Here is a 144,179-nt window from a genome sequence, read left to right as displayed (position 1 = left end):
CAGTTGAGACTGTCATGTGTGTCCATCTACACAACAGTGTACTGGGCATGCTCACACACTTAGCAGTTGCAAAGGGCCATTTTGCATGCAGATAAAGTCTAGACACGGAAGGGCACATTAAGGTATAACTGTCCCCACACACAGAGCAGTCACACATATGCAGTGACCAGTACACACTCAGCTGCCATCACAGCTGTCATAGGTGCAGATCCCAGACATACACACCGCAGTCTACACTGTAGCCCTCAAATTATCACCATGTCATTGCTGCAGCATTACACAGCCATACATTACCACAACACCGTGTGACACATAACCAGTGGAATGTACAGAGGTCTACAGCAACTGTGCAGGGTGCACATGTACTGACAGGGTTCCAACAGGTGTTATGCATTGCAAGTATACCACTATACATGACCAGGTCAGCTCAAGACATACCAGGGGCCCCGGGTCTTACACAGCTGTGACAGATGAGTGTTGCGGTACACCAACAAACACACATGTTTGGATATGTTAAACATGTGATTGTAGTGGATGTGTGCATGGACCACACACACAACACATATGTACATAGCTAAGCCTTTGCTGTCCCCCATGCAGAACAGTGGCCTAAGCAATCATACGCATGCAAATGGAAGGTGGGTCCATGTCTGTTGAATGCTCACAGTACAGGAGGTAGCAATGTTGACCGAGGACACATTCCACTGTAGTAGTTGCCCATGACACCCATGATATCATACCACAGTCCATGTGTCATGTATGTCAATACACATGTCCACCAATAGCAATGCATATGACATGGCTACAGGAGAAACATGTAGGACCAACGCACATGTACAATCTGTACTGTTCATGCAGCAACCATGCATGTGCAGTGGCCGATGTCCGTAACACAGCTGTGCCTAACTACAACATGCAGTCTCAATGCAGCCCCATCATTGACACCTGTATATGGTGACATACAGACAGTACAGTTGGTTGTATATCACGTATGGAGGGATCTGTGTACATAAAGTGGTGATCCACCTATGTAGATGTATGTGTGCTGGGGATGGCTAACAGGTGTGTCACACACCACCCTACCATGCCATGTGCAAACAGTACACTATGTCACTGCTACTTGATGGTGATGACTTAACGCATACACAGCGGTCAGGTGTAACCAACTGTATGTCACGTGACACCTGTATCACTGACATCCTCCCGTGTGCACATAGCCACACAATTGCAAGACATAGCGTTGGTACACATGCTGCGGACAGTACCGTTGCATGTCTATCAAATGGATCATCATATGGCAGGTGTATCATTCCCAGCACTGCCATGTGTGTCCACTTGTGTGACCACACATGCCACATATGGTGGTGACTACGTTCCAGATGTAACACATCCCTGTACACCGTTGTAGAGATCTGTACATACTGCAGTGTGGAAAGCATGAAGTCGGCAGGTGTGGTGCATTAAACACATCGGCTATCCATACACACATATCTGGTCAACACAGTGTATGTGTGTGTGTGTGTGTGTGTATATATGTATGGCTGTCTGGTGCTTGGTGTGAGGGTGTATGCTACCATACTGTGGAAACAGGTTCACTAACCCCTCATGGTGATGCAGTCTACTACCCTGTTGATGCCATCGGTCCCAGCCATACTGGCTACCTGTGCATGTCCCATCTCTGTGCCACGTCGTGTGGGTGCAAAGTACTGCGAGGGTGATGACCACATAGGCAAGGGTCCACACATGAACACTATGGGGTGTGTTATAGTGCTATAGACCCCGTGAATGTGGCCATGTTCCTGTACTGTGACAGGGTATTACTGCTACACAGTGTGGCCTCATGCTATCAGGTGGCCTCTAACGTCATCATTGGCCTGACCGCTGTGTACAACCCCTGCACCATGTCAACATACCTGTAATCTTTCTCGGTATGTATGTCACATCTCTGTCCGCTGTAGCCTGTTCAACTGACCACATGCTTCAGGTGCAGTATATGTGCAGACATCTGTGTCATGTTAAGACATCTGTGTCATGTTCAGACATCTGTGTCATGTTCGACTGTCCAACAGTCAGGTTGAGGGTATGTTTAGCATGCTGATATTGCCATACATGCCTGTGAGTACTCCACAGTTACACATGGGGGACTGCAAACACTGCTACCTGTAGTCACATACCAGTACACCATAGGAGGGAACCAGGGCATTACCAACATGCTGTTACTGTTGTCACCGAGACACATACTGTGAACATATCACAATGCATGCTGCACCTGGACTACATGGTATGACTGGTGCATGTTGACAGTACACCACTGATGCCACATACACATCTCTCAGTATTTACACACGTCCAATGCCACATACACATCCCTCAATATGCATACACAAGTAATGTTAGATACACCTCTCACATCTCAGTATTCACACATGACCAATACAACATACACATCCCGCAATATGCATACACAAGTAATGTTAGATACACCTCTCACTATTCTGTTCACCCTGTGCATCAGACCATATGAGCATGTCCCTGCACCGATGGTGTGGTTGACAGGGATGTGGCACAGGCTTCATCATATGCACAGGTTGATACTGTTTGCCAGGGGCATAGGCTGCTCCAATTGATGACATCATGTGTACGGGTAAGGGCCAGTGATTTGAATGGACATGTCTGTTCCGAATGCATGTGGGTGTTGTGGAGCCCTACAGTTGTGTTTGCTGTGTACTTGTATGTGTGCACACAGTTCTGTCATTTGTGAGGCCTACACAAGGGTATTATGGACAGATCCAGATTGTACAGACTAGGTTGTACAGCTCACTGTGACTGGACACGGCCATGTGTCCTGTGCCTGCCAGGGGTTGCAGAGGCACTACCAGGCAGAGGTACAGAATGGCTACTGTCCGATGACACATGGCCACTAGAACCATGTCCCCACCAGGAACGTCCAGGGCCATGTCCACGTGGCCTGCTGTGACCTGGTGTGGACATCGCAGCACCAGCTGCACTGCTACTGCTACTGGCACTATGGGAGCGGCCATGTGAGGTGGCATGCTCACGTTGACCTGCACTAGGTGGTGTAGCTGGCCTACGTCCATGTGTCCTATGCCTCACCCCTACCAGATGTCCCAGCACAGACAGCTCATGCTCACGGATTGCCATGCCACAGTCGAGGACTCTGACCATGTCACCCAATCACCTGTCCAGAACATCAGCAAGCTGCTGTTGAGCACCTGCCAATGCCTGGATGTTGTTGTTTAGGGTACTGATAGCAGCCCTCTGCAGCTTCTGCCCTTCTCTGTTCTGCCATTCGGCACATGCCTGTGCCGCCATTACAGTCTGGAACATGCGTCTGGTGATCCCAGCTGCTGTGCTATGTCCTGCAGGTGCATGTCTGCCAGAGGTCCTCCTATAAGCAGCACCAGCCACATGCCTGTGTGGCACATCTGCAGTCAGTATACTGCCACCATGGTGTGGAGACACACCTTCTGTAGCCACCACACATTCCTGTTCAACTCTAACAAACGCTGACTGTCCTTCCTCTATGGCCACTGTAGATGTGGTATGTGTTGGCAGCTGAACTGTGTGCAGGGAAGAGGTGGACATAGCTGGGATGGTAACCGTTGACACAGATTCCGCCCCTGACATCCCTGCCTGTACCTCATGCATATGTTCATCACTACATCTGTGGGGACACTATCAGATGGACTGCAGGAGGGTAAGCACCTGCATCACCTGTGAATGCAAAGAAATACTCTACATTACAATAGACACACACACATTGACACACACACACTGACACACACACACACAGACACACTGACACACACACACTGACACACTGACACATTGACACACACACTGACACACTGACACACACACTGACACACCAACACACACACTGACATACCATGCATGTGAGATGACAGATGGCATGCAGCATGCTTGTGATACAGCTGACAGCATGCAGCTCAGACATCAATGGTGTTTGTAAGCATACCCCCTGGAATGCACACTACAGCAGGCAGGTGTCATATCATTATCCATGCAATTCACACAATCATGGTAGTGTGCATGCATCCCAGTGATACACCATGTGGACCAGAACAGGATAACAGTACACATGGCTGACCTGACCTTGACATGTACTCTGCTGACATGTTCATTAACATGCATGCATGCCTGACAAAATGGTGTCATGACACATGTACAGCATCATACTGGGTATCACATTGTGGTGTTGTCCATATGCCCTACAGATAGAATGCATGTTGAGCAAATGTGCATGGGCATGGTAGGCGACTGGTCCGTCTACATTGCTGTACAGTGTGATGTACAGACACTGCCATTGCATGGCATCATGAGGCATCTATATTGCTAAACAGTGCATGTTATGTACACATTGCATATCCAGAACTGCATGCATACCTATGACATACCTGTGGATTGTGACCTATGATGCTGAGGTGTATACACACCCAACCATGCTGTGTCATGTGACAGATCACTGGAGACCATACCAATGACACCCCTGCACGAGGACTACAGAGTGCCTGGCAACCATGTCCACACATAGCGGACCTGTCACGTCACCATTTCACGCATGATATTGATGTACCATGCACACATGGTGCACAGCTAACAGTGATGTCCTATGGCAGGGGGGAAAAGTACAGTTTCTGTGGCCTGGTGTCACTGTCAGTGGAATCTGTGAAGGTGACTACCATCATGCTATGACACAGACATCATGTTCAACACATCTTATGAGGTACATGTCACTGACACCTCCACTAGCTGTGCACAGGCATTTATGATGTGCAGCATACCACATCACCTGTACAATCGGTCTAGTACAGCTGTACTTGGACCATGTGTGGACAAAGTGGGACAGGGTGTATCCACATCCTGTCTTCTGTGTGGCTACGTGTCTCTGGCCATCCCCCATGGCCATGTGTGCACATGTGTTGGTCATGTATGTGATGGCCATCTATCACACATGTCTGTGTTGTCCCATATGACATACACCCATAGATGTTGGTTATGTCACCATCCACAGGGCTATGCAGACAACAGGTGTATGTGCGGTATGTGGGGTATGGGTTATGGAAAACTGTGACAATATTGCAACCAAAATGCTACGTGTCTCAGACATGTCAGATGGAACATCACAATGTGTGAAAACATTGCAGGGGCATATAACACAAGATGCCTGTGGTCTGCCTATATCACTGCTCACTGTGCGGTACTGGTTTGTGTACCACACATGTTGTTCCACTGTATAGTACATATGCCTCCATTGTAGTACACCTCCACAGTTGTATGCACAGCTGGACACACATGTAGCAATGGCAACTACTGTAGTTTCCTGTCTGTGTATCATTTCAGTTGTATATATTGCACATGGGTGGCCTGTGTGGATGATGGGTAATGTGACCTATATATCCATGTATTAACTGGCCACATGGCAAATAGATCTATGCTTTGACATGCCTGATACTGGTGATAGACTCACCTGCAATGGACTCTTGTCTGTGCGGCACGCCAGAGGTACCTGTATAGGGTGACACAGCAGTATGAACATTATCCATGACTGTATGACAGCCACAGGGTGCACAGTGCAGGTTAACATATTCACCTGTACAATAGCATATAGTCAGCACATGTGTGCATACCATACCTCTCAACCTCTTAGAACAATAAATGTGGACAGAGCCTACTATGATGGGGGACATATAGGGACAACTGTGACATATTGCTTTTACTAACCTGGATATTTGATAGACCAATAGGTTTGCATGCACATGGGTTTGCAACAGAATGTGCAGTCATAAACACAACTGTATGTCATCATGTAATGACTCCATTCCTCAGCTATTTGCCAGAAAGGGACAGATATTAAGGGGAACACACTGACAATATGAGACAGACATCTGGACATCCTGCAAATACCCGTACAGGTCAGAGGTATGGTGCATACACAGGGTAGCATAAAGCATGTGTGTCCACATACCTTGCATATGTTGTTACATTACATGATGTAGACTGACACATGCGCGTACGTGGGATATACTGGCCATATGTTCAGTACTGACTTACCAGGCAACTCCAGGCTCATTGGTTGGGAGACACCCACCTCTACGATGGCAGCTACTGTTTGTGGGAGCTGTTCCGAGGGTGTTCCCAAACTGGCCAGTAGCTCCTCTGTGTGTGTGAATGGAGGCTGGGTTGGTGGCCCACCACCCATACCACCTTGTTCCCTGGCGATTGCAGTGGCACACTGTTTTTCATGACATATAAGGTCTGTGCGGTGTCTGCGCACCTGCTGGTAGGTGCGGTTGTTGCCGCCCACTTCATTGACCCTCCTGCAAAGATCCTGCCACAGGTCATCTCACTGCTGTGCATGCTGTGGCACGTGGCTAAATAACACCTCGTAGTTCTCATGGAGGTATGATATTACGACATCATCCTCCTGTTGGCTATATCCTGGTAGGCGTGTATGCGGCATTATCTGTAAGACATGATGAAGGTGACAGGTCACATTTACAGACATGTACAGTGATACTGCTGCACATACGTTCTAGTACATTCGCACAGTTATCTTTGCAAATCAACATGACACTAACAGGACTGGCATGTATGTGTCCCACACATGTAACACCCAGTATGCATTGGATATCATCCCCATATATGTGTGTCACCTCATTAGTGTTCCTACTGCATGTGGCATCAGTCTCCATGTGGACATGTCTGTTTGCATGCACTGGTGTTCTTACCTATCTAACCATGCCTGATGTATCCACGGTAATGCTGTTGACCTAGATGCTGTGGATATGTCACATATCAACACAGACACAGTCTTACTGGGCTTGGGCAGTGACAATGCACCAAGTACGCATGGAAACCTGTACATGCATCTGTTTTTCCATAGACATGTACACTGCACAGTTGTTCAACATACTGCCACGGATCACCTGTGTTGCACATGTGATAGACATGAGACAATGGCTAGTCGGACGTCATTCAAAGGTAAGGTTATCGGCTATGGCATGTACGGGCTGGGTTTCCTAGCTGTATCCGACACCCATTACGCCACCATGAGGGGCATCAGTGACACATTACTGATCCAGATAAATGATACTACATCTACCATACGGCCATCACACCATGTATGGCAGGGATGATATGTGCAGATATGTGGACAGGGCTGCATGGTATGGCGGGAGTATGTCACAGGTATGGCACAGGGATCTGTCCAGCATGTGGCCATCCTAGTCATAGGACGGTGGTTATCCATGATGTATGTCTTTCAGATCAGGCTATGGACATGTAGCATGTCTAACAGAATAGTGTGGCATATGTCTGTATGCAAGGTGGATTGCATGATGCATACTGGAGGTGAGTATTCTGGAGGCTGGTATCGGTCATACATGCATGGGCCCTACCCCTGGAGGGTGATGTGTATTCCAATATTGGTCATATGGTTGCTGTGTATGCATGTCCAATGATCTCCGTGCTCATGGATACCACCCTGTCATGTTATGGGTACCTCGGATGACTACCTAAAGGGCCAGGGAGATGTCTCCAGCTCAGGGAGGTGTACTACACTACACCATCCCTAACACAGTGTCCATACTGTTGACCACAGCCTAGGTGTTTCTTAATGAGTACGGGGGTATTCCCCTAGTGGTGTCATTGCTGATATCGTCCACCAGAATGTGCACATATGTCACACACATCACACACACAGCACATTCTGTATATTGCTCACAACACTGTGACAACAATTGCCCATAGGTCATGGCCATTCACATCATCACATACACAGATGGCTGACATTTGTCTGTGTGGTATGGGTTACAATATGGGTGGGTACAACACATTAACCCTGGTTTACTCTAGCTGATACCGTGTGATATGCACATGTCACTGTAGCACCTTTGGTAGTTGTGAGTCTGTCAACAGGCCACTAGTAGAACACTCCTGTGACATACACAGGCATCTGTAACCAAACATCCATACTGTCTTGTACATCTGTACTGCTAACATCTACACTGATAATGGTTCATGGACCTGCAGACCATACCCGGCAGTGTTCTGATGCGGTGCCACCAATCATGACTGTTGTCAACACTTGTGGGTTGATAGTATACAACACCCTATCTGTAATGTATGGGCATGCTCAGCACTTGTTCAGAGCTTCTTGGCACATTATGAGCTACTACTTAGTTTAGCACCCATTTCACACCAGTCCTCACAGGTACACTGTCTGTCCATACATTTCCAGCTTGATAACTGTACAACAGCTGTCGTACACATCACTCACATACCTCATGAGACATGGTGGTTTCTATGGCCTGTCCACCTGCCACATACCACTTATATACAGGCATGTCCAACTGGCACGTACCAGTGCTATTGCCTATCACTATGATGACTATGTTGTACATGTGGCAATAGAGCTATTCTCATGTCCACAGTCAATGCACACCTCCCAACATACAACAGTACAGCTTGTGGGGGATGCACATATGCAGCCCTGCTGGGGGTTATACTGCCACCAACCCTGACTGCACCTGACAGTCATGTGGACTTGTGCAACACTGGCAACGCACCCCACACATCACATGGTCCCGCATGATCCCCACCACAGGCCACACATACAGAGACACCCTGTACAGTACCCCTCCATACTATGTGTGGGCACCGACGACAGCCCACATTACCAAACACAACCACACCAACCTATAGCCCACAGACACATATGCCCATCACATACAGCCAATAGGGTGTCATAACATACACAACACACCTGTCTTAGGTGACTGTCAGTGGTCACACTGCTGTTCCACTCAGCAGGCTACACAAGGCGATAGTCACTTACATCCTGCTGTCCAGTAACTGGTTCTGCAACATAACCTATGCACACGTGCCACAAGTCAGCAGGTACGATGTGACTCCCCTTCCATGTTTGTGTGACTGAAGTTGTCACTGAGAGCACAGACTACGTGTGCAGATACATGCAATAGGCCACCAGTGTTGTCACCCTGATGGTGTGGTCCACGCCCTGGGAAGCATTTTGTGGTCATCCGGACCTGTTACCACTGTACTACGAATGACTGTGTTACTCCCAACAGTTGTCCATGCTTTTGCTGTCATTCCACAGGCATCTAGTATACGTCCACTTTGACAGACCCGGCCAAACAACATGATGCTGTGGCACAGTTGACCTGCACCTGTCAGCCCTGGGAGTACGGATCACATGTTGGACTCTTGCTGCTTTTATACTGCCTGTCTTGCACAGTGCCCACTAACAGTCACCACCAGAATGGGAACTGGCTAGCGAAGCATGTGGTCATGTCACACAATGCTTGACATCATCCTCTGTGATGCTCGCAGGCAAGGCACACCTGATACTGCACCACTGCAATATCTCTGCAGTGACTGAGACCTGCCTCTTGGCTCTGCGGAGCACACCTGCAATGACTGGGTATAGACAGACAGTACCTCTCAGGCACATACCTGGACTGGCACACCCACAGCTGAGGTGTCCCCATATTCCACTATGTTGTACACACATCCCGGCTGGTTACTTTGCACAATGCATCACAGGTGCTCCACATGCATATAACTGTGTCTGGAACTACTGCTGCTACTAATGTGAGACTGACAGTAACCCACACTTAACTGTGATAGCCACACATGTAATGACACATTAGGCATACACTGTGCATGAGTCATAACCTCTGCTCAGCTGGTTCGACACATACACCACCTCCAAGACCAACAGTATCCTTGACATGGACACTACCAACATGTGACTGCTGTTCCACACCTGTGGTTTTCCCCTCATTGGTGGAATCCGAACTTCTGCTACCCACCCATGTTAGCCACATACCGGCACCACACACTTCATGGCATACACAGTAGATGAGTACTACAACACCAACTACAGATGTCGTATGACAGTGGTAGTTGTTATCGTGACACACGTACAGGTGGACAATGCACATGCAAATGCTGAGACATACCCCAGTGCACTTCAATAGCAGGTACACGACAACGTGGTTCATGCTATTCCACACAGAGCCATGCTGGTACACACCAGAATACAGACGACACTCTGGGGGTGCAGTCCCATGGACATACTTTACAACAACAGGTGGGGGCTGTTACACAGTGGTGTACATTCCCATGGGTGGGGTGACACACTGGTCAGCCTCGGTAGGGCCACAGGATCCCACATCACATACACCATAACTAGCTATGTACACATTACTGTGACACATTCCGAGATGTACCACAAGGCATTATGGTGGTATGTCGGTAGTCGTATCCAATACCCACATCTGCTCACACATACAACTGTCACTCTGGAACATGACAGTAACAGGTGATGTTGGCAACATGCTGTCTGATGGCTTCATTGCTAACATTACACCCTCTCACTCCCTGCAGGGCCACATTCCTTGCAGGAACATTGCAGTGTACCTGCAGTCACACCTACACAGTACTGACCTGCACTCTATATGTCCTAAGATACAGGCCCCTTGTCACCCTGCAATATCTCAGGCTGTGATGTCCACAGAACTCTGAACATGTCTCCCCACTGTGACACCATATTCAGTAATAGCCTTGTACCAGAGATTGTGGCCCCTGACTGGCACACAGCAACAGTAACACTCCTCACAGGTGGTGCCACACTGTACGACTGGGACTATTGCCCTACACACCTCACTGGACTGTTATGCATGGCTATAAGGCACATCATCATGGAAATCATTTGTCGAGTCTTTGTTGTGCTCCAGTCCTTTGATGCCAGCTGGGTTGGTCTTGTTGGGACCACAGCATGGCACCTACACCTGTTGAACACCTTTCCTACAGTTGCCAAAGTAGTTGATGACGACACGGGTGTCCACACAACCTGCATTGTCCTCTCGGCGCCATTCAGCACCGTTCTCCATTCTGGTATTGGCTACATACACATCCACCAGCACATCACAACCTATGTCTCCGGATGTTATGCAATGTGGCTAATGGACGGGACACACACACTGAGGGTGGCATACCATATCACATACTGCAATCCAGTTACACTTGGCTTACCACAGTCCTCAGTCATGGGGCCCTCATGTTCAGTATATGCTTCCCTGAGGTACAGGCTACTACTGAGGGGACTTCCCTGCCTAGCTTTACAGATCACTGCATACCCAGCACCGTTGTTGCTCCACCAACTGATACAGACTCCATCCATATGGGTGTCACTGTGACAGATACTGATATGAACGTCATGGCCTCTACCTGCATGACACGTGGTGTGAACATCACTTTTTCAGTACACCATCCTCCCACTGGTTATCACATAGGTGTTAGCCCCCTACATACATGTTGCATTGTACATGTTTGTAAGACACATGTATGTCGCACACACTCCTGTGATTACCACATTGCCACTGTGACATGGATATCCTTCTACATGTTCACACATGTCTGTACTGGGTGTGTAGCTGGTACATAGGCACCCATTGTACCTCAGAACACCGGACGTATACACACATCTATGGGTACAACACCCCACGTAGGGTGTACCTTACACAACAGCTTTACATAACCCAACATTAAAACGCCATGATGTTTATTGAGCTACAACTGTTAATGTATGTGGCTTATATACAGACACCATGTCTGTACACATTTGCAGACTACATACTCAGGGATGACATCTGCTGCAAAGACAAGGCCCATGTCTGCAAATATGTTTATAGATATACTTCGCATACACGACTTACACAATAGCCACTATGACCATGATGCTCATGGATATGTGCACACACTCGACTGTGTGTGGCATGTGCTTGGGGGTGGCATTCCCAGACCGGACACTCATCATGTTTTGGGATATGATTTCTATGTACATCACACATGGACAGTCAGTAGCAGTGTTCATGTGATACCTCGCTTGCATGTACACCAGGGATCACTGCAGTGGCTGTACTGTGCAGTGATGCAGGTTACACATGGGTCTTCTGTTCACAGGACACTACCCTGGAGAGGTGCCACTGGTGTGCACACTGTAGATGTTGTTACACATTGACTTGCCAGACTGCATGGTACCCCACTATGAACCTGTGCAGCTATTACATGTCCTTTGTGCATGGTAACTGGTATAGCCCTTCCAGTTAGATTGGCTGTCACGCTATTACAATGTCCCATGACTATGTGCCATATGTATACTGTTATTGTACACGTCAATCATGTTCATGTTTGTCTGCCACATCTCTTCTGCTATTCTAGTATGGGAGTAATGTTTGCGTCCTTTGCAAATGCACAGAGTGGAGTACATAGTTATTTCATCATAACTGTTTATACATATCTTAATTACGTACTACTCACATCACTATATGATACCTTTGTTATGCATCATATGCCTGTTCTCCTGTGTAACATATCTGACGTATCAATCTACTGTACTATACATTACAAATGTTTTAAATGGTATCCCATAATTCAACCATTACTTGCACAGAGGGTCCACCTTAGACATGGCATTGACGTTATATGCCCTTACACATGCGTACTGTTACAGTATATCTACATATACTATCCCCTGCTACGGCACATACTTATTGGACATACCCTGCCACTGACGGCAGGTCATATGACATTGTTCTGTTTAACGCTGTCATGTTGCATCCCTTGTGGTGTCTGTGCTGTTTACCGTGTGGCCCACTGCTGGACGCACATCTTCTACAAGCATTAGTACGATCAGCGAGACATCAATACATAAATACCATTCCCCACTTTATGCATGGCGGACACTGTTAATTACTGCAAACCAGGCTATGCATACACTGACATTACATAATACAGAACATACTATGCATACAGTTAGTGTTATACATACCTTGATATCGTTCTGGTGTTTCGTCTCTATCTCGTTCTTCTGTATCACTCTTTCAACTGTTATACGGTATGAGCATACAGTTTGCATATCTGGCAAGTCATCCTTATAGACGTCTATACCTGCAACACGTGGTTTACTGCCGCCAATTGGTGGTCCGGTGTGACTAATTACTTGCACTTCAGCTGTGCAGCTAATCCATTCACCAATTACCATGCAGCAGTGGGGTATAACTGAATTCTCCACCTGGGCGTTGGCCATTTGCCCTACCTTCGGGGAGACGGCCTGTATTGTGTTTTGTTGTGTGAAATTGCAACTGCTTTGTGTAGAGCCAAGTCTATTTTGGGGTCATGTCCCCCGTGGAATGTGTGTGACGGCTTGAGTATGTGGTTCTACCTGTGACTGTACCTGTCATCCCAACCGTCTGATAAAGGACTATTGCAAACATCTGTAACATCACCGTTTGTTCTGTTATACGACAGATACAATTTTGCATGGCGCCTTTAAATGTCTCTCACAAGGTATGTCAACAGATCAGCAGATGTAATTGACTAACTAGATGTTTGGGCTGTGGTTATGGTCTGTATTGCTATTGTTTACAGTGTGGGGGATGTAGGCAGGTGTATGTAGCATATACGGTTTTGTGGGGTTTGCATTTCTACGCAGTCCATATATATATGTGTGTGTGGGCCCCTTCCCTAATTACAGTGCTATCACTTAATAGACTTCTATTACGGAATTTACTTTGGGCCGTTGTTAATTGGTTTCTATATGGTATGCAGGTGTGGTTGATACTTCCATACCTCCAGATGTACGGCGATATGTGCAGGGATATTTGTAAATGAACGCTATCCCGTGTATATCTGTCCCAGATATTTGCAGTCATTGCAGTGGTGTTGCTGTCAGTCCCTCTGTCACATGGCTTGCCACCTTTTCATATGGCCATAGTTGGACAATTGCGGGTCACATTGGTGTTTACAGGCTGACATATGGCCACGGTCAGTACACAGTATAGCATACTTTTATCCTCATTACATACCTATTGTTCTTGGTCCTTCACTACTTATCGGTTTGCATGTAACATTTCCGTTTCTTACATACAGGCATGAGTATTTCCTGCAACTATTGCATATTATGTGGGACATACTAATGTCCTACACTCAAGGACAGTTGCCCTTTCTAATGTTTCATGTCAGGACACATCTGCCCAGGGGGGGCTGTCCCTCCCAATGTGGGACAGGTGTTTATCGCATGCCTATGGATAGCTATACCCGCACCTACCGTAATCATCTACCTCCGAGTTGCCACCTACAGACACACTATGCGGACACACACACACACTTTAGTCACACGGGAACACACATGGCACCCTCAACACACACATACACAGGCTACATCACTCACAACCACAGTTGTACACGGTATCTACGTGGACCGCACTGCCGACAGCGGTGACTACATGTCCTTACTATCATCCTATTGCTTGCAGTTCTACTGTTCCAGTACTGTGTTCTTTCTGTCTTTCATCCTCCTGGTTACACGTGTTGGTGTGTGACACATTCCATAGTTGGCGGTATCCTTTTTATTTGTACCTCAAAGGTGTTTAGAATGTCGTCGACCTATCTATATATTTGCAGATGCCAGTGACCCCTTGTATATCGACATATATCACACTATCGCCCTTTCTATCTGTATTATATATGTGTAGATTTATATATATATATATATATATATATATATATATATATATATATATATATATATATATAATATATATATATACATATATATACATATATATATATATATATATATATATATATATACATATACATATATATATATATATCTATATCTATATCTATATCTATATATATATATATATATATATATATATATATATATATATATATATATATACATATCTCGGACAGGAGTGGTGACAGGCATGCTACGCCTTTCATTGTGTGTTTGTCAGTGTATACTGTGTTTCCTGGACTCTGCATGTTTGTGTCTGTACCTGTCACATTACACACCTGCCATAGGTTAAGATTACCTCCCATCCCACTTTGCGAGGGACGATCCCTCTTTGTGCATTTGTGCCCTGTGAAATATTTGTGAACATAGCAAATGTCCTGTGACTTTGGGACAAACATATTCCCTATAGTTTATGTCATAGTTGCATGACACACTTATTCTGTATCTGACCCACCTACATGTTACAGGACACGGAACACGTGCCTGCGGCCATTACTAGACTATAAGCTTTTTATCTATGCAAAACACCATCGTTCTGGTTTTCGTCCTGGCCGGATGTGTGTCGTCCTGCTGACATCTGGTGTATGTCCCACATTGGTCATTTGAACTGTGGCAACCCTACCGTACGTACATCTTGCCTAGCAATAGTGTTGGGTGATTGTGTACATGACTGCCTGTTCCACTCCTGGCAGTGGTTGTTTTACCCTTCAGAGCAGGCGCTATTTGTTCAGCGGTGACTAATGCTGGTGTCACCTGTTCTGTACATCATTGACATGATCTGCGCAGTGGTCAGTGACACTTAGCCCAGTTTTGCGCATATCCGTATAGTTGTATTTAAACATCGCTTACCAGCTGTGGGCAACACTTATTCCCGCTAATGTGTGCTACACATATTCTGATGACCTGCATCCGGAATGCATTACCCGTGCCGTCGGGATTATGTGACATCCCTTGTGGGACGTGGGACCGGGAACATGCACGACAGTCACTGCATGTACCACTTGGACATCTGGGGGTTGTACACGAATTATGTAAATTTGTATGTGCAGTACACTACAGCAGTTACTCCACACTACACTCACATGGAAGACTCCGTTAGTTTACAACTTGATGAGTCCAGTTAATGGTATGTCCATATGATGTTTACTGGCTGTACTCCAGCACTGGGTATGTATATCACAATTAGGTACACCCGATTATTTGCTACACCTTCATACGACCGTGGATGCAGCATGCCAGGGTGACTAATGCCTGTCATGGGTACATCCCCTGCCTTGACACTACATCCATGATTACATTTTGTGGAGCCCCTCAGTAACATGGCGGGTAACCCGTGATGACTGTGTGTAGGACAGTGCTTACACACATGTGCTCCCGTGATTGCCTCTGCTCCAGTATGTGACAGTTGCTTACTCGATGTTGTGGCAACTGGTGTCACTGTTTGCACCATTTGGTGTTTTGCCTCTGACAATCGGGTGTTTACCTACTGATGTACCTGGGAACCTATACACACAGCACCGACAGATGCTGATGGGCGCATCTACTGTTCAGGTGTTGACAGTTCCGTGTTCCCATGGCTGTTGTGTGTACAATGTTTGAGGGCTGCCTATGTAGGATTCCACAGTGGGCCACCTATACATCACAATTTACAGGTAGTCGTGTTTGTATGCCATCCATGTTACTGTGTGCAGGTGGGGAGGGGTGTCAGTCCGTGGGAGCCTACACTGTCAAGGTATGTGCTATACGTTCCCTCTTTGCCAAGGCATAGGCATATTGGGCACGCCTCCGTTTGCCTAGTGGGGCTGGCACAGTGTGTCCGTGGTCTGGATCCCTCTGTCCTGTGTTGGCCTTGGCACTTGCGGTGGGCTGTGAGGCACTCCCCCATTATGACCCTGCTGCAGCTGTTTCTGCAGGATCATATTATGTAGCATGGCACATACTATGAAGATGTGGCCACACGTGCCTGGAGAGTACTGCAAGGCTCCACCAGATGTGTCCAAGCACTGGAACAATGATTTCAGTATCTCGAACATATGCTCTATGATGATTCTGGTTTGTGCGTGTGCCTCATTATGGCATTCTTGCATTGGTGTGTGTGCATTTCTGATGGGGGTCATCATCCACGGCTCCATTGCATAGCCAGCATCCCCCACAAGGTGACCTTGTGGAATGTCCCCCCTGACAAATACCTGATACAGCTGTGCGGCATGCCAGATATGAGAGTTGTGGTAGCTTCCAGGGCTGCCAGCACACACATCCATGATAATGCCCTGGGCATTGCACATGACCTGGCAGTTGATGGAGTGGAATCTCTTGCGGTTTATGTAGCACCTACCATTTTCACTGGGTAGTGACTTAATTTGTATATGCGTGCAGTCTATTGCACCCAGTACCTCCAGGTAGTTTGCCACATGGTGGAAGTGACGCATATTGCTGGCCAACTCTTCCTGAGTTTGGGGGAAGTGTATATGCTCATTGGCATGTGGTAACATGTCATCCAGGAACTGGTGTAGTACCCTGGATGCCTGTGAGATCCCCATTATATCTCCAGTTGGCCTTTGAAAGGTACCTGTGGCTAGTATTCGCAAGCTTACACATACCTTTGTGTCCACTGGGATAGGTTCCCCTCTGTTGTTTCTGGTTCTCAAGCATGGCCGGCACAGCTGTACTATTTGCTGTAAGATGTCCCTGTCCACCCTGTAATGCTCTACTATCTCCAGATCATGTAGCCCCTGGTAGGTTATCCTTGGTCTGAACACTCTTCTCCTCCTCCAAGACCTACGGTGGTTGTCGGCATCATCCTCCACAACACCGTCGGTCTGTAACACATGCTGATGAATCACAGCTATGGCAGCTCCCAACATGTACATTTTAAAAGTTCCCTGTCTGTTTACACCTATGGTGCGGTGTTTGGGAATACACAGGTGTGTGTTGGGTGCTTTCACACGTCATACTGTTTTGCTGTGAACACTGATGATGTCATAGGGTGTGTATGTACAATTGTGGCTACATGGTATCTTCTGTGTTTTATTTACAAAACCGCTATTGTGCTGCCTTTGGTGTTGCATTACATTTGGATGCCGTGAATTACCTCCTGCCCTTCTGTTTACACTTGTGCACATTACACCTACCATTTGCTGGCATGCATCCAGCTGCCTGCTTTTATTTGTACTTTCCTAGACCTGGCTTATCTTGCACAATGTGTGCTATTGACGATCTACTGTGGGTTTGCTTTGCTCTGCTATGACAGTTCTCCTATCTTTGCATTCCAGGTCCACCACACCTTTCTTTGCAATCCTATGCCTCCCCTATCCTGTTTTGCAGGTTTCTGCATGCAGGCTTGTCTACTGCCGTTGATTGGCTGCCATGTGTTGATTGGTGTTAATTGCTCATTAGTATGCCAATTACCCTGCTTCGGCATTTCCTACTTTTCTTCCCCTGACCTTCCTGTTTGTGCTATTGTTCGCGGCGCGTGCATCCGCTTACCGGGTTTCGGGCACGAGTTCATCCCTGTACACATGCGCTTTTGGGCACCATGTGTGCTCTCAGCTGAACAGTTCTATACCCTCCGCCCCACCCCTGTCCTTCAGCTTTGCTTAGCAAAGGGCAGGCCAGATTTGCATTGCTCCAATGTGCTTACTGATATGGTGGCACACCCCTCTGCTGATGTCATGTATCACCTTTGATACACTCCTCGGTGTTATAGCGCTGCGCTATCAGGTACATCCTTAATCTGGTGGGACATTTGCGATTCAGTATTACCTGCCTCATTTGCATGGCATTGACTACTAATTCATAGTTACAGCGCCGAACACTGTCGTGGGCCCCTGGCAACCCTTGCGCCTTGCTTGTGGTGTGCCATGCCTACCATTGCATATTATGGTGGTGCAATCCTAATTTGTCTTTCCTTGCGATTTTCTGCCATTTTTATATATTTCCTTTGCATTCCTGTTTGCACACACATGCCCTGCGGTTGTACTGTGCGTTACTGTTGACATGACATTAAACTAATTCATAGTTACAGCACCGAACACTGTCGTGGGCCCCTGGCAACCCTTGCGCCTTGCTTGTGGTGTGCCATGCCTACCATTGCATATTATGGTGGTGCAATCCTAATTTGTCTTTCCTTGCGATTTTCTGCCATTTTTATATATTTCCTTTGTATTCCTGTTTGCACACACATGACCTGCGGTTGTACTGTGCGTTACTGTGGACATGACATTAAATATTGTTTTTTAGATGTTGTGCATCTTTTCTTGTGCCATTGGCTGTGTATTTGTCCATTGGCATATGTTAACTTTGTAATACATGCATGTGGTCTGCTTCCATAACTCCAATGTTCTGTTTGGGAAAATGTAAACCGTGTTTTTTGGTTTACATTTCCATGGGCTTGCGCTATGCCTGCACCACTTCGTGAATCGCTGTATGCCTTCATTAGCATGGTGCGACACTGCGCATGGAGTGATTTGCATACCTATGCCGAGGGCTGTGTAGCTCTGGTGTATGCCGGTAGTGCACGTGGGATTGGTTCGTACCTGAATCGCTCGGCGGACATATTTGGCATTATGCTGCCTACGCTACGCCTGCGCCTGGCACAAGCGTCATGAATCCAGGGGTTAGTGTAAAGTACTGCACTTAATTTAAATAACTAGAATGAAACTTCTCAGTATACCATACACGTCCATAGGTCATAGACATGTAATTAGAAGGGAATGACGAAAAACAGTATGATACTGCTGTTCATACCCGTTTTAGACTCAAATGCTTTGCCTGTAATGGCAGAGTTTGGTAACATTTTGCCTTTGAAGAGTCAAGAACATTATTCCCCTTGGCAGTGTTCACTAGCATTTATAAACCCTAACCTTAATAATCTGAATTGGCTGACAAATGTTGATTTAATTCAGATCTAGTACTGCAACATTCAGGGGTACTTACTTATTATCACAACCATGCATTCTCACCAGCATGTTATTTGAGTTTTTGAGAAACTACTCATTGTTTTTTTACACTTGATTTAACGGTAATAAGTAGAAATGTCAGAGTTGTGTTCTCGCTACCACAATGCATATTTTACTGGGACTGGAGTCATTATTTTGCGGGGGATTTCATCGGTTTAAGTGGGATTGAGTGGGATTGGATATGTTATGCTATGCAGATTTTAATTTGATAGGAAGCAAAAAAGGACTCAATAAGATAATTAACATGGTTTTGATAGTACGTTGGTATTTATGCAGGAATGTATTTACCAATACAATAAATGCACAGATAAGACTGTAGTACAATAAATGCACAGTTATACTGTAGTGCAATACCAGCAGTTTAAAAACTGGGTTCTTATGTACGTGGTTGTGGCAACAAGTCTTAACTTACAAAGGCCATTCAAATCCATTGTATGAGAGGGGAATAGTGGATCATATTTTGTGACAACAACCTAAATCTGTATTATCATTTTACACCAATAATAATAATGACAAATTGCAGCATGCAAGGATAGAGGTTGGGTGTTTTAATTCACATTGTTGTGGGATTCGGTTATGTGGATTTTCGTGATTATGGACGTTCGGTGTTGTAGTCTCGCTGTTTGGGTTTTCGGTATTGTGGTCTTTCGGTCTACTGAAGTAGACCCATATATACATATATATATATATATATATATATATATATATATATATAAAAATATATATATATATATATATATATATATATATACACACACACACATATATATTTTTTTTTTACTGTAGCAAACTGTTTGCTACAAATGTAGAAAACAGTGGCTACAGTTTATACTCTGCCTGCACACATTGCTTCAGGTCATAGGTTTTAGTTATAAAAAATATATATTTTCTTACTTTTAAACTGTAGCATACTGTTTGCTACAATGTAGCAAGTAGTTGCCAGAGTTTAGACCACACACAGAGTACTACAACACTCAGGGTTGATCACAAATGCAATTCTAACTTTTAAAAGCCAGTATTACATTAAAAAGTGATAGTGATTGTCAGATCATGCCTCCCCAACACTTAACATACAGGGCTGCTTCCCGTGTTGACCCACCCTAGCTATGCTACTGTGCGGGGGTTCCACTTCAAATCATCGAATTACCATTTCATCAAATTGCAAATCATTGAGACCAAATCGTCAAAAACTCATTTCATCGAAAACTCATTTCATCGAATCTCAAATCATTGAAAACTATGAAGCAACTACAAATAACATTCCACAATGTTTTTACTATGTTTATGCAGGGGGGCAAGCCCACTGCACCCACCATGTGGGGGGCTCCACCCCCACACACCCCGTAACTAAATATACCAACTCCAAGGTCACACTACAGTGGGGGAAAAAGGTAATTTCCTAACCCCACTGTAGTGCGATCTTGGAGTTGGTATATTTAATTATGGGGGGTGTGGAGGGCGGAGCCCCCCACATAGGGGGGTGCAAGGGGGCTTTCCCCCCTGCATAAACATAGTACAAAGTGTCTGGGATGTTATTTGTAGTTGCTTCATAGTTTTCAATGATTTGAGATTCGATGAAATGAGTTTTCAACGATTTGGTCTTGATGATTTGCAATTCGATGAAATGGTAATTCGATGATTTGAAGTGGAACCGTGCTGGGGTGTCATTTTGAGTCACTGATCATTTACCCTTCTGTCCTTATCATTTGATGTAACACTTTCATTTGTACAAGCCTACAGCTGAAACATCATGCACACTACCTGAATAATTGCTCAAGCATGCTCACAATATCAGATAAACCTTCTTACCAATACCAATAAGTATATACATGACAACACTTACCACACTAGGGATGACTGATATGTACACTGCTGCTATAGAGCTAATACAGTAATACAAAAGTTTCTAAATCAAATGAATTATAATAAAAATGTAAAGACATACAACCTGTGCAACTGGAAAGTCTTTTCATCCTTGTCCAGTATAGAAGATGATTCCTGAGTTGTAGAGTCAAATATGTCCATTTAGTAACATGCATAAAATATACTATTTATTAACAAGAAATCAATTGTCCCTGTACAGACTGGACAGATACTTAAAATGCATCTCAGGTGCCCCTTCTATATTCTCTTCTTCACATTACATCAGAATGTCGGGATGGAGACTTAACAGGTAACTGTAATGGTGACTGCACGACTCACAAGACCAAGGTCTACCAGTGCCATCAGTGACAGCATGGGCAATGAAAGTATCAGGGATATACCTTATACTGGATAGCCTCATAAACATCCCCAAACAGGCACTCCTAGTGGTCCCTATGCAATAAATAAAGGAACATTTTTGACTCCTTAATGTACCACTGGGATGCCTGCCGGACATAATGCCATTAGTGGCCATGACCATACTCCAGGTCTCACTCGAGAGAATAATAGCTGTCATCTCACAGTCACACCCACATGTTGTTTTTGCAATTGCCAATAAGATAAAGCATCTCAGTAGTGAGACCTTTGGTGGGGTGTCAATAAGATATTGCTGAAAATGTCTGCACTTCATGGGGGCATAAAGGTATGAAAAATGGCATTAGCTTTGAGAGCACATGTACATTGTAGTGCCTCCATTGACTGGAAATACAAAATAAATCACATGACATCCATATGTTCATCATCAATCTACTCATGCATACTCAGTGGACTCTGCAGGTCCTCACCTGGGTTCCTGAGGATGAGAGAGCCTCCTGGTGCAACAATGACAGAAGCCATGATGCAGAGAAAGAGCAGCTCAGAAACAATTATGAGTTGGGCCTCATTTGCATAATCAGCATGCTATGAGCTCAAATTCAAATATAAACCCATGCAACTGCCATGTGAGTAGTCACACTATGGAAGAGTACAGGAAGCAACTCAACTGAATTGTTTTACAGCTGAAAAAAAATTATTGAAAAGTAAACAACATAATTTGCTTTCTGAGGCGACCCCTAACTTTTTCTGACTTTTATATTAACTGGTCTGCCTTCAGCAGGTTTTTGTTTGTAAAACTGTGCATGAAATGTGAAGTTTTAATGTAGTCAGAGCATTTGAGAGCCACTGCTGCAGTACAAATTTCAATCAGAACAGGTGTACTAATCAATGGGGTTTAAGTCTGGTTGCAAGTTTGCATGCATCGCTTTTACCCTTGTGGATATGCTTTAATCTGGCCCATTGTAATGGGCTAGCCAATGCATCTTTATCAGTGCCATGCTATACTATACCTACCTTCATCTGGCATGGTCCACCCCTGCTGCTGACTCCACCACTGTCTCCTCATATAGCTTGGCCTACTACTGCCTGCTGTGGAAGGACATATTCATCCTACATGTATAATTCCTGCTGCAGCTGTTTCCTCTATGTTATGTAAATTAGCTGCTCACACTGAGAATATCTTTGTACATATGCCATGGCCATATTGCAGGCCACCAACAGATACATCCAGGCAGGGATAGCATGCCTTCAACAGTCTAAACATATACTCAAGAATGACCTGGGCATGACACAGGGCATAATTCTAGCCAGTGTCTATCACAGTCTGTGGATTTCTGAATTGTGTCATTAACCATGGCTTCAGGGCATATCTGGCAGTTCCAATAAGATGATCATCAACAAACACTGATATAGGACATACATGCGCCAAATGTAAGAGTCATGGATACTGCCTGAGTGGCCTGGAGAAACACTGTAGAGGAAACTCAATGCATTACAGACCACCTGACAGTGGAAGTGATAACCATTATGGTTAACATACCTCTTTCTCAGCTCAACAGGTGGGGCCTTTATTTCAATATGGGTGAGGTTTATAGCCCCAAGTACATCAGAGAAGTGGGCTACATCATAAAAGTCCCACATAGTGTTGGCAATATCCTCTGTAGTATGAATAAACCACATATGCTTCCCCACAAGCTGTAACATAACATTGAAAAACTGATGTAGTATTCCAGAGAAAGATATCTCAGAAATCCCCACTGTGTCCCTTGTGGTTGCTGGTGGTTTCTTATAGTTAGTATTTTCAAAACCACTCATACCTTGTGATGTCTTAGCAATTGTGGGGTCCAATTTGTGCTGCTGAACAATATAATGCCCCTCTAAGTTGTGGAGCAAAATAAAAAAAATATCTTTTTAAAACTGTAATAAGTGGTGTGGTATGCCATATACCACACACTAAGCACTAAAATGTTTCAAAGTACTGACAACAGTCTTGATCAGAATTAATCTCCATATTGGTGTTCATAATTCATTAATTGGCATTATGAATTGCACACACCCTGCGTTGTGCCGCTCCTCAGTCAAACGCAGTTACTGACTACAGTGTAGCCAATATTTTTAAATTCCATGGGTTGTCCCTGAGCAATCTTTTCTGTAATAAAAGAAAAGGAATATGGTGGCACAGAATAATTCATGAAAGAAAAGTTTAATTAAAAATGCTCCCAATTTCTTCAGCTGTTACTGGAACAGACAAGATAAGTATTTTCTTAATCCTGTTAATGAATTTCCCCTGTGCATTGCTGTTCCACTTTGCATTTCTTATTTACAAGAATGACATAGGCGTATGTGGTACTTTTTCTGGAAAATGAGATACTCCTTTTGAAAGAAAATTGCTTTAATCTCTCTTTCTCTTTCTCTCTCTCTCTCTCTCCCTCATCTTATTGTGCTAACGAGGTACCCATCCCCTGTTGATGAAATTACCCCTATGTACCAAAACTGTGTATATAACTTTGTAATAAAGAAAAATATGCCTTACTTTCTTGTTTGCTGTGAAATATCTGCTAACACATTTGCTTGAATAGTATTGAGGTTGTCCATTCTTTGAGGAACCTTTTGCTAAAACCAATGGAAATAGATGTCATTATTACCACTGCAATTTCTTTATTATTCAGTTCCTTTCACACTGTCATGCTGGGATAAAAGGTAATTTGTAAAATAGACTAAAAGAGGAAATATACACTACATGCCAGGATCACATCATGTATGACTTGGCTTTTTGTTTAAAGCATGTAGCAATCTTCAGTTTTACAATCATTTAAAAGAATTTTATTTAATGTATGAACTACATCATAGAGCAACGTCTACCTTCTTTCAGAGAAAAAGACACCAGTTACAGAGAACCCTCCACTGATTCATAATCAGCTTAATATTCTTCTAATGAAATATTCCTGGTATTAACCTATTAGGAGCTGTATATTAATAAACTGCAACAAAGCATTATTCAGTCAAGATTCTTCCTAGCTGCCTTTACAAATACCAAATAATGCTTAACTAATATTAGTCTATGAGACCAGAAACTTCCAGATGCTATAGCAAGATTTGCATTACAAAATAAGAGCTGCTTGCCAGACCATCAACATAGGATTGGCTGGACTTCCACTTCTCCAAAACTCCAAAACACAAATTTTTATCTGTTCAGTAGTACATCTAGCTCTGTTAGTTCTGTTTTGTTAATATTAAGCAAGACACTACAAAATTAAGTATGACATATATGCATATATAGTGCTACACTCTGTTGAAGCTTATGGTGTGAGACTCCAAGTACATATTTCTGTATGTAGGTGACATAGTTTGGTATAGCCACCCAGTTTTATGCGTCATATTAAAAGTATAACAGTCATATCTTATGATTTGTAAACCATACAGTTTACCACTGTTCTTCTATACTCTCAATTATGTTTCCCACTGCTGACTGTTTACCCACTACATATCTGTATAGTCATCTGGTAGATATTAGAAGTCATAACTCTAAGCCTCTGAGCATTAAAAATCATAGTGCTGGCCTTTAATAAAAATCATGGGAGAGTTCCCAAAAATCATTGAAGAGGACCAACACTTTCTTGATTTTCAGAATATAAGATCATTAGATATTAAACCCCATATAGCTAGTGAAACAGAAGCTTTCTATAGGCATATTTCAGTTATTTAGTAATGTATATACCCTTTAATAGGTCTACCTTTATAAGGAAAATCAGCAGAAAAGTAATACATCTAAGAGGAGCCACGTGAAATCTGTAGCCAACAGTCTTAGTGCTCTACTTAATGACAGTGGTTGAGAGATATGCTAAAAGCCAGTACTTCATTTAGACTGCAGTCTTCACTGTTGTACCAACGCTATATGTGGATTGCACTCTGACCATACCTCTCAACTTAACAGATTTTTGCAGAATGTCCAGATTTTTGGCTTCTATTTTTAGTCTGTTCCTCATAAAATTTGTGATTTTCTGGCAAATCATTCAGGATTGAAGTCACTAAATAATAACAGTCATTTGAGTTTCATACTTCATATCCTCCAGAAAATGCATGCTAACACAAAATCTTTTATTCTAGCAGCTTTCTAAGTATATAAGAGCAATATTTAAAATTTGTCCCTATTTTTGGTCCTTTGCCCCTCCCCCCATTATTTTTGGCTTCGTCCAGATTTCTTGTGCTAAGAGCTTGAGAGGTATGACTCTGACTAACACTGTAATGAATTTCAGTGGGACATTTGAAGTAAATGTCTTTCAGTGATGACAATTATCAGTGTCCTATTAGGCTCCTACCAGTGTTCACCGTTTTGGTTCAGAGTTTTACAAGATGCTGTCTATGGAACTTATACATACATACATACAGTAATATTACACATCTATTTATCATACCTGTTTCTAATATCACCTTAAGATTTCATTTTCCAGTAAGGCATTTTAATTGTTAGCACTTAATTTTTCAAAAGGGTTAAAGTAATATACTAATGAAGTGGCAAGATAGTCCCCCGGATTCTCAAAAGCTTGCATGGAGTGCAAGATTGGTGCATGAGCTCAAGCAGGCAATATGTCTGCTGTATGATCCAGGAACCGCCTGCAGGGGCATGCATGAGCGCTCCTGCACTAACCTTGCACAGACTAAGCCCTGGTATGCAAATCACCCTATTTGAAAGTGAAATCCATGCAAATGAGGTGAATTTGTAATCCAGGAAGCTTGCAACAGTCCGTGTAAGACTAGTGCTCTCTGCAGAAATGTACTCGGTCAGTAACCAAGTGCATTTCTGCAAAATCCAAAATAGAGCTATGACAGCCCCAAATAAAGGCTGCATATCATGTAGTAAGCATGCCAATGGCCAAGTGTAAGGTCACTGGCATTGCAAACAAAACAAAAAATAAAAAAACAACTTTTTTTTATTTTTAGCCAATCTTGGCTGTTTAAGTGTAGGGCAGCGGCGCACAAACGGGATCAGAGACAAATAATAAAATAAACCCAAAATAAGCATTCTAACTAAAATCAGTATTCTGCCATGCAAGTCAGTGGCAGGCAGAAGACAACATGGCCAGTGAGTAGTGGTTGCTAAGGGGGGTGGCTCAGTGTGAGACTTGTAACTATGTATTATTAGGCAATTCTATGCAAATGAGGGGAATGATAGTGAATCCCAGTTTTCCCCAGCATGTGAGTCAGCAGGAATAGCTTGTTGCAAGCCTAGGAGTTAAGTGACATCATGGTGGGTGTGTCAGGCATACTGTAAGGGGATTGGAGCCCTGTGGCTTGGGTTTGCTTCTAGCTTAGCACAACTAAGCTAGAGGGGGTGTGTCTAAACCTGCCTAGCACTCTTTACAAAGCCTAAGCGGGTGTGTGCCGCGGACTGGGTTTTACAGGAAGGAAAAAGAAGTTAAACCAGGAAATAGCAGCAGTGTGCACATTTGAGCACTGTGTTTGTGCAGCGCGCACACGCGGGCTGAAATAGGAAGGCAATGGGAAGGGAAAACAGTGGTAGGAAGGTAAATAAGGAGAACTAGCTTAGCTGGGAGGTGAAATACATCAGAATCAGCCAATTACACATGCAACAGACAAGCCCAGCACAGAACAGTACTATAAATTAAGCAAACACCTTCCCCTCTAGTTTTTCCCACACTCTACATCACCGGTGTAAGCAAGCAGGAAACTTTTAACACTCACAGCAGCAAAATGATAGGGGCTACAATAGGTATCATACAACTTGTGGAAGAGGCTGAGGGTGGTGAGGATGTGAACGCTGTTGACCAACCCACAGTGAGGAGATGGAGAAGAGTGTACAGACCCAGGATAACCTACCAGGGACTACATAAGCTGGAGATAGTGGAACACTATACGGTGGATAGGGACCTCCTACAGCAAATTGTTGAGCTGTGCCAGTAATGCCTGACACACACAAATAACAGAGAGGAACCCATCCCAGTGGATACCAAGGTATGTATAGGTCTAAGAATACTAGCTACAGGTACCTTCCAAAGGCCAACTGGGGATATGATGGGGATGTTACAGGCATTAGCATCCAGGGTACTCCACCAGTTCCTGGATGCCATGTCAGCACATGTCAGTGAGCAGATATATTTCCCCAACACCTGTGAGGCGTTGGCCAGCAATATGCAACTGTTCCACCAAAAAGCAGAATATCCTGAGGTAGTGGGTGCTATAGACTGCACACACATATGCATCAAAGCACCACCCGGTGAGCAGGGTAGGGTCTACATGAACCGCAAGGGCTTCCCCTACATCAACTGACAGGTTGCATGTGATGCCCAGGGCATAATAATGAATGTGTGTGCTGGCTGCCCTGGAAGCTATCATGATTCCCACATCTGGCATCTGACGCAGCTTTGCCAGAGATTTGGCAATGGGGACATCCCTCACGGTCACCTAATGGGGGATGCTGGATATGGACTGGAGCCATGGCTGATGACATCCATCAGAAATGCACACACATATCCAAACATGAACTCCATAATGAGGCACACGCAATGACCAGAATTATAGTAGAGTGTGTGCTTGGGATGCTCAAGTCATGGTTCTGGTGCCTGGACACATCCAGTGGAGCCTTGCAGTACTCACCAGCTACATGTACCCAAATCATCCTTGTATGTGCCATGCTACACAATATGATCCTGCAGAAAACACTGCAGCAAGAACAAAACAGGGCAGAGCCACACAGCCCCCCCCCCCACCATTGCCAAGGCCTGCTCAGGCACAGAGTGAATCGGAGGAGGAACAACTTGAGCCTGCCCCAGTAAGCAGAAGGAGGCATGCCCAGTATGCCCTGGCCTTAGCAAAGAGTGAAAGCATAATACATATACTGACACAGGATGGACCCAGGGAATAACACCTCTCTCCGACTCTCACATACAGTAAAAGGGATGCCAAACATTACACTACCTGTGCCTAACCATGTGTAGGGAGTGTACTATGTGCATCCAACAGAGGAAGCTCTGCAGCACCACCCTCAATACTGGGTCACCCACAAGGTAAGTGACTCACACATGCCAGTCATGGAGGGTCACATACCCAACAACAGCCACAGCCAACAGGACAGGTGTAGACAAACACAAACAAAGTCTGTGCTATGGCCTTTGAATGAAGCCTATGGGTAACCCCCCCCCCCCCGGCCTACACAGACAGACTACAGGAGGTCAGGAAGTGGAATGTCAGTTCTGAAGGGTAGGAAGTTAGAAACTAATATGTAGGTAATTAAAAGCTAAGATCTGTGGTGCACTGGTATGCCCCTAGCCAGCACAATAGGTAAGACTACAGATTGAAATGGAGTATACAACATACCAGTACAGTCCTAGCAAATGTGCATAAGTGTCAGGTGTGCCCCCACCATCCTACGTAGAAATATAGTAACAGTCAGGTGTGCCCCCCCAATCCTGTGTAGAAATGTAAAAACAGTCAGGTGTGCCCCCCATCCTACATAGAAATATAGTAACAGTCAGGTGTGCCCCCCCAAATCCTGTGTAGAAATGTAGAAAGAGTCAGGTGTGCCACTATGCTACATAGCCATATAGTAACAGTCAGGTGTACTGCCCCCGAACCTGTGTAGAAATGTAGAAACAGTCAGGTGTGCCCCCCCCCCGCTATGCAGAAATGTAGTAACAGTCAATGCCAAATGACCAATGGATACCATGCAGAGACAGCATGCCAGTAATCTCAGTGGCACATCCCATAACTGTGTACTGATGTAGTGTGATAGACTAGTTAGGTAGCAGTGCTAATCCCTGACTTGGCAACTGTGTGTGTGTGTGTGTGTGTGTGTGTGTGTGTGTGTGTGTGTGTGTGTGTGTGTGTGTGTGTGTGTGTGTGTGTGTGTTTGTGTGCTTGTCTGTCTGACTGTGTAGAGAACAATGCTTTTTAGGGTAGTCACACTCCCAACAATTCAAATGCTCAACTTTGGCAAGGCTGCTAATGTCATCCACGTAGAAAAACACATCTGGGAAGATTGTAGCCCAGTAATCTCTGCAGCGCATCCTGTAACTGTGTACTGCTGTAGTGTGATAAAGTAGTTAGGTAGGTGTTCAAGTCCCAGACATGGCAAGTGTGTGTGTGTGTGTGTGTGTGTGTGTGTGTGTGTGTGTGTGTGTGTGTGTGTGTGTGTGTGTGTGTGTGTGTGTGTGTGTGTCTGTCTGACTCTGTCTGTGTAGAGAGTAATGCTTTTTAGGGTACTCACACTCCCTACAATTCATATGCTCAACTTTGGCAAGGCTGCTGATGTCACTCACCTAAAAATACACCTCTAGGAAGGGTGTAGCCCAGTTTTCTCCAAAGCTCGTGCCATAACTACGTACTGCTGTAGTGTAATTTAGAACTGTGGCAGGGCTCTATCCCCACCCATGGTGGTTCTGGATGTTTTGTGTGTGTTTCAATGTCTGTGTACAGAGCAATGCATTATAAACTAGTCACACTCAATACATTTCAAAAGGCCTACTTTGGCACTCCTGCTGATGTCATTCATTCTGAAATACACCTTTGGGGAAGGAGTCTTCCAGTAATCCCTGTGGTGCGTCCTATAACAGCTCCATGCTGTAGTGTGATATAGACCCCTGTTAGGGGTTCTATACCCACACATGTTGGTTGTGGATGCTTTGTGTGTGTGTCACTGTATAGGGAGCAATGCATTTTAGGCTAGTCACACTCACTACAATTCGAATGTCCTACTTTGGCAATCCTGTTGATGTCATCCAATGTGATATACACCTTTGGGGAAGGAGTACTCCAGTAATCTCCATGGTGCATACTATAACTGCATAGTGCTGTTGTGTATTAAATTAGTTAGGTAAGGGTTCTACTTTCTTGGCATTAAGCTTGAGCCCATGGCTCTTGCACCAGGCATCTGTTTCTGTAAGGCCCTTTTGTAGAATATCCACATCATTTGGGGATTCAGTTATGGCTCCCAGTTTGCGAACTTTGTTAGCCAGAGTCCCTTAGTGCTGGCCTGTTCTTTGGAGAAGTAGATGCCAAACAAGAGTGGTCCCAGAACTGAATCCTGAGGTACTCCACTTGTCACTTGTCTGGAGTTGGATTTGGAGTCAGCTACTTTTACAGTCTGGGTTCTGTCAGTAAGCCAGTTGGCAACCTGAGTGATGTAGGGATTTATGCCCAGCTTAGTAAGTTTATCTATGATTCCAGAGTGGGGGATGGTGTCGAAGGCTTTGGTGAGGTCCAGATAGGCTTTGTGAACTGACTTACCCTCATCCACAATACTGGAGACTGATTCAAAGAAGTCAATCAGATTCAGGAGACACGATTGGCCCTTCACGAACCCAAATTGGGTGGAGTCCAGCATTTGAAGGTTGCCAATGTCTTTGTTTATATGTTCCATGATAATGCATTTCATGCCCTTGCAGATCAGGCTCATCAGACTGATGGGGTGGTAGTTTCCGGGATGTAAGGTGGATCCCCCCTTCTGGAGTGAGATAATTGTAGCTGTGCATCACTCAGTGGGCACAAAGCCTGAGGTGAAGCTATAATTAAACATGACACTTAGGTGAGGTGCCAGTTCATTTTGTAGTTCATGTAGTACACAGCCTGGGATGTCATCTGGTCCCATGGATGCTGTATTCTTAGCTTTGGAGAGTGCGGTTTCTACCTGCATGGCCGTGATTACTAGAATTTGGCAATCTTTTGGTATTGAGATGGGCCCTTTAGGGGGTGAGAGGGGGGTGAAGTTGGCACTAAATCGATCTGCCAGGATACTGGCAATATCCTTGGGATTAGTATATTTAATGCCATTCTGTTGTAGCTCAGAGCAGATCTGAGCATTGCCATTTAGATTTTTGACATAACTATAGAATGACTTGTGGTTGTCTTTGAAATCATTGGCAATTTTATTTTCATAACTAGCTTTTGAGGATTTTATGAGGAATTTCAGCTTCTTACTGAGGCTGGTGAGGGAGCTTTTTTGCATCCTGAGATTTTCCTCTTTTCTGCAACAGTTTCTTCCTTCTGTTGTATAGTTTGTTTATAGAGAGTGACCACCAGATTGGCTTCCTTTTTTTTAAAGGAGAGCATCTTGGTTCTGTTTGGAATGGCACGATTCATGCACGAATGGATGTGCTCATACAGTGCCTTAGTGTAGGATTCATTAGTCAAACTTTCAGATCGCATCTGCATGGGTGTCATGAAGTTTGTGACTTCTGACTTCAATAGCATGAAGTTGGCTTTGGAGAAGTTTTTTATGGAGGTTTCCTTACTGGGTGGTGGGGTGGGATGTGGATGTCAAGGGTGATTTGCTTATGGTCAGACCTGACCAATGAGGGGGTGACCACTGGTGTGGAGGATCTATCTCCCATGTTGGTAATGACCAGGTCTGGGATATTGAGCCCCTGGTGGGACAATGGATTAGTTGATCCAGGGCATTGGAATTTATGAATTCCAAGAACTGTTGGGAAAAGGTGTTGGTACCCGAGTAGTTTTCCCATTTAATGGCATGGGAGTTGAATTCACCCAGTATTAGGGTGTTTGGTTGTATCTCAATATTTTCCAGTATGTTTAGAAAGGTGTAGTGAGAATCTTGGGGCATGGTGGGGGATCTGTAGCAAGCTACAATTTGGATTGCAGTCTTACCTAGTGTTAGTTACACCTGGATAATTTCAGATGCATTATGTTGGGCAACTAGCCTGGAGGTGTGAATGTCCTTGGTGAATATGGACACTCCACCTTTAGTGTTGTGGCCTTGGTTTTGTGGCCGAAAAGTGTGGTAAGAGTTGTAGCCTGGTATTGCAGGGGTGGTCTCTGGAGCCTTGAACCAGGTATCAGTTACTGCACAGATATCAATGGTCTCCATTTTAAAGAGTGCCTCGAGAGCACACTCTCAACCCATGTCTCATACACACACACATGCCTAGGCAACAACCAATATGTGGGTAGTACACTGCATATTGGCCACTGATAGTAACTATGGAGTGATAGCAGTGGGCAACAGAGGGCATGGCACCCTGTCCATCTGTCCAGTATACACATACATGCAGACAGTGACCTACCCCATGTCCTCCAATGGACACCTGCAACACCTGTGGTGCCATCACATGTGACCCATAAAGGACATACCATGCCTGACAATATGCCCTGTATGGACAGATGCCACTGACACCAGGGAATGTCATTAGCATGCTATCAATGTAGGTGCGGGATAAACCTGCTGCCTATTACCAGTTTCTGTCACAGGTGGGCAAGACTGGCACATCTGATGATAATCTGTGTTCAAAACATGGGCCAGACACCTCAGGTACAGCTCCACATGTCACTGTACATGCATGTGGGAGATGTGCACATCCCAGACACCGTCAATGTCATGGACTAGGGAACACATACATGGAAAGCGATGCACAGCATTGGCCACACACAATAGTCACCCAGGTGACTGGATGGGGGATACAATACCCACCTGTGTGGGCAAATGCAGAAACTACAGCCCTGTGCTACAATGCAGACCACTGTCATGTGGCCTGATGCCAATGTATACCCATTGCCTAGCCTTGTATTGCCTTCTGGCACAGTCAAGCACCACACACTTGTGCAGACATGCAGCCATGCATGTCAGTACTGGCAACCTGTGTGTTTGTGTGTGTGTTGTATGATGCATATGTTCACATCCACACTCACTACAACCTCCATTGGCATTCTGAAGCATGCTGTCTAATGTCAGACACCTCCCCATACCCTTTGCCCATACAACCTCCGTATGACCTGTGTGGTGCATGTGATACCTGCACAGTGACATGTTGTGGCAATCCCACTACCGATGAGTTGTAATCCTGGCCCTGCCAAGTGTGTCAATGTGTGTGCATCCCTTTGAGAGTGTGGCTGTGTTGACGCTGGCACCTGTTCATGCGGACAGACACATGTACATCACCTACCATATAGCTACTGTATCCCTGTTGCAGATGTCACTCACCATCACACATATGTTCTGAGGGTTCCACAACAGATATCCCATGTGGCGCATCCAATAACTGCATAGAACTGTGATAACACTACATAGTCATCAGTGGTTTGATACCTTGTGCTGGTAGGCGTGTGACATAAACATGCTTAGGTTTTACTCTCTCACCCCTCCTGCACTTGTCTTTGGCTCTTTCTGCCTCTCCCACACCCTGTCTGCTAGATGTGGAGACCTACATCTGCTTTGCTTAGGCAGCAGCATGTGTATTTTAAGTGATGCTCAGGATCAGCTGATGGCCTCTGCATGAATTGTAGCCCTCCCCTAGCTGATTGCATGTGGAACAGCTGTGGTAACATTCCCATAGCCAATAGCATGGAAACACATGCCACTATCTAGGAACATCATGTTGGTGTTGGCCCTTTTCATTCACTGTGAGCAGGAACTAGATCTGTTGCTTGGCAAACAGCATCTCAGATGGATTGGGGATTTGCCTCTAACAACATACACTGTGGAAACAAGGCAACACAAAGGAGGGGAATGTGCCTGACATGACTATAGACTGTAAGTGCTGCTATGCTGCATTTAGAGTAATGTTGGTTTAACAGTGTGTGTGTGGATATGACTGTCCTACATGTCTCAATACCTGCCATGTCAGTTCCATGTTTATGTGGAATCCCCATCTGCAGGGTAATCAGCAGACTGGGCAGTGTGTTGTGCCTTTGGTTTCATAGGTTTATAGGTTCATAGGTTCATACTAGGCTATCTGCCCTAGGGCATTTATAAGCCTAGCCCGAGTGTGTGTGGCTTTCGCCACCCATTGGAATGAGAATACTATGCTCATTTAGGGTTTAGTTTACTGTGCCTCTGTCTAGTAGTGACACAAAAATGAACCCCGGGGTAAACCTACGATCTCCCATCCACTCGTCAAGATTTCTCTTGAAGAGAGTCAGTGAGGGGCTCTGCCTAACATGGACTGGGATTCTGTTCCAGAGTGTAGGGAGCCTCTGGGTTATGAATCTGTCCCTCCAGCACGTCCTATTTATTTCTGTGCTGAGGTTCAAATCTCTCGCTCTCGTGGCTCTGGTGGATTTGGATTTTCTGAGGTGGAGCATGTCCATTAATTCCGGATTGGACATGGCCTTGTACGTCAGACATGGATCACCTCTGAGTAGGTGGTATGCGACGGAATAGAGCTGGAGTTTCTTCAGCCGGGCAGCATATGACATATGTTGGAGACCCTTGATCCTCTTGGTGAGGTACTTTTGGGGTCTTTCTAACTACTGCAGGTGTCGGGTAAGGTACATCCCAAATGGAGCATTGTACTCAATTATGGGCCTGATAAGGGAAGAGTATAGGGGCACAATGACCTCTCTTGATCTACATGTGAATCCTTTCATGATAAGGTGAGTAATATAGAAGGTCTTCCTAACCACCTTGACAATGTGAGTGTCAAATGAGAGGTTACTGTCAACTTGGGTCCCTAGGTTCCTATTACTTCTTCTGTACTTAATGGATTACCACCTATGTGGTAATTTGTGGGTACCTTGTTTTTTCCCAAAGGGTATGACTATACATTTTTATGGCGTTCAGTTTAAGGCCATGGCTCTGGCACCAGTTATCAGTTTCTATGAGGCCTTTCTGAAGGATGCTTGTGTCCGCTGGAGTATCAATTATGGCGCCCAGTTTGCAGTCATCTGCGAACGTTGTTAGCCACAATCCTCCTATGTTTGCTTGCACCTCAGAAAAATAAATGCCAAACAAGAGGAGTCCCAGGACCGAGCCCTGTGGGACACCGCTTGTGACTGGCTTAGAGTCTGACATGGCTCCAGCAATTCTGACCTTGTGGGTTCTGTCCTTGAGCCAGTTTGCAACCCATCTCATGACATATGGGTTTACATTTAAGCTGGTGAGCTTGTCTATGATGCCCGAGTGGGGTATTGTGTCGAAGGCTTTTGCAAGATCAAGGTAGGCTGTGTGAATTGCCTTACCCTCATCAATGGCCTTAGTGACTGTTTCAAAACAGTCGACCAGGTTCAAAAGGCAAGATCTGCCCTTGACAAAGCTGAATTGGGTAGGATCCAGTGTCTGTAGGTCCCCAATGTTTTTGTTTATGAGTTCCATAATGATCCTCTCCATAGCTTTGCAGACCAGGCTCGTCAAGCTTATGGGGTGGTAATTTCCATGGTCCAGAGAAGCACCTCCTTTGTGGAGTGGGACCACTGTTGCTGTACACCATTCTTTGGGTACGTATCCTGTAGTAAGGCTAAGATTAAACAGCAGCCTTATGTGCGGGTTTAGTTCCTCTTGGAGTTCATGTAGCATGCAACCCGGAACACCGTCTGGTCCCATTTATGCTGTGTTTTTAGCTTTGGAGAGGGCGGCTCTCACCTGGGCATCTGAGATGTCAGGGAGGCTACACTCTGCTGGGATAGATATTTATCCTTTTGTGGGGGGGGGATTTGCACTGAACCTGTCTGCCAGTATGTTGGCAATGTCTGTGGGTTCAGTGTATTTTTTGTCATTTTGGACTAACTCTGAGCATATCTAGGAATTTCCACCCAGGTTTCTAACATAACTAAAGAAGGCCTTGTGATTGTCTTTAGTGTCTTTTGCGATTTTTCTCTCGAAGTTGGCCTTGGATGATTTTATGAGTGATCATAGTTTTTTGCTAGTACTGATCAGAGATGCCTTCCCTTTTGGGGATTTTGCTCTGTCATGTAGTAGCTTCCTCCTCCTGTTGTAAAGCTTGTTTATGGCTGGGCTCCACCAGACAGGATGCCTGCCTTTGGGGGAATGGGTCTTGGTTTTATTTGGGATTGCATGATCCATGCATTCTTGAAGGTGTCCGTAGAAAGCATTTATAAAGGATTCAGCGGTGCGGGCTGTGGTTTTCACTGACCCAGGGCCTTGAAGGATACCACTTCAGTCTTGAGAAGTGTGAAGTCAGCTTTTGAGAAATTCTTCACTGTGGTCTTTTGTGCTGGGGGTGGGGGCGGGATGTGGATTTTCAGTGAGATTAATTTATGGTCTGATCTCACCAATGAGGGGTATACTTCCGGTGTGGAGCATTGTGTCCCCATGTTTGTGATGATCAGGTCTAGTATATTATCTCCTCTTGTGGGAGTGGTGACTAGTTGTTCAATCACATTTGAGTTTATGAATTCTAGGAACCTTTGGGCTAGGGTGTTGGGGCTTGAGCAATGCTACCAGTCTATGTTTGGGTAGTTGAAGTCTCCCAATATGATGGTATTTGGAGAGACATTCATACTCTCCAGTGTCTTCAGGAAGGCTGAGTGGGGTTCCTGAGTTTGAGAGGGTAGTCTGTAGCATGCTACAAACTGTAGGGCAGTTTTGCCTATGGTTAGTTGCACCTGATGGTCTCCGATGCCTCGTGCATTGCCACTAACCTGGAGGTGTGGGCATCTTTGATGAATATGGATACTCCCCCTCCTTTTGTGGTTCTCTCTGGTGAACTTTCATTGGTAATGTCCTCAAAGGAGACACTCTTTCTGCTGCTGCTGGTTTCAACTGAGGCTACCAAAAATCCATTGACACTTTTGCTCATGTGTACCCTGGGTTTATTACGATGATGCCATCCTTTCCGTTGCCAAATGTACACATTCTTAGTTTCAAAGTCTTTCATGTCACTATTTAACTTGCCCTTTTTATGTTTAAGCACATTTTGTTCTACCTTATTGATTTTGTAATATCCTTAAATGTGCTCTGAAATACATTATTGGAAACAGTGGCCATTAGTTCATTCTGCAACACAGTAATTTCCCCCCACAGTTTTTCAATAGTTCTGGTGTTCTGCTTGATCAAAAGTTTAAGCCAGCCTAATGCACAGTCCAATGCCACATGTCTTCATTCACTCAGCAAATCATTCTCATCCTCAGAAAACCCACCAGCAGGCAGTCGATCGATATGAAGCCCCCCTGGGTGTGATACACAAAGAGACATATTTCTCCAACAGTTTTAAATCATAGTAGACAGTCACCTTCTTGGATATAAGATGTTCCAACATAGTAAACTTCTCCGTGACACTATTATCTTAACCAGAAATCCACATAAGCAGTTTTACGTTCTCTCTCCACCACAAAATCAGCAAAAAGCATTCCATCATTGGTAATAGGTATAGTAGCACTGTCCAAACTCATGGTTATGCAAAAAACACAAAAATACGATCAATCACCACAAATGGACTTCTCTTCTAAAGAAACATAAAAAAATTCCATAACCAGGAGAAAGGAACATGGTTCAAAGATGATATTTAGCTTTATTTACACATTTCTGGTACCTCGGCCATTCGCCTTCAGTGGAAGAACTTACTACAAAGAATCATCTCCTAATATACCAGCATTCTAATGAAATTCATTCAGTATCAATTATTTATTATCTTAATTAAGCAGATTTCCTTAAAGTGCAATCACACAGTGCAACCACATAGTGCAAATTTTATGCTATTCAAACAAGAGAAAAAGAACAAAACAAAACATCTTTTATAAAAATAAAAAATACACACACATATGTTATAACCTATATTTTTACACATGATAATTCATATGTATCTACAAATGTGTGTAAGAACCCTGTATTTCATTTTATATGTTTATTTTATATAAAACATTCTTACCATAATATTGCAAAAATCACATATTCATGAAAAAAGACATTCTTCCTATCAACTATCTAAAGCTCATTATTGAAGTTGTAATTAAATCAGTTTTAATGTAATGGAAATCAGTTTAATTAAGATAATAAGTATTAAACTGATGTTGTATCTTTCGGCTTTTCCCGGTTAGGGGTCGCCACAGCAGAACTCCGGTCCACTAAAGATTGGCAGTAGATTTTTACGTGCCGAGTTGCCAGCTCTGACGCACAACCTTCAATGAAGGTATGCCCATTCACGCATCTCACCACACAGAAGACGCTTTAGCTGAGAATTGAACAAGACAACGTCTTACTGTGAGGCGACAATGCCACCGCAGCACCACCACCGCAGTAATAAGTATTAAATTGATATCAAATGAAATTCATTAGTATGCTGGTATATTAGGAGATGATTCTTTGTAGTAAGTTGTTCCACTGAAGGCGAATGGCTGAGGTACCAGAATGTGTAAATAAAGTTAAATATCATCTTTGAACCGTGTCCTTTTCTCCTGGTTATGGAATTTTTTTTATGTTTCTTTAGATGTTACCAATACCAGCTTGACATCATACAGGTGGGATGTAGTACTGTTAACATCTTGTGCCCATGTCATGTCAGGTCCTGGTTATGGGATATGCAACACTTGGTAGTGTATTGCAGGGCAGATGTGTTTGGCTGGGGGGGGTGCCTATTCGTACAAGACATATATTGTTTGGGGCCTCTCAACCCCATTAGCGGTGCATGTGGACATATTTGTTTTTGTTACTCTACCATCGCTATCTACAAATGTATGGCCACATATACCTCTATATATATATATATATATATATATATATATATATATATATATATATATATATATATATATATATATATATCAGCTTACATATATATGACTATGTCCGTATATACCTACATAGCTATATATCTGCGTACATATATGTACCTTGCTGTGTATATGTAGACATATAGGTGTAGACATATACATGTGTTGATGTAGGCATTTGCATGTGTATATGTTCATATATATTTATATATGTATATATATCTAAATATATATATATATATATATATATATATATATATATATATATAGACATATATAGATGTGTTGTATCTGTTTAGATATTAATGTATTTACACACACACATACATCTACATGTTGGTATACATTCTCTGTACTGTTGCATGACTGGGCTGGATGATATGTTCCTGAAAACATCATATTTATGTATATCGGTCATGGCTTAGTAGTAAATCACTTTGTGTATGGTGTGCAGTGTCCTGGGTTTGAGCCTTGCAGAGGCTGTTTATTTTGTTGCTGGGCAGAGCACGGGCCGTTGGATACAGAGTGATTAAGGCACTTTAATGCAGTTGTAAGCAGGTTTGCATGGGTTTGCACAGAGCTAAGCACTGCTAACATCTGGTTACACTTTCTTACACTCAGTTAGCTTCTAAATTGCTTAATCTGTGTAGGCATTGCTTACCTCCACACAAACAGGCTTATACCCACCCACTGCTGCTTAAAAGTGCTTACTCCAGCTTACCCCCATGCTAATTTCTTTAAAAGAAAAGAAAAAGGGGTTGATAGGAAAGTGGTAAAAAGGGGCACAAAGAGGGAAAGACAGTAGGGAAAATAGCCAGGGATGTGCAGGATGGGTGTAGGGAAGGTCCATAGTTGCCCATTTCTTCTACAGAAACAGCTGCGCATATACACTGAATTTGGAGGTAGATTTGAACACTCAAACCCCCTAGGAGGGGGTGAGGACATCAGTAATTCATTGTGATGCCAATTAGACCAGATTACACGTGTTCCGTGGACATGTGTGTGAAATGGACAGCTATGTATGGGGCAACTTTTTTTGTGGGTACAGATTGCCCTTGTTTTTTCTTTCAGGTGAGGGTGGTATGTGGGGGAGGGGTAGTAGGTATATTTGGGGAGGTATGTTGGGAAGGTTAACAGACAAGACAAACAAGATGCATACAGGGGTGGTATATGCCACATGTGTGGAGTAAACAGCTTGGACGGGGAGGGGTGTGTGGAAGTCGCAAGCCCATGAACCTGCAAATGGAAACAGTGGGACTGAGGTCCCCACCCATGGACAGTCACCACTGCACCTTCATGGTCCTAAGGGTGGTTGTGCTGGGGGCTGGGTAGGAGGGGCAGACTCACCCTCTAATTGCATCATGTGGCACTCAAGCTGGCATAGCCGATCTCAAAACTCCCTGTTGAGCTCCCTATGTACCATGGCCCAGACGTGACGGTGAGTGACAGGTACCTCTCTGCCCCCTCTCCCAGGTGAGAGGCCGAGCTCCATCCCCTGTGGCAGTTCTACCCAAAGGTGGTGCAGGGCCAATGAAGGAGGAGGTTCCAGGCTGGGCCCCAGACGTGCTGGTGCCTAGTGCCATGGCCAGCTGAGGTAAGACAAGTGGATCCACTGGGACCAGCCTTCCCATACGAGCTATGGTGTTGCAGTTTTAAGAATGATATGGGTTAGTGATCGTCAACAGCATTCAGGTTTAGTTATAACAGCATGCATAGGTATTCCCAATAACCCAAGACACCAGATTTACAACAGTTGCAGAGCAAGCAGAACACATGCATATATGGGACAACAGTGGCCATTACAACAGCATGCAGGTTTCACTGATGGCACCAGGCCACCAGTATGGGGGTATTTTCACATGGCACATGAATAAAACCAAATGTGAATATTTGTTAACCAATAGGACATATGTCCCAACAAAAGTATGTGGTGTACACGTGCCCACTGAGGTGTGTAATTGGGTTATTGTTGCACATATGGTGGGGGTGAGAGAGAGAAGTCATTTAACAAATAGGATATTCCTGTAGTTTTCACAACTTTTTTAGTCACTGCAGTGATCTGTCCCTTACATGTATTATTACACTACCCAATGGCCTTACTTTGTACAATGGTATATTTGTAGATTAGTATATACGTGGACTGTGTCTTATGTATAGTCTACACCTCTTACCTGTTATAGCTGTTGAGAAAATCATTGTTAACAGTACCTGACAAATTCTACACATACTCCCAGATGCTATGCTTGTAGACAAGTATATGAGTGAACTGTGTTGTAACTACAATCTACACCTCTTACCTGTTATAGCTGTTGGGAAAATCATTGTTAACACTACCTGACAAATACTACACATACTCCCAGATTCCATGTTGATGTTATACACATACCTAACAGTCTGTTATTGCACACACTCTGGTCAAGGCTTGACAGGATGCAGGTGTTAATGTGACATATTTTGGAATAGCTGTCATACACTTTGGGGTGAGATGCTGCAATGACAGGTTTGTTTCCATATACATTCTCTTTTTATGTTCAGGTCTGACTATTCATTATATGTCAGCATAAGCTGCCTACATTTCTTGGATCATCACACTTATTTGTCAGGGGAACAGGTTACTGGGTAACAGATTTGGGCCCATTATCTGGACATGCTGGACAGATCAGAACAGTTGAGGGGTATGACTATACATACAGCTTACTACATGAACATTTTGCCACAGTCTGTAGAGTTGATCGTTATGATTATGCTTACAGCGTACTATCTGAACATTCTAGCACAGTCTGTACAGTTGCGGGGTATGATTATTCATACAACTTACTACCACTCCTGGGATTCAAACCCCTGCTGTCTGTGGTAAAATATTACAGCTGACATCACAGAACACTGTGCTATCAGGGGAATTGGTATAAAGCATTGCAATGTTTTTTGTCTAAGTCTCCCTCAGTTGGTCTATATGACTGACCTTTTGGGACTTCCAACATTGTTATACTGAACTTCTTACACATTTTAACTGCGTTCGATAGTGTGGGTAAGACTGCTTAATACAACAGTACTATTTATAGAATGCAACACTATAACAACATATGAAAGCAGAATGTACACAAGCACTCCAGGGGTTATACTTTTAATCACTAGATATTACACCTTTATTTTCACGCAACCTATATGACAGTTTTCCTGCCATATTGTCTGGTTTATTCAGTACATCCCATATACAATACATTTTTATACTGGTATAACACTTTCCAGAACTGTTATATTTATTTATTATGACAGTACATGCAGGAATATTACTAACCTGCCTCACAATGCAGCCTTTGCAGCCTAGCAGCATGGGCTTGCAGGTTTGCAGCCTGCTTATCTGCAGCTGTCAGAGAAATACAGTGATTTTTAGCCATTACCTATCCATAGTATACACAAGCTAGGCAATCATTATCTATGTAGTAGAATGGGTACTTAGTGCTGGGGCATCAGCCATCTGCCTTGCTTCTTGGATCCACTGGTCCAAGAGATCACCCCTGTGCCGCTTCAGGTCAGCATGGTGATGCCTGACCTGCTCACCAGTCTGGGGGATACCAGTGGCACTGGTGAGGTCACGGGCGAGACTGTCCCAGGCCTCCACTTTATACTGAGAGCCCTGGTACTAGCCCTGCAGTAGTCTCTCCTCATGGTGTTTTACCAGGAGCCATACCATGAATCTGGACTCCTGGGTACCCCAGCACTACGCTCTAAATTGAGTGCCTTCCCCAACTCCAGCCATTCTGCCTACAGTAGGTAGCCGCAACCAGGTATGGGAATTATTGGGACCTGTGGGGTTTAAACATGCCCGATTTCTCACACGTTCTAGTGAATGGACAGTTTTGAAAAGGCTAAGCTATGGGCACACCTGGTTACCTAATGCTGGCATTGCTTAAAGAGGCATAGCACTGGGCAGATTGAGTTAGCCAGCCTACACATTGCTTAAATGATGTAGGCTGACCTGTGCAACGCTTAGCGTTGCTTAATATCTAATTAGCAATATATTTTCCTTTTGACATTGATTTATTTGTTACATGTTATATCTGTGTCTGGTATCTGTGATTCTTGTGCACGTACACTGTATGGAGTCCTGGGGACTTCAAAACTTTATTACAATAATGCCTCACATCTGGCCTTACTGCAGTACTCCAGTTCACATATTTATGTCATGGAGCAGGTTATATAACATCACACTGTACACTGATTCATTTCACATGTTGTTTGATTTTCCTATGTTGTGAATTTGTTTGTTGACACCTCAATCTTATGTACTGCTGTGATGGCTTACTGGTTAACTACTGTGACTGTAGTATAGATGGTCCTGAGATCAAGCCTTGCAGAGGCTCTTTATTTTGTTGCTGGGCAGAACACGGACCATTGGATACAGAGTGATTAAGACACTTTAAAGCAGGTGTAAGCAGGTGTGCGCGTGTTTGTGCGGAGCTAAGCACTGCTGATTTCCGGTTACACTTTCTTATATTTAATTAGCTTCCCTATTGCTTAATCTGTGTAGGCAGTGCTTACTCCCATGCAGACACACTTAAACATGCTTAATAGTGCCTACATATGCTTATTACTGCTTATTTGTGCTTAAACCTGCTTACTAGTGCCTTATTCATTATGACACTGACACTTCACATGTGCATTTCCTGCACTACTCCATTTCATACATATATGTTATTTAGTGGGTTTTGCAAAACAAATATTGGTTATAACCTGCTTTGTCATGTAAAATAGACTGTGCTGCAGTGGGACTTGAACCGGGAATGCCTGCTTGTTAGATGAATGCTCTGTCCACTGCACACTATTGCTTACATACACAAGGCAGTCAAATTAGAACTGCTCCATCCAACACCGGCACGCCTCGACCCATAATTTCATACCAATCATCACCACCTCCACTCCTCTTCCGCAGCAACCATCCTTTCTCTGGGTTCAAGTCGGGTCTAACCACACCACTACACACTGCCCACTCTCCACTTCTCGGGACCCATCATGTATGTTGTCTAGACCCATGGATCATCAGGCTTTCCCAACCTTGTAGTCCAAGAACATACATGCCTTGCCATGTGTATCTGTGTAATGAACGGAATCCAAATACCCACCACTTTTTGGGTTTTCCCACAAGGGATGTTCCTGTCTTTGTTTCTAGATTAGACTTAGTGGGTCGACAATGTTTCTCCCATTGGTAGTATCCTGCCTGTAGTTTGGGAAGCAGTAGTTTGTTTACTTTTTTGTGTGTCTGTTTGTATGTTTCACTTGTTTGACTGGGGGGATTATCTGTATGTGTAACACGTATGTTGATTGAGCCCCCTCACCCCCATTGGCGGTGCCTGTGGTCATATATGTCATTCTTATGTGCTGTATCATATCTATAGATATATATCTGTGTATACACACACACACACACACACACACACACACACACACACACACACACACACACACACACATACATCTACATGTATAGATACCTGTCCTGTAATGTTGAATTGTAATGCTGGATGCAATGTTTGTGGAAACATCAGGGCTAAGTATATCTGTGGTGGCTTAGTGGTAAACCACATTGGCTATGGTGTGCAGGCTCCTGGATTCGAGCTTTGCAGAGGCTGTTTATTTTGTTACCGACCACAATGAGGCTCATTGGATACGTAGTGATTGAAGCGCTTTTACGTAGTTGTCAGTGGGTTTGTGTGACGGTAAGCACTGCTAACTTCCGGTGACATCCGCTTACACATGGTTAGCCTCAATATTGCTTGCTCTGTGTAAGCACTGCTTACCGTCATGCAAACAGACTTACACCTGCTTACTGGTGCTTATTTATCCTTACTACTGCTATATTTTAGACAGTAATTGTCTAATGGTTTTGGAGAGGTGGTGACTTTGGTAAATGTGTGAGGTTATCATTCATTACACACCTTACTACTCCAGTTCACAAATATATGTTATTTATTAGGGTATACAACTAAATATATTGATCATAACAGTGATTTGAAATGGAAATGGTATGTACTGCAGTGGGACTCGAACCGGGATTGACTGCTCATGATGCGTACGTTCTGCCCACTACATTATTGCTGTATGGCTTCATTTGCATATATCTTGCTTTTTATCCTCTTTCTGCTATTTAAGTTACATTAACCGTAGCTAAGCGATGGGCAGACCCACGCACCTATGGTTACACTTCGTCTGTTTCATTAACAATACATATTTTTTTATTTTTTTTATTCACTATTGCTCTTATGCATGTGAGGGGATGTTGCTGGGGGTATGCATACATCTATGGGTGGTCTCGCTCATTGTTTACTACCTTTCTGCAGTCCTTCATTGCAGGGGAGTGTATATTCTCAGAGGTCTTCTCTCAGACATTGCCCCTGCACTCGTACATGCTCCGTGTAAGCCTAGGGGCTCGGGCAGCCCACCTTCATTACTATGCATGGCGCACTGCCGTCCTGCTCTGAAACAGGCACTTCCGTGCAGGACTCAGCTAGTCCTGCATGAAAGATTAATGAATCCAGGGGAGTATTAATAGCATTGTGGAATATCTCATTTTACATTATTGTAATCTGTTGCACTAAAGTCCAAAAAAGAATTTGGAGACAGGACTGTTTTAAAACATTCATTTCATTCATTAATGCTAGAACCTCATTTATGTTTCCCTGCAAGCACAAGTTAATCTTAATATTGATTTTAATAGCTATTGACAATGAGATGGTGCTTTATTACCAGATGTGATGTGTTCAGCATGACCCCCCCCACACACACACACACATACACACAAATCTGTCTCCCTGTTTTCACTTTGTTTTAGATTGAAACATTTTTTCATTAAGCTGTTTTCATGGAATGCTATTAGGTTGCTGTGGCATTCCACATTTTTTAAAACAGTCAATTAAATAAGAATTTTGCCATTTTCTTTTCAGAATTCAGAAACAAATGTGAGCAGGGATTTTATACAATACTATTAAGGCATGAGTATACTGCAAGGTTTGTTTTTGTGTGTGTATGTGTTTTGTAGCTATTGCATTGAAAAATATAAGCTGATGTTTAGCAAACTTGATTTCTTATTCATACTAACTGGGTTAAGCAATATTTCAAGAACTAGCTTCAGCTACAGGAAAGAGAAAGACATACACACTTCTAGCCTGTTGTGTGCTATTACTACAGAAGTAGATTAGAACTCAAGTGTACCTGCATAAATACTTGTAAAAGACAGTACAGTTTATCAGAGATGAGGAGGCTACAAGAAGCTTTACATAAAGCAATCTTACAAACCTTTAAAAGATATACAGTAATATATAACCCCCATGCCTGTAGTAATAACTAAGTACCGGCGTGGTTTGGGTTTGGTCGCGGCCAGCCGGGATAATACACCGCCAAGCATAATTAGTACCACACCCAAGTTATATGATTTATGACATTATATGACAATATTTAAGAAAAGAAACTTAAACTTTTTATATAATTATATAAATACATTATTTATTGATAGCCCTCATCCCGATGTCTGCGGTTCTGATGTACGTGCCTGTAGTTCAGTACATCAGCATCAGCTGTGAACAAGAGAAGAAGAAAGATCAGAACATTTTTTCTATTGTTCTTTTTTTGTTTCGGTATTTAATACAATGAAGACAGCTGAGATGGTGATTATAACAAGCACAGAGACATTCTCTGTTTTGCTTTAAAAAACTGTCTTAATATATGTAAAAATTAAATAATAAAAAAAAAAAAAAAACAAAGAGCTGCTTTTTCCTTTGAGTTCTGCAGCTCTTGTAAATCTGTATTGGGTTTAATGGGTTTAACATTTACGAGACAGCAGGCAAACAAGAGGTCCCGTTGCTTATTTTTAAAAGCTATCTTAAATGTTTAAACCATTTTAACATAGCGAATTTAAATTTTAAAAAATCGCTTATACTAATGGAAAAAGTCGGACGACGGACCTTTTCCCATTATTAGTATAACGTTACAATATGGCCAATGGCCACAATCAGCGCGTTTGGGGGATCATGGTATAAGACAGAATAATGCCTGCCTTGAAATATTTAACTTGTTACATCTCCACAGATCCACAATGAGTGACTATTCTGACCACAGAAATGCTGTGCGAGTCTGCATGCACAAAACTCAGTGAAAAAGGTGATATAATAGCTATTATTCGATTAGCATAGATTTTACAATTACTCAAGCTCTTGTACTAATATGAGTCCTTCAGCAGGGGTTATGTTGCCGATGTTAGAGATAGAGTATATGTATATATATATATATATATATATATATATATATATATATATATATATATATATATATATATATATATATATATATGGGTTCACTTTAAAATTTTGAAATTAGAAACCCAAAAGCTTACAAACTTGATACTTCAAAATCATGCTATATCACAATACCGAACCCTCAGAATACCGATCAATAAGGATATAAGCCTCCTGTCCCATGGATGGGCTGTACGTTGTACCGACAGTATCATGGTGTCCAGCTCTACCACTCCACCAGGGAATGTGGGCGAGACATACAAAAGAGTACAATCCCAGAAAGGAAAGGATGTACTTATCATAGAAGGGTACATCTACCACCTTGAAAAGAAAGTGTCGCACAGGAATAATTGGTGCTGTAAATGGAAGAGGGCTATGTGGTGTCAAGGTAGGGTGACAACTACCACTGTTGCAGAAGGGGAAGAATTGCTAAAAAGTGTAGCACACATGCATGCAGGGCACCCAACAGAGGCTGACCGGTATGGTATGTGTGCAGATTTGAAGGAGAGAGTACGCATTTCATGAGATGCACCATGTTTAGTGGTTGAAGATGTACTAGCAACCACTTCCCTAGATGTAGGTCCCCATCTCCCAAACAGAAGGGCTTTGCTGCAGCAAATGGGGAGGGTAAGACAGAAGTGCACTATAGCAAGCCGAAGTGCATATGTAATGTTACAGACCCTAAATGTGGAAGAGTATGCACAAAAAACAGGCTCCTTCATACACAAGCATATGACTGATGGTAGCGGAGAGAATATAGTGTTAGTGTTTACCACAGTCAGCAACTTGTTTGATCTCAGCAATGCCACAGTCTGGTTAATAGATGGGACATTCTTCTACAGAGAAGAGATCTGTAGACAGTTATAAAGCATCCACGGCCTGTTACGATGTGGAGAGTATAGTAAGTCCATTCCCCTATTATACTGTTTAATGAGTAAGACATTTTTGCAGGCATACTATGCTATGTGGGATGCTATCTTCCAGTTGTTAGAACAGCATGGGTTTGAAATAGATCTGCAGTTCATCCTATGTGACTTTGAGATAGCCGCTAAGAAAAGTATAGCACTAAACTTTAATGGAATGAACTCTAAGGGGTGCTTATTCCATTTTAGCCATAACATATGGTGGAAGGTACAGCAGCTGGGACTGACACGGTTGTATAACAACAACCTGCGGTTCCAGCTAAGTGTGAAGTGTTTAATAGACCTGGCTTTCTTACCAGAGGAACACGTAGTAGGGGCATTTACTGAACTGAAGCGTACATTTCCTGTGGAGGGTCAGGGCTTTGTAAAATACTTCAGAGATTGGTATGTCATGGGGAGGAAGAGACAATTTACAACTAGGTCTGCCTGTGTTGTGAGTTTACACCTCTCTTCCCTATCACATTATGGAATGTCTTTGACCTCAGTTCCTTATGTTTGCCATGCACACAGAACTCCATGGAAGCGTGACACCAGAGACTAAAGTGTTTGTTGGGTACAAAAGCAATGGATTTGGGAGTGCTTATGTAGACATTGGCCAGAGAGCAGGATAGGTTGGATGAAGTGAGAAGCCAGATAAGTAGTGGCAGTCCGCCCACCCTGAAGCAACGTAGACTTATGGTACATCATCAGCAGTTTCAAACCATATTGAACAATCATGAGTCGTACACTACAGAGGAGTTTGTGATGGCTATTGCATATTTGCTGCAGTTATAAGCTGTAGAAGTGCACAGGTCATGGAGATATCAATTGTTTGCCGTGTGTCATGATGTTTACACAGGAGTACAGCACATTAGTGTTTACTGGGTGATTTGCAAAGGTGGGGGGTAGGAAAGAAAAAAAATGGATGTCAGACTGTATATTTCGGTATTCTGAGGGTTCGGGATTGTGGTATGCGTGATTTTAAAGCGTCGGGTTTGTAAGCTTTTGGGTTTCTAATTTCAAAATACTGAAGTTCGGTATTTCAGTATTTCGAAATTTTAAAGTGAACCCATATATATATATATATATATATATGTGTATGCATATATATTTATATATATGGTTTACTATCAAAATGTGGAATGGCATTTACGTGAAACTGTGATGACTGACTGCATCTTGTCCACTTTTCGTAATGCCGATGCAAAATGTTTGAATCCGCATTAGCAAATGGTTGTGTGTATTCGCTAATGCGAGAGTGACGTTCTGATAATGGATCGCACTACAGTGGTGATCTGGAAAAGTACCCTTTTCCTCAGTGTAGTGTGATCTCACTGTTGGAATATATAATATGCAGGGGGTGTGCAGGATGCTGGTGGCTTGTAGCCCTGCAAAAACTTTACCGGTAATATGGAATTTCAACACTGGAACTTCCAGTATTCGAATGTCAATTCTGTGGTTACCATTTTGACATTTTGGTAATTCTGTATTACCAAATTTGGATAATGGATCCGATCAAAATATGGAAAATTGTTTTGATTTTCCACATTTTGACAGTAAACATATATATATATATATATATATATATATATATATATATATATATATATAGTAGGTTCATAGGTTCATAGATAAGTACTAGGCTATCTGCCTATGGGCATTTATAAGCCTAGCCACAGAATGATGGCTTTCGCCTCCCCATTAGATTAGTAACCTGGGCCTCTGTCAACAGGGCTCCTAAAGTGATCCCAGGGTAGAACTTACGATTACCCATCCACTCATCAAGATTTCTCTTGAAGAGGGTCAGAGAGGAGCTCTGTCGAATATGGATTGGGATTCTATTCCAGAGTGAGGGGAGTCGCTGGGACAGGAATCTATCCCTCCAGCATGTCCTGTTTATTGTTGTACATAGGTTCAAGTCACTAGAATGAGTGGTTCTGGGAGATCTCATTTTTTTGAGGTGAAGCATATCCATTAGTTCAGGATTTCACATGGCCCTATAGGTCAGGCACAGGTCACCTTTGAGCAGACGGTAAGAGATTGAGAAGAGCTGGAGCTTTTTTAGTCGTGCTTCATAGGGTATTTGTTTAAGGACCTTAATCCTCTTAGTGAGGTACTTCTGTGGTCTTTCTAGTTGTTGCAGGTGTCTAGTGAGGTACATCCCAAATGGGGCATTGCACTCTATTATGGGCCTAATGAGTGAGGAGTAAAGGGGCACAATCACCTCCTTGGATCTGGATGAGAAACCCTTTGTGATCAGGTGTGCCACATAGAAGGATTTCCTGACCATTTTGGCTATGTGGTTATCAAAGGAGAGCATGCTATCTACTTGGGTACCCAGGTCCCTAATTACTTCTTCTGTACTTAGTGGATTCCCATCTATGTGGTAGTTTGTAGGTACTTTGTTTTTCCCAAATGGGGTTACTATGCATTTTTTGGCATTTAGCTTGAGGCCGTGACTTTGACACCAGGTGTTTGTCTCTGTGCAGGATGTCTGTGTCAGCTGGATAGTCAATTATTGCAGCCAATTTACAGTCATCTGCGAACTTGGTTAGCCGCAATCCCTCCGCTTTTGCCTGTACTTCGGAGAAATATATACCAAACAGAAGGGGTCCCAGGACTGAGCCCTGTGGGACTCCGCTTGTGACTGGTTTAAAGTCAGACATGGCGCCTGCCAATCTTACCATGTGTGTTCTGTCTGAGAGCCAGTTGGCAACCCATCTCGTGACATGGGGGTTGATACTTAAGCTGGTGAGTTTGTCTCTGATTCCTGAGTGTGGGATGGTGTTGAATGCCTTAGCGAGGTCCAGATATGATGCGTGGACCACCTTCCCTTCATCTATGGCCTTGGTGACCATTTTCGAAGAAGTCGACCAAGTTCAGAAGGCAAGATCTGCCTTTAACAAAGCCAAACTGGGTGGGGTCCAGTTTCTGGAGGTTCCCAATGTCCCTGTTAATGAGCTCCATGATAATGCATTCCATGGCTTTGCAGACCAAGCTAGTAAAGCTTATGGGGCGATAGTTCTCAGGGTCAGTTGTGGCACCACCTTTGTGGAGTGGTACAACTGTTGCTGTATGTCATTCTTTGGGTACATAGCCTGTAGAGAGCCTGAGTTTGAATAGTGATTTGAGATGGGGGGGTTAGTTCATTTTAAAACTCGTGTAAGACACAACCTGAGATAGCATCTGGTCCCATTGATGCTGTGTTTTTGGCCTTTGCAAGGGCTGTCTTTACTTGTGTGTCTGAGATATCTGGAGCGCCATATTCTTCTGGGATGGGTGCTAGCCCCTTTGGTGGAGGGGGGGTGAAGTTTGCACTGAACTTATCAGTCAGGATGTTGGCAATGTCGGTTGGTTCAGTGTATTTATGGCCATTATGCACTAGCTCAGAGCATATCTGAGAGTTTTCCCCTAGACTCTTGACATAGTTAAAGAAGGCCTTGTGGTTATCCTTAGAGTCATTGGCTATTTTTCTTTCGAAGTTGGCCTTGGATGATTTAATGAGGGAGCATAGTTTTTTACTGATGTTAATCAGAGATGCCTTCTTATTTTGGGATTTTGTTCTATCTTGCAGGAGTTTCCTCCTTCTGTTGTAAAGTTTATTTATGGCCGGGGTCCACCAGACTGGCTTCCTCTTTTTTGAGGAGTTGGTCTTGGTTTTACTTGGGATGGCTCGGTCCATGCATTCTTGAAGGTGTTCATAGAATGCACTTGTAAAGGATTCTGCTGATGGGTCATCATTTTCCATTTGATTGGGAGCTTTGAAACTTCCCACCTTGGACTTGAGGAGTGTGAAGTTGGCTTTAGAGAAGTTTTTTACCTTGATTTCCTTGACTGGGGGGGTCGGGATGTGGATGTCCAGTGTGATTAGTTTGTGATCTGATCTTACCAATGATGAGTTTACCTCAGGTGTGGAACATAGGTTCCCCATGTTGGTGATGACCAGGTCCAGTATGTTGTCACCTCTTGTGGGAGTGGTGACCAGCTGTTTACGGGCGTTTGAGTTTATAAACTCAAGGAAGCATTGGGCTAGGGCATTTGAGCTTGAGTAGTTTTCCCAGTCAATGTTTGGATAGTTGAAGTCACCCAGTAGCATGGTGTTGGGTAGAATCTTCATACTTTCTAATGTTCTCAGGAATGCTGCGTGAGGGTCCTGAGACAAGGTGGGAGATCTGTAGCAAGTTATATATTGAACAGTCAATTTACCCACTGCCAATTGCACTTGGATGGTCTCAGATTCCACGTGCTGTGCTACTAACCTGGAGGTGTGGGTGTTCTTGATGAATATGGACACACCCCCTCCTTTTGTGTTCCGGTCCTGGTTTTGGGTCCTAAAGGTATGGTAAGAGTTATAGCCTGGTAGTGCTGGGGTGCTCTCTGGAGCCTTGAACCAGGTTTCTGTCACTGGACATACGTCGATTTCTTCCATACTAAGGAGAGCCTTGAGTGTGTGCATTTTGAGGTTTAGACTTCTGGCGTTGAGCAGCATTACCCTCAGTTTTTGTTTATTATTGTTGTTTATGGAGGCGGATTTGTCTTTTGAGCCTTGCCTAAAAAAGGCAGTATTGGGGCGGCAAGAGTGTTGGCCAGTATTCAAAAGCCCAGGGGCGACAGGTGTAAGCCATCTCTGGCAAAGCAACATGGCTTGTCAAGCATGTCATCCCAGGCTGACAAGTACTGGATCCCCTTTGAATTACACCAGTAGTTTAACCAATTGTTGAAACTGATCATTTTTTCTTTGTATGCTGGCATCATTTTGGGTGAGGGCAGGATGCTACTTAGAGTCAGAGTCATACCAGCCTGGGCTACATGGTCAGAGAGCTCCTCCATGTCTCTTTTCATGTAGTCCAGGGAGGTACATCTCAGGTCATTTACACCAACATGTACAATGACAGAGTCATATTTGTACTTGTTGTGGAGTGACCTGAGTGCATGTGTTATGTGGTGGATTCTGGCACCCGACAGGCAGCTTATGGTAACCTTCTCCTTGTTCAGTCTAGTGAGTGGGGACGTCTGTGTGCCTGATGATAGAATCACCGATTACTAGTGTGTTAGGTGTGTTATTTAGCCTTGGTGGCTGGTTTTGCTTGGCACACTGACATTGTGATGTATGTGTTTTTCTGTTGTGGGGTGGGGATTGCTTGGGTGTATGCTTAGGAGGTCTCTGTTGTTTAGGCAGGTTCTTATTTAGAGCCTTCGAGTATGTTTTTGCGTGTTTCTGAGAGTTGTTTTCTGGTGCAGCTATGGCTAGTCTATGTGAGTCTGGTAATGTGGTGCTAGTGTTGCCCTTCTCCTTGTGACTGGTTGATCCAGTTGTGGGTTGAGAGAGCTTACCCTCCAGTTTGGCTGTGTAGCTGCATCTCTCACATATGTTTGTGTTGGTTGGGAGGAGGAGGGGGCTGTCTGTGTACATGAGGCAATTGTAACATTGCCTCAGGATGCCCAGATTCACCAGCTGGAATGGAGAGCACACCTGAAGCTGTCCCTTGAACATGCCTGAGTAGATGGTTGGGACTGTATTGCTGACTGGATGAGTAAAGAGCCTTATACTTCCTGAGTACAAGGCTGAAGTGCAAGCTGTAAGCTAGTGCTAGTTTTAGTGAGTTTTAGTAAGTGACGGTCTTAAATTGCCTTATTTCTAGTGCTGGGTTGAAGTGTTTCAAGTTTCAAGGGAAAAACTGAAGTGCAGACTTCGTGGAGCCTGGAATAATTTAACCGCAGCTAAACGGCGCTGCATGGTGCGCAAACCCGCGCAAAACCACGCTAAGCATTTTTTATACCAGGGAGATCAAAAAGGATAGAAATTAGCCCAAAATGGCCAATGAGCTACAAATTGCTGGGCTGGGACCACTCCTACAAGGATAGATAGGCTGCTCAGAGTTCCTTCTCTCACAGTGAACAAGGAAGCCACCTAATTATCCAAGTATGATATGGGCAACACAGGAACCTTTACCACAGTCCTGGATTCAGCAAAGCCTGAAAACTGGACTAGACTAGTTCAGAAAGGCAGGAAAACAAGGAATTATTTTGTGTTTTTTTTTCAGAAACAACAGAAATGCAGAGCTTAAATTATTTTAAATACACAGAGGAGGCTAGCGCAGTTGAGTGTGTAGCCTGTGACTGTGTTACAGGTAACTTAAATGCAAAAACGACAAACAGACACTTTTTTTCAAGTACAACAAACAAATAAGTACAGTAAGCAATGCAGATATCACTAGGGATCCACAGAAGCGCTGAAAAGCTGTGTTTTAGGCGGAATTAGAGTTTCAGGGAAACAACAAGCAAAAACAATACTTAATCAAGTCCAAAGTCTCTGTTTTGTCTCTCAGCTGCTTGTAGGACTCTGCAGGGCACCAAGAGGAGCTTGCTGAGCTGTATACAAGTGCAAAACTGCACTAAGCGGTTTTTATACCAGGGAGATCAAAAAGGATAGAAATTAGCCCAAAATGGCCAATGAGCTACAAGTTGCTGTGCTGGGACCACTCCTACAGGGACAGATAGGCTGCTCAGAGTTCCCTCTCTCACAGTGAACAAGGAAGCCACCTAACTATCCAAGTATGATATGGGCAACACAAGAAACTTTACCACAGTCCTGGATTCAGCAAAGCCTGAAAACTGGACTAGACTAGTTCAGAAAGACGGGAAAACAAGGATTTTCTTGTTTTTTTTTTTTTTTTTAGAAACAGAAATGCAGAGCTTAAACTACTTTAAATACACAGAGGAGGCTAGCGCACTTGAGTGTGTAGCCTGCGACTGTGTTACAGGTAACGTAAATGCAAAAATGACAAACAGTAACTTTTTTTCAAGTGAAACAAGGAAATAAGTACAGCAAGCAATGCAGATATCACTAGGGATCCACAGAAGCACTGAAAAGCTGTGTTTTAGGTGGAATTAGCATTTCAGTTTGTGTGTATGTGTGTGTGTGTGTGTGTGTGTGTGTGTGTGTGTGTGTGTGTGTGTGTGTGTGTGTGTGTGTGTGTGTGTGTGTGTGTGTGTGTGTGTGTGTGTGTATTTACCTGCCATGAAGCATTGACTGCATTTATATTGTGTCATGGGTTTCACCACACTGTGTTGTATGGTGAAACCTGGCAGAGTGCTTTTGAAGGCATTTTGCCATTTTCTCCTCTGTGGTCCAACAGTGGAGTTGGTAAACATATCTTGGGTGGTTGTGGGGGGAGAGCTCTCACATGAGGGGTGCAGAGGGCTCCTGCAAAAAAAGGGATTTTTTTGTGTTTTGTAGGTGATTTGAATTTTTTTTTTTTGGTAGTTAATTTTTCGTAAATGGTGATCTGAAAACAGTGATATGATCAAATGTAGATAAACTTAGATATAGTGCTTTAAAATCCAATTGTGCCCAGGAAAAGAGGTATATCACATTTTCTTATTATCCAAAAATAAATAAAAACAGTTACAAAATCAAGTGTGGGAAACATGTGTGCAGCTTTGATGCTTAGAATGACAACAGTATTTCAGAGACAGGAGCAGAAGATGAGTCAGCTTTCAGATTCATGAAAGCCCACCTGATGACGGCATTGTATTAAGTCAGATGAAAAAGTCAGCAGTACAATGACATTTGTGGTGTAGTACAGCAGTCTGACACAGTTTTTATATGATGCTCACATGTGCAGAGACAAGAGAGGTGGGGAGAAGGCAGCAGAATGCTTTCACATTCTGCAGTTATTGAAGGATGCTACAGCTTCATAGTGAATGTTCATAAATAAAGGTAGAGGAATGCAGAGAGATAGGCAGATAACAATACATTCCTTTGACATACGAATGAGCAAGACATCTTTAACTTCATTATAAAACAGAAATCTAAGAATGAGATTTGTTAACATAATGAGGGCATCATCAACACCCTTGTCCTGCTCAAAACAACACTTGTTGCTTGTGAGTAATCAATGTAGCTTATAAAATCAAATTAATGGCCACTGTACTACTTTGTCTGTTATCTTTCAGAATTGTCTGACAAGAGACTGGACAATAACTCCTTTTCAGTTCCAGAAAGACCCTTTTTAAAGATTTGGATAAGTGGCAGAACAAAAGGTTTTTTTTTTTTTTTTTTGACAAATGTTATTACATTTTAACATAACAGTAAAAAAAAAAAAAAAACTTATTTCAATTAATTAGAATTCAAAAGTAATTTAATATTTTAACTGACAGTATATCTATTAACCAAAGTATCTAGACTCGTAACAGCCATAATTTACATTACTAACTATAGAGCTTAAACTCAATATAGCTTTTTATTTTTACACAAATCAGCAGCTAACTCTAAGAATTCGTTAAATAGAGGAACATCATCAGATTTCCACTTTCTACTAATTACCTTTCTGAATCATTTTAGTACAATGATTAATAACAGATAAAAAGCCTTGAATTTTCACCTTGCAGAAGATCTTTCTTAGTTCATCCATGATATCTGTATCTGCAGAACTGTAAGAAATATTTCTCTTTACCGAACAGATATATCAGTAAACTATAGATGTAGAGAGTAATCTAAAAGCATACATAACAAATACCCTCAGCAGCCCCAGATGATGTCTTTCAAAACAACAGCCACATCAACACATAGAGCCACATCTCATGGAGCCTCTACCTCTAAGCCCATAAGGCAAGCCACCACACAATCTAACATTCTGGTCATTGAGGACACCATCGTGAGACACACTGATGTCCTTCTCACCAGGCTGCATAAGGAGAAAGTTATAGTCAGTTGGTTGTCAGGGGCTAGGATCCACCACACTATACACACAGTCAGGTCATTTGACCACAAGTACCAGTATGACATAGTCATAGTCTATGTGGGAGTTAATGACCTGAGACATACGTCCCTGGACTATATAACAAGAGACATCATGGAGCTCTTGGAATATGTATCTCAGGCTTGTATGAGCCTAGCATTGAGCGGCATTTTACCTTCTTCAAGGATGATGCCACAATATGAACAAAAGGTGATTGACTTTAATAACTGGCTTAGTTTCTGGTGTCATTCTAAGGGGGTGCAATATTTATCAGCATGGAAGGAAATGGTCAACAGACCACAATGCTTTGCAAGGAATGGTCTGCACCTCTCCCCTCTAGGCTTTCGAATATTAGCTAAAATATTGTCTTCCCCCATGGTGCCTATTTTAGGCAATTCCGATTTGAAAGTGCTTCCAACATAGCAAATCAAAACCAAGAAAAGCTAAAGGTGTTCCTGCTCAATGCTAGGAGCCTAAACAAACAACTCCACTCCCTAGAAGCTCCCTTTACCCTAGAGAATGCTGATGTCTGTGCGGTCACAGAGACATGGTTTAAAGCCACTGAGAGCACACTAAAAGTGCAAGGTTATAACACCTTCCACACATTTAGACTAGCTACTACACAGACGGGGACTAAAGGTGGAGGTGTCTCTACATAAAAAATAAATATACCTTATGGCTGGTCAAACAGGACAATGCACTTGAGCTGCTCCATGTTGAAATCACCATAGGCAAAATTCAATATCACTTCCTTGCCAGCTATAGGTCCCCCTCTTTGACACAGGAAACCCACACCATGTATTTAAACTTATTAGAAGTACTAGCCATACAATCCTATACCATACTCATGGACAACTTTAATTACCCCACTATTAACTGGAAATCCTATACAACAAGAGATGCACAGGCACAGAGATTTCTGGATTTTGTAAACACAAACTCCCTGAACCAGATACTCAATAGAACAACCAGGGGTGCAACCGTACTGGATCTGGTCCTCACTAATATGGGAGAGTGCTGCACACCCCCTACTGTAATGTCTTCCCTGGTAAGATCATACCACAAAATTGTCTCCTTTGAAGTAAAAATAAAACCTGGACCCACAACTAAACCTGAAATATTCAGGAACTACTCTAAGGCTAACATCCTGCTATTAAGTGATAATCTGGCAAAATTTCAAAACCTCATAAACCCTGAGAACACTGCTGTCTCTGCAGAACTGTTCACAGAAACCATGTTCAAGCATGTAATAGCTGCATAGAAGCAGCTGTATGAACCAGGAAGAGGTACAGAACTAACTCAAAAAACAAGCCACTCTGGTGGAATCACAAAATCAATAGGCTGTATAATAGAAGGAAAAAAATCATGGCAAAAATTAGGAGGTGCAGCACCCAGCAGGATAAAAGTACTCTCATCAAACTAAACAAACATCTTAAAGGACAAATAAAGACTACCAAAGCCAAATTTGAGGTGAATTGGCCTCCCAGGCCAAAGACAAGCACAAGGCATTCTTTAGCTATGTCTGCAACCTCAAAGGCAATACACAATTGTGTGCAGAGCTCATTGTAAATGGAGCCACCTATACAGAGCCAGAAGATATATCAAACCTCCTGGCTGATAAATTCATCTCCAACTTTACTTCTCTCTCCCACTCAACCTTCCCTCGGGAAATATCATCAAATACAACTCTTCCTGCTATCACTAGGGAATGGGTTCTTAATGCTCTCTCTTAGGCTTCGAACACTGCATTAATGGACTCAGACAATATCCCAGGATGCCTTCTAAATAGCATGAAACATGACCTATCAGGGTCTCTGGAATTTTTATTTAACTATAGCCTCCAAACAGGCTTTGTGCCTTATGAATGGAGAACAGCAGCAGTCATCCCTCTGCACAAAGGTGAGCGATCTACAGACCCTGGAAACTACAGACCCATAAGTCTCACTAGTCTTATATGTAAAACCATGGAAAGAATTATCATGGAAATGATCAATAGTGATATAGTAAACTTCCAGACACTGGATACAACCCAGTTTCATTTCGTCAAGGGCAGATCATGCCTACTTAACCTGGTGGACTTCTTTGAGAAGATCACCAAAGCAATGGATGAGGGCAAAATGGGTCACACTGCCCACCTTGACCTGTCCAAGGCATTTGACACAATACCCTACTCGGGCATTGTTGACAGACTCAGGAGGATATGTACAAACTTTTATGTTACCTGGTGGCTGACCAACTGTCCCACAGACAGGACCCAGGAACTTAGAATTGGGGAGGCCACCTCTACAAAGAGGCTAGTCACAAGTGGAGTCCCTCAGGGATCAGTCATTGGTCAACTCCTTTTTGGCATTTACTTCTCTGAAGTCAAGACCAATGTCAGTGGTCTCTGGCTGACTACATCTGCAGATAATTGCAAATTAGGAGATGTCATTGAATCCCACACTGACACAAATGACCTCCAGGAGGGGCTGACACAGACAAACAACTGGTGTCAGAGCCATGGACTAAAACTAAATGTCAAGAAATGCATAATTATATCCTTTGGGAAGTCAACCACCCCAAATAACTATCATATTGACAACACTCCCTTTAGAGCTGACCCAGTAGTCAAGGACTTATGGACACACATAGATAGTAGTCTAGCCTTTGACTATCACATGTCTACAGCAGTGAGGAAATCATTATGTGTTGAGCAACTTATAAACAAAGGTATGGCATCTAAGTTGAAGGAAGTCATTGTTCCATAGGTTCATAGGTTCATAGGTAGGTACTAGGCTACTGGACCTAGGGCCTATACAAGCCTAGCCAAAAATGTACCCTGGCTTTCGCCACCCAAGAAAATTATTTTCCTGTGCCCCTGTCAAGCAGAATCACAGAAGTGATCCCCGGGGTGAATTTCCTATTACCCATCCAATCATCAAGATTTTTCTTGAAGAGTGCTAATGAGGAGCTCTGTTTGACATAGATAGGTAGTCTGTTCCAGAGTATGGGAAGTCTCTGGGACAGGAATCTATCCCTCCAGAATGTTCTGTTTATTGTGGTGACAAGGTTTAGGTCCCTAGAGTGTGTAGCTCGGAGGGATTGGGATTTCTTTAAGTGGAGCATGTCCAACAGCTCTGGGTTTGACATAGCTTTGTATGTTAGGCAGAGATCACCTCTGAGTAGGCGATATGCGACGGAGTAAAGCTGGAGTTGTTTGAGACGGTCTGCGTAAGGCATCTGTTTGAGGCCAGTAATCCTCTTTGTGAGGTATTTTTGCCGCCTTTCCAGTTGTTGTAGATGTCTTGTGAGGTACATACCAAAAGGGGCACTGTACTCTATAATGGGTCTAATGAGTGATGAGTAGAGGGGAACAATGACCTCTTTTTTTCTGGATGAGAAACCTTTTGTGATGAGGTGTGCCACATAGAAGGATTTCTTGACCACTTTGGCGATGTGATTATCAAAGGAGAGACTACTGTCCACCTGTGTCCCAAGGTCTCTTATCACACTTTCAGTGTTAAGTAGACTACCGCTTATGTGGTAGTTCATAGGTACAGAATTTTTACCAAAGGGGATGACAATGCACTTTTTGGCATTGAGCTTGAGACCATGTCTTTGACACCAGGCATCTGTCTCAGTGAGGCCCTTTTGTAGGATGTCCACATCATTAGGAGTTTCAATTGTGGCTCCTAGTTTGCAGTCATCTGCAAATTTAGTTAGCCAAAGACCTTCTGTGTTAGCCTGTACTTCAGAGAAGTAGATACCAAACAGGAGAGGACCCAGGACTGAACCCTGTCGTACTCCACTTGTCACTGGTCTGAAGTCTGATTTAGAGTCTGCTACTTTCACAGTGTGGGTTCTTTCAGTAAGCCAGTTGGCAACCCATCTTGTGACATAGGGATTTATACCTAGTTTAGTGAGTTTATCTATAATTCCAGAGTGGGGGATGGTGTCCAACACCTTGGTGAGATCTAGATAGGCTGTGTGAACCACCTTACCCTGATCTATGGTTTTGGTGACTACTTCAAAGAAGTCTATCAGGTTTAGGAGACATGATCTGCCTTTTACAAACCCAAACTGTGTGGAGTCCAGGGTTTGGAGATCTCCAATGTCTTTGTTTATGAGTTCCATGATGATACGTTCCATGGCCTTACAGACGAGGCTCGTCAGGCTAATGGGGTGGTAATTCCCGGGGTCTGTTGTGGCCCCCCCTTTGTGGACTGGGATAACTGTCATGGTGCGCCATTAAATGGGCACAAAGCCTGAGGTGAGTCTATGATTGAACATGGTACTTAGGTGGGGTGCCAGTTCATTCTGTAGTTCATGTAGAAGGCAGCCTGGAATGTTGTCAGGTCCCATGGATGCTGTGTTTTTGGCTTTGGAGAGTGAAGTTTTTACCTGTGCAACCGTGAATACAGGAATTTTGCATTCTTTTGGTATAAAGATGGGCCCTTTAGGGGGTGAGAGGGGGGTAAAGTTAGCACTGAGCCTATCTGCCAGGATGTTGGCAATATCAGTTGGTTCTGTATATTTAGTGTCATTGTGCTGTAACTCAGAGCAGATCTGAGTGTTGCCATTGAGATTTTTGACATAGCTATAGAATGCTTTGTGGTTGTCTTTAGAATCAGTGGCAATTTTGTTTCATAACTAGCTTTGGAGAATTTTATGAGGGATCTCAGCTTCTTACTGAGGCTGACCAGGGAGCTCCTCCAATCGTGGGATTTTACTCTTTTTTGCAACAGTTTCTTTCTTCTGTTGTAGAGTTTGTTTATGGAAGAAGACTACCAGATTGGTTTCCTTTTTTTGGAGGATAGAATCTTGGTTCTGTTAGGGATAGCATGATCCATGCACTCGTGTAAATGCTTATAAAGTGCATTTGTGTAGGATTCAGCAGTCTTACCTCTATTGTCCATGTGCATGGGTGTCATGAAGTTTGCCACTTCTGTCTTAAGAAGTGTGAAGTTGGCTTTGGAGAAATTTTTTACGGTTGTTTTCCTAATGGGGGGTGGGAGCGGGATGTGGATGTCTAGGGTGATTAGCTTGTGGTCTGATCTGACCAACGAGGAGCTGACCTCTGGTGTGGAACACCGGTCACCCATGTTGGTGATGACCAGGTCTAGGATATTGCTGACTCTGGTGGGGGTGTGAATAAGTTGATCCAAAGCATTGGAATTGATGATTTCCAGAAAACGTTGAGCAAAAGAGTTGGTACATGAGTAGTTTTCCCAGTTGATGGTAGGGTAGTTGAAATCACCCATTATTAGAGTGTTGGGTTGTACCTTAATATTTTCCAGTGTATCAAGAAAAGAGGAGTGGGAATCCTGGGGCATAGTGGGGGGTCTGTTGCAAGCTACAGTCTGGATTGTGGTTTTGCCCAGAGTTAGTTGAACTTGGATAATCTCGGATGCATTATGCTGAGCAACTAGCTTGGAGATGTGGATATCCTTAATGAATATGGACATGCCTCCACCTTTAGTGTTTCAGTCCGGGTTTGGTGTCCGAAAGGTGTGGTATGAATTAAAGCCTGGTAATGCAGGAGTGGTCTCTGTAGCTTTGAACCAGGTCTCTGTCACTGCACAGATGTCAATGTTCTCCATTTTAAGGAGTGCCTCGAGTGAGTGCATTTTGAGGTTTAGACTTCTAGCATTGAGTAGCATTACCCACAGATTTTGCTTGCTTGTACCTGTTACGGTGGTGAATTTATCATTTGAACCTTGCCTGAAAAAGGCACTATAGGGGTGACAAGAGCCTTTGCCAGTATCCGGAATTCCAAGGGCGACAGGTGCAGGCCACCTCTGGCAAAGCAGCGTGGTCTGTCGATCATGTCATCCCAGGCAGACAGATACTTGATTCCCTTAGAATGACACCAGATGCTTAGCCAATTGTTAAAGTCAATCATTTTGTCCTTGTACTGTGGTGTCATTCAGGGTGATGGCAGGATGCTACTCAGGGCTAGGGTCATACCGGCCTGGGCTACAAGATCAGAGAGCTCCTCCATGTCTCTTTTCATGTAGTCCAGAGAGGTGCATCTCAGGTCATTCACACCAACATGGACAATGACAGAGTCATATTTGTACTTGTTATGGAGTGACCTGAGTGCATGAGTTATGTGGCGGATCCTGGCACCTGACATGCAGCTGATGGTAACTTTTTCCTTGTTTAGCCTGGTGAGTGGAACATCAGTGTGCCTGACTATAGAGTCACCTATGACTAGAGTGTTGGGTACGTTATGCCTTATGGGCTGTAGTTGAGTGGCACACTGAGTATGTGGGCTATGTGTCATTTGGGTTGTGTTGGGGGGTGGAGGTTGCTTGCATTTCTGCTTTGGAGGTCTCTGTTGTTTGGACAGATCAGTACTGAGAGCCTCCGCGAATGTAGGTGTGTGTTTTGTGGTTCTGTGTGTGTGTTTTGGTGGTGTAGGTTTTGAGGGACTATGTGATGAGTGTGTGCGGTGCAAGAGTTTACCTTCTCCTCTTGACTGTCTAGGCCAGTCTTTGGTAAAGAGAGCTTTGCTTCCAGTTTGGCTATATAAGTGCATCTCTCACAGGTCGTAGTGTTGGGTAGTAGGAGGAGAGGGTTGTCTGTGCACATGAGGCAATTGCTGCATTGTCCCAAGATGCCCAGATTCATCAGGTAGACAGGAGAAAACACCGGGAGATGACCTTTAGACATGCTTGAATAGGTGCTTATTTATTAAATACTAAAAACTGTTTTCCATTAGACAAGTGAGGAAAGTTGAGTGCTGTAGTAATTTGTAATTTATTTAGTGCTTACAATGAGTTCTGAACAAGTGCTGAGATCAAAGAAACAGATAAGTGCTAAAACTAAAAAGCTGGCTAGTTGCAAGGGAAATTTTGAAAAACAGACTTTATGGCACCAGGAATAGTTTAACCCCAGTTAAGTGGGGGGGGGGGGGCTTAGGAGCTCACAAACAGTCCTGGACACAGCAAATCCGTATCTGACCTGCCACAGGAATGGGGGGAAGCAAGCTTAGAATTTTTTTTTTCAGTAAATTGGAAATGGAGAAAGCTGGAACAGAAGTTAATTCAACATTAAGAATCTGAGTGGGTTGGCCTTCACAAATGTTTTCTATTAGATTGAGTGAACTAATGACACTAGACTGGGAGGAGTGTCACAGATCAAATATACAGTATGGGCGGGCAACTGCAAAGCCACCAAGTATAAGAACACACAACACTAGAGAGGGTGGGTGGGAAAAAATTACATACAGTTCCTAGCTGTAGCCACTAAATGAAAGTTTTAAACAGATCAAGGAGCAGACTCGAGAATGCTTTTAACAGACAAAAATGCACAGAAAAGTTCAGATAGAGCACTCACAAACAGAAAATACAACTCTCAGTATGAAAAAGCAGTTTACAGTTAAGTAATGTTAAAACAGTTTAAAACAGTACATAAATGCAGTGAAACAATAAAAAAGCTTTATAACAGTGCAAAAATATAGTAGATCAACTGTATAGCACAATTATAAGTGTTTCAGAAGTGCAATTCAGTGGAATAAGTGTAAGAAATAACTTAGCCTGCTCTTGGAATCTTAAGGAATTTCCACTTATGCAATGCAATCCAGAGCCTGTCAATACAAGCAGAACCTTTATAAGACACAGGGTTTATATAGCAGTAAGAATGGAAGAGTTGGAAGATCAGATTACTACTCAGCCCCTGCTATTACCCAATCACTCGTAATACAGAAGGTCAGGAGGCCTTGTTGCTCTCAATAATAATGAAGACAATCAGCAGAAAATGGCTGCCAGAAACACAAACAAAACTTCCAGCATACACAACAGGCCTCTATCAAGATTATGCCACCTGAGCAGAACACAGAAACCTCACTTTAAAAGCATAGAAAGAACACCTACAAAGAGAAAATCCAAGTCTCAGTATGAAAAAGCAGTTTACAATTTAGTAATTTAAATAAAAAAAGCAATTATAGTAATGCACACTATTACAATTCCTAGCTGTAGCCAATAAATGAAAGTTTTAAACAGATCAAGGAGCAGACTCGAGAATGCTTTTAACAGACAAAAATGCACAGAAAAGTTCAGATAGAGCACTCACAAACAGAAAATACAACTCTCAGTATGAAAAAGCAGTTTACAGTTAAGTAATGTTAAAACAGTTTAAAACAGTACATAAATGCAGTGAAACAATAAAAAAAAACTTTATAACAGTGCAAAGATATAGTAGATCAACTGTATAGCACAATTATAAGCATTTCAGAAGTGCAATTCAGTGAAATAAGTGTAAGAAATAACAGCCTGCTCTTGGAATCTTAAGGAATTTCTACTTATGCAATGCAATCCAGAGCCTTTGTATTGTATCCAGAGCCACTGTATTTGGCATTTAATAGACCTATCGTTGAGTATAATGCCCCCTTTGGTATATACTTAACCAGGCATATCCAACAATTGGAACATCCACAGAGTTTTCCCACTAAAAGAATACAGGGCTTAAGCAAATGTCCTATGCAGACCACTGCATTCTGTCTCATAAAGGCTTTTGAGGGAGATATTTGCCTGACATACAGGGCATTGTCAGACCCACTACGAATGACCTCCTGCATATCCACGAAACAAACAGCACCAGAATTACTCATTCTAAGGATCGTGAACTTTGCCTGTGATATAAATAGGACCTGCTAGAGAGACAGGTATGTATCCTAGAGATTACCCTATCTCTGGATCAGGATCTCCAGCCATGTGAAGCAGAGTTCTTCCACAACCCAATTCAAGTGCAACTTGGACAATTGGATGGAGAACAGGACATTCATCCTTAGTTTGGCACCTATGTCTCTAATTTACACAGGTAATCTGTAAGTGGTTCATCTCCAAAGCCCTAGCTTATAAATGTTTAATCTCCCAAGCCCTTGCTTATACTTATCAAGGGTATCAGAACTTGTCAGTGATTTGGGATGCATGGCTAGGCTTAAAAAGGCCATTGTGGTCCTTAGCCTAGTAAATGTCTATGAACCTATAAAAGTAGAAAGTAGATGATCATGTGTGTCTTATGCTGCTGTGAAAAAGTAGGTACTAATGATTTCAGCAGTGTTTCAATATGAATTGCAGGAAGTAAAAATGAAGAGAGCACACAATAAAGGAGATCTATTATTGTCCAAAACATTGGTGGAATCCATTATGAGTACCTCAGAAGTTTTTTAGAAATAGATTCCATTTACTAAATTCAGACAGGGGTCTTACATTTACTTCAAGAGAAAGGATATTCCTGATAATTCTGGGTAGACCCCATTTCTGTCTATCACTGACCATAATTAAAGGTCATCCAGGTAGTCCCAATGGTATCTACTGACAAAGCCTGTGAAATGTGAAATGTTTTGGAAATCACAGGACTAAAACTAGCAAGGCTACATAAGTTATATCTAGTTTCAAATACTCATCATATATATTTTTAGCATCAATCAACATTTCATCACCTTATGCTCAGACCCATGCAAGTCAACCCTGGCAACATTGTGTCTCCCTTTTTTCTGGAAATGGGCAGAGGCAGTTATCACAAGCCTCCTCACAGACTGTATTTGCTCACTCAAGATCATGGGTGTTTGATACATTCCAAACCCAAACAACTGAAATTTACTGCCTGGATGATAGGTCTTTTATACCTTGTAGGCATCTGTTTTCTGAGGATGTGTAGCAGGTATTAATGGAACTGACAGACTGCTACTAGAAAATCATAGTTTAACAAATGTAAAACGTTTTCTAGTTAGTGCCAACAAAAGAATCAAAACACAGTTAGTACCAGTGCTTTTCTGGCTTTCAGTATTTGCATGAGTTTCTATTCTATAGTGTGTCTTACTCCACTATCAAGTTTTGTTTACTGGCCATTTCAAAATATCCCATGAATCCTCCTCTTTCAATACAGTCACATGTCAAAATGTTTTCAAAAGGGGTTTCTTAACTTGTGTTAAACTAATTCGTGCTCCATTTGAACCATCTAATCTGGCTGACTTGAGGTTCTTAACATTGAAAACCATCTTACTGATTGCTTTCACTTCTACAAGAATAGTATCTGAGTTGCAAGCTCTTATTGTGGGTCAACCTTTTCTCATTTCCCCAAAGACAGGGTGTCCATGAGAACTGATCCTTCTTTTATGCCTAAAATGGTTCAAGGTTTCCTTGAGAACTTATCTTTCCTTTATGCCTAAAGTGGTATCCAAGTTTGCTCTAGGCCAATCTGCCCATCTCCCTGCCTTCTTTGCAAGACCTGTAAATGAGGGTGAAAGGATACTTCATACCATGGATGTCCACAGCAACTCAGATACTATCCTGACAGAACAACATCTTTCAGAACTTCTTATCAGTTGTTCATTTCTGTGAAGTAAAAAGCAAGGACAGTATGTGTGTCATAGTAGACTATTTTCAAATAATTGTTTCAAGTAATTACCTTTTCTTATTGTCACCACAACAAAACAATTAGTGGCAGGGTCAAAGGTCACTCTATTAGGGCCTTAACTTCATCTGTGGCTTTTTGGAAATGGATTCTAGAACTAGCAACTTGGTCCTCCATACATACATTTCCAAAACACTATAAACTAAATGTCTTCTCCATGTTTAGGACCCTTCTACTTCCTTCTCCTCCCATTCCATCTAAGCTATGGTAATCTACCCATATAGTGAATGCTACTGCAGCAGTGATCAGTATAATGAACATAGTACAGTTGTGTAAGCAAACTTAACCATAACAGTAGATGGTGAGTGATCACTGCTGCAGTAGATATTTTGCCATGGTGTGGACATGTATTTTTCTTTCCTAGCATTGTCCTGTCAGGGATTTAGCCTCCATCACTCTGTTGTCATGGAATCTCTGAAGGGCTTGGCACCCAGACCTGACTTTTAATAATCTCAGCTCAAGCTGACTAATGAGGTGTACCTGTGTTACTAGGTGCCTTCAGGCTTTGGAAACAGGCCAGCTGTTATATTGTATGCAGAATATAACCCATATAGCTTTGGCTACTGCAGCAATGATCGTTCGAACATCTACTTATACAGCTGTACTTTTTATAAAGAGTTCCAAGCTTCTGGTGTTTTTTAATAGTATTTAGAACATGGTGGTTGAATTTCAGGTTATCTATAATTAAGCCAAGGAATTTGGTGTGAGAGACATCTTCAATTTTTGTGTTGCCTAGTTAAGTGATTTAAAAATTTGTTTCAGATATGTGATTTGGGGGGGGGGTTATGTTTGAGTAGTAGCTAGGCATCACTGAGCCAAATTTTAATTGAGTTAAAGGCTTCTTGCGTTAATTTTGAAGATGTTTAAGGTTGTCAGAGGAACAAATAAGAGTAGAATCATTTGTATATTGTATGAACAAAGCCTGCTGTGTGGAAGTGTGAAGGTTGCTGCAGAAAATATTAATCAAGACAGAACCCAGAATAGAACTATGAAATATACGTGAGCAAATGGGTAGGAAAAAAGAGAGGATATAGAGCCATTTAACAGATGGCTGTCTGCCAAACTGATAGCTGTTAAACTACTGAAGAGTTGATTTTAAGAGTCCAAGTGAATTAATTTGTTATAGGAGTTTGCTGTGTGATACTGTGTCAAAGGCTTTGGATAAATCCAGGAATATAAAGAAGATGAGTTAACCATTGTCCATATCTCTGTTAATGGTGCCCAAACGTCTTACAAAAACAAGGGTAATGCTGTGGGCAGGTCAGAAATCATGCTGTGTAGGACTGAAAAGCTCTTGCTAAAATAGGTATTTAAGGAGTTGCTTATGAACACATTTTTCAAGTATTTTGAAAGTGGAAATAGGATAGCAATAGGACAAAGGTTGGATATCTCTGATGAATTCTCATCTTTATGGAATGGAGTAATGTAAAAAGGATGGAATACAGGATTCTAGTATTAACTTATTATTAGGATAGCGACTGTTTAGGCTATGGTGCTGGTAGCTATTTTCAGGTGTTCTGCTGTTAAGTTACCAACAGATGGAGAGTATGGCTTGTGTTTATAAAATAAGTTTTTTATATAGGAAGTAGAGGCAGTTTCTAAGGTAAAGGTCAATAAAGTAGTAGAAGTGGTCTGAGTTGTAGCAGTCATAAGGGCAGCTATGCTGCCTATGAAGTACATGTAAAACTCTATAGTGGTCCTTAGTGCAGATTTGTTGGGTGTGGGATATGGACTGGACTGTGCTCCTAGATAAAGCAATTTCTGGCTTATATCAGACATTTGTGCAGGGTTACTTTCCACAGATTCATTTTCTTGGCATTGTCAGATTCCCACAGGTGCCACAGCACAAATAAGAAACCTGCAGAACACAGCAGAAAATGTATACAACACCATACTATCACAGACAGAAATTATTGTCAATTGCGTATTTAAATTTCTAAAGGCACACATTCACTCTCTAGATGTCTGTGGTGGTGCCCTACAATATGACCCTGTAATATGTAGTGAAATATTTGTCAGTCACCAAGGAAGTGTCTGATGAAGAGCCTTTTGAGGTGTCCGCTGTGGGATGAACTATGTGAGACAGTGGCAGGTGCAGTATGCCATGGCTCTAGCTATGAGGCCATTTTTGGTTCATAACTATGGCCCAGATTAAGAATAACACATAGCAAGTACAATGCATTCAATACAACACATGGGCTGTGACACAGTAAGTCAGACTCAGGTTAGCCAAGCACTTAAGGCAGGACACAGTTTTCATCATAAATGCAGGTGGTGTGGATCACAGTAACAAGTGTCAGCAGTGAACATTATGTGTGCTGTAGGGGTGGTTGTGTGAGAAATTGCTGTGGAAGGTATGAACAGGTGAGTGTGTATAGCCAAGAACACTGTTTAGATAGGGTGTGTTGACTCCACTGAGTTGTGCCTGAGAATTGGGCAGTACTGACAGGTGCATGTTGTACAAGGACACGGCTCCAGCAGACAATGATGGACAAGTCTAGGGCACCATCATAAAATGTATGTGCTGGCCATGTACATCCCATTTCATGGGGCAGCACCTCCATAGGAAGGTGAAAGGCATAAGCCATAGTATTCACTGAGAAAAGAGTGTAAATGCATGGTGTGTTATGAGTGATGTCAGCATGGACACTTCATCTGCATTTGTGTCGGCAGTGTCCCACAGTCCCCTCAACAATGGATGGTAGAGTGGAGGCAGTAGCAGTGTGGGACCTAGACTGTGCCCTCTCTCTTCCATGGTGGGCATTCCCAACTAAGGAGAAGGTGGACCGTTCACAAGAAGAGCAATGGATGTGATGGGCAGCCAGAGAGGAATATCTGGAACATAGACCTTCCCTAAATTGGCTCTCCATAATGCTGCATAAATGAGCCAGAAATCCCACACACGTCATCACACAGACCATATACATCCCAACCATGTCAACTATGATTGTACTGGTTACTGCCTGTCCATCTATACTGATCCTGCACAAAAGCTACAACATCTAATGTGGCAGGAGGTATAGCAACAGGAATTATCATAGTCTGTAGAAGTGAGAACTGCATGCTCTACCTAGTCAAGTACATACTCATGTTGAAAAAAGTGATATATTATTTAGATTTTTTTCACCACTTTGCACCCCTTCCTTTCTGTCAAATTGGCACTTCCTTTACCCATCACAACAGTTAGGGATAACTGGGAGAGACCATCATTTAGACAGCCAGCAGGGGTGTGTCATGACTTTTTATTTTGTAGCCCTACCAAGTTGTGTTGCAGAGGGGACATGCAATGCATAAACCATAATGGATGCCCTCTTCATTCTGTAAGGGACATTTCTTTCAAATAACACTACCTCTCCTCTCAAATGGAGGAGGTGGTTTCTCTAAATCTCCACCAGGGAAGTCACACCTACCCAGTATGCCTTTAGGTATGTTCTACCCCTTCCCAACCAACCCTAGGACAGGTGATCAGATCATGACCCTTCACTTTTATCCCACCCCTATTGGCTCCTCTATTGCTAGGGTCACCAGTTGAACCTTAGCTACCTGGTCATAGTATGGGCTACATCTCTTTGCACCATAGACCCAGGTTTGATGTACCACTTAGATGTTAAATTTTCAGTATGGGAATAAAAAACATACAAGTGGATAAAGCTGATGTTTAATTTAAGTTAGGATCTCTTTATCCTATTCTAATGATATTAATACAGTGTGCAAAATAGTTAAGAGGAATTGGCTGATTTTAATTGCTGATGAAGAAATTAAACACATTGTAGGTGAAAACCTAGATTATGTTTTAAGAATAGGAAGCCCCTTAATCATATGTTATGTTATAAGAATGATTCTGTAACTAGGAATTTCTCCGAGCATAGTGGTACTTTCTCTTGCAGATCCTGTGCAGTGTGTAGTTATATTACACCAAAGTGCTTTTTCATTTGTCCTACTACTGGCAAACAATATATTCATTCATTTTATGCTGATTGTAGTAGCAAGAACTTGGTTTACCTAGCCACCTGCATAGTTTGTCATTGCTTTTATGTACGAAAAACTAACTGCTCATTAAGGAAGCAGATTCGTGAGCACTGGTAAGATGCAAGGAAACTTAAAATCAGAAGTGCACTGATGATGCATGCAGATTCTTATGGTTCTGCACATTCTTTTAGATTCATGGTTTTGCAGTTAATGCCTTTGGATCAGAGACTGGGGAAATAGAGAACAGAACTGAGAACTGTGAACTAAGATGGATGATTTTGTTACAAGTTGATAAATGTTATGGTCTTAATGAGACTATACCTTTAAAGCCGGCATTAAAATCATGTGCCTTGTATCACTGATGCCTAATTGTTATCTGATCTTGTGTATAAAGGTTTGGATTCTATCTGTTTGTATGTGGTCTGATGAAGTGCCATAAGGGCATGAAAGTGCTTACCTAATAAAGTACTTACCTGCTTTTAGCTGTGCTGCTATTAGTACTTTTTTGTTGTATTTGAATTTTTCAATATGTTTAAGCCTGAGCTGAACTAACTGCACCTGTTTTATACCTTAGAATTGCAAATGGTACTATACATTTGCATAAGCAGAATACGAAGATGAATAGATGATATAGTCAACACAAAACACAAGCACAACAAGCAACACAAAAACAAATGGAGAAAATAATATGATTTGAAATTAAGACTTCATTTTACTAACTCATGTAAAGCAAGTTAAATTTTGTGCATTATATACATTTATACATTAGAGTACATTTGGGATGTCTGTGCTGGAGCCCATTATAGGAACAGTGTCATTATATCCAGTATAAATACATGCTGAAAAGATATTAATATTTTTTATAGATTTCATCGCTTTATTGATTTGCCTACTTTCAGGAATTATTTTTTTTTCTATGAACAGGTGCACCCATGGAAAGGCTTTTTCAGTTATAGTCTATTTCTATGTGGATCTTCCTAAAGATTTAGCTTCAAATCCTCTACGAGAAACAGTTTGCCCACTTTAAAATTATGTACTTTCAAATGGGGAACAGTAGTTGTTATATATTATTTTGAAAATAATAAGGGTATTTAAGAGTAATTTGGCTCTGTACTAGTAGCCAATGGCATTTGGTGAATGTAATATACTGGTGACCACAATTATTGGACTGATAAATATATCTGAGGAGTCTATTTTCCATGGTTTGGAGAAGAGCCGAGGTTTGGGGGATGAGTACAGAAATCATGGGTAATGCATAATCTAACCTGGGTTATAACACATCATCTCTAATAGCTTGTCTGGCTGCTAATGTCATTACGTTTGATATCTTATAAGAAACCTTAACTTGAATAAGCACTTTCTGTATTATTATGTGTGGAAAGCAAAAGAAAGATGATGGTTGTTTGTGTTTCCCAAATATTTCTGGGATGGGGTTACTATTAAGAAAGCTGCATCAGGGTTATAGTTTGTGACACTGTCAGCATTCTAAGTATACTGGACAGCATTGTATTAAAATTTGATGAATTAACTATTTGTTGTTTGCTGTGTGCCAGTTCCATAGTATGTTGAAGTCTTCCTGTAAGTGTCTTGGAGATGTTTTTTTGCCAGATACACTAATAATGATGTCATTTGTATGAAGAAGGCAAATTATAGTTGGGAGATCTTAAATCAGGTCACTGATAAAACTTTAAAATAAGATTCAGCCTAACACTTAACTGTGAGTAATTTATATGGATATAGAGTTTCTTTGTGTTTCAATATACTGTAAATGTTCTGTATGACAGATACTTTTCAATCCATTCATAGGCTCATATGTGAAGACTACGCTAACTGCCTTGGGGCCATTTTAAGCCTAGCTGATTATTCCTTTAGATAAAGCTACCCATACCTAGTTCCAAGGTCTATATTTAAATACTACCCATGCAATAGCAATTAATTCTGGAGGAGATTGTGATTATTTCTAAGGAATACCACTGAGTTTTTATAGGCAACATATTGTTGGAAGAGCATTTATATGCTGCTTCTTTCCATAAGTAGTACAGGGCACATTCCTGGGGTAAATTTCCTCATTCCCATCCATAGATCCAGGCTAAATGTGAGTAGGGGCAAGGATGACATTTGCTTTACATGGAGGGAAGTCTCTTCCAGAATAGGGGTAACCTCAGGGATATGTATCTTTCTCTCCAAACTGCTTTGTTTAAGTTATCAGAGAAGTTAAGATCTCCGGAATGAGTATTTCTAAGACTAACTGACTTGTAGATGGGCAGCAGGTCCATCAGTATAGGAACAGAGGATACCTTATAAGCCAGACCTGGTCCCCTCTCAGCAGTCTGTATGATACCGAATATAGTGATAGTGATTTGAGGCTACCTATGTAGGACTTATGTTCTAGGTCCTGTATTCTCTTTGTGAAGAACCTCTGTGGGCATTCAGGTAGTTGAATATGTCTGGCCAGATAGCTGTTAAAGGGGGCATTGTGCTGTGTGCTTGGCCTGTTGACAGCAGAGTAAAGGGAGATAATGACATCCCTGAACCTGAAAGGCTATCGCCGTGCTTATAAGCTGTTCAGCAAAGAAGGAAAGTATTACCACTGTGGACATGTGAGTTTAATGTAAGGCTACTGTCTACATATGTTCCCATATCCAAACTATAGGACCGACTCTCAAATGTGTATTTCTGTGTGGTAATTTTATGAGGCATTGCGTTACCCAGGGTAGTGTGTTTCCCGAAGGATGCAATAGTGCATTTTTGCATTTAGTTTTACTCCATGGCTCAGGCACCAGTTATTTGTTCAGGACAAGCTTTCCTGAAGAACAGCTGTGTAATTTTGTCAGCCAGAGACCCGTGGTGCTTGCCTTTACTTCAGAAAAGTACACACCAAATGGGAAAGTTCCCAGGACTGAGCCCTATGAAACTCCCCTCATGACTTGTCTTTTTATGCAGACAGTTTCCCCTACATGACCTTTTGATTCCTATCTGTGAACCAGTTAGCAATCTAGCGAGTGATGTGGGGGCATAGCCCTAGCTGGGTAAGTTTCTCCACTATGCCTGAGTGATGTATTGTGACAAAAATATGGCCAGATCAAAGTATGTGGTTTTCTCCATCTTGCCTTCATCCATTGTTTTGGTGACCTTTTCAAAGAATTCGACTAGGATGAGTAAGCAAGACCAGTATTAGACAAACCCTAACGGGGATGGGTCTAGTGTTTGGTAGCTCCCTATGTCCTTATTGATTAGTTCTGTGATGAGTATTTCCATGGCCTTATAAATGAGGCTGGTCAGACGTCTGGGTCAGCAATTATGCAGGTTGGCCATCTCTTATGCAAGATTATGACTGCTGCTGCTGCCTTCTATTCACTTGGTACAATGCCCGTGTCAAGGCTGAGGCTAAACAGCATTGTTAGGGCTGCAGATAAATCATGCTGTTTGTCAGGGCCAACTGAAGCAATTACTCGGCCAACTGATGCAATTACTCCTGGCCTTTGACAGCTCATTCAGGACTTAGTCCTGCATGAAGACAGGGGATTATCATTTACTTCAAGATCTTATGAGATAATAGGAGGTGAAAGAGGAGTGAAGTTGAAGTTGAATTTATCGTCTAGTAAGTTTGCTGTCTTCAGATTCAGTGTCAGTGGTGTCGCTCACAGTCAGCTATATGGTGCTCTTGAGGTTGCAAACATACCTAAAAAAAGCTTTATGACAGTCCTTTGCATGGGGGGGGGGGGGTGGCTATCATTGCCTTAAACTTGGTTTAGTGATTTTGATTAAATTTCTGAGTTGCTTATTTATTTTAATAATGATAATGATGGAGCTGCCCTAGGAAATTAGCTCATTGATAACAAGCACCACTGAGAGGAGAACCAGTAGTCAGGTATTTGGTTATGTATGTAGATAGTGACCTAGCTTTCAACCAACATATGTATAAGATAGAAATGGAAATAATTCTATGTTGCACAACTTATAAGAATGGACATGACAACTAGGTCCAAGGAAGTCACCCTTCCACTGTATTTCAGTGTGTACCTGAACAGGGCCATGCAACAAATGGAATGTCCACAAATGTTCATCACATCACACGGGTGGGGGGTTGGCATAAGGGTGGGAGGTTGGCATAATGGTTAAGGTGGTTACCTTACAGACACAAGGTACAGGGGTTTGATTCTGACATGGGGTAATTGGCTAAACTTAAAATAGCCCACAAGGGCAGTTAGCCTAGTATTTGCCTATGAACATATAATATAAGGCATAAACAGCATGTCCTATGCAGACTGCCACAAAACACTGTCTCTATAAAGACTGTTGAGAAATGATTTGTGTCTGTTATACAAGGCATCCCTGGATCCTGTTCTGATAGACCTTTTTCACATTTGTAAAAATAATAGCATTAAAGCTACTTGATCTAAGGACTTGAATGTTGCTTGCAACATAAATAAGACATGCTGGAGGGACAGGTATGTGTGACAGAGAATTCCCCCTCTTCTGGAACAGGCTTCTCATCCATGTGAAGGAGAGTTTTTCCCTGATCCTATTCAAGTGTAATCTGGACCACTGGATGGAAAATCATAAGTTCACTCCATGTATAGCACTTATATCTCAAATAGGATCATAGCAGGTTACTGGGCTAATGGCCCTGGGGCCCTGACAAGCCTAGCCAAGAGTTTATCCCAAAAAAGAAACTTCACTCAGCTGCTGTCATTCCTGTCAATAAGGGACACAGGTGGAACCCCTGGGACAAATTTCTGGTTTCCCATCCACTCATCAAGGTTGTGCTTGAAGAGGGTCAGCGACTTACTCTGCTTGACATGTATGGGAAGCCTATTCCAGAGATGGGGCAGCCTCTGGGAGACAAACCTGTCTCTCCAGCAGGTTTTGTTGATATTGCCTATTATACATTATATTAATGGACAGACACAGTCTGCAAATCATACCCTGGCTTACATATACCCCTTAAAATAGCCTCTAAGGCTCAGAACACTTGCAAGATACATTTGGAAGCACAGCCAGGCTTATAAAGGCCTGAGTGGTCATTAGCTTGGTATACACCTAGAAGCTTATTAGAGAAACGCGGACCAGTGGAAGGGAAATCCGAAATATACTCTGCATCCTGCACCTATGTCTCTAATGGACAGAGGCAACCTGTAAATCTTGCTCTAGCTTACATATACCTCTTAAAATAACATTTAAGGCACATGAAACGCCCAGAGGTCATTAGCCTAGTATGTAGCTATGAACCTATAGCATTTAGCTATGACTCACCATTTTGTTGTAAGGCTTGCTTATGTTGTGATTCCATCAGCGATGTTTTTTTTTTTTTTTGGGGGGGGGGGGGTTAGCCCTATGCTTCTTCCTATAGGGTACAGCTGCTTCTATGCAGCTGATGACATGTCCATACAAGTTGTGGTGTATGTTTCTGCATTTAGGAGGATTTGAAACTTGCCAGTGTATCAGCTGGACATAGGAATTCTGCCTTGGAGAAGTTTCTAAATATTCTGGGAGCTGTTGGTATCTCAGGTTTCAATTTTATTCAGTTTTATAGTTTGACCTGACTAATGAAGATGACACACAAGGGTTGGAGCATAACTCACCGATAAGAGTAAGCATAAGTTTGTGTATACTTTTGCCCATAGTGGGTATTCTCACTGCTTGTTCCAGAGCATTTGTATGAATAAAGTCCAGTAATCCCTGTGCTTGTGTACTAGTTGTGACATGTATAGTGTGAGTTTCTCAATCTATAGTTGCATAATTAAAGTTAGTCAAGAAAATGGTATTGGTTTTAATGCTGAATGTCTCCAATTCTTGTAAGCAAGTGTTGGGTCTATCTATGCTCATGGAGAGAGTTCTCTAACTGGCTACAGTGTGGAAAGGGACTTTACTAATGGTGATTTGCATATGATGAGGTTCTATTGCATCATGCTGCTTAACCAGTCATGATGTAAGACACTTCCTGATAAAAATCAAGATACCACCACCTTTTTGTTTCCTCCTGCATAGTGGCTGTTCTAAACGTGTGGAAGACATTATAGCCTTGCACTGCCATTGTGCTCTACTCTGATTTAAACTATGAATCAGTCACTACACAGAGATCTACTTCCTCCAAGGTAATGGGCTTCTAGCTGTGGGGATTTTTAGGCTCCTACCATTTTTAGGCACCTACCTCTGTGTTGGAGGGAAGCCTTCTAGCTTATCAGTGGGAGTGGTAAACACTAGGTAAACTGTCTACCACATAAGGAGTGGTTCTGGCCCAAAAATTGTAGTTATTGGCCGTTTGGGCAGTCTTTTCCATCTCTCTCTCAACTTTCTGATTTGAAAGCCTACACTTGCACTTGTTTCTGTCCTGTAACACGTCTAGTGCAGATACAGATTCTTAGTTTTAGCAATTAAATTAACTTATTCATGCTCAGACCTTGTTCAAAACTTGTAAGCACTAAATAAGCTACTACTTACTATAGCACTCAGCCTTCCTCATTACCTAGAGGAAAACAGTTTTTGTACTTACTTTTCTCAATTGCTTAGAGAAAAACAGCTCTTGTACTCACTTTCCTCACTTATCTAGAGGAAAATATTTTTTTATTCAGGCATGTCCAAGGGTCAGCTCCCAGTGTTCTCTCCTGTCTATCTGATGAATGTGGGCATCTTGAGGCAATGTAGAAATTGCCTCATGCACACAGACAACCTTCTCCTCCTACCACCCAACACTACAACCTGTGAGAGATGCACTTATCTAGCCAAACTGGAGGTAAAGCTCTCTCCAACCAAGACTGAACTTGACAGTCAAGAGGAGAAGGTAAACATTTGCACCACAACACACTCATCACATAGTCTCACTAAATCTACACCATAAAAATCCACACATAGTAACACAAAAACTTTCGCAGAGGCTCTCAATAATAATCTGTCTAAGCAACAGAGACCTCCAAAGCAGAAACGCAAGCAACCTCCATCCCCCAACACAACCCAAATGACACATAGCCCACAGACTCAGTGTGCCACTCAACCACAGCCAATAAGGCAAAACAACATACCCAACACACTAGTCATAGGTGACTCTATAGTCAGGCACACTGATGTCCCACTTACCAGGCTAAACAAGGAGAAGGTTACTGTCAGCTGCCTGTCGGGTGCCAGGATCCACCACATAACCCACACACTCAGGTCACTCCACAAGTACAGATATGACTCTTGTCATTGTCCATGGTGTGAGGATGGCATAATGGTTAAGGTGTTTACCTTATGAACACAAGGTGCAGGGTTTGATTCTCACATGGGGTAATTGGCTAGGCTTGAAATGGCCCACAAGGGTAGTTAGTCTAGTACTAACCTATGAGCCTATGAACCTATGTTGGTGTGAATGACTTGAGACATACCTCCCTGGACTACATGAAAAGAGACATGGAAGAGTTCTCCGATCTTGTAGCCCAGGCAGGTATGACCCTAGCCCTGAGTAGCATTCTGCCATCGCCAAGAATGATACCAGAGTATAAGGACAAAATGATTGACTTCAACAATTGGCTAAGCTTCTGGTGTCATTCTAAGGGGATCCAGTATCTGTCTGCTTGGGATGACATCGTCGACAGACCACGATGCTTTGTCAGAGATGGCCTGCACCTGTCGCCCCTGGGATTCTGGATACTGACTAAGGCTCTTGCCGCCCCTATAGTGCCTTTTTTATGCAAGGTTCAAATGAGAAATTCATCACCATAACAGGAACAGGCAAGCAAAATCTGAGGATAATGCTACTCAATGCTAGAAGTCTAAATCTCAAAATGCACTCACTCGAGGCACTCCTTAAAATGGAGACCATCGATATCTGTGCAGTGACTGAGACCTGGTTCAAGGCTCTAGAAAGCACCCCTGCACTACCAGGCTATAACTCATACCACACTTTTCGGCCATGTAACCTGGACTGAAACACCAAAGGCGGAGGTGTGTCCATATTTATTAAGGATATCCACACCTCCAGGCTAGTTGCTCAGCAAAATGCATCCGAGGTTATCCAAGTGCAACTAGCTCTGTGCAAAACTGCAATCCAAATTGTAGCTTGCTACAGATCCCCCACCATGCCCCAGGATTCCCACTCCTCTTTTCTTGATGTACTGGAAAATAATAGGGTTCAACCAAATACCCTAATAATGGGCAACTTCAACTACCCCACCATTAACTGGGAAAACTACTCATGTACCAACTCCTTAGCTCAATGCTTTCTGGAATTCATAAACTCCAATGCCCTCGATCAACTTATCCACACCTCCACCACGGGCAACAATATCCTAGATCTAGTCATTATCTTCATGAGTGACCGATGTTCCACACCTGAAGTCAACTCCTCGTTGGTCCGATCCGACCATAAGCTAATCACCCTTGATATCCACATCCCGCCCCCAACCCCCATTAAGGAAACCAAGGTAAAAAATATCTCCAAAGCAAACTTCATGCTTCTTAAGACAGAAGTGGTGAACTTTATGACACCCATGCAGATGGACAATACAGTTGCAACTGCTGAATCCTACACAAATGCACTCTACAAGCACTTACACGAGTGCATGGATTGTGCTATCCCAAACAGAACCAAGACACTATCCTCCACAAAAAAGGAAGCCAATCTGGCAGTCCCCTGCCATAAACAAACTGTACAACAGAAGGAAGAAACTGTTGCAAAAGAGAGTAAAATCCCATGAGTGGAGGAGCTTCCTGGTCAGCCTCAGTAAGAAGCTGAGATCCTTGATAAGATCCTCCAAAGCTGGCTATGAAAACAAAATCACCACTAATTCTAAGGACAACCACAAAGCATTCTATAGCTATGTCAAGAATCTTGATGGCAATACCCAGATCTGCTCTGAGTTACAGTACAATGGCACAAAAATTACAGAACCAGCTGATATTGCCAACATCCTGGCAGATAGGTTCATTGCTGACTTTACCCCCCCCCCATCCCCTAAAGGGCCCATATCTATATAGTAAGAATGCAGAGTCCCTGTAATCACAACTACGCTGGTAAAAGTTGCACTCTCTAAAGCCAAAAACACAGCATCCATGGGACCGGACAACATCCCAGGCTGCATTTTACACAAATTTCAGAAAGAACTGGCTCCCCACTTAAGCACCATGTTCAATAATAGCCTCCATCAGGCTTTGTGCCCAATGAATGGCACACAGCAACAGTTATCCCACTCCACAAAGGGGGAGCCACCACTAATCCCGGAAACTATCGCCCTATTAGCCTGATGAGTCTGGTCTGCAAGACCATGGAACGTATCATCATGGAACTCATAAACAAAGACATTGGTAACCTCCAAACTCTGGATCCCACCCAGTTCGGGTTTGTGAAAGGCAGATCATGCCTTCTGAACCTGATCGACTTCTTTGAGGCAGTCAATAAAGCCGTAGATGAGGGTAAGGTGTTTCACACAGCCTATCTTGACCTCGCCAAGGCTTTCGACACCATCCCCCATTCTGGAATTATAGCTAAACTCACTAAACTAGGTATAAATGCCTACATCACAAGATGGGTTGCCAACTGGCTCGCTGATAGAATCCACACTGTAAAAGTTGCAGACTCCAAATCTGACCTCAAACCAGTGACAAGTGGAGTACCACAGGGTTCAGTCCTGGGACCTCTCCTGTTTGGTATCTACTTCTCTGAAGTACAGGCTAACACAGAAGGCCTCTGGCTAACAATGTTCGCAGATGACTGCAAGCTAGGAGCCATAGTCAAGTCCCCAAATTATGTGGACATCCTACAGAAGGGCCTCACTGAGACAGATGCCTGGTGTCAGAGCCATGGTCTCAAGCTCAATGCCAAAAAGTGCAGTGTCATCTCCTTTGGTAAAAACTCTGTACCCATGAACTACCACATAGGCAGCAATCTACTTAACACCGAATGTGTGATAAGAGACCTTGGGACCCAGGTGGACAGTAGTCTCTCCTTTGATAGTCATATCGCCACAGTAGTCAGGAAGTCCTTCTACATGGCACACCTCATCATAAAAGGGTTCTCATCCAGGAAGAAAGAGGTCATTGTTTCCCTTTACTTGACACTCATTAGACCCATTATAGGGTACAACGCCCCTTTTGGAATGTACCTCACAAGACATCTGCAGCAGCTGGAAAGGCCACAGAAGTACCTCACAAAGAGGATTACTGGCCTCCAACAAATGCCCTACACTGACTGTCTCAAAAAACTCCAGCTTTTCTCCATAGCATATCACCTACTCCAAGGTGATCTCTGCCTAACATAAAGCTATGTCAAACCCAGAGCTGTTGGACATGCTACACCTAAAGAAATCCTAATCCCTCCGAGCTACACGCTCTAGGGACCTAAACCTTGTCACCACAATAAACAGGACATGCTGGAGGGATAGATTCCTGTCCCAGAGACTTCCCATACTCTGGAACAGGCTACCCATGTATGTCAAGCAAAGTTCTTCATTAGCATTCTTCAAGAAAAATCTTGATGAGTGGATGGGAAATAGGAAATACACCCCGGGGATCACTTCTGTGTCTCTGCTCAACAGTGGCACAGGAAAATAGCTTTCTTGGGTGGTGTAAGCCAGGGAACCTTGTTGGCTAGGCTTACGTAGGCCCTTGGGCCAATAGCCTAGTACCTACCTATGAGCCTATGAACCTATGATCAGTTTCACCTTCATATTATTCTTTGTTCATACAGTTAAGTTGGTAGGTATATCTGCTTGGCATTGCCAAAAAGGCACTATGGGGGTAGAGAAGGTTTTATTTAGTAATTGAAAACCTAGAGGGGACAGGTGCAGACCATCCCTGGTGAAACAGTGTTGTCTGATGATCATGTCCTCCCAACCTAACAAATATTGTGCCCCCTTTGAATGACACCAGAAGCTAAGCCAATTACTGACATTGATTATTTGTTGCTCATATTATCTTGGAGATGATAGAATACTGCTCAGTGCTCATTCCTGCCAGAGTCACATAGCCAGAGAGCTCCATCATGTATCTCTTCATATAGACCAGTAATGTATATCAGAAGTCATTAGCACCAATGTGTACTATGACAGAGTCATACTGGTACTTGCTGTTCAAGGACTTGAGTGCATGTGTAATCTGACAGATCTTGGCACCAGACAAGCAACTAACCATCACTCTTTCCTTACTCAGCCTGGTTAAGAGTATACCTATATGTCTTACAATGGAGTCTGTTATGAATATACTATTTGTTTGGATAGATGCTTTACAATAAGGAAGAGCTACATATTTTAAACTCTGGGACTCTTGATGCTATGTGAGGTGTTAGGATTTACAGTGAGAGAGTATTACTGAGGGTGCATAATGCCTGTGTTACATTTTGGAGGTCTTTGTGGTTTATGCAAGTTTAAGAACCTCAGCATATGATGGCTTATGTGTCATATGAGTGCCTGTTGTATAGTGTGCTGTACTGCCGATGATCCTGTTGTCCTGGTTGTCTGTGAGACACTATATAAGTACATCTCTCACACGCACAGCATTATGCTGTGTGTGGGAGATGCACAAACACAGGATTATGCTTTTTAAGTAATAGGTGATTGTCAAACAGTGTGAGACAATTATTGCAGCATTCTCTCAAGATGCCCATCTCAAGGAGGCTGGGTACAGACATTGTGATGAGGTGCTGGTTCATGGTTTCAATAGGAGTAATGCGCAGGCCGGGGCTGTCTGTGGCACTGGAGAGGTAGTTAGTTTAGTTCTAAGTTGCAGGGTGTAGAGTATCAGATGGTAATACCAATGGGGTTTGTCAATTTAGGTAGACAACTAAAATTTATATTTCTTTGCTAATGTGTGGCTTACTACCTCACACATAGCTGGCCTTAGGCATAGGCCAACTAGGTGGCCGCCTAGGGCGTCAGTCTAGCAAGGGCACTTTTCCAGTAATTTGAATGGTGTAGGTAGATCAGGATGGTGGCACAAGGTGGTGTTAGGGGGTCTCTGTGGAGACCTTTTGCCTAGGGCACCATTTGACCAAAGGCCGGTCCTGTGTCTTAGTTGCATTTAGTTCAGATTAATGCAGCCACTCAGTTAGACGACTGAGGCTTATTTTGTTTAGCAAGGCTTCTTAAAGTGAAAAAGCTCTTAGACAAATAACTTATTATAGAGAAAGTCCAATGGCTGTGCTGTGCTCAGAACACAAATAAGTATAACTGAAATAAGTAAAAAAATTGTGTTTTCCTTCCAAGTTGAGAGAAAAAAAACTGTTTGAAACACCCAAAGGATACCAAAATCAATACAGCTCTTTTATCAGTGTTCATGATTTACCACACAATTTAGAGCCTTGATTCAAAGATCCCAGGTATGTGCAAGCTATAGAAGAGAAGCTGAGGGAGCAAACCAAACAGAGAGCTAAGCTCTTTAACTAGATCCTGCAGCCAAATACGTCCTCTCACCACTATGTATATGAACTCCATCTCCTGGGTCACTGGTGGGCTAGAATTACAACCAGCTGTAAAAGAAAGCCAGGGAAACCAGTAGCAAGCTATCTACAGGAGGTAGCAGAGGGAGTAAAGGTTGTGTGTCTTGGAGAGATCAGTAACAAACTGTATCACTTACAGGCAGGGATACCTGTAGACATGACTCAAATGTCCAGATTTTCACAGAATGTCCAGATTTTTGCCTCATATTTTTGGCTCGTTCTTCATAAAAAAATGTGGTTTTCTGGCAAATTGCTGGGGTGATTTGAGGATTGAAGTCATTAAATAATGACATATATTTCAGTTTCAGACCAAGTCTGTCAAAAATGCATGCTAACACAAATCTTGTTATTCTAGCAACCTTTTAAGTTTATAAGATCAACATTTAAAATCTGTCCCAAGTTTTCGGCCTTTGTCCCCTCATTATGTCAGGCTTTGTCCAGATTTCTTGTGCTAAGAGATCGAGAGGTATGAGCAGATGTGACAGGCAGAGGGCACTTTTAAGTGCAAATTATATCAGGCATTGTTTAGTAGAATTAACAAAGAAACTCAGGATATGAACAGCTAAAGGTAAAACAGAAGTTGCAGTAAATTATAATTATCCCACTATTGCAGATCAGAATATAAATCCATGACATCAGAAAATACAGAAATAATCAGCAATGCATTTTTATAAAAAAATACATTAGTAGATGTTTTGTATGAGCAGACTCTGTAGTATATCACAATGCCCTGACTTATTTTAACCCAGACTAGAAATCTATGGGATCAGACCCAGCATAAATGCCAGCAAGTGTACTTATAGCAAAACTGCAGCAGTAGTTTCTATGAGCACAGATTGTGTAGTTTGTTTGCAATCATCTTCCTTATTGTAATACATCTAAAAATGTATGGCACCAGACCAAGTAGAACTTTACGCACTTACTTTTTGGCCTAAAAATAAAAAAATGCAGAAATGTAAAGAAGACCTGCATCAGAATACAGGTGGCAATAAGTGCAACTGAAATAAGTAAGTAAAATTAAATAAAGGCTGCTTTTTTTCTCTTTCTGATGAAAAACTCTGCTTAGAATACTTGGTGGATGCCAAAAATCAGTGCAGCTCTTTTCTCAGTGTTTGGGGCTTAACACTCTGTTCAGAGTCTAGATTCAAATGCCTTGACTTTGCTTCATTAGAGATACCACAACCTGACACATTTTTAGTAGTATATTTTAGTCCTCTGTTGCAATAGCACATTTCATATCCAGAAAATATCACACTGGAAAGCAGCCCAGTTTCCATATTGTTGCAAATTTGGCTAGTGAGTGTGTAAACAGTAGTGAAATACTGTAATTTGAGTGCATGTCATCTTATTTATTTGTTAAAATTTTATATTTGATAATGTAATCTAGAACTTGATTGTAAATTACTATTTTCAGAATTTAGCCAGTGGGCAAAGATTTGGGATGGGTCAAACGTCTGCACAGGAAGGGGAGGAGACTTTAGGCAGTATAATAATAATTGTCATATACTGAAAACTATGTGGGATAGAGGAGGTCATTAATGTAGGGTTGTGAATACACGGAAGTGGCATTATTAGAATTTAACTGCCAAGTTCTTTTAGGAATCTGGGGTGGATTGTATGAATTTCAATAAGTATAGTTAAGTTTACATAGAGGACTTTGGATGTATGATGTCGTGATTTTTTCTGGTTTACATTCATTTACCTGAATTGTACTTGGTCAAGTGATCTCATAATCACAAAGCTTCAACAAAAATTTGAAATGCAAAATTCCGGCATGCTGAAAATAAATCCCGAATTCAAAATTTCCTACTGCTCTGGACCTAGGAGCAAGTATTAACATGGGTCGAGAAGGGTGTGAGATTTAACAGTTGGACATATTGGTATTCGGAATTTTCAGCAGTCATATTTCAGACTTCTTGCAAAGTGGATTTGATTGAGTGCAATTTGGATAAATGACTCTAAACCAATTTTTTAATAGAATGGTGGTTATTGCTTGTACTTATGCCTGGTATTGGAAGCAGTCACTGGATGTATGCTGTTGGACATGAGTACTTTGACAGTGGGTAGGGAAGGAACATTACCCTTAATATTGTTTATCAAGTTGTTAAGAAAAGTAGATATTACATGTTTTGAAAGTAGCTTATTGTGGCTGTGTTCTTCCATGTTTGCTTGAATTATTTGGGTTGACTAATATGCCTTTCCTTCAGATCTCTGATACAATTTGTTTAGACAGTATTCAGTTTTACATCTTTTTGAAGCTTCTGGAACTTTGTTGTCACTGATAGGGTTTAATTTCCAGTCTTTCCGTGCATTGCACCCAAGTTTAATATTTTTTTTTTTTTTTCAAGTCAGTAGCAAGCCATGGTGTCGGTTTACCCTGAAATCTGATAAGTTATCTAGAATGGATAGAAAAAGATTCAGGAATGTAGATAATGCAATTATGCTGCCTGTGCAGCTGTAGAGTACATTATAATGTATTGTATGTAGTTCTGAAATATCTGACGAGTCAAGGAGTAAAAGTTCTAGAGGTATTTCTTCACTTTAAGTGACTAGTAACTTAGTGTTTGACAGTATTTGTACAGTGACGATTGCCTGGTATGGTTGTTAGAATAATATTTTATTGGAAGGAATGTTTCCTTCTGTGACTGAGTAAGGTGGTAAGTGGAAGTAAACATACAGAAGAGTTTTTGTGTTGTCCTTGATAATGAATGTTAAGATCACTTAGAATTATAAGCTTATTGTGTTTCACATATTTGGTAAGACATTCAAGGATGACATTAAATGAATTAAATGTATCAGTAGAGGAAGGGGTGGTAGACAGATAATTACTATAAATATTTTTGTGTTTAATGTTAGGAGCACCTATAGCAATAAACAGTTAGGGTCACTGTCAGAAGCTGTGTTAGACAAGACTATGAGTTTTGGACTATAGTCTGCTTCTTTTTTTATAAGGAAAGATACTCCTCCACCTTTACTGTAGTCTGAGCCATTGTTTTTTATCAAGATGCACTTTTTGTTAACCTGTAGAGGGGTATACTAAGTCATCTTTGAAGCATGTCTTGGTAACGGCTAATATTTCAGTTTGGTGAGAGTTTGCCAGGAGTACAAATTGGATTCAGTTGTTATTAAGGGTGGATCCATTAAACTAGACTGTGGATAGTCCTTTAAAATGGAGGTGAGGAGTGGCTTATATGAGCTAGGGGCCCTGCATTTAATTCTTTGTCACCAGCCTGAAGACAGGTTAGTAGAACTAGGACTGTGTGTAGATTGGTCTGTTTAAACATTTTTTGAGAGGTGCTTTGATTGACAGAGATTTAGTAGAGTGGATGTAGGTGGGATTTGTTGGATGTTTCAAATCACAACAGCCCACAGCACCAAATCAGGTGAGACAAAGAAAGTGATGCAAATAAGATTCCAGACTTTATTCTGTAAACGGTTAAGCGCTTTTTTCTCCTTCATGAGATTTCATCAGAACAAATGCACTATAAAACCCAACCCTTAAATACCCTTACTTAATGATGTCACATGATCGAATAATACACTTAAAAACATACTACCTAATTTATAAATAAAATTAGTTAATAAATATATAAATCACACCCATACTTTAAATACATCAAAAAAAATTTTAAAACATCTTATACATTAATGCCCTAAAAGGAAATACAACAAATCAATCATAACTGTCTAACCCATTATGTGCTTTAATTTTAAAATACATGCAGTGTTAACTGCCTCATTTAATCCAGGATATTGAGTAGCATCCAACCTTAACTACTATCTCAATTCACTGGCATCCAAATGTAAATCTACAATTTTGCCCTGGGGGTCCTTTACTATATGGTCAATAACCATGAACTTAAATGAGTGTGTCCCATGGTCCTTAATATGTCTGAATAAGGCATTAGTATTTTTTCCTTTCTTTATATCATAAAGGTGTTCACTAATATGTGTCTTGAATGTTCTAGAGGTCTTTCCTACATAAAATGCCGGACGTTTTTGACATTTAGCTAATAGACCACATTGACACTGCTACAATTGTAGTGCCCTTTAAGGAAAATAGGATTATTTCTATTCTATTTAAACTGCTCCCCTGTTTCCAAAATGTGGTAACAGTAATTACACTTGCCACATTTAATATTACCTTTAGAGTGATTTGAAAGGCCATAGGCATATTCATTATTAAGCTCAAACATATTTTTAAGGGACCTATCCTTCCTAAATACAATTTTGGGGAGACCCTTTCCAACTTTGGTTCCAACATTCAAGTCGAAACCCAAAATTTCCCAATTGTTAACAATCGCCTGAGTTACACCGTCAGCATCAAGGTTAAAAGTAGTAATAAACCTAAAATCCGGTTCAGTCCCCCCGAAATTGTGATTACCACTAAAAACCTGTTCGCCCACCCAAAATTGGTAAATAAATACCTTTGTACCTTTTGCCAGTCACCTCTCTAGTTAATTATTCCAACAAGTCCAGGGGATAACCCCTTTTAGCAAACATGTTGACTATAAAACCAATTTCATCCTGAAAATGCTCCTCCCGACTAACCATCATGGCAGCCCTTACCAACTGGCCTTTAATTATAGCTCTTTTTTGATGTGAAGGATGCCAACTTCCAAATTCCAAATAGGAATATGAAAAGGTTGGTTTTCTGTAAATCTTGGAATATAGAAGACTGTTAACCTTATCAGCATTCAACTCTGTATCTAAATACATAATGTGTTCTTCTCTGAAACGGTAGGTGAATCTTAAGAACCCCACAGTGTTGTTGATATAACAAGAAAATTCTTCAAGTTCTTGTTTACTACCCCTCCACAATAGAAAAAGATCATCCAGAAATGTGGTATAATGTAAAATTTTAGACCAAAAACTACTATTCAGTAGGAATTCCTGTTCCCAGTATGACATTACAAAATTTGCAAATACGGGAACACAGGCAGCCCCCATGGCTACCCCGGTGACCTGTTTAAAATATTGCCCTTCAAAATGAATATAATTATTATTCAAAACTAAATCAATCAGAGCAATAATCCTATTAATTGTGTCCTGATCGTACATTCCAGTTTTTATTAACTGAGTTTCCAACCACATTATACCTTCAAAATGTGGTATAATACTAAACAGATTAACAACATCCACATTTACCATAATCAACCCAGGCTCCCATTTTATTTCATTCAATTACTTTAGAAAATGCCACGAATCTCTAGTAATATATTCAAATTTTTGTAAACCTTTTTGCAAGCAATAATTAATATATTTGCTCATAAAGCAAGTTTTTGACCTGTTCCTATCCACAATGGGCCTAAATTTTAAATTTGTAAGGCCCTTGTGGATTTTCAGTATTCTGAAAATATTGGGAATCATAGGATAGTCATTTTTATATAATTGTATTCATCAAGACTAATTTGGCCTTGGAACAACATATCATCCATTGCTAGACCTATCTTTCTATATGCTATATGGATCTCATTTAAAGAGCTTTCCTCATATGTACCATCCATAAACAATATATTCATTTTATTTAAATATTCTACCCTATTCATTAACACTACTCCACTCCCCTTAATGGGTTTCATTATGTGCACTGTTTTGTCCTTAACATAATCATTCAACAACACTAATTCTCCATTGTTTAGATTACTATAATTTTCCCCATAAGACTGTTTAAAATGCTGCCTTATTTGTTTCTCACACATTCTTTCATAAACCCGGATAGAGTTATTCAAAGGGGGATTGAAGAAACTAGTTTTTTTTAAAAAAAAACAATTCCATTCGCACTTAATTCATTACCCCCTTTACCAAACCAAACTTTAAGGTTCAATTTACGGGTAAAGCATTTTAAGTCAATCAAAGCATTCACACTATTTCCCCTCCTTGCAGGCACCTTGGCCAAAAAGTCAGCATGTGCTGTTTGTACCACTTTAGTGGAATAATTGTAGATTTTGAAATCATTATTACTGTTGTTAACTATTTTACAAATTTCTCCCAATATAGAAATGTCACGGATTTCCTCATTTTCATTTAATAGTGGGCCATTAATATTATCATTAAAAACCCCTGAAGAATTGAATTCTTCCGGAAAAACATTTAAATCAATCATGGCTCCCTCATTCGAGTTGACACCATCAACCATTGCTGCCCCAGGAAAAACAACTGGGCCTTCATAAAAAGGTGTGATAGATGTATTAACACTTTGACCTGCAAATGGGCATACCCCTGTATCTCTATTTAAATACTCAACACACTCATTACTTTCAACATTTTCCCCATCTGGTAAAACACTGGTTTGTAAACAACAGACTGCGTTTCCAATACCCTTATTACTAATATTAACATTTGGTGAACTAATCAAACCATCACAATAATTCACTCGCACACTGCCCGCTTCAACAACATTAGACTCCATAAACTGAATTAAGCTAACATCATGTGAAGCATCCATAATTACATTCATCATGTCAATAAAACAATCAAGATTCCTTTCAGCATTTGTAACAGTTTCAGGTATCAGAAATTCCAGGATGTTCACACATTGCCCTTGTTGTAGTTGTTGTTGTATCTTTCGGCTTTTCCTGGTTAGGGGTCGCCACAGCAGAACTTCGGTCCGCTAATAATTGGCAGTAGATTTTTATGTACCGAGTTGCCAGCCCTGACGCACAACCTTCAACGAAGGTACATCCATTCACGCATGTCTCGAGAATCGAATAGGACAATGTCTTACTGTGAGGCAACAACGCTACCGTAGCACCACCACCACAGTTATCCACACATTGCCCTTGTAATATATTAAAATCAAAATTAAGAATTGCCCCTTGATTTTTCTTGTTTGTGCTAGGAAGCACTTTATCATTCACTACTTCCATGTTCAAATAGTTCAGGAAGTCAGGACACACAGCGCCCATTTCACAATTCTCACTCCTGTGGTCAGCAATCAAACTTTTAACATTATAGTTAACCCAAGTTTTGTAAAAAGTACTCACTTTGCCATTGAAGCCTCCATTAACTTTACAAACGGAAACCTGACAAAGTCAGTTCCTAGTCTTTTTAGGCCTTGCCCCTTGCCTCGAATAGTCATCAAACCTGGCGTTAGAAAACTGGGGATACTGATTTTTCCCCTGAAGCCTTTCAGAATGCCTTAACCCTTCAGAGTGATCGACTTGAGTAATGGACCCCAACCGCCGTTGTTTTTGAAGCCTCTGGTTCGTCATCACTGGCACGTCCCCATCTCGTTCCTGATTGGCTTCCACACTGCTGTCCCTCATCCGATTCCCCAATGAAAATGGGTAAACTTTGTTCAGGGCATATTCTTGAATATCCCTTTTAAGTTTATTTTGTTTTCACAAAAATATAGTACTGCAGACATTATCCACACTGTTGTTAGCTTCAAAATAACTACCTCGAAATTTGTTACAGTCACAATCTGCCAATATAGCTTTGTTTAGCAAGTCCAAATTGCCACAACTAATTGCTAAAGCCTGGTTGTTATATTTTATCATTAAACACATCATATCAAGACCAGTCCGATTAAACAAAAAACAAAGAATGTAAGTCATTGAGGAAGTCATCATTTTTGTCTGCCCCATTGGAATACTTCCACAAACGCAGGCCCTGGGGTACATGTCCCAGTTCTATATTTCTTTCTAAATAGGAATTCTCCATTAGTAATTTTTTATATGCTAACAAGTCATTTTCAAATGTTCTTAGCTTCTCGGCTAAGGATACAGACTGCCTGTGATCTTGAGTAGAACCATCCACACCTATTTTAAAGTTAAAACAATTATTTTTACAAATGTCATTCACTCACTCATTCTGGATGGAATTTCCAAAGACATGCATCTGGAGCATTTCTCCCCGGGCCTCCGCTGAAAACAGGCTCTGTGGAACCTAGTCGGACATTCCCGGTCAACAAATGTTAAATAAAAATAAAAATAGTACTCGCCATTATTCCATTCATTTGTGGGGAACCTTCTCCACTAGGTTCTCAGTTGTCACCTTCTCCCGAAATTCCTTGGTCTGTCTGGGTGGGCTGGGTTAGAGGGAACCCCAGACTTCCAAAGATATTAGCCCCCATTGGTGGTTCATTTCTCTCTATCAAATTATGTATTTGCTCAGTATGCTTCGCTAGCTACTGATTAATTTTGTGCAGTAAGTCCAATACCTCACCATTGGTAGCCATGGAATCCATTGGGTCGTAGTCAACAACTGGGAAATTTTGGGTTTCAACTTGAATGTTGAAACCAAAGTTGGAAAGGGTCCACCCAAAATTGCATTTAGGAAGGATAGGTCCCTTAAAAATATGTTTGAGCATAATAATGAATATGCCTATGGCCTTTCAAATCGATCTAAAGGTAATATTAAATGTGGCAAGTGTAATTACTGTTGCCACATTTTGGAAACAGGGGAGCAGTTTAAATGGAATAGAAATAATCTTATTTTCATTAAAGGGCACTATAATTGTAGCAGTGTCAATGTGGTCTGTTTAGCTAAATGTCAAAAATGTCTGGCATTTTATGTAGGAAAGACCTCTAGAACATTCAAGACATGTATTAGTGAACACCTTTATGATATAAAGAAAGGAAAAATTACTAATGCCTTATTCATAGGTTCATAGGTAGGTACTAGGCTATCAGCCCAAGGGCCTACATAAGCCTAGCCAGCAAGTTTCCATAGCTTACGCCACCCATGAAAGTTATTTTCCTGTGCCACTGTCCAGCAGAAACACAAAGGTGATCCCCAGAGTGTATTTCCTATTTCCCATCCACTCATCAAGATTTTTCTTGAAGAGTGCTAATGATGAACATTGCTTGACATAGATGGGTAGCTTGTTCCAGAGTATAGGAAGTCTCTGGGACAGGAATCTATCCCTCCAGTGTGTCCTGTTTATTGTGGTGACAAGGTTTAGGTCCCTAGAGTGTGTAGCTCGGAGGGATTGGGATTTGTTTAGGTGTAGCATGTCCAACAGCTCTGGGTTTGACATTAGGCAGAGATCACCTCGGAGTAGGAGATATGCTACGGAGTAAAGCTGGAGTTTTTTGAGGCGGTCAGTGTAGGGCATTTGTTTGAGGCCAGTAATCCTCATTGTGAGGTACTTCTGTGGCCTTTCCAGCTGCTGCAGATGTCTTTTGAGGTACATTCCAAAAGGGGTGTTGTACTCTATAATGGGACTAATGAGTGACGAGTAGAGGGGAACAATGACCTCTTTTTTCCTGGATGAGAACCCTTTTATGATGAGGTGTGCCACGTAGAAGGACTTCCTGACTACTGTGGCAATGTGACTATCAAAGGAGAGACTACTGTCAACCTGGGTCCCAAGGTCTCTTATCATGCATTTGGTGTTAAGTAGATTGCTGCCTATGTGGTAGTTCATGGGTACAGAGTTTTTACCAAAAGGGATGACACTGCACTTTTTGGCATTGAGCTTGAGGCCATGGCTCTGACACCAGGCATCTGTCTCAGTGAGGCCCTTCTGTAGGATGTCCACATCATGACTATTCAGACATATTAAGGACCATGGGACACACTCATTTAAGTTCATGGTTATTGACCATATAGTAAAGGACCCCCAGGGCAAAATTGTAGATTTACATTTGGATGTCAGTGAATTGAGATGGCTGTTAAGGTTGGATGCTACTCAATATCCTGGATTAAATGAGGCAGTTAACATTACATGTATTTTAAAATTAAAGCATATAATGGGTTAGACAGTTGTGATTGATTTGTTGTATTTCCTTTTAGGGCATTAATGCATAAGATGTTTTAAAATGTTTTTTGATGCATTTAATGTATGGGTGTGATTTATTTATTTATTAACTAATTTTATTTATAAATTAGGTAGTACGTTTTTAAGTGTATTATTCAATCATGTGGCATCATTAAGTAAGGATATTTAAGGGTTGGGTTTTATAGTGCATTTGTTCTGATGATGTCTCTTGAAGGAGAAGAAAGCGCTTAACCATTTACAGAATAAAGTTTGGAATCTTATTTGCATAAGTTTCGTTGTCTCACCTGATTTGGTGCTGTGGGCTGTTGTGGTTTGAAGGTTCTAAAGTTTAATTTTTTGTGGGGTTTGTTGGATGTTTGAAATATTTGGAGCAGTTGATCCACCAGGTAATCAAATTAATGTGTTAAAGGGGATCATTATGTTGGTGTGAAAAACTAAATTACATTTCAGCATGGAACCTGTATAGTCTGGGGAAGAGAATATTGAGGTTGTTGTTATTGTTGTTGTGTCTTTCAGCTTTTCCCAGTTAGAGGTCACCACAAATAAATGAAGTACTTGTAGAAGCATCCTTTGGATGAGTATTGCGGTAGATATTAATAAATTAAGTACTTATAGAAGCATCCTGGGGATGAGTAATCAAACATATCTAGTGACTGAGTCACTCTGTTTGTACTGTAGTTATAACCAGCAATATGAAAATAGTGTTTGTACTGTATGCATGTTTCTTTTTTCAAGCCAGTACAGGATATGAAGGAAGTGAGGGGACTGAAAATGATGAGAATGTTCATGAGGTAGGGGTAGTGGACATAAGTGATGGGTAGCTGGGTACAATTTGCTTTTACTGGAGTAAAAAGCTTGAAAAGTGTGTTAGTGCAGTACTTTTTTACTGCCTGAGGAGCAGTGAGAGTTAAGAACAAAATAAACGATTTAAGGATTAATGGGAATAGGGTAGTAGAATGGGTTTACCATCCCCTGATTTGACTCCAGAAAACAATCTTTAATGAGATCAGCAGACAAAAGCAAATGCAATTTGTCAAATATAGATAAGTTCCCATTCAGCTAGCAATGCTGAAATAATGGCCAGTGAAAGAAAGTCAAAGAAACATTTGGGTATATGCAAAAATTAGACCAAACTGTTAATCCAGAATAAAATACTAGGTTATTAACAAATTACAAGTGAAATTTGCGTAGACTGTAGGTGCTTATATAAAATAAGTTGAATTTGTATTTAAGAATGATGGGGGCAGTCACAGGGTCTCCTTATTTTACCTAGGCCACAAAGGTGGTTTTTTTTAAGCTTTTTTTTACCGCTTTCAAAACTGCTGTAAATTTTGTGCTGTTTGATCCTAGGAGCACTTTCTACTTTCATAAGGACAGATACTTCCCCCACGCCCACCCCTCTTGACTGTTGCCTGATGTATTGCTTTTGATCTGGATTTTTTTTGTTGAACTTTAGAGAGGAACACTGAGTCATCTTTGAACCATGCCTTGGTAACAGTTATTTTGGTATGGTAAGAGTTGTTCAGTAGTTCAAATTGTGTGGAGTCCTACACCTATTAAAATAAAAGAAGGAATAATACGCTACCTTTCTGTGTGGGAAAGAAATAGACAACAAGAAGTGTCCTCTGTACGGAACCCTGTAAGATATTTCTGGTGACATTTTTCAGGACTGAAAGGCAACCTTCACCCAATTGATTTGCTGCGTCATGTGTCTTAACAAGTAGGTTATCCATTGAATTACATATTGATATGCATTTGTGCAGTTAGTCAGGGTTGCTTGATTTGGTGTGACACTCCTCTGCAGGGTAACTCCCCTAGATTCCATCTTCTTACAATCTCAGTGGGGTCTATGAATGGGTCACCCGGGTGTTTAACTCTCTTAGCATCACCAGTACCACTCCTATGCCGGCAATGATGGGGCTTCCCATACAAGGTAGTATATGAGGTTGAGAGATACCACTGCTGCTACTGAAGGGAAGATGATTAATCTTTTTTCTGGCTTAGCCCCTGAATGTCGTTGCGACATCTGTAGACTGGGTGGTCAATGAGGGATGTCCAGACAGAGCATGTCCACTCCAAGCCCCAGGATGGGTATGGTTATCTAGCCTTCCTACTTAGCCAGGGTGGCAGTTGCTACTAATTCTGGTCTCACAATGGCTTGGTAAATGGACTGCCTACACTAACACATCACCCCCCCCCCCCTCGGGCAGACAAGCAGGTGATATCTCACCGTTCCTTCTCCTCTGCACTCTAACTTCAACCAGCATTTGAGCCGCTAGATGAACTTGGCTCACATGTCTCGCAGTCAAGGCTTTGACTTTCTGAACCATGAAGCTGGCATACATATAGGCTGATACTGAATGCTTTCAATTTCTTCAATCGTTCACTTTGTCAAAGGTCTTAGTAAAGATAAGCATTATGCACTGTCAGTCTTTCAGGAAGTGCTGCTGTTACCTCTTCAAAGAATGTTATATAATTTTAAAGACCTGATTCTACCTTGACAAATCCATGCTATTCCATAAGTAATATTAGTAGATCTGTTTTGTCATTTTGGATAAACTCCATTATGAGTCTGTCAATAACTGATCGTTGAATGCTGCTCGAGTCAATGTGGCTAAAACTGCTAGAATCTGATAAATCCCACCCCCATCTTCTTTAACTGGTACCACCTCAACCTACAGCCAATAGGTCAGAGATATGCACACATTCTGCCATTTTATTTAACATATTTCATAGAAGTATAGTTAAAATTTCCTTTTGGGAAACCATCAGGTTTACTGCCTGATTCCATGGAACTTGATTTTTTTTTTAATTGTGACAGCAGTCATCATGTCTGCAGTTATAGAAGAAATACCTCCTTTTGTAAACATAACACTCTATGAATATTTCTTTACTTATTTTGAAACTTATACACAAAATCTGCAAGCAGCTTTGCTATATTTTGTGGTTGGGTGATTACTTTACTGTATATTGCTGCCATGTTTCATTCACAGTTTCCCATTTCTGTTTTTCATATAATTAAAGGACACTATATTATTGATTTCAGCCTTTGAAGGCCAGTCTTATTCTAGGATACATCAGCAAGATTTGATATAAATAAAAACAGTGTGTAGTTTTCGTACAGCAATCTATACTGATATAACTAGGGTAATTTTTGAAATATATAAAGTATCTTTTTTTCTGCAGTATAGCTTTCTCGTTTTATGATTTCACAAAAAAAGTTTCTTTTTGTTGAATTTACCTGTACATAATGTGTTTAAAACAGAACAGTTAGCAGCCCTGCAGAATTACTCACAGTATCCTCAGCAAGCATATTTGGATCATTCAGTTTAGCATTCAGGTCTGTTTTCATAAACATGCAGTTTACACAAGCATATTTTCCACTGCCACTGAAACAGTCTAGGAGGCATGATTCATTTTGGCTGGGTTTATATTTTACTCTTAGAACATTTGCCTTTGATGTAGAAGGCTGCGGGTTCTATTCTCACACCAGGCAGGTCAAGTCCTGCCACTATAGTGCAGCAAAAAGGGGGTGCTGCACTCCTGAGTGTGCCATGCTTGGAATGAGATATTAAATCAAGGTCCCAACTGTTTGAGTTGGTGGCAGCTTAGGAGGATATAAAAGATGGCACCTATCAAGAAGAGTAGGAGAGGTTACCAGATGCCTTAGCCAAATATCCCCTAATAGAACAAAGATCAACTCGGGTCTCCTCGGAAAAGAGGCTACTAGCTTAATGGGACTAACCAACTAAAGGATAAATAAAAAAAATCTTTATTTTTTGTATGCCTGTCTACAAATATAATAGTTTGCAAAGTGCTGGAATGTGATAATGTATAGTAGCCATTCTCTACTCACACTGATAAAAGACAGGTAGAAATAAGGCTAGATATGTCAGCAATTAATCAGCAACTTGCGTTTTCTCTTCTGACATAGTTAACAAACACAGGTCCAACAAAACGTATAACTCAGAGAGAATGCTTTCAAAGAGTAACTTTCAGAGCACTTATGTGACATTTAAGTAGTCAACATAACAACAGCTTACTAATATCACACCTTTAATGCCACCATTATATGTTTATTCTAACAATGGATATTGATAGAGGGGTGACTGAAATGTTTACTTGACTCAATGTTTATATATTTTTTTATTCTCATGCTGTGTGCAATACCAATATTTTTTCAGTAACTAAGAAAAATTCACCATAAAAGGGAGAAAAAAACCTTCACAAACACACACACACACACACACACACACACACACACACACACACACACACACACACACACACACAGCATAATCACAAATGCAAACACTATTAAAACCATTAAAACCATATAACTGAAAATCTTTCAGAGGAAATATATTAAACCTAAACTCAAAACAGTAAAATAAATTAATGAAAATTAAATAAATCAATAACCACAAGCATGCAGTCAAAAATTTGTATTATCTTCAAACTGAAAGCCAAAAATGAAAAAGGCACACTAACAATGAGATAAATAAAACACTTATCTAAAGTACATACTTAATAGATATAAATGTAATCCTAGGAAGAGGTTTTCCTACAGTTGCTCAAGTATAAACTGCATGAGTTTAAAATGACAGATTTGCATTCCCTTGTGTGAAACTGCCTGATCACTTTTGGCATAGGAAATCACTTTTGGTGCAGTTTCTATCTGCGCACCACACAGTGATTCAAACTGTTATGAGTATTCTCCAAGCAACTCTGTAATCAGTATATGTAAGAAAGTGGGTATGGGATACAATGCCCATCCCTACATAAAGTGTGTGGCAAGCTTGCCCCACCCCCACCCTTGCAAAAAGTTTTTTTTTTCACTTCAGTTTATTTAAATGAAACTTTAGCTGGTTTGGTTTGACAGGGTGAAACTTCAGTGAACTGAATCTCAATGAAACATAGTGGAAGTCTCACTAGACTACTATAAAATAGTGAAAAAACTTCCAATACAGTGGTTGCAACTAACTACAGAACAACAGTATAAACTATACTCATAATAACTTAAGTCCTATAGAACAGATATTTTGAAATGATTCAGAAATTCTAATCACAGCTAAAAGGCACAGAAAGTAGATACTTGAAATAAGTGAGGAGTTGCTTTGGCCAATAAAGTAAATATGCTGCACTACTCATCAACAAACTTGTTATATACAGTGTGTGTGTGTGTGTGTGTGTGTGTGTGTGTGTGTGTGTGTGTGTGTGTGTGTGTGTGTGTGTGTGTGTGTGTGTGTGTGTGTGTGTGTGTGTGTGTATACATATATATATATATATTTGGGTCTACTTTGAACCACCGAAATTACATTTCTTCAAATTTCACATATTCAGCCTCAGTTCTCAGAAACGTCATTAAACCAAAAGCACGGACTGCAGAAATACTTTCCCTGTGAAAGGAACCACTTTGCCACCACAGAAAAAAAAATAAACAGATCAAAACTAAACCCACCAAAGTGGGAGGCTTTGCACCCCACCCCCACTTAAATATAGCAACTCCGAGATTGCACTACACTGAAGAAAAGGCACATTCATCATGGTGGACAAGTGGTTCCTTCACAGGGAAAGGATTTCAGCAGTCTGTGTTTTCGATTTAATGACATTTTGGAGAATTGAGGTCAGGTAAGAGAAATTTGAAGAAATGCAATTTCAGTGTTTCTAAGTAGACCCATGCATATATATATATATATATATATATATATATATATATATATATATATATATATATATGTATATATTTATATGGTTTCACTTTATAATCTCGAAATACTAAAATATTGAATTTTAGTATCTCGACACTATAAAGCAGAAAGCCCAAAAAAACAACACCCAGAACCGGGAAATTCAAAATCGCGATCATTCATATACACACACCACCACACAAACAAGCACACATACGCCTACATAATGACACTACAACAAGCAAAATACCACACACAAACACAACATAACAAACAAACACACCTACCCTACCTATAAGCAGCTACATATATATACCAACTCCGAAGTCACACTAAACACACAAATACATAAATCCCCCCACTACACACGCTCACACACTAAAATCCCTACCCAATACCCTTACAAGAACACCACTTACCTGAATCCCAAGCTAAATCCACAAACTGCACCTCATGTCACAAACATAACAACACAACGGCGGATTCGACAGTTCCGCATTCTATATTATGCAGTTTCACGTAACTGCACTTTCGACTTTATAGTCTCAAAATACTAAAAATTGATATGTTACTATTCAAGATTATAAAGTGAAACTATATATAGATATATATATATATATATATATATATATATATATATATATATATATATATATATATATATATATATATATATATATATATATATATGTATATATATATATATATATATAGCTCAATGCCAAAAAGTGCAGTGTCATCCCCTTTGGTAAAAACTCTGTACCCATGAACTACCACATAGGCAGCAATCTACTTAACACCGGATGCATGATAAGAGACGTTGGTACCCAGGTGAACATTAGTCTCTCCTTTGATAGTCACATCGCCACAGTAGTCAGGAAGTCCTTCTACGTGGCACACCTCATCATAAAAGGGTTCTTATCCAGGAAAAAAGAGGTAATTGTTCCCCTCTACTCGTCACTCATTAGACCAATTATAGAGTACAATGGCCCTTTTGGAATGTACCTCACAAGACATCTGCAGCAGCTGGAAAGGCCACAGAAGTACCTCACAAAGAGGATTACTGGCCTCAAACAAATGGCCTACACTGACCGCCTCAAAAAACTCCAGCTTTACTCCGTAGCATATCGCCTACTCCAATGTGATGTCTGCCTAACATATAAAGCTATGTCAAACCCAGAGCTGTTGGACATGCTACACGTAAAGAAATCCCAATCCCTCCGAGCTACACGCTCTAGGGACCTAAACCTTGTCACCACAATAAACAGGACACGCTGGAGGGATAGATTCCTGTCTAAGAGACTTCCTATACTCTGGAACAAGCTAACCATCTATGTCAAGCAAAGTTCTTCAATAGCACTCTTCAAGAAAAATCTTGATGAGTGGATGGGAAATAGGAAATCCACCCCGGGGATCACTTTTGTGCCTCTGCTGGACAGTGGCACAGGAAAATAACTTTCTTGGGTGGCGTAAGCTATGGAACCTTGCTGGCTAGGCTTACGTAGGCCCTTGGGCCGATAGCCTAGTATCTACCTATGAACCTATACGTCAATTTTATATATATATATATATATATATATATATATATATATATATATATATATATATATATATATATATATATATACAGACTCACACACACACACACACACACACACACACACACACACACACACACACACACACACACACACACACACACACACATATCAAAAGAAGTAAAGTAGAATTAAAAAATAAAACATACCTTCTAAACTAAGTAGAAGATCAGCATCCCAGAAATATCTAGGTTCTTTTGAATTATTGAACAGCTATGTGAACATTTAAGGAAATATAAAACACTTGTGCAGTAGAACTTCTTACTCGCAGGGTGTACATAGGTTTTTAAACAATGATCCGGAGTACTTGTTTTATATAATTAACCTATTAATTTAGATGTGCATTCTTGGCACTTTCTGTGTGAAGGCGGAACAGTTGGAGTTAACCAGGTGACTGTTGCTATATTTGGAATTGATTTGGGAGCATATACTGATTAAATTTGAGAAAATGCAATTATCCTCTGCCCTGAGGAGTTAATTATGCCTAATGACTTAATGCTGAATGGGTAAGTTTACTTTGTTCATTTATTTACTTATTTATTTTATTTACCAGGAAATTCCGACTGGACGCAGGTCCTTTTTCAGCGGACGCCCGGGGAGAAAAGCTCCACATCATGTACATGATAAATAGAGATACAAAGTTGCAGCAATAGTAAACAACATTACAGGTTGTTGACTTTAATACAATAACAAGATATTGATTATCAACCGTATATACAGCAAATGCTGCAAGTTAAGATAGTTTCTTGTTGTTTATAATATTAGTAACAAAGTTGTCAGACAAGATTTTAAAGTATGTAAAGACAACTAGCTAATTCTGACTTTCATCCAATAATGTAGCTGAATTTTATAAAAATGAACGTCTCCTATCAAACAGCTATACTTGCCTGGTCTGTTAAGGTTATCTTCCCAAATATATAATTTAATATACAGACTAATCATATACCAGACTGCTTGGGAACAGGTCAGGAAGATTAGAGAGAAAGAGAGAGAGAGAGATAATGACCTTGCACTGTAACTCTGAAGAATAGGAAAATCATTAGTGCCATAACAATCTGATGTTTACTGGGCTTAAAGAGTCTGGTGACAGTAAATATATGGTGTTCCATTTACACAGGCAGTTGTCTAAAGCTTTGCTCCATCATGGACCAAGCCATTTTTAACAGAGAGAGATGTCACAGAACAGGAAAAGTAATATAAAGGTTGTCTTTAAGTAACTGCAATTTGTGGACTAAGATAAACGGTTGTATATAGGTAAGGGTGAACCCTTTCAGCTGAATGATTCTACTGTATGTCCATTTCAAGCCTTTACACCAGCTACTGCAAAAGTACTGTGGCCTTTTTGAAGGTCAGAAAAATCTGTTGTAAAATGAATTACATTCTCTGCTAAGTTTTTTTTTTGTTGATTTGTTACATAAAAAAGCCATTAACAATGCGTCACCTATACTTGAAACTGCCATAGCTTTCCTGCATGCAGCTTTGCTTCCTGATCCGTTTAAGAATGTATTAAAAGGCAAAATGGTTACAGTGATATTCAAGATAACTCCACTGTAAGAGTGAAAAGGAAGATCTACCTTTGGTAAGTGCATGAGTAGGGCTTTCAGATAGCAACCTCCAAGCAAAAGGTTGGCAACAACCAAACAGTTTAATAAGATGGAGATAGCTTTGGAGTCTGCAACTAGAAAAACATCCTATAGATAGCTTTTTCTTTCTAAAATTCCTACTAAAAAATGATCTTATACCTTCTGAAGTGCAAATGATGTACATTGTACCCTCTACAGATGGTGAGAGTCAGAAATCACTATCACTTTTTCCAAGGTCTGAAAAACTGCAGGGAACAGGAAAATATTTAGGCCTGATGACAAAGTCTTTCCAGCAGTAATCTAAAAAGATGCCTAATGAGTTTGACTGGACTCATTCTCCAAGTCTATGTACTTGCTAGTATATGTGCTTATGCTAGCTAGAATCCATTAATGACTATAGTATGTGTACACAGGGCCCTATATACCAACAACGACATATAATTATGGTTATTTGTTTAACTTTAAACAGTAGTGGTCCAAATTCTCCAACCAATGTAATTTACTAATTAATTATTTAAAACATTATAGAAATAATGTTACTACTGCAAGGTATAAAAATACTGAGTAAGCATTGACTCTATGACACAATTACTATAAGAGAATGGGGATGAAGTCAATGGGGGGGTTGCAATGTAGGGCCAGGTGAAGGCTTAGCTACCACTCTGATCCAATGATGGTTAGGTGGCTATGCATCAGGGGAAAATCTGTGAACAGTTAAATGGACATTTACGATCCCTTTGTTGATGAAAGGGCACGTGTCACCAAACGAATGGGAAAGGGAAAGGTTATGGCCATTAAAAGAAATGCTATCATAAAAGGAATGCTAGCAAGACTCCCTGATGGCTGCCTGAATGATGACCCTCTTGGACAGCTCACAATCTAGAGAAACCCCCCCCTAAAGATTGAGTGGACCAGAGTCCAATGGAAAGGGGCTCAATAAGTTGTAGGAAGAGGAAAAACAATATTGGTTATATTTTCCATTAAGGTTCTTGAAATATGGAATATTTAAAATTAAGAGAGAATGGCAGGATACTATAACCAGAATAGTTTGTAGAAAATGATGATGTTCTATCATAGATTGCTACACTGTATGCCACTGGAAGAGCAATAGATCTAGACATGCAGTAATCCAGAGCTGCACAGGTGAGTCTAAAGTGACTCAGAAATAAAGCTTATAAAAAGAGGTTATTAATATCTATGGTTAACATTTGTCAGCTATACAGAATCATGACCCTCTCCATCCATGTATGTTACCCTCCAGATGAATAAGATAACTCTAAGACAACTAATTTCAGTAGCAATATGTCATCGCAGTGCTACTGATAAAAATATCCCTATTCATTAAAAAAGTTAAAATCAAACAAACACTTTTAATATTCTTTTATGCTACTGGGTTTCAGGCGCATAGGCAGCAAGACATTTCCCTGTGGTACATTTGACTAGGGACACATGACTGAAGTGACATTCAACTGCAGAGAAATATGGCTGTTTGCAAATTCCCTGTGGGAAAAGAAAAGCACACACTACCATGCTCACAGCTTTAATAACCAAATGCACAGGGGGAAAACAATGTCCATGGTCCCCAAGGTAACATGAGACGGCAGGCATCAGCAGCAGGCTGGCCAGAGGGCATGTCAGTAGCAGTAAAAATGCAGTGCACAATGGGCAGTGCCTTTATAATTGGAGTTTGTGGGCCACTAACCCTTTCACAGTGTCTAGGGAACATTACCTAAAATGCATACTGGAGCATAAATGTGATTACTGTAGCCTGCAGGATTTCATCCATGCTGTAGCACACTTCTGCATGTTGTAGTTACATAAGTATGTACTGTACAGTGAGCACAATACTCATTACTCCTTCTGCCACCATGCATTTGGTTATTAAAGCTGTGAGCATTGCAGTGTGTGCTTCTCTTTGCCCACAGGGAATTTGCAAACAGCCATATTTCTCTGCAGCTGAATGTCACTTCAGCCATGTGTCCCCAGTCAAATGTACCACAGGGAAATGTCTTGTTGCCTAGGTGCCTGAACCCGTGCTACTGATAAGAAAACAAGGAAAAATCATAAAATCACCAAAATAAATATTCTAAAAGGTCCAGTGGAACCATCACAGTTCATGCTATTTAAGCACCTTTAAATGATATTATTATTATTTCACTATGAATATTACTAAACTTAAGCTTTTACAAAAACACAACATATTAACCATCAGTGACAGTAAGCAGAAGCCCCATTGTTCAATACTGTACATCCATTCCATATACTACTTACTGCAACATTAAATAGCAAAATCAAATTAAATGATTTGTTATGGATCAGTGCTTTATGGATTAAAAATAATTTCATAATAAAAGGGGGTGCTGGGTATTTAGAGAAAACAATGATGATGTCTTATAAGTACAACATTCTACCCTGTGGTACTGGACTCACTGAGATTTATTCGCTGTTGCTGATGAACAGTCACGTTCTACCATGCAACTGCAGCTGTTTCCCATAGGAATGACTGTAGCATACCATCACTTAAGCTCTGGACACTGACATACATTTCTAAATAAAATATAATGCAGTCCAAATTCTGACAGATTACTTAATAGTTAAGCAGTTATAATTACTGTCCTTTGTTTAAGCAAAATTATTCAGGTGTGCAACAGATTATGCATTCTGAAGAGCCGGAAGCTTTAAAGTAAGTGGTATAGAGTAACATTTAGCAGTTTGTGCAGAACTGAAAAAAGATAATGGCAGACATTTTTTTTTTCCTTTTATCATACGTGTGTGTATGTGAGAGTAGGTAAGATATGATTTTTATAACAGTATGTAAGACATGATTCACTATACGGTTAACACAATGTGTAAAATTTGACACATTGGAAGCAACGGAAGATACAGGGCCATATTCATCATTGATACTCATTCTAGAAGGTGATATCATCTGAAAATAAGATAAATACTTTATAAATCAGCAGAGATGTAACCATCTTAAGAAAATGAAACTTCTTTCACAGCACAGCAGCCACAAGAAAGTCGCAGCTGAGAGGAGTGTCTGCCAAGTTCCTCTACACTCAGCCAATCAAATTGATGTTGTGAGAAACTAGGCTTTCAGCCAAGTTTGTGGTTGGCAGATTGTGCTATATCTAGAGATTTAAGGTACTCGTGTCTACCTTGTAAGAGAAACTCCATGACATGCTGGAACTAATTCAAATGGAGGGTTCCTAACTCTGACTAATGATAACCTCTGGAAAAAGTGATTATCTTTTCTGTCTTGTAGATATCACTTATTTGAAACAAATGCTGTTAAATATATGCAAGTGTCTACTGACTGTACGTTTAGTATACTATAAAATAATCTTAAAAAAAAAAAAAACACTGCAGAAAACCACATGCACAAGAAAAAAGTTTCACCCAAACCATTTAACTGCATACCATTTTTTACACAAGTTGCGTACCTTCTATTAATTTACTTAAAGAAGAATTGAAATAATGAGTATTTAATTCAGATGTTAACTAGCTCCTTGTATCCTATGACCCTCATTGGACATCACTAGTTTAATTAGTAAAAACAGTTTATTAGTATGCAGCACTTTTTAACAGTAGCTTAATGAGGTCAGAAAAATGTATGTTCAGTTTTATATACAATTAGTACAATAGCTGGGTTCAGGCACCTAGGTAGTGAGACATTTCCCTGTGGTACATTTGGCTGGGGACACATGGCTGAAGTAACATTCAGCTGCAGAGAAATATGGCTGTTTGCAAATTCCCTGTGGGCAAAGAGAAGAATGTGTTGCCATGCCCACAACTTCAATAACCAAATGCATAGGGGGAAAACAATGTCCATGGTCCCCAAGGGAACATAAGACAGCAGGCAATATGGCAGGCATCAGCAGCAGGCTGGCCAGAGGGCATGTCAGTGGCAGTAAAAATGTAGTGCACAATGGGTAGTGCCTTTATAATCAGTGTGTGTGGACCACTATCCCCTTCACAGTGTCTAGAGAACATTACCTAAAATGTATACCGGAGTATAAATGTGACTACAGTAGCATGCAGGATTGCCTCCATGCTGTACCACACTTCTACATGTTGTAGTTACATAAGTATGTACTGTACACTGAGCACAACACTCACTACTTCTTCTGCCACCATGCATTTGGTTATTAAAGCTGTGATCATGGCTGTGTATGCATTTCTTTTCCCACAGATAATTTGCTAACAGCCATATTTCTCTGCAACTGAATGTCACTTCAGCCATGTGTCCCCAGCCAAATGTACCACAGGGAAATGTTTTGCTGCCTATGTGTCTTAACCCACAATATCCACTTCTAAATGATTGTCAATCACCAGGAGAAACAGTTTGAGGTTACTGACAAAATTCCTAAAATTACCATATAAAGTAAAAGACATTTCATATGTTTCTTCCTATGAATACCTCATTTCTATTCTGTATGAAGTAGCTTTGCTTCTCATTTAATAAGCACGTTAACAGGGCAGTGTAGAGTTAAATAAAGGATTTATAAATGAGCTACCATTAGTAACATTGTATTTTTTAAATATCTTTTAGCTCCCCAGCTGCCTACCAAATATTATTCCTCTACTACAAAGTGACAGACAGCCACAGGAGGCTATCATTCAGGCCGTTATCTAGATTTTTCCTAACCTTAAGCCAAACCCCCTCCTTATCAGTGGCTAGCATTCAGGCTAGCAAATGGCATGGCAATGTAACCCATCTCCCTGTGGACAAGCATGGTCCCACACATGCCTAGTGAAGGCTACAGTGTAAATGTGACTACATGGAACAAACATACATTGCAAATTCATCTGCTGCATTCTGTGCACCTTTCTTCCGTGAAGGTGCCAGTACTGCAGTAAGCTGGAACACTGCCACCCATTCTAGATGGCTGAACTGGTGCTGGCTGCTTAACCCATCTTATCCCTCCAAGCACCTCCAGTCCTTGAGCCAATAATCAGTCTTTGGTCATTTGGGTTGTATTCTAATCTTTATATCTTCATCTCTGTCTGCAACAGGCAGCCAGAGCTTATCAGCACTGGGTTTGCCTAGGCATGAAGTAATGTATTGAATTATTCCAGTGTTTATGAGTTGTATTTGAAAAGAAAAAAACTACCCTGTATTGTGTTTTAATAATTTAACAAAATAATAAGAATAACAGTTTGCAAGAAGCAACAGGAACAATATTCACTGTATATTTATTGTTGTTTTTGCCCCTGCTGCCTGCTAATAGTTAGTTCCCTCCTAGCCACCTGGCACATTTATTACCTATCACTGAGATGATGGTTGAATGGGAGGTGTCATCATTTATGCAGTCATCACATTGGCTGAGGTTATACCTGAAGACCTATCCCTTGCATGTTTGCAGCTTATGTGAGTGAAGGGATTGTGCAGTAGGCTGTCTGCATTGGTTGTCCCTCACTCTCTCAATGGACATTGCTAGCCACAGCATGACCATCTGTTCTCAATCAGAACTGGCAGATTCCTCAGTGTCTACTAGTTAGCTCACCTTACGATACATACAGGGTGAGAATCTGTAACCAATTCCTCCACATGGAAGAAGTGAGATGGCATGTTCTTTTATTCATGTCCCTCACTGCCTGGTTCCTCCAGAACCAGGGCTGCTAATTAACTCCCTATCTCCTGGGTCACAGTCAGAACTCAGTCCCTCTGCTACATGGAACCAGACTTTGACACTCAGCACATAGCTATGAGGCATTGAGCATTGAATCCTTTTTGTTAACTGAGAATTGATAAGACATATATATTAAAGTGATGGTCTACATTCATATGTGAAACTACTATAGCTGCCTCTGGGTTGCTTAAGTGTTAATCTATAGTTAGAATGTTATTTTAATATAGAACCTGTAAGTTAGACAATGTAGGAAATGAATTCAAATTGTAAGCAAAGAATAAATGCCAGAATTGTTATATACTCTTTTTTGTTCTTCAGAAATAACCCATCAATATACATACATATCAGACGGGATGTGGAGATAGTGGGGAAAAAGGATAAGTCATGTCAGACAGAAAAAAAAGCGTCTTAAAGAAAACAAAAAGATTATAATAGATGGGAAGGACCATAATCCATTTAGAGGATGTAGACATATTTAATTAATTACGCTGAAGAAGAACTTGGAAATGTGAGAAATGGCCTAATGGGAACATGAGGGTTTCAACCTCAATGCAATATGTAGTCTTAAAGTAACAGGTTACTAGAAGCTTTTGTCAAAACTTCAGAGAATAAACAGGAGGTATCCACCTGCCCATGTCAGCTATGTTCTATACTATAAACGTAGTACGGGTATTTTTAATAAGTTATTTGGAGCTGTTAGCATGAGACAGAGCACATTGGTATATCTATAACTACATTACTTAAATCCAGATATTAGCTGAACCAGTTAAGGACCTTCAGACAAGTACATTAATCCACCTCAGTCAAATTTGCTATAAGATAAAGAAATTATTATATGATCATTTAGCAGCTAAAAAGATAATTAATTACATACATGTAATGTTTATAACTATAAGAAAATTAGACCTGAAAATAGAAAAGTGAGAGAAGAAAATAACTAATTGTTCTTTGCCAATAACCATTTATACCCTCTGTAGTTCATTTGCCAGGATTCAAATTTTATTTGCATGCTATATTCTCTTAAGTGTATGGAGGTTTGATATATTTAAATAGATCTGTTTATAGTAGTTGTTGCTGTAGTAAATTTTAAAATAATTGATGATGTTGATATGCCATTTTCTGTTGAAAAATATCTATATTTGTATTCATTCTGGAGCATTTCTCCAAGGCCTGCAATAAAGTAGACTACAACCCATTTAGACAATTAATAAAGTAATCCAACAAAAATGTCAGAGGAAACATTCTCCTTGAAAAGAACCAGACACCAGGCAGGGTAAGGTTATAAGCGCTTTTGTTCCCTTTATTCACACTCGATACAAATGGAACTTCATCAGATACAAAACCTTACACACTCCCCCCCCTTTTTTACATACAATTCAATTGATTAATCACACTCAATTAACTTAAATGAATTAATTAGTTAAGTGTGCTCTCAAGTTAAAAACACACTAATATGTTCTTTCTTTAAAAATATATAGCTGTGTATAATACATGAATAATTCTCCTATAAGAACACATATATAATAAACATTTAATCTGTTCAGAAAATATATTTATAAATAATAATACATATATTCGATACTAACTTAATTGCTTCTATGTTCAACCATTTAAACCATTTTTATCTAATCTCATTTGCCTTTAAATGAAGCAAGCTCCTTAAAGAAATCCTGTCATTGATACCTGGAAAAAGTGTGGCATTCAACAAAACCTGCCAGTGTGTTTCCCTGTATTCTAAAAAACAGGGCCAATTACCCCCCCCCCCGTCTACCTACCTTTTCCAATACACAGAAGGGGAATTTTTAAAAATCCTTACAGTTTATGCTGTGTCTAAATAAGGCATTTGTTTTGTCTTGTCTCTTAATTGCATAAATGTGTTGGTAAATTCACTTTTTTAATTTGTTTTCCATTTTTCCTATATAATATGCACAGCATGGCTGGCACAAGGTCATGTAGACAACTCCTTTTGTATTACAGTTATAGTTCCTTGTCACTGGAATTATTCTATTGTGACCCTCTATCACTATATTCCTGCATTCATAGATGTACCTACGTTCCCTGCAGCCATTGCATTTCCTCATGTTACCTAATGTAATCCTATCATTGTCTTTCTTCCTTTCAAATAAGTTCTTAATGTTGGGTCCACTTCTGAAAACTATTTTTGGTTTATTACCCAGTTTTCCAGTTAATCCATATGCCCCAAAACACAATCCCAGTTCTTTTCCACCATTTTACGGAGCTCTACACTATCCTCATTATATGTTAGCACACAACAAGTAGTTACCTCTTCTGTCTTCTTAACATTCAACAAACTCTCAGGTTTTTTTCAATAATAGGGGATAAAAATGATGAAAAAAAGATAAAATTGTAACATTACAAAGAGAAATAACTGCTGATAGCCTCTTTGAGACAAATAAAGTGGTTTATTCCACCATCTTCCCAAGGGTTGAGCAACACAAAAATAACATTAAAAAGAAAAAAGAGAAGAAACTGAAAAGACGCCAGGAGGAATACGAGCAGAAGAGGGCGTACCCGTAATGACAATGGAAACATTTGTATTCTGGAATATAAGGGCCGTTAGATTTTTAACCACAGTCTAATCATATTAAATAACACCCATGCAGAACTATTTGTAAAAGGGTTTAGTTTTATCCCTAAGAAACAGAATTGTATGGTTAATACCATTTTAGATTTGAAGATGTTTGCAAGGGCCATACATTTAAAGTTGGTAATGCAGAATGGGAAGGAGAGTGATGCAACCAGTGTAACCTTAAAAAGAAAAAGTACTTATAAACCCCCCCCCCCCCCATTACCACCAGTGGCCCTTTTCGAAAGATTGAATGAAATAGAGTACAGGAATTTAATAGGGAATAAGACTAGACGGATTAACCAGAATTTAACAAAAGACGAACAACAGGCATTAACAGAGTTAATGAGGAACCAAGAAGTAAGAATCATAAAGCCCGATAAGGGGGGGAGGGGTAGTTGTAATGGAACATTATGACTACACCACCAGAATGATGAAATATTTGAATGACAGTTCCTACTTTAGTGCAGCATCACTGAATGAGGTTAACATCTTTAATGCTAGATTAGACATGATTTTGGAAGAACTCTTCCAGGAATATACCTTCAGTGAAGACGTGGTGAGATACTTAAAGGTGAACAATCCTGTAACTCCAACCTTCTTTAGGATCCCCAAAATTCATAAATCATTAGGGGATCCACCTATGAGACCCATAGTGGCAGGAGGTGGGAGTAAAACAGAATCTTTAGCAAAAATGTCAGATTTCCATTTAAAAGGATTTTTTGAGGATAAAAGACATGTCTTGAAGGACTCTTGGCATTTATTACAGTGTATGGCAAAGAATGAGTTGAAGGAAGAAGCTATTTTCTTGATTATTGATATTAAGGACCTTTTTCTTTGTATCCCACATGAAGAAGGAATGGAATATTTCCAGGAAGCACTAAGGGAAGGAATTAAATGTTCAAGGGATACGGTGTATGTCTTAGCTACCCTCATGGAATTGGTTCTAAAAAATAATTTTGTGTGGTTTCAGGGGGAGCATTTCAAGCAAACCCGAGGGGTAGCAATGGGTGCAGCAGTAGCCCCAATATTTGCTAATATCGTTATTTGGTATTGGGAAACCAAATTTGTGTTAAATTCAATGTTTAGGAAAAATATGTTTAGATATTATAGATTTTTGGATGATATTCTAATATTATGGGAAGGTGGGCTTAATGAGGCAGATGATTTATTTGAACTATATCAATGCCACTGATTTTTTTAGCTTTACCAGTAAAATTGAGAAAGAAGCAGTTAATTATCTGGACATCCACCTATACAAAAATAGAATTGATGGATGTTATGAATCATGTATATACAGGAAGCCCACCCACTCGAATAGTTATCTGCACTTTGAATGTGACCACTCCTTTTGGCAAAAAAGAAATTTGGTAAAGAGCCAAATGATTAGAATATCAAAACTAACAACAGATGACAACAGGTTTAAAGAACAAATGGTAGAGTTAAAGGCCATGCTGGGTATAAGGGATTACCCAACCAGTGTCCTAGAGGGACAGGAGTGTTACGTAACAAGCAGGAGAGACGACCTTTATCCCCCATTATTGAAAAAAACCTGAGAGTTTGTTGAATGTTAAGAAGACAGAAGAGATAACTACTTGCTGTGTGCTAACATATAATGAGGATAGTGTAGAGGTCCATAAAATGGTGGAAAAGAACTGGAATTGCGTTTTGGGGCATATGGATTAACTGGAAAATTGGGTAATAAAGCAAAAATAGTTTTCTGAAGTGTACCCAATGTTAAGAACTTATTTGAAAGGAAGAAAGACAAAGATAGAATTCCATTAGGTAATATGAGGAAATGCAATGGCTGCAGGGAATGTAGGTACATCTATGAATGCAGGAATATAGTGATAGAGAGACACAATAGAATAACTCCAGTGACAAGGAATTATAACTGTAATACAAAAGAAGTTATCTACGTGGCCTTGTGCCAGCCATGCTGTGCATATTATATAGGAAAAATGGAAAACAAATTAAAAAAGCGAATTTACCAACACATTTATGCAATTAAGAGACAAGACAAAACAAATGCCTTATTTAGACACAGCATAAACTGTAAGGATTTAAAAAAAATTCATCTTCTGTGTATTAGAAAAGGTAGGTAGACAGGAGAGGGGTGGTAATTGGCCCTGTTTTTTAGAATACAGGTAAACACACTGGCAGGTTTTGTTGAATGCCACACTTTTTTCAGGTATCAGCTATCTCTAAGGAACTTGCTTCATTTAAAGGCAGATGAGATTAGATAAAAATGTTTTAAGTGGTTGAACATAGAAGCAATTAAGTTACTATCTAATATATGTATTGTTATTTATAAATATATTTTCTTAACAGATGAAATGTTTATTATATATGTGTCTTTACAGAAGAATTATTCATGTATTATACACAGCTATATATTTTTAAAAAAAGACCATATTAATGTGTTTTTAACTTGAGAGCACACTTAACTAATTAATTCATTTAAGTTAATTGATTGTGATTAATAAATTGAATTGTATATATAAAAAAAGGGGGAAGTGTGTAAGGTTTTGTATCTGATGAAGTTCCGTTTGTACTGAATAAAGGGAACAAAAGCGCTTATAACCTTACTGTCAAAGGAAAAATATACTTTAAAAATGATCAATACATGGTAGGTTCAGGTTAAGGCACTTTAATCTTGCAGCAAGGAGATGAAAACGTGCTAATACAGAGTTTGTCTGACTAGAATCAGGAAATGCAAGCATTTTTATACATTTTCTAATAAGACATTGCCTACCAAGCTGACGTAGTAAATCACAAGTTTTGACATCATTATTTCGTAGTGCTTGTTTATATGATTTTCTGCTTGTACTATCAATTTTTGTGAGAAACTTCCTAAGAAAAACAACGTGGCCTTGGCTACCACCGGTTAGATATATGCAATGTTACCATTCAAGGTACTATGGCTAATTTGAGCACAAAGCAAATATAGATTGCAGTTCATTTCTCTAACAGTCCTTTGTCTATGTTATCTCTAACTTCTGCAGCTGTGCATGTTCTCATACTTTGAACAGAGCTAATTGTTCAAAATCATTACATTATAGAATATGACATTGTTCATTCATTGCTTCCTGACCTAGCAGATAATCACCTGCTTCTCAAGTACATGTCCAAAAGGCATAAACATGAATTTCGCTGTGCTAGCAGTTACTAAGTCAGAGGGCATCTTGCAAGTTTCAGAAAGCACACTGCAGTTTCAAAAGCATCTTTTAGTCTCATATAAAACTAAGCTGTATATAAAATTGTGCATATAAAATAGAATGAAAAACATGTTAACTCATTTAGTTTCTAATTAGCATTAAGCAGACACATTAATATATATTTTTCTGACATTTCCCCCCGTTAATACTTTTTAATTCTATTTTCAAAGAATAAACAGTTTGCTTCTTCTCCTAACCTCTTCCGTTCAGGATTTGCAGTTAAGAGAGTCATTCAGTTTAAACTTATGAAAGTGTTTCACTTTTCAACAATTCTTCAATTTCAGTACTTTGATACAAAGTTTCAGAAACTGATATATCTATAAATTCTTTGATTAACTTTTTCATGCAGGGAATACCACAACAAATGCATGCTCCTAATAGGAGTAATCCCACACAAATGGCAATCAGGATGTTCATTAGGATGGAACCCCCCCCAAACAAATTCTGGAAAAAGTCCATCAGAGGGTTTGGGCCTGGTTTGGTCATGGTCGACACTTGCTGGATCACCTCAAGATAGTCGTTTATTTCGTGCTGGTTGTCAGGAATATATGAACAGCATTCTTCTTTGATTAAAGCGCATGTACCACCTCTTGCCGCTAGGGTGAAGTTGAGAGCCATGCGGTTCTGAAGCACCACAGTTCTCATAGCATTCAGTTCATCAGTCACTAATTCGAGAGCAGAAAAATTGCTCATAACTTCGAGAAGTTTAAGCAGTTTTCTCAGCTCCCAAATCGATTTCACTGCGCCATATGCAGGGGCTATGCCTGCCCATGATATAATGGTGTCACTCAAGTCCATGTGTTTCAGTTTATCTTTGTTTTTTACGGAGTTATGGTTTCTCCATCCTGCTTTGATTCATCCTACTGGATTCTTGGGTCTCTTAATTGGACTTCTAGGTTTACTGCTGACCTCTCTGACATTTCACATTTTTCCCTGAGGCAAAGCTGCAGTGTATCGTATGGCCGGAACCAGGTAACCCAAAAAACAACTGCCGGACCAATTTTCAGGTAGCCATTTATATGCTTTTTTTCCACAAGCAAAATAACAATTCTCTACTTTAGTATTGATATAAGCTTGCCCTGCATGAAACATTTTCTTATCAATAATAGAAAGCTGCTTTAAAAGAACAGGGTTATGTTGTATCTCATCAACATTTCTATGCATTTTAGCGAAATCTGCATAATAGTTTGTATCACAAATAGTTTTAGTCTTACTGGGTTTAATATAACATTTATAAGAAACAGTCACATTGCAATTGCTCCAACCCTCCTGAATAGTGTCATTCTTGTAAAAGCATACAATCCCTTTTTGTGTAACAGGTAGGTACAATGCTATTTTGCCTTGTGATTTCACAGGTGAAGTATCAAAAATCAAGTTTTCCCAGGTCTCATTGACCCCTAGGGGGACAGCAGTCATTAATAATCCCCCGTATGCTGTTGGTATAGCTGTGCAAATCCAGCAGTTCGAAACATTGGAAGTCTCAGCATACACATATTTAATTGCTTGGTAAGTGTTAAAGTTTGGATGCCAGTCTATGAGTAATGCATCACGTTTGATCAGTTCAACTTTTGTGGCTGGGAAAAGGAAAGGCTGCAGCAAAAAGATCAATGTTATCAGTATAGCTATCAGAATAATCATGCAAATTTTCTGAGGTTGTTCTGCATCTCTGTTTACTCTATACCTGGCCATTGTGTTCTCGTTGTACAACATCAACAAGGTTGTTGTCCAGTTCAAAGTTCTTAACTAGTTTACAGTGTGTCAGATGGATCCAAGACGCTCGCTCTGCGATCTTGACTGCAGTGGGTGTCGACAGTAGTACCTGGTACGGCCCTTCCCACTTCAGAGAACTCCAGTTCTTTTTCTTCACGACCTTCACCCAGACCCACGTGCCTGGGTCTATTGCTGCTTCTGATGGTCTGGTTTGTTCTTATCTGAAACAGAAGTTAACTGCAAAAGTTTGTTATTCAAAAATCGCCTCATATACTCTGCAAGTGAACTGTCAGCCTCCTGCTCTGCAGGTATGAGAGGTTTCCATTGAGGTGTATAATATGCCCTCCCAAACAGAATTTCAAAAGGAGTTAACCCTTTTTGCATTTGGAACAGTTCTCATGCTCAACAGTGCCAGAGGTAGACAGTGCACCCAGTTCTTTTGTGTCTCACTAATCAATTTCCTAAGTTTGTTTTTCAAAACCCCATTGTGCCTCTCTACTAATCCTGCAGATTGGGGGTGGTATGCACAATGATTTTTCAGAGAAATCCCGAAATAACGGCTGAGTTGTTGTATAGTTTGATTTACAAAGTATGTGCCATTGTCACTATAAATCTTTTCCAGTATGCCAAATCTAGGAATAACTTCTTTAACAGGGACTTTTGCAACAGTAGCTGCATCTGGATTTTTAGTTGGAAAAGCTTCCACCCATTTGGAAAACATATCTATAATGACAAGGCAGTACTTCTTATTTTCTCATTTGTTCAGCTCTATAAAATCCATACAAATAGTATGGAATGGATACGGTGGTGTAGGGAAACTCCCTTGCTTAGGTTTTAATGCCCCTTGTGCATGATGCTTGTTACAAACATGGCATGCTGCACAAAAATTGTTTGTGTAGTTTGTAAATCCATACGTCGTAAACACTCGATTCACTAACTGTACCATCCCCCCTTTTGAGACATGGCACTGCCCATGGCTCAACAAAGCTGCATATCTAAACAAGTTAGATGGCAAAATCAGTTTCTTCTCTTTGGAGATGTACAGCCCCTTCTCAAGGATTGCTCCTCGTTTTATCCACTTTTGTTTTTTTACATTTGTAGTAAGTGTCTGCATTGTTTTTAACATTTCTAAGTCTAAAATCTCAGATGGTTGTAATTCCTCACTCAAAAGAAATACTTCTGAAGCTGAAGCTGCTTGTTTTGCAGCTGTATCAGCCCTTGCATTACCTTTTGAAATTCTATCCTGTTGCTTGGTATGAGCTACGCATTTGCAAATAGCTACTTCCTGAGGTAACTGAATAGAGTCTAACAAGTCTAAAATAAATTGCGCATGATTAATTGGTTTACCAGTAGATGTTATCATTCCTCTATTTTTCCACTGCTGTGCAAAAACATGTACAGTAGGAAAAAGCATACTGACTGTCAGTAAAAATGTTCACTCGTTTACCTTTTGCCAAGGTACATGCCCTTGTCAAAGCAATCAATTATGCTGCTTGTACAGATAAGTTGTGTGGCAAAGACTTTGCTTCTAAAATCTCAGCATCAGAAACTACTGCATACTTCACTAGATTCTGTCCTGTAGGACCTCTCCTGCACGGGCTGGCCACATAGTATGTCACTTCGGCATCATCCAAGGGAACATCTGTAAGATCTTTTCTAGGTAGTGTCTTTTGCTCAATCTCCTGCAGACAGCAGTGTGGTTTGCCATCTGCAGGGGGTGGGAGCAAGGTTGATGGATTCAAAGTTGTGCATCATTCAATTGTCATATGAGGTTGGCTCAACAGTATAGTCATACAGGAAAGATGTCTAGCAGGAGAAAGATATGCTACTTTTTCTTGCAGTAAAATAATCGTGACTGCATGAGGCACTCTCAATGTGAGAGGGTGGAACAACACTACTGAGGCTGAAGCCTACACTGCCATTGCAGCTGCGACTACTGCTTGTACACATTGGGGCAGGGATCACGCCACTGGGTCTAGCTGTGATGAATAGTAAGCTATGGGGTGTTGTTTGTCCCCATGCTGTTGTGTTAACACTGATGTCATATAACCTTGCTTACAATCTACAGTTTGGAAAAATCGTTTATGATAGTTTGGTAATCCTAAAACTAATGAAGAATATATCAGTTGTTTCAATTTGCAGAAAGCTGATTCTGCTTCTGGTGTCCACTGTAATAAATCTTGTGCTGCCATAGGCTTTTTGAATATCAAGTTGGTCAGTGGAGCAGATTCCAAGGCATAGTTTGGAATCCAACTTCGACAAAAATTTGTAGTACCTAGGAAGGACATCATTTCCTTCTTGGTAGTTGGTTTAGGTGCTTGTAATATTGCTGTTTTTCTGTCTTTGTCTAATATTCTGCCTTCTTTGGATATTACATATCCCAGGTATTTGACCTGTTTTTTCCAAAGTTGCAGTTTGTTTTTGTTTACCCTGTGTCCTTGAGTGGCTAAAAATTGTAGTAATGCTATGGTATCTTCTCTACATTCTTGCTAGGTGGGGGCTGCAAGCAGAATATCGTCTACATAAAGTAAAATCTGACTGCCTTTCGGTGGGATAAATCCCACCAGGTTACTTGCCATTTCTTGTGCGAATATTGCTGGACTTTCACAATATCCCTGTGGTAGTCGCGTATATGTATACCGTTTCCACTGAAATGTAAATGCAAACCACTGTGGGCTGTCAGGGTGTATCGGTATTGAGAAAAATGCATTGCTAATATCTACCACAGAAAAATACTTCTGCTGAGGTTTCAAATCATTTAATAAGGTGTGTGGATCTAGCACCGTAGGTGCTCTGGGTATAACTGTGTCATTTACAGCTTGTAAATCTTGGACCATATGCCATTCCCCGTTTGCTTTCCTAACAGGAAATAAGGGTGTATTACATGGTGAATCGGGAGATTCTATCAAGACTCCTTCCTTAAGTAAGGCTGCTATTATAGGTTTGATTCCTATTTCTGCATCCTTTCTCAAGGGATACTGTCTCTTTTGAGGTCTAAATGCTGATTTTGGTGTGATAGTAACTGGTCCTGCTGTACGAATAAGTCCTACATCTGATTTCCCTGTTGACCAGAAAGTCTCTGGTATGTCTCGTAAGGCTTTTTCCTCTTCCTCTAGTAAGAGTGCTTCTCAGCTATCCTCACTTGCCTGTGAGTGTACAGCTGGGTGTGTCTGCATTATCCAATTTAGTTTCTGCTGTTGTACTCCCTGTTTGGAAAGTTCTAACTCTGTCTGCTTTTCCCACCTTGTGACTTTTTCTCCTAGATCTGCCCACTTCACATTTCTATCTTTAGTTAAACTCACATGTGGTAATCGATTAGATTTGTAAAGTGCTAGGAATTCTTGGGGCAATGAACAGCTCACTACACTGTTTCCTTCTGTATCCCAGTACAAATTTCGTAATACTAATCTGTTAGCATGGTTTCTAAACAGTTCTTGCTCATATTCTTTATCAGGTCCTAGTTTGCTACAGTAATATAGAGTGCAATGCAACAAATGCTGTTTATCAGTGTCAAGGGAGGGGAATTTACTGATGGCTACATTCATCAGTTCTTTGGTTATTGCCCCTGGACCAGTAGTAACTAAGTCCTGGCTGTACCAATAAAATGTTTCACCCTCTGTTCGCACTACAAAAGTATCCATTTGTTGCTGTGCTTCTATACCCTGCATAGTTGGAACTACAGCTATGCCAAATATCTGCATTAGGTCACTGCCCAAGAGATTCACTGGGCATTTTGCAGAAACAACAATTTTGCTTTTCTGGGTCATCCCTGAAACTGGGTCAGTTATAGCTATGTTGTGGGAGAGTGGCTCCCGATACAGCTGTCCATTAGCTGCTTTCACTAATATGTAGTCAAGTGATTCTGAATTTTCTGGTAGTTTGGAAGGATGTATCAGGGTCCATGAAGCCCCTGAGTCACACAGGAATTTAACTTCCCTCCCCTCTACCAGAAGTGTAACTTCCAGTTTTGTGTCTGCTAAGTAGAGCTCTAGGCTCAATAATGCTAAGTCCAAAATTTCATTTTCTTCATTATCTGTGATTTCATGCACATCCTCTACCTCTTCTATCACATCCTCTACCCCTTCTACTACATTTGCACTTGTCTTTTCTTGTTTATTCCTTTCCAGTGATTCTTGACTACCATATAGTCAGTCCTCACCATCCTTGTCTTCTGTGGTTACCTTTTTATTTTGCCTGCAATCCCTTGCTAAATGTCCCTTTTTCCCACATTTAAAACATTCACCCCTTTTCTTTCTCTCTTCAAAGTCCTCTGATCGTTTATCAGATTGTTTGTTTCCCTGGGTATTTTTCTTACCCTTCTTCCCAGTTTGTAGCACAAAGACTTCTGATCCATCTTCTACTGCAAATACCTGAGTTTTCTTTTTTGTTTTGATATTAAAATGCCTTTTGGCATGTCTTGCATATTCAAGTAATGACTGTAATCTACTTGTACGATGATCTACCATGTGCTTTGTAATAAAGCTGCTAATGGATGCAATACTGTCTTTCAAAAATGCATTCTTTAGCTGCTGCTCATATGGGGAATCATGTGTTTGATCTTCAGGTACCTGCATTCCACAATGGTTATTAAAACATTCTAATAATCTGGCATAATATCTATCAACAGTTTCACCTTCTTGTTGCATGTATTGATTAATGCAAGTCCAATCAGCCCTAGGCTTCCATTTCTCAGAGATTCGGTCTGTCAGACCTTTCACTCTGTTGTCCAGTTCTGCGTTACTATGTGGGAGTGGTCTAAGCTCTGCGTCACGGGGATTCCAGTTGTCACTGATCATGTGCCAATCTGGACCTACAATTTGTCTAACTACTTTCTCTACTTCCTCTCCATTCAAATGGTAACTTAACCTCATGCCCTGTAAGTCTTCTAAGAATTTTCTAAAATTAACTTTTGGATGGGGAATTCCCTCTGTGGCTTTCCAAATGTCTTACGGTGTCCACGGTCTATATACTAGAAGAGTTGGGTCCTGTCCTGCCTGTCTTGCCTGTGGATTTGGTACTTCTATGAGTGGACATATCTCTTCTTCACTCATAGCTTGTGAATTTTTATTCATTGCATACAATTCAATATCCCCTCTTAAGTTGCGTGCTCGAGACCTGGTCTCAATAGGATCTCTGACAAATGGTTTTGGTTTTGCAGGAACAGCTGGGTATAGCAGAGGTAGATCAGCTTGTCCATTCGCTTCATATTCTGGTAAGGGAAGTGGAGGGGGCGGAGGGGCTGTTGCTATTACCAAGTTATTGTCTTCTTTATCTAAAAATATTGCTTTTGAATTTTTAATCTTTTGTTCCCTGCAATTTGCTTTTTTAGTTGACCTTTCGCGTCTGTTTTAAGTTGTCTAACAAGTTTAATAAGTGAAGGTTTATCTAAATTACCATCAAATTTGTACTTATTAACCCATTTTGTATAATACCTAACATTATCGGCATGCTGTAATTGCATATATTTCGCGTCTTCGGTTAAGGGCGGGTCTCGGGAACTTTTTGTGCACTGATTTCCCATGTTGCCTTAGCTAAGTTAGAAATTGTTACGTAACCCTTTTTATCACGTGGTACCACGACTTACACCTTTTCACAGTTTATCTAGAATAACTGCCTGCCTATTCTGTTTCCCTGATCTATGACAAGACAGCAATCTTTTTGTCCCTGATCTGCACATGCAAATCTCCCTGACAAAAACAATAATACTGTAACAAGTCCCTGATCTAAAACAGAAAAAGGTAAATTCCTCCTTACCTGAGCCTCCATGTGTTGATCCCACCGGAACGTTGACTCGTCCTCCAATCACAGATCAGAAACAGTGGCTGGCCTCTTTTGAACGACAATTCAGTCGGAGGTCTTTCAAAGCAGAAGAAGTGATGTGGCCACTTCTCTGTACGGGTTCATGCCACTGGGCCCAATTCTGACCTGAGCCAGAGTGAGAGATATGTTTCCGGCTCGAAGGACCAATCTGTCAAAGGAAAAATATACTTTAAAAATGATCAATACACGGTAGGTTCAGGTTAAGGCAATTTAATCTTGCAGCAAGGAGACAGAAACGTGCTAATACAGAGTTTGTCTGACTAGAATCAGGAAATGCAAGCATTTTTATACATTTTCTAATAAGACATTGCCTACCAAGCTGATGTAGTAAATCACAAGTTTTAACATCATTATTTCGTAGTGATTTTTTATATGATTTTCTGCTTGTACTATCAATTTTTGTGAGAAACTTCCTAGGAAAAACAATGTGGCCTTGGAATGTTAGATATATGCAATGTTACCATTCAAGGTACTATGGCTAATCTGAGCACAAAGCAAGTATGGATTGCAGTTAATTTCTCCAACAGTCTTTTGTCTATGTTATCTCTAACTTCTGCAGCTGTGCATGTTCTCATACTTCGAACAAAGCTAATTGTTCAACATCATTGCATTATAGAATATGACATTCTTCATTCATTGCTTCCTGACCTAGCAGATAATCACCTGCTTCTCAAGTACATTTCCAAAAGGCATAAACATGAATTTCGCTGTGCTAGCAGTTACTAGGTCAGAGAGCATCTTGCAAGTTTCAGAAAGCACACTGCAGTTTCAAAAGCATCTTTTAGTCTCATATAAAACTAAGCTGTATATAAAATTGTGCATATAAAATAGAATGAAAAACGTGTTAACTCATTTAGTTTCTAATTAGCGTTAATCATACACATTAATACATATTTTTCTGACACTTACCCTGCCTGGCGTCTGGTTCTTTTCAAGGAGAAGGTATCCTGTGACATTTTTGTTGGATTATTTGCTTTTATGTGTTTTACTATTGTGATACAACTAATAAAATATTAATTAGTAATTAAACAAAAAACAGACAGACAAATAAATAATATCTGAGAGACAGTAGTACAAAAATAAACTTGTCTCTGACATCAAAGTGTTGCTTGGAGTTAAGACTAATGATAAATCTTTCTTCTGCATTCATCTGCATTTTTCACAGAATCCCAGCCAAAAAAAAAAAAAAAAAAAAACTAGGAAGCAGGTCACAGTGGTTCCCTGTAAAAAAAAAAAAATGAATATATTTGGTTTGTCAATGTTAGCATAAATGATTACCTTGTAGTGCTCACTAAACCATTAAACAAAACCTCTCTCAGCGTCTTTTACTTAAACAATTGAATATTTTATACAAATTTCATACATTAGCCTGCCGAGCCTGGTCTGCAAGGCCATGGAACGTATCATCATGGAAGTTATAAACAATGACATTGGTAATCTCCAAACTCTGGACCCCACCCAGTTTGGGTTTGTAAAAGGCAGATCATGTCTCATAAACTTGATAGACTTCTTTGAAGCAGTCACCAAAGCCGTAGACAAGGTTAAGGTGGTTCACACAGCCTATCTAGATCTCACCAAGGCTTTTGACACCATCCCCCACTCTGGAATTATAGATAAACTCACTAAACTAGGTATAAATCCCTATGTCACAAGATGGGTTGCCAACTGGCTCACTGACAGAACCCACACAATGAAAGTAGCAGACTCCAAATCTGACTTCAGACCAGTGACAAGTGGAGTACCACAGGGTTCAGTCCTGGGTCCTCTCCTGTTTGATATCTACGTCTCTGAAGTACAGGCTAACACAAAAGGTCTTTGGCTAATGAAGTTCACAGATGACTGCAAACTAGGAGCCATAATTGAAACTCCTAATGATGTCAACATCCTATAAAAGGGCTTCACTGAGACAGATGCCTGTTGTCAAAGCCATGGCTTCAAGCTCAGTGCCAAAAAGTGCATTGTCATCCCTTTTGGTAAAAACTCAGTACCCATGAACTAACACATAGGCAGTAGTCTAATTAACACTGAAAGAGTGATAAGAGACCTTGGGATACAGGTGGACAGTAGTCTCTCCTTTGATAATCACATTACCACAGTAGTCAGGAAATCCTTCTATGTGGCACACCTCATCACAAAAGGTTTCTCATCCAGAAAAAAAAGAGGTCATTGTTCCCCTGTACTCATCACTAATTAGAGCCATTATAGAGTACAATGCCCCTTTTGGAATGAACCTCACAAGACATCCACAACAACTGAAAAGGCCACAGAAATACTCACAAAGAGGATTACTGGCCTCGAACAGATGCCCTATGCAGACCATCATAAAAAACTCCAGCTTTACCCTGTTGCATATCGCCTACTCAGAGGTGATCTCTGCCTAACATACAAAGCTATGTCAAACCCACAGCTGTTGGACATGCTCCACTTAAAGAAATCCCAGTCCTCAGATTTACACGCTCTAGGGACCTAAACCTTGTCACCACAATAAACAGAACATGCTAGAGGGATAGATTCCTGTCCCAGAGACTGCCCATACTCTGAAATAAACTACCTATCTTTATCAAACAAAGCTCCTCATTAGCACTTTTCAAGAAAAATCTTGATGATTGGATGGGGAAATAGGAAATTCACCCCGGAGATCTCTTCTGTGGCTCTGCTCGGCAGGAGCACAGGAAAATAATTTTCTTGGGTGGTGAAAGCCAGGGTACCTTTTCGGCTAGGCTTATATAGGCCCTAGGGCCAATAGCCTAGTACCTACCTATGAAACTATGAACTCATAACAAGAAAGGGTGGTTAAGGGAAATAAATCTGTTCACAAGTTAATCATTGTTGTCATATGCATTATATCATCTGACTCGCTTTTTCAACATCTGATATACATTTTTGAAACTACATAATTACACACATTACGTGTGTCAAAACATAATCTTTCCATCTTTGTGGATGACCTTATTCTCTCTTTTTTCCTCCTTTCTGACCAGAGTTTGGTCAGTTCTAATGCAATATGTGAAAATGAGTTAAAAATCAAAGTGATTCTTGTGGCCTAAGCTCAGCTGTGCTACATCTTACATTATACCTGTATACCCTTGTAGGTGAACACAGGAACTTCCGCAATATCTTTCAGATGTATTGGAACTATACAGATTAAGAATATCTCTAGCAGTAGCTGGAAAACTATGTTTTTTTCTTTTTTTTTTTTTTTTTTATTTACCAATAATCAGCTATAAAAGGTCTTATTACCCACGTATTATACATTCTTTAAATCTTTAAATACTGGCTATCTGACAAAATAAGATCTGTTACAACTCTAGAGTTTGTAGCATTCAGCATTTTTCCATTTGCTCCCTAAATTAAGTATACTACTTAAAGTTACACTATGAAAGGGGCATCGCTTTCACTGAACTAGCATGGTATATGACTGCCTCCATTCAACAGGATAAGTTGAAATTGTTCTGCTTCAATGCATTTCCTTTGGAGATAGTTTTATGCCAAGTCATCAACCTAATAACCAAGGAATACTCACCTTCATTCAACAACATCTAAAAGAAACTGACTACATTCAGGCGGCAATTGCTTTAGATATCCAATCAAAGTCAAAAAATGTTTCTTTATTATATTTAAACCAAGCTTATACCCAACAAAAGAGCTTATTTTTGAATAACAGTTCAAAATGGATACTCTAGGGCCTTCTAGCAAGCCATATTAATTATGTATATATACCATTGACTTTGCTATCATATTTCTCAGGTGTTTATATCAATTCAGAAGGATTAAAATACTGAATGGAGTGCTTGAGTGCAGAAAGAATACATTCATTAAATATGATGCAATCTCTTTGTAATCCAGACACTAGAAACTAGGTTACCATAATGCATGGTTTTAAAAATATAGGGAATCTATAGTCCTTTCTGGTGTCACCCACTACAGATATATATTTCTATAGCATCATTAACAGCATGAGTGCAATTACAGTATACTGCTTCTTCATTAAATGATTTGGAGACTCTTCATAAAATGAAGCTAAAAATGATATTGTTTACTATGAAAGATCAGCTACCATCTCATGAGTATATACACTTTTCCATCATGGAAACTGTATTTATAAGATCCTCGGTAAAAACTCCATGACCCTATGCAAGCTTGAAACATTATTGCTGCTCCTGTCAGCTCCCAGAGACATTTGAGCCCAGATATAGCCACATGGGAGCACATTGTTCTGTGTCCCATCCTAAATAATTAATGGTCAGATATAATGAAGAAGTTAAATTGCACATGTGATATACCAAGGCAGGCCACCTCCTTACTTGCATTAGTAGACATTATAGAGCCTAATTACCTATTGCTAAATTATAATAATTTAATCTGGGCACTAAGAAAACAAGTTAACAAGACAAAAATTACAGGATGAAAATTTTCAAATACCTTCCATGCTAAATGAATGGATGGATCTCCCTGCAAGTTATGTTCTATATATGAAAGTGCACCAGGAAAAAGTGCTGCACTCTGGTATATACAGAATATAACTAGTAGACAAGGCATTTCCAAAAGACTGAATATTATTACATATCTCAATTACATTCCTTACATAATTTATTCATTTCTTTATTCATTCATTCTCAGATTACCTTCTTAATTTGTGGTATACAGATATCTTTATATCTTTTATAAAAAAAAAATAACAGAGTTCATACACCTCTTTGGACATGAATGTGATGTCCTGGTCATCAGATCAGATTTTCTGAGGTCATCTCTACACTGTAACAAAACAGTACTAGTTTGTTTGCTTTTAGTTTTGCTTTGACTCCTTGTAGATTTACTGCCTTAGGAAATTTTGCTACATAATTAATAATTAGGAGAATAAGCTGATGGGCCTTACCAGATTTTACAACTGGACCCACAATATCCATTGCTGTATGTTCAAATAAAACATCTACAAAAGGTAAATGTGTCAAATGGTTTGTTTCCTTTGTAATACAAGGTTTGTAAACTATGACTTAAATTCACTAAAACTCTATTTTTTTGCCTTATCCATTTTAAATGACAACACAAAATGTTGCAATGTTTTAACTTAATAACACGTTTTTGAAAAACTCGTATAACTAACTTCCTTAGTATCTTTTCTCCGTCTTTTTTTTACCCCATTCAAAGTATAGGTAGCCAGCTGGGTTGTTGTCCATTTTACTCCCTTTATATTTTCTCTAGCACTACATAGGATATTGTTTTTCCATCTTAAAATTTGCATAGCTTATTCAAAAGCCAGACAAGTATTCTCGTGTAGAATAAAGATAGTAGTCTCTTTGTCTACAGTTTCAGGCTTTCCCCCACAGTCATCTACTTTATCTTATAAAAATGGACACTAATGATCATTTTCTTCTAATATGGATACTGACAGTTTCTCTTTTTATCTTTCAGTATTTTTCTTCTTTCTTCACCTTTAAGAGTCTTGCTTCTGTTTATAGCTGTCTTTATACTTTGATGTAACAGAGAGAAGTTGGAACTCTGTTCAGATTTTTCTTTCCCTTTTTTCTTCAGTAAGAGATGAATTCATTTCTTGTTTAGTTTTGCAACCCATTCTCTTAGTATTTCCTTAACTATAGATTATTCTCTGCCAGTTTCTACACTGACCTCTATGATTAGTTTAACAACTGGAGGTTTCTGACAATATTCACTTCCTATGCTAGTCTCTATGCTGACGTTTCTCATTTCTTTAATAATTTCAATTTTTTTGAAAAGACTATTTTCTGTCAGTCTCTTTACTTCCTTCTTTTCTGACAAAACTTGGTATTAGATTTGTTTAATATTTCAGCTTAGAACAAATCATGGATTCTTCTGTGATTTCTATCGTTTTAGCATTTTCTTCACTTAGGCTATGTATTTCTGGAAGCATATCTGATTGAATGTTCCCCACATACCTTTTAAACTTCATTAAACTAGGAAAAGTCTTGATAAATTACTACAACATTTGATTAGTTAGGCACCAGAACTACAGGATATAAAACTTTACATAAGAGGTCTGTACTTAGACCTGTATAAAAAGGTATTTTCTCTTGTATCCTTGTACACATGGAAAACATTGGTTCCTGTTTCAAAGATCTATTTAAAGCTCTAGTGTTAGCAGGTATTTACATGATGGAGATCTGCAAGGACAATCAACAAAAGAGCCAAGGATGACTATGATAGGTACTACAATTAGAAGAGTACATATGGGGATGCTCTCTTTTTTATGCTTGACCTCTTTTCTTGTTAGTCCTGGATCACTGTCCTACAGGGAACCAGGTTGGATATGCATTCCTGCAACCTAATTGGTGGAACTTTCTTCAAGAAAGTGTCATACAGGGTACTGACTCCAACTAAGCAATTTTTCATTTTCAATAGTAATATACATTTCTCAAACAAACAACATATTAAGCAAATGAATGAAAACAGTTTGTCTATACATTCTTGAGTAGTGTAACCACTTTTCTCAGAATAGTAAAACTGCAAGTGTGAAAATCAAGAGTATGCACTTATTCTGAGAATAAAGTATCTTGGAGTATTCCCTGCTCCAAGTCACAGCAGAGTTAGTATGTCGCACATAGCAGAGGTGTAGGATGTCAACAACCAAGTTGGATGGTACAGGGTGTGAACGGATTCACTTCAGAAGCTTGAATTTACAAAATCTCGAACTTCACATAACCGAAACCAAAACATCGAGTTTTGTAAACTCGAACTTCTGAAATGAAACCAAAAAAAAAAAAAAGACAAACTTCGCTTTAGGGGGCTGTGCCCCCCTACTTAAATATACCAACTCCAAGATCGTGCTACAGTAGGGAAATGGGAAATATCCTGTCTTGCTGTATGCGGCGCAAAACAGGAGATTTCTCATTTCCTGTCAACACCACACAAAAAAATAAAACATTACGTACACACAGAGCGTACAAGAATCCTTGCCTCTGTGTGTATGCAATGTATTAAGGTAAGTAAACTTTTATTTTTCAACACTACACATATTCGATTTACTGAAATCTCGATCATATGGTCTCGACCATACGAAATTCGAGATTTCAATAATTCGATTATGTGAAGTGTACCCGGTGTGAACCCCTATCTTACAAAAATGTTTAAGGGCATAACAGCAGGTTCAAGATTTGTTTTATTTCTTCTATAAATTTATGTCACTGTTTCAAAGTTAAGGAAACGGAATCCCTCATAAATTAATCCACTTGATGAAAACTGTCAATATGATGGATCAGTGCAGTTCTATTAAATGCAATAAAAAAAAAAAACAATATTTTTTATCCTTATACAAGCGTTTTGTAGCCTGCATACCTCCCTTAACACTCTCATTACTTAAATAAATTAATTCCTTGGTCACACAACCAAAAAGGACAAAGACCACCTACATAAAATCTGCATTTCATTTAAACAGCCAACATTCATAAACTCTGAAAATGTACTGCCATGCATCTGATAAATAAATCTAATGCCAGTTTCCTATATATAAAACAAACTAAGTCACAACAATTGTCATTTGATTTATTTGCACTAACCAAACTGCTTTCACTAAAAATGTTATCATTGACAAAAGGTTGTATTGTCTTCATTTGCAACTGCATATGATTTTTAATGTCATAGGAATTCACAGGCATGGCAATTACATCTGTTGTACTTCTGACAGGGATCCATGAAATGGAACCTTTTGTTTCTATCAGTCACTCCATTAATATTAATTAATAAATGTTTGATAGAACTCATGCATCAGAACTGTGATATAAGAAACATCTTCGTATTTTGAAAATATTTTCAGTGACTCTATGCATGCTGCTTAGTATAATCAGTGGGTAAGGACTGAAGAACATGCTTTGTAGTCAAACGCATGGGAGTGTGTCATGACACAAATAAGGCATCACTTCACATTTTCCTGTCTGCTTCTGTACAGTTCATCCTCTTCCAAGTTTCATTTAATCAAAAGAAAAAGGAAAAATATTTCTACTGGCTGCAATAATTATATTCTGTTCCACAACTGTAAAATACAAGAGGAAAAAATGCATAAGATTTAGTAGTGGTGGTGGGAGCTAAAAAAAAACAGTATCATCCTGTTATTACTATATTTACCAAAGAGAAGTGAGTGGTAGAGTTACTGTCAAATACAATTATGTTTGAATAAAGAAAGAGTGTATATCAGCATGCAAGCTGTTGTATTAAGTGACAACATTAAATACTAGTGCTAATATCATTAATAACTCCATTATGTTGAAACTATAAAGAAAAATAGTTATGACATCAGCTGGAAGGTCCTTGCTGAGCAAACCATCAGTTAAGAAAAGAGAAAATGTTCTCAGTTCCCAACAAGCTCCTGACCGTTGGATTATTAGTACAGTGGACACTTCATATCATTGAAATATCAAAATACTGAAACTCAAAACACTGAAACCAAAATACTGAAAGCTCAAAATACTGAATACTCAAAATACTGAAACTCAAAATACTGAAAATACATATTATGCATAAACTCAGCTTAAACAACATAAATCATAACAATTTCTACCAAATATATGCAGGGGGGCAAGCCTGCTAATTATATATATCTACTCCAAGATTGCACTTAACTACACTAGTAGAAATATTTTTCCTTTTTCTTTTGATTAAATGAAACTTGGAAGAGGATGAACTGTACAGAAGCAGACAGGAAAATGTGAAGTGATGCCTTATTTGTGTCATGACACACTCCCATGCGTTTGACTACAAAACATGTTCTTCAGTCCTTACCCACTGATTATACTAAGCAGCATGCATAGAGTCACTGAAAATATTTTCAAAATACGAAGATGTTTCTTATATCACAGTTCTGATGCATGAGTTCTATCAAACATTTATTAATTAATATTAATGGAGTGACTGATAGAAACAAAAGGTTCCATTTCATGGATCCCTGTCAGAAGTACAACAGATGTAATTGCCATGCCTGTGAATTCCTATGACATTAAAAATCATATGTAGTTGCAAATGAAGACAATACAACCTTTTGTCAATGATAACATTTTTAGTGAAAGCAGTTTGGTTAGTGCAAATATATCAACTCCTAGATTGCACATAGTGTAGTTAAGTGCAATCTTGGAGTAGATATATATAATTAGCAGGGGGTGTGGGGGGCACAGCCCCCATAGAGTGCAGGGGCTTGCCCCTGCATATATTTGGTAGAAATTGTTATGATTTATGTTGTTTAAGCTGAGTTTACGCATAATATGTGTTGTATTTTGAGTTTCAGTATTTTGAGTATTCAGTATTTTGAGCTTTCAGTATTTTGGTCTTCAGTATTATGAAGTTTTGTCATTTTCAGTATTTTGAAGTTTCAGTGTTATGAAGTGAATCCCAGTGGCCATATAATTCATGTGTAGGCTACAGGGTATAAAAATAATCAGAAAGAGGAAAGCACCACATTACTATAAAACCAATGTAAAAATGATGTGTAAGACAAAATCTTATACTCAGTCAAAAATCACATAACTACACTAAAATCCAGAAGTATACAAAGCAAAAACCTTATATAAGAATAAGTATGCACTTTTATAAAAGCAAAACGTACCTTAGAATAATATATATATATATATATATATATATATATATATATATATATATATATATATGGGTTCCCTTCAGAAGCTCAAAATACTGAAATCTCAAATTTCAGTATCTCGAGCCCAAGAAGCTGAATCCACAGAACAGCGAAAGTTCAGCAGCGCAAAATTTAAAACCTTGAATACCGGAGGTTTTTGAATTTCGCTCTTCTAAACTTCTGCTGCAGTTATGTCTTCAGGTAAGTATGTGTGTGCATGTTAAGGGGTTTGGGTAGGGGCTGTGGTGTGTGTCAGTGTGTTTTGCTGCTGTGATGTGTGTGTGCGAGGAGAATGTAGCTTGTGTGGTGGTGTTTTGTGTGTGTTTGTATGTAGTGCGACCCCAGAGTGAGAATGTGCGTGCATGTGTGTGTGTGTGTGTGTGTGTGTGTGTGTGTGTGTGTGTGTGTGTGTGTGTGTGTGTGTGTAGTACTACCATGAAATTCAAAACCTCCGGTATTCGAGGTTTTGAATTTCATGGTTTTCAGTTTTCTTTGTTGTGTGGATTTGGCTTCTTAGGCTCAAGATACTGAAATTTGTGATTTCAGTATTTCGAGCTTCTGAAGTGAATCTCTGTATATATATATATATATATATATATATATATATATATACATATATATATATATATATATATATATATATATATATATATATATATATATATATATATATGTATATATATACAATTTATGTATTTACAGAGGTGGTAGCAGTTGATCATTTTTAATTTGGTCCCCGTTTATCCCTCTTGAAGAAGTACAACAAATTGATATGGTAGCCAGTAATGCCTCAGAGAGGCAGCATATAAACACGAAATAGCTGCCTCCCAGTTTATGTGTAGTATAAATAGATATATTATGAATTTTAATGCAAAAGGGGAAACATAACTCATCAATGCTGTTGTCAGCATAAATATGATGCGGTGTGATTGGGGTATACACAATGCAGTTCTACTGCTATAATCTGTTAAATCATGTACCATAAAAAGATGCTATTCATACATTAAGCAGGCTTTGAACTCATAATATACACCTTCCAACACCAGTAATGTTTTCTTATATCATTAATTCAAAAAGTATAGAAAAATGATTAAACCTCAGAGGTAAATGTGATGAAGATGAACATAATATATAAATAAGCAAGGACATTTCAAATAAGGATTCATCAGACTGAAAAAATAGTTTTAACATTTTTTGACACCATTTAATCAAAAGACGTGAGGTAACTTCATCCCCAAAAAAGTGACTAAACAAAATGAACAACTTGCTAGTTTAATTCATGAGGGAAATACAATTTATCATTATACAAATGAAAACAATGTTGGTACAGTTACTGATGTTAATGATAACCCAGGCAATGTTTAAGATACAGTAGATAATGATGTTACAGACAGATTTTTTACTAACGTAAAGAAAATTATTCTAAAAGTTGCAAAGGCAGGATAAAATTACCTGTAATCTTGCTATACCAGTATTGAAGAAGAAATTGGTTTCACTCTTCTAAATACTGAAGTTAGAGATATTTTGTCTATAGACAAATGGATGTTTTTTTTTACATTTTATTAACAGAGTAAAGAAACTTTCATTTTTGAAGTTTATAACCTGAGCTCTCATATACTTAAGATGGTAAAATTTTATACATTCTTTCTGTACAAAACTAATTAAGATTTTTACTGGTCAAATGATATGTTAGGAAATTGAAAATAAATAATATTTATGCTGAAACAAGAATTTTTGATATAGAAATGGAGGATATTAAAAGCAGGAAAACTTTTAACTTGCCACTAAATCTGATTACTCAAGTTTATGAAGATTAAAGAATCTCTATGAAACTATAACAAATATCACATTTTAAAATATGACTGTAGAAGAGAAACAAGCAATAAGAGAATTAATGACAAAACTAAATTTAAGAACTGTGAAGGCAGACAAAGGTGGAGGAACTGCAGTTAATGGGCATAGAAAAATATGAAGTATGAATTGAAAATATTCTCCAAAATGGCTAATATCAAAATGTCATTATGTTTACAGGTAAATTTTAGGCTGCCTGTCCTTGTAGACCATTTTAAGCCTAGCAAATTTCCCTTTAGTGATAGTCAAACCTCGTACCTTTTGTCTGTAAGGTAATTACCTTAACTATTATGCCAACCCCAATTCCCTAGAGGAAAAATCAAACCCAGTACCTTGCGTTTGTGAGGCAAACACCCTAACCATTATACTGCCCCCAACCCTTTATACAAACCCTTTATATAAATACATAAACTGTAACTTGTTTAATGTATTACTTGTTTAATTTATTACATACCAAAAGACTGACTTGAGACCTGATACACTTTTTTACAATAAAGCATCCCACGTTGCCTATATTTTTTGCTTATAATAGGATTCATAAATCAATTCACAGTCTAACTTTTACACCAAGCATTTCAAGCAATGGTTCAGAAACAGAGCCCATTGCTATCCAAACTGAATTAGTAACAGAAATGCATAGACCAGATACTTATGGCAGTTTTTGGAACAGTTGAAATTTTTGGGTTATAAATCAGATGACTTGCTGATTACATTGAATATTAAATATGTATATATGGTAAACTCACAAAAGTTACCTTACTTACCTGGATTTTGAGAACAATGTTAAACCAGATATATTTTGTGAACTGATAGCCATCATGTTAAGCAGTAGTTATTCTGGATTTAATAGTACATTTTGCAACCATGTTTAAAGGTTAGCAGTGGGCTCAGCCGTAGTTTCCACTTTCACTTAATATTAATTAAAGGGTGAAATTAATATATAATAACCCATTTAAAAGCAGCATCAGTCGGTATCTTAGCTATATATATATATATATATATATATATATATATATATATATATATATATATATAATTAACTATATAAATTATTTAGTTTTCATCTGAGAAGGTAGCAATTAAGATTTGTTTTAAATGAGACACATGTAAACAACTCTACAACTTCCTTGGTGTTTTCAGATGTCTTGTCAAAACCCAGATCAATGTTTTAGATATTACCCTGGATTTACGAAGCTCGTTATAGCATGCAGGATTAGTCTAAGAGCTATTTTCGGCAATATGGCTGACGTGCAATCCAGAAACGAGCTCCTGGGATGTGCACGTGAGCTCTTAGACTAATCCTGCACGGACCAAGCCCCTGTATGCAAATTATCCTCATTTGCAGGGGAAAACTATGCAAATGAGGGTAAATTGCAATCCAGGAAGCAGGCAACTATCAGTGCAGGATGAGTGCAGTGTGCAGAAATGTACTCTGTTAGTAAATGAGCACATTTCTGCAATCTACAAAATGGAGCTATGACAGCTCCAAATAAAGGCTGCATATCATTGAGGAAGCATGCCAATGGCCAAGTAGAAAGCCATTGGCATTGCAAACTGTAAAAAAAAAAAAAACAAATAAACAACTTTTAATTTTTTCTTCACCTGTCTCGCCTGTTTAAGCATAGGGCAGCAAAGGGCAAACAGAATTGGGGGGAAAATAATAAAAGAAATTTAAAATGAGCATTCTAACTAAAATCAGTATTTTGCCATGCAAGTCAATGGCAGGCAGAAGACAAGCTGGCCAGTGAGTAATGGTTGCTAAGGGGGGAGGCTCAGTGTGGGACATGTAACTATGCATCAGCAGGCAATCCTATGCAAATAAGGGAAAGGTTAATGAATCTCAGATTTTCCCAGGGTGTGAGGCAGGTCCCAAGAGTGTAGGCGTATAAATAGCTGGGTGCAAGACTTGGATATAGGTGACATCATGGGGGGTGTCAGTTATACTGTAAGTGTATTGGAGACCTGTGGCTCGGGATTGCGGCTTGTTTGGCACAGCTAAGCTAGGGGTGCATCTAAATCTGCCTAGCACTCTTTACAAAGTGTAATCGGGTGTGCATGCCACACACAGGGTTTTGCATGAAGAAAAAGGAAGTTAAACCAGAAAATAGCAGCTCTGTGCACATATGAGCACTCTGTCTGCGTGGCGCGCACACGGTCTAAACAGGGAGGCAATGGGAAGGGAAAACAGCAGTAGGAACGTAATCAAGGACAACTAGCTGAGCTGCCAGGTGAAATGTATCAGAATCAGCTAATTACACAGGCAGCAGCCCAGCCCAGCCCAGAACACCACTATAAACCAAGCAAACACCTACCCCTTGGTTTTTACACACTCTACACCACCGGTGTATACAAGCGGGGAAATTTTAAAAACAAACCTACAAAATGAGAAGGGCTGCAGCAGGCAACATAGAACAACATGTGCAAGAGGCTGAGAGTGGTGAGGATGTCAATGCTGCTAAACAGCCCACGGTGAGGAGACAGAGAAGAGTGCACAGACCCAGGGTAAACTACCAGGGGCTACATGAGCTGGAGATAGTGGAGCACTATAGAGTGGACAGAGACCTCCTACAGCAAATCATTGAGCTGTGCAGGCCACACCTGACACACCACACTGGCTGAGGGGAACCCATCCCAGTGGATATCAAGGTATGTGTAGGCCTAGGTATACTAGCCACAGGTACCTCCCAAATCACAACTGGGGATAACATGGGCATCTCACAGGCATCAGCATCCAGAGTATTCCACCAGTTCCTGGATGCCATGTCTGCACATGCCAGTGAGCATGTATATTTCCTCAACACACGTGAGGTGTTGACCCACAATATGCGTCTCTTCCACCAAATAGCTAACTACCCTGGAGTAGTGGGTGCTATAGACTGCATGCACATATGCATCAAAATACCACCCGGTGAGCAGGGTAGGGCCTACAGCAACTGCAGGGGCATCCCCTTCATCAACTGCCAGGTCATATGTGATGCCCAGAGAATTATACTGTATGTGTCTGCTGGCTGCCCTGGAAGCTATGACGATTCACACATATGGCAACTGACGCAGCTGTACCACAGACATGCCGATGTGGAGATCCCCTACGGTCACCTAGTGGGGGATGCTGGGTACCCACTGGAGCCATGGCTGATGACACCCATCAGAAATGTACACACACCTGAACAACAACACCATAATGAGGCACACGCACAGGCCAGACATATAATAGAGCATGTGTTTGGGATGCTCAGGTCATGGTTCTGGTCTCTGGACATATCCGGTGGAGCCCTGCAGTATTCCCCAGCTACATGTACCCACATTGTAATGGTATGTGCTATGCTACACAATATGATCCTGCGGAAACAACTGCAGCAGGAACAGCATGGGGCAGGGCCACACAGCCCCCCACCAATGCCAAGGCCTGTACAGGCACAGAGTGATTCGGAGGAGGAACAACCTAAGCCTGCCCCAGTAGGCAGAAGGGGGCATGACCAGAACACTCTGGCCTTGGCAAAGAGGCAATGCATAGCATATGCACTGACACAGTAGGGCCCGAGGGAATGACACCTCTCTCTGACTCGCACAGACAGTAAAAGGGATGCCAAACATGACATTACCTGTGCCCAACCATGTAAAGGGAGTGTACTATGTGCGTCCAACATAGGCAGCCCTCCAGCACCATCCTCAAGTCTGGCACACCCTCAAGGTAAGTCAATCAACCTACCAATTGCTAAATGGAGAAGAATGGGTTTTTACCTATAGCTATGGTATGGATGTGAACATGCAAGGGAATTGGGTGGCTGGTTGTCAAGACACCAGAGAGTAGGCACCCATAGTGGCATCATGAGATCTGTAACACATACTGGATTCACCATAGTAGCCAGTACTACACAGGGTGACAAAACTCACTGCAGGAAATAGCCTGAGGGACATGGGTGTCCATAAGAGTCATACATGCCAGTCAGGAAGGATCACATACCCAACAACAGTCTGAGCCAGCAGGACAGGTGAAGACTAACAAAAACAAATGCTGTACTATGGCATCTGAATGTGCCCTATGGGTAACCCCTCCTCCAGGCCTACACAGACAGACCGCAGCAGGCCAGCCAGCTGGATGTAAGTTGTGAAGGCTAGGAAGTCAGAAACTAATATGCAGGTAAACAAAGCTAGAATCTGTACTACACTGGTAAGCCTCTAGCCAGCAGGATAGGTAAGACTACAGACTGAAATGGAGTAGCTGACATACCAGTACAGTCCTAGCAAATGTATACAAGTGTCAGGTGTGCCCCCCCATCCAACGTACACTTAGAGTAACATTCAGGTGTATCCCCCCACTCCTGTGTAGAACAGTAGAAACAGTCAGGTGCCCCCCCCCCGCTATGCAGAGATGTAGCAACAGTCAATGGCAAATGACCAGACACATCATGCTACCTGTCGGTGTACAACACTAAGGTCAGCACCGCAGTACAAACTACCGGGACATGATCCACACATGCAAGACAGATGGCTATACTGGGCATGCTCACACACTTAGAGGACTGAAGGCAATGTCAGTCAACAACATAATGAGAGGTCATACTGGGCATGCTCACATGCTTAGAGGAATGAAGGCAATGTCAGTCAACAACATACTGAGAGGTCATACTGGGAATGCTCACACACTTAAACACATGAAGGCCATGTCTGCAAACACCAGTGGACCAGACGTATCTGGAAGTTGCAGTTCTCAGTGCAGACACATGTCAGTATGCACCACTCCTGCCTTGCACACACAGTGAATAGGAATACAGACAAATCTGTAAGGACAACACACTTTAATAACCTACAGGTACATGGGCATAGATGTGTGGAAAAGGGTGATTGTGACAAGGAGCCATGCAGGCCTGTCCCAACTGGCACACAGCCAAAAGGCCCCCAACACATGAGGTGTGGATGTAATCCACTGTGGATACTAGCCACCAGTACCTGTCAGCATGACAGACTATGTGGTGTATGTGCCAGCTGTGCAACAATACTGTAGAAGGAAGTAGCCATCTAGTAGCTGTATACACGCACCTGTGACAAATGACCCTGTGTGTGTCTGCATTTGGCATGTCAACCCCTACATGAATGGGGTATGGCCCATGCACACACTGCCCTCCCCATAGTAGCATGACAAGCCTGCTGAAGTCATCTAATGTGAATTACACCTTTGGGAGAGCTATAGCTCAGTAATATGCATGGCACATCCCATAACTGAGTACTGCTGTAGTGACAGAGTAGTTAGGTAGTAGTACTAACCCCAGACCTGTCAATTGTGTGAGTGTGTGTTTGTGTGTGTGCCTGTTTGTCTCTGAATGTGTAGAGGGAAATGCTTGTTAGGCTACTCTCACTCCATACAATACATATATTCAACTACGGCAAGGCTGCTGATGTCACTCACTTAGATGTACACCTCTGGGAAAAATGATAGCCCTGTAATCGCCGTAGCGCATTCTGTAACTGCATACTGCTGTAGTGTGATAAACTAGTTAGGTAGGTGCTCGAACCCCAGACCTGCCAACTGTGTGTGGTTGTGTGGGAGTCTGTATGTGTGTGTGTCTGACTGAGTAGAGAGCAATGCTTTTTAGGCTACTCACTCTCCATACAATACAAATACTCTACTTTGGCAAGGCTGCTGATGTCACTCATCTAGAAGTACACCTCTGGGAAAGTGATAGCCTAGTATTCGCCGTAGCGTACCGTATTCTGTAACTGCATATTGCTGTAGTGTGATAAACTAGTTAGGTAGGTGTTTGAACCCCAGACCTGGCAACTGTGTGTGAGTCTGTGTGTGTGTGTGAGTCTGACTGAGCAGAGAGCAATGCTTTTTAGGCTACTCACACTCCATACAATACAAATACTCTACTTTGGCAAGGCTGCTGATGTCACTCACCTAGAAACACCTCTGGGAAAATGATAGCCTAGTATCCACCGTAGCACATTCTGTAACTGTGTACTGCTGTAGTATGATAAACTAGTTAAGTAGGTGTTTGAACCACAGACCTGGCAACTGTGTGTGAGTCTGTGCATGTCTGACAGAGTAGAGAGCAATGCTTTTTAGGCTACTCACTCTCCATACAATACAAATACTCTACTTTGGCAAGGCTGCTGATGTCACTCACCTAGAAGTACACCTCTGGGAAAATGATAGCCTAGTATTCACCGTAGCGCATTCTGTAATTGCATACTGCTGTAGTATGATAAACTAGTTAAGTAGGTGTTTGAACCACAGACCTGGCAACTGTGTGTGAGCCTGTGCGTGTCTGATGGAATAGATAGCAATGCTTTTTAGGCTACTCACACTCCATACAATACCAATACTCTACTTTGGAAAGGTAGCTGATGTCACTCATCTAGAAGTACACCTCTGTGAAAGTGATAGCCTAATATTTGCTGTAGCACGTTCCGTAACTGTGTACTGCTGTAGTGTGATAAACTAGTTAGGTAGGTGTTCATAGGTTCATAGGTTCATAGGTTCATACTAGGCTATCTGCCCTAGAGCATTTATAAGCCTAGCCAGAGTGTGTGTGGCTTTCACCACCCCTTAGGATGAGAATACTATACCCATTAGTTTGCTGTGCCTCTGTCCAGCAGTGATACAGAGATGATTCCCGGGATAAACCTACGATCTCCCATCCACTCGTCAAGATTTCTCTTGAACAGAGTCAGTGAGGGGCTCTGCCTCACATGGACTGGGATTCTGTTCCATAGTGTAGGGAGTCTCTGGGTGATGAATCTGTCCCTCCAGCACGTCCTATTTATATCCGTGTTGAGGTTTAAGTCTCTTGCTCTCGTGGCTCTGGTGGATTTGGATTTTTTGATGTCGAACCCCAGACCTGGCAACCGTGTGTGTTTTTGTGTGTGTCTGAGTAGACAGCAATGCTTTTTAGGCTACTCACATTTCATACAATACAAATACTCTACTTTGGCAAAGATGCTGATGTCACTCACCTAGAAGTACACCTCTGGGAAAGTAATAGCCTAGTATTCGCCATAGAGCATTCTGTAACTGCGTACTGCTGTAGTGTGATTTAGAATGGTGGTAGTGTTCCATCTCCATCCATGGCAGTTCCGGATGTATTGTGTGTGTTTTGGTGTCTGTGTATGGAGCAATGCATTATAGGCTACTCACTCACAGTACATTACAAATGCCCTACTTTGGTAGTCCTGCTGATGTCATTAATTGTGAAATACACCTTTGGGAAGATGTACTCCAGTAATGTTCGTGGCACGTACTATAACTGTATAGTGCTGTAGTGTAGTAAACTAGTTAGGTAGGGGTTCTACTCCCAGATCTGACAGGTGTGTGTGTGTGTGTGAGTGTGTGTTTGTAACACATATCCTGTGTAGAGGTGGTTGTGAGTGTGGGCAATGTGGAGAGGTTTTGCTAATTTATTTTATGATGGCCCCACTATATATCACAATGTCAACCATACAGGGTTAACAGATGTAAATAGCTGAGAGGCTGGGGTGCAAAGCCATACCCATACATGTGACATCAAGGCCAGCCAATCACAGTTAACAACCCCACTGTGCCTTCACATGTGACTCACAACGGACATGCCATGCCTGACAACATGCCCTGTATGGACTGATGACACTGACATCAGGAAATGCTGTTAGCATGCTATCAATGTAGGTGCAGGGTAAATCTGCTAACCAGTACCAGTCCCTGCTACAGGTGGGCAAGACTGGTAAGCTGTGCACCAGACACCCCAGGTACTGTTCCACATGTCACTGTACATGCATGTGGGAGGTGTGCACATCCTAGACACCATCCAAGTCATGGACTAGGGAACACATACATGGCATGTGATGCACAGCATTGGCCACACACAATAGTCACACAGGTGACTGGATGATGGATGCAATATCCACCTGTGTGGGCAAATGCAGAAGCTACAGGCCTGTGCCACAATGCAGACCATTGTCATGTGGCCTGATGCCAAGGTATACCCATCGCCTACCCTTGTATAGCTTGCTGGCCATGTTGGCCACAACATACCCGTGCAGACATGCACCCATGCATGTCTAAACTGGCACCCTGTGTGTTTGTGTGTGTGTGTTGTATGGTGTGTATGTCCACATCCACATGCAGTACTCACCCCAGGGCACAGTGAAGCATGCCAACAGATGTCTGACACCACCTCATACTCACTGCCCATACAGCCTCTGTATGACCTGTGTGGTGCATGTGTTCCCTGCACATTGATGTGTTGTGGTAATCCCACTAGTGACGAGTTGAACTCCTGGCCCTGCCAAGTGTGTTAATGTGTGTGTGTCCCTGTGTGAGTGTGGCTGTGCTGACACTGGCACCTGTTCATGCAAACAGGCACGTGTACATCACCTACTGTATATCTACTGTATCCCTGTCGGTGAGGTCACTCACCATCACATATATATTCTGAGTGCTTCCCCACCAGATAACCCATGTAGTGCATCCAATAACAGCATCAAATTGTGATAGCACTACATAGCTGTTGGGTGTTCGATACCCTGTGCTGATAGATGTGTGACACAAACATGTGTTGGTTTTACCCTCCCACCCCTCCCTGACATGTATTCGCCTCTGTCTGCCTCCACCACTCCCTCTCTGGTGGATGTGGAGGCTCACACCTGCATTGCTTAGGCAGCAGCATGTGTATTTTAAGTGATGCTCATGATCAGTTGATGGCTTCTGCGTGAATTGCAGCCCTTTCCTAACCGATTGCATGTGGAACAGGTGTGGTAACATTCCCATAACCAATTGCATGGAAATGCACTCCAATACCTGGGAATATCCTGGTGGTGTTGGCCCTTGCCTGTCACTGTGAGCAGGAGCTAGAACTGTCATTTGGCAAACAGCATTTCAGATGGGTTGTGGATTTACCACTAACAACATACACTGTGGAAAGAGGGCAACAAACAGGAGGGGGATGTGCCTGACCTGACTACAGACTGTAAGTGCTGCTATACTGCATATGGAGTAATGTTGGATTAGCAGTGTTTTTCTTGATATGCCAGTTTTACATGTTGCAATACCTGCCATGTCAGCTCCATGTATACCAGGAATCCCCATCTGCAGGGTCATCTGTAGACTGGGCAGTGTTGTGCCTTTGGTTTCAAGTGTTAGCCACGATGCATCTATCTGTGGAATGCAGAAGGTAGTGTGAGGATTGCAGTCTGTTGATGGTGAAGGCCGTGATAATTACTCACTACATATCCCTCATTAGACATATGTTGCAACAAACCCCATTACAATAGTAGATTAATGAGGGTATAACAGCAACATGTTTATACTGGCCCTGTGTATATGCTGTCATCCACATCTTTGTCAACCTCTGTACATATGTCGTGCATGAAGTGGTGCATATGTGCTATACAATGTCAATAGTGTCATCATATCTGATAACAAGCCAGTGATATATCAGATTGCTACACATGTCATGTACAGTAGGGGTTACACTTAATGCCATAACCTGGACATTCTGTGGATATTTGTACACTACTGAGGTCTGTGTAGTGATGGTGAATGTCGGCAGTGTGTGTATTGTTAATATGTACTATGGCCTGTGTACAGATGGTGGTAGATGTCATTGTTCTATCTCCCCTTCTATCTGATGTTACATGCTGCCCCACTGTATGGTACAATTCTACTTTACTTGTTTGTAGGGCCATACACATACCTGCCCCATACCACAGACAGCCATTATACCAGACTGTGTAGCAGCCCAGCATATGTAGGGTCATTTTGTGAGTGGCACATATGAGGATGGTGTAGGACAGATAGTCCATATACTGTACTATTACGCTAGCATAACATATGTGGCTGTGGCTGTGTTTACATTGGTTGTGGTTATGCACTGTCACACAGGTGTATCCTATCCTGTGCTGTGACATGGCTGTCGAGCCTGCTATATATGCAGGTACTGTACCATGATAACCTTAGGCTGTCTGTCAGTAGCCAATGGCACACATGTTATGAGCAGATGTCACCTTCCACACACACCATGTCTGTGACAACAATCCCAATGACAGTAGCAAATGTCTATTAATATACCAGCTATACATACCAGACATCCCCTTGCACTACGACATTGGGACTATAGGGGCTGGTGTAGGGCTACACTCCATGTCCAGGACATATGGTGGGACTATATGGACATGTACTTATCCAGATAGCCATATATATATATATATATATATATATATATATATATATATATATATATATATCTGAGTACACATGTGTAGTACTTCCAATGACCACTGTCATGGCAACCAACCACTATGAATCCATACATCATGTGGGCATATTCCCTGTACATTCCCTGTGTGATGGACATCCTTCCTGTGTGTGGGCATCAATGTTATGGACAGCAGGTAGCAATACCTCTTACAGGAGAACATACACACTCAGGGCAGCCACATATATGTAGGAGGATCAGGACATATAGACAGACTGGGAGTAGAGTGGTGTAATGCTTTGCATAGTACTGGTGTTACAGGGTGTATGTGTACATACTAGTTTACCTTGGACTGCAGTCTGTCTGCATAGCTCACTACTGTGGGCCTGTCCTCTAGTTGGGCAGTGGTGTGCCTATCATGTGTTGTCTGTCCACCACACAGGTCCTGTGTATGATGTTACAATGGCAGTGTGTGTGTTGTGTGCTAGCAGTACATGGCTATATCTATTTGTGTCCCAGATGTCTTATTCTTGCGTAAGGGTATGTTGCAACATATCCTGTAACACCAGTATGTTCCAGCGTGTGTAACTGCAATATTGCGAGTATGGCCCTGTGTTCCTGCCTTTGTCTTCCACATATATGGCAGGCTTTGTCCTGCTGTGATACGGTTAGGGGTTGTTAGGTAATGGCCTATCATTAATTACTGCTAGGATTCCTACTATCATCCCAGTCATAATGTGGACTCCAACAACATTTTTTGGTCGGGGTCCATACATGTGACAGATACATTGACATTACCACAAGTAATGAATGTCCTCCTCGGGCTTGACTACAGGGTGTAATAGGAGGCTGCTGAACTACATCTGATATTGTTGATTGTTACATATCGTGCAACCAAATCCTTTGTCTACTGTTGTACAAATTGAAGGACTTAGCCTGGACACCATAGTATGTTATATATCCACACTGTCTGCATCTACTGTTTTGTGTGGGCCTTGCATCCATCACTGGTTATATA

The sequence above is a fragment of the Protopterus annectens genome, chromosome 8.part0 (assembly GCF_019279795.1).
Source record: "Protopterus annectens isolate FY-2018-M chromosome 8.part0, PAN1.0, whole genome shotgun sequence".
NCBI classification, from domain to species: Eukaryota; Metazoa; Chordata; order Ceratodontiformes; family Protopteridae; genus Protopterus; species Protopterus annectens.
The sequence above is the reverse complement of the archived record's forward strand: the minus strand, read 5'-3'. Positions refer to the sequence as shown.